This window comes from Myxocyprinus asiaticus, chromosome 24 (assembly GCF_019703515.2).
Source record: "Myxocyprinus asiaticus isolate MX2 ecotype Aquarium Trade chromosome 24, UBuf_Myxa_2, whole genome shotgun sequence".
Lineage (NCBI taxonomy): Eukaryota > Metazoa > Chordata > Actinopteri > Cypriniformes > Catostomidae > Myxocyprinus > Myxocyprinus asiaticus.
Window position 1 is genome coordinate 21,748,457 of NC_059367.1, and position 124,780 is coordinate 21,873,236.

General features: G+C 38.6%; 4 protein-coding genes and 1 long non-coding RNA gene across 7 annotated transcripts; 3 read left to right on the forward strand and 2 right to left on the reverse strand.

The window, feature by feature from the left end:
• Positions 1 to 4,295: 4,295 nt before the first annotated feature.
• On the forward strand, positions 4,296 to 28,060 carry si:ch211-156j16.1 (uncharacterized protein LOC564557 homolog). The gene is made up of 4 exons (XM_051652511.1): positions 4,296 to 4,555; positions 13,195 to 13,590; positions 23,753 to 23,858; positions 25,505 to 28,060. Exons 1-4 carry the CDS (start codon positions 4,489 to 4,491, stop codon positions 25,509 to 25,511), a joined length of 576 nt encoding a protein of 191 aa, XP_051508471.1. The 5' UTR covers positions 4,296 to 4,488; the 3' UTR covers positions 25,512 to 28,060.
• Positions 28,061 to 36,073: 8,013 nt separating this feature from the next.
• On the reverse strand, positions 36,074 to 46,072 carry LOC127414470 (uncharacterized). Its single transcript, XR_007892803.1, has 3 exons — positions 45,917 to 46,072; positions 36,873 to 36,959; positions 36,074 to 36,763 (listed from the first exon to the last, which is right to left on the reverse strand). It is a non-coding gene; the product is annotated as an uncharacterized LOC127414470 (long non-coding RNA).
• Positions 45,673 to 56,024, forward strand: prdm2a (PR domain containing 2, with ZNF domain a). Of its 3 annotated transcripts, none has more exons than XM_051652491.1 (3): positions 45,673 to 45,850; positions 47,184 to 47,310; positions 47,502 to 56,024. In XM_051652491.1, exon 3 carries the CDS (start codon positions 47,525 to 47,527, stop codon positions 51,926 to 51,928), a length of 4,404 nt encoding a protein of 1,467 aa, XP_051508451.1. In that variant the 5' UTR covers positions 45,673 to 45,850; positions 47,184 to 47,310; positions 47,502 to 47,524; the 3' UTR covers positions 51,929 to 56,024. The 3 variants fall into 3 exon arrangements, with proteins under 3 accessions (XP_051508451.1, XP_051508454.1, XP_051508452.1); XM_051652494.1 differs by lacking the exon at positions 45,673 to 45,850 and adding an exon at positions 46,555 to 46,596; XM_051652492.1 differs by lacking the exon at positions 45,673 to 45,850 and adding an exon at positions 46,609 to 46,660.
• A 2,588-nt stretch (positions 56,025 to 58,612) lies between these two features.
• LOC127414466 (beta-citrylglutamate synthase B-like) lies at positions 58,613 to 82,243 on the forward strand. Its single transcript, XM_051652505.1, has 5 exons — positions 58,613 to 59,279; positions 70,672 to 70,902; positions 73,147 to 73,233; positions 77,276 to 77,479; positions 78,696 to 82,243. The coding sequence occupies exons 1-5, from the start codon at positions 59,117 to 59,119 to the stop codon at positions 79,208 to 79,210; spliced, it is 1,200 nt and encodes a 399-aa protein (XP_051508465.1). The 5' UTR covers positions 58,613 to 59,116; the 3' UTR covers positions 79,211 to 82,243.
• Positions 82,075 to 114,700, reverse strand: zmynd12 (zinc finger, MYND-type containing 12). Its single transcript, XM_051652507.1, has 8 exons — positions 114,588 to 114,700; positions 113,636 to 113,777; positions 113,372 to 113,543; positions 111,262 to 111,431; positions 111,019 to 111,141; positions 110,858 to 110,939; positions 84,536 to 84,681; positions 82,075 to 83,498 (listed from the first exon to the last, which is right to left on the reverse strand). Exons 1-8 carry the CDS (start codon positions 114,698 to 114,700, stop codon positions 83,385 to 83,387), a joined length of 1,062 nt encoding a protein of 353 aa, XP_051508467.1. The 3' UTR covers positions 82,075 to 83,384.
• Between the last annotated feature and the right edge of the window lie 10,080 nt (positions 114,701 to 124,780).

The window sequence follows — 124,780 nt, forward strand, 5'->3', positions numbered from 1 at the left end:
CAGTGCAGTGCATAAAATCATGCAGATACGGGTCAGGAGCTTCAGTTAATGTTCACACAAACCATCAGATTGGGGAAAAATGTGATCTCAGTGGTTTGGACCATGGCATGTTTGTTGGTGCCAGATGATGTAACGATGAGTCATTGGAGTTGAGATCCATGTGCAGCTTTATTAACAGTAAATGTAGTAATGTAGGCAGGCAGAGATCAATCACCAGCAATAGTAATATACAAGGCAAACCAGAGAGATAGTTATTAAACAGGCAAGAGGTCAGGGCAGGCAGCAGGCAATCACAGGTAATATCCGGGTAAACAGAGTAGTAACAGTAGGCAGGCAGCAACGAGTCAAAACAGGGTAGTCCAGAATCATACACAGAAAAGGCAGTAAATACAGAGATTGCTCAGAGATGTCAGCCAGGGCAAAACAAGACTTTGCAATGACAGAGAGTGAGAGTTAGTCTTAAATAGCTGAGTAAATGAGGGACAGGTGAGCAGGTAATCAGTGCAAGGTAAAGGGATTATGGGAAATGGAGTTCAGAGAGTAAAAGTCAATATTCAGGTGATGGAGCCCTCTGGTGGTGAGTGGGAGGAACTACAGAGGCTGGATTCATGACATTCGTGGCCCTACGCACCGATATCAGTGGCGGATAATTCAACTTGGAGACAAGGGCCGTGAAGGCCTTCGAGCAATGAGTCATGGAAGGCTGGACTGTAGCATGGCATGGAGTCGACTCAAATTTGACTGTGATAGGGCATGGAACAGACTCAGACGTGGCTGTGACATGACGTGGAGCAGACTCAACGTGGCTGTGACATGGCATGGAGCAGGCTGAGGCGTGGCTGTGACATGGCATGGAGCAGGCTGAGGCGTGGCTGTGACATGGCATGGAGCAGGCTGAGGCGTGGCTGTGACATGGCATGGAGCAGACTCAGACGTGGCTGTGATATGGCATGGAGCAAATGGCATGGGGTCAAAACAGGGTAAACAGTCCAGAATCATACACAGAAAAGGCAGTAAATACAGAGAACGCTCAGAGATGTCAGCCAGGGCAAAACAAGACTTTGCAATGACAGAGAGTGAAAGTTAGTCTTAAATAGCTGAGTGAATAAGTGACAGGTGAGCAGGTAATCAGTGCAAGGTACTGATTTCCAAGGATATTGGGAAATGGAGTTCAGAGAGTAAAAGTCAATATTCAGTTGATGGAGCCCTCTGGTGGTGAGTGGGAGGAACTACAGAGGCTGGATGCATGACAGATGGGCTGGTTTGAGTATTTCTGTAACTGCTGATCTCCTGGGATTTAAGGTTTTTGAGTTCAGTTTTGTTATTTATTTGTTCCTCAGAGCTCTTCTCAGTGGACATCCTATAAAAGTTTGGGAGGCACATTTACATAGTAATCCTACATGGGATAGCATTAGACTCAACTATGAAGCCACTCTGTTGTCTCTCTTCTTTGTTCATTTACATTTTGATGAGCCAAGACAAAAACTCCACATGTGTGAGATCCGGTCTAATCCTGATGAAGCTACTTACTGCAGTTACTGCAGATCTATTAAAGTAAAATTGTCATATCCACCCCCAGTCTTACAGAAATGTTAGTCTATAAATCTTTCTGTGTGGGCTTGTTTATATGAGAGTGGATTTGGCTGCTTTCAGACAGAAGGAACATTGTGCTCCTGTAATTACACTAAGTTGGCACTAGATGTCAGCATAAAATGGTAGCATTCACACCCAATAAAACTCGAACAGGTGAGCTATGTCATCTAACTTCTGACTTGTAATGGTAGAATTCTGTCAAGGATTTTATTGATTCTTTTTAACATGAAGTGCCACACAAGCTCATATAATATTCTGAAAACAATAATTAAAGTGCAATAAATAAGAGAGATTTGAGAATGTTTGCATGAAATATAATAAATTGCACTGATCAATAGTAATAAGATAAAGCTGACAAAAATAGAGAAAAATGAAAACAAAAGGTTATATTCAGTATTTATTGCTGTTTTCAGGTTAATACATATAAAAACAATTATAATAATTATTACAATTAATATTTATAATAATTATCATTATCTTAATAATATTATTTGATAATTAGCTTCATAATGAACAAGTTAGAGCATATGTTTCTTGAAGAAAGAAGGCTAGAGAGAGAGAGAGAGAAATCTAATCAATAGATTTCAAATAACACCGTTTATGGCTAAAAAGATTGACGTAAATTCCGCAGTACAACAAATAAATGATATTTATCAAAGGTGCTCAATCAAAGCAAACCTACTCCGTACAAACAAGAAAACTAAACTAAAAACTGGGGATGAAATTTGCTTTGATAAAGAATGTAAAATTAAAAGAAAACTACTTAGACAGCTCTCCAACCAAAAACACAGAGAGTCACACAAAGCTGAAACCAGACAAAATTATTGTGAAGCACTCAGGGATTATAAAAATACAATACACCACAAAAAGCAACATCTAAACCACAGTCTTAATGAAAGTGAAGACTCAATTAATGATAATCAGTTCTGGGAAAAATGAAACAGTCTAAATAAAAAACACAGCCAGGACATAGCCATACAAAACGGAGAATTATGGAAAGGCTATTTTAAAAACGTATTCAAATAAATTTCTCCAGAAAATCTCACACCTGACCAGAAAAACATGCTAAATAAGATGAGTCAATAGGAATCTACAATAAAAAAGAACAAAAACCCTTTAGACTATCAGATTATCAGAGAAGAATTGACAGATGCACTTAAGAAACTAAAACCCAGAAAGGCATGTGGTTTAGACAACATTAGAACAGAAATGCTGAAGCACAGCCCTGCAGTAATGCAGGAGGCCTTGTTAAAACTGTTCAGTCTGGTTCTGCAAACTGGCTACTTTCCTGATACCTGGAGTATGGGCTTAATACACCTATTATATAAGAGTGAAGACAAATTCTACCCCAATAGCTACCAAGGCATTTGTGTGAACAGTAATCTGGGGAAGACTTTCTGTTGTATCCTGAACGACCAGATACAGGCCTTCCTTACCAAGTACAATGTCTCGAGTAAGAGTCATATTGGATTCCTACCAAACCACCGCACCACCGACCACATTCACACGCTATGCACGACAGTCAACCAGCACGTTCATCAAAAAAGCAAAGGCAAAATTTATGCATGTTTTGTTGATTTAAAAAAAGCATTTGATTCCATTTGGCACAATGGTCTATATTATAAAATTCTACAATCCGGCATTGGGGGTAAAATGTACAACACTATCAAATCTATGTATTCGGACAACAGGTGCAGAGTTAAAATTGGCAATAAAAGAACAGAATTCTTCACTCAAAGGCGTGGAGGCAGGGCTGCAGTTTGGGTCCAACTCTGTTCAACTTTTATATTAATGAGTTAGCAGTGCTACTAGAACAGTCTGCAACACCTGGTCTTACTCTAAATAGGTCTGAAGTTAAATTTCTTCTCTATGCAGATGATCTGGTGCTGCTGTCAGCTACTGCACAACCTGGACCTGCTGGAGAACTACTGTCAGAACTGGTCCCTGACAGTTAATTTGAAAAAAACTAAAATTATGATCTTCCAAAGGAAGAGCGAGTCTGTGCTCACTGTGACACTGGTCTCTGTCGAGACAGAGACACACTTTCTCCTTCATTGTGAGAAATTTAAAGAAGTGAGAGAGAAATACCTTGACAAACTCTCAAACTCATGCAACAGTTTCCAGTTCAGCAGACACAGATCAAATGCAGGTGTTACTGGGGGAGGACAATCATGCATCAGTTGCAGCAAAATTCCTTTTTGAAGTGCACACACTCAGAAACCAATTACTGCCTAAATGTACTTCGTTCACAGTATTTTTTATTTTTATTTTTTATGTTCATAATGTCTTGTTAAATGCTTATTTTATTTTATATTGTATAGTGTATATTATTATAGTTTTTATTTTATTTATTACCTGGCATCTTATTTTAATTCTATTTTTATTGTTATTTGTTACTGTTACTGTTGTTACTGTTTTTTTATTATTATTTGTCTTGTCATTATCTATTTTGTGTATTAATGCTTTGGCAATATTGTATGTAAACACAATCATGCAAAAAAAAGTACTTTAAATTGAAGAGAGAGAGAGAGAGAGAGAGAGAGAGAGAGAGAGAGAGAGAGAGAGAGAGAGAGAGAGAGAGAGAGAGCGAGAGCATAAGACACATAGATAGAGATTTACTTGAAGGCACAAGGGGCAGGACCACCTAAAACCAATGCCCAACCCCCTCACCCTGTAAAGACACATACTCACACACACTACACATTTACACTCTCTCACTCTGGCTCTTGGTGCCTCTGTCAAGACTGCTGCTCCAGACCTCAACAGCCCTTTCCATTCAAACCAACTTTAAGGCACATATCTGATTGTGAACCAGTATTTTATTCAGAGCTTGCTGTGCATTTTTAGGAGCCTCTGAGTTTGTAAAAGTGTCAGTTGGAGGACAGAACAGTTACCATGATGAGAATCATACTGCTGCTGCTGGTCGCCCTGGCAGGGCCTTTCTTTACCTTCACCCGTGCAAGTAAGTAAACACACACACGGACACACAAACATTCAAAGTTGGTGCTGCTGTTACACTCTTCTTTCTTACATACACTGTCCATTTCTCTACTTTCTGAAGTTCTTGTACTTCTCTTAAATTCTGTCTGTGTCTACCTACCTTAGTGACCCTTTTATTCATTCAGAGTAGTCTTGTTTGTTCATATTCTATTTTGATTATACTTACATATCCACTAAATTAAGTTTACATTTTTTTCTGTTTATTATATCTAACATGTACAGCACATAATTGACCATACTCTTCCATCTCTGTGCATAAGGTGACTGGTGGGTTTGTCTGCCTGATTGTGGGTTGTTTTGACTCTAAATTTAAATAAGGGAAAATATTTTTCAATACTTTTTGTATAATTAGATTAAATCAAATCCTATTTGTATGTCCATGATTTTTCTCCTTCCCTTAGACCATTTGTCACTATTGCATCAGCAAGATAATATTTCAAAAGCTTTCAATGTGGTTTGGTCATGATAAAAGTTACCCAGACATCTAAGCATGTGCTGATACAGTGTTTCTCTCATTTGGACAATGCGCTGGGAAAATTATATAATGGTGCAGAGACTCTTGTTTCATTATATACCGTTCTTGAGTTTGCCAGCATTGATCTATCTTTCTTGATCTCTTTGTCTCTGTTTCTCCCTCTTTCTCTCACTCTGGGCTGGGTTACACATGTGTATTAATAGAGCTGACTCTATATTTAAGGGTTGCATTTGAGCACTTAGTATTTAGGCTAGTTATATCTGAGCACAGAGCAGGCACGGGAGAGTGAGCGAGAGAGACAACCCTTGTAACCATCTTTGGCGGGGTATCAAGCTTTCACCCCTTCAGAGGTGGGTTGGAGGGGGCATGGATTTTATTTTTAAACTGCAATGCCTCTGACTCATTGCCCAGTGTCGATTACAGCTCCCTTAACATCACATTAAGATACTCAGCAAGTTTGAAACTTTGGAAAACCTCACTCCCAGTAATCAGAGGAGTGGCATCACTCGCACACTTTTCCTCTCCAGACTTCCTCTCTCTCTCCTTCTGTCTCTCTCATTCTTTCTCCTGTTGTCATTCGTCTCCCTCTCTTCCCGTTCTCCCAGTCTGGTAGTGCCACTCCCTGTTCTAAAAGTGAATCTTCAATGGATGTATGTTTCTTCTCCCTAACCCTGCATATATGTACAGGTGCAGATGTCTTAGGCATATTAGATGTTTCACAAAAACATTGTCTTAAGATGGTTATTTTATATTTTCTGTAGTGTGTCAATTGGAAATATAATTATAGACTCCCAAACATTCCTTTTGCAAATAGATTAGACTAGAAGAACAGGGAGACCTGCAACAGATGGTATGGCCCCCACAGAGCCTGAATCTCAACATCGAGTCTGGGATTACATGAAGAGACAAAAGCAATTCAGACAGCATAAAACATAGAACTGTGGCATTTTTGCCAATATGCTTGGAACAATCTATCTGCCAACAACCTTAAACTCTGTGCAAGTGGACCAAGGAGAATTGCTACTGTTTTAAGGGTATAGGGTGGTGAATAAAATCCATAATCTGAATCCACCCCTCAATCTGAATCAATTTCTCAGAGTGCTGTCTGTCAAAGCTGAATCTGAATTAACTTCATAGTGCTCAGTTTGAATTAACTCCATTATGTGAATCCATTCCACAATCAATTTCTAAGAGATCTGATTGAATTTAATTAATAAAAGTATTGTTTTGCTCATTCTGAATTAACTGCACCCTTCAAAAAATGCCATCCCAAATATGTATGACTTTCTTTCTTCTGCTGAATGCAAGCGAAGATTTTTAGAAGAATATCTCATCTCTTTTAGTCCTTACAATGCAAGTGAATGGTGATCAGGCCTTTGAATCTCCAAAAAGGAGCTAACGTCACCATAAAAGTAATCCATACAACTCCCGTGGTTTAATCAATGTCTTCTGAAGCGATCCAGTTGGTTTTGGGGGAGAACCGACCAAAATATAACTCCTTTTTCACTGGACATCTTGCCATTACAGTCTCTAGGCATGATCATGATTTCTCATGCGCAGAGCGCTAGATGGCGCTATAGGAAGTGTAAACGAGCTTGAAATCATGATCGCCAAGGAGACTGCTGTCAAGATGTACAGTGAAAAAGGAGTTACATTTAGGTCTGTTCTCTCTCAAAACCAACTGGATTGCTTCAGAAGACATTGATTAAACCACTGGAGTCTTATGGATTACTTTTATGATGACTTTATCTCCTTTTTGGAGTTTTGAAGTTCTGGTCACCATTCACTTGCATTGTATGGACCTACAGAGCTGAGATATTCTTCTACAAATCTTCATTTGTGTTCAGCAGAAGAAAGAAAGTCAAATCTGGGATGGCATGAGGGTGAGTAAATGATGAGAGAATTTTCATTTTTGGTTGAACTATCCCTTTAAGATAGATTAAAAGGCTGGTGCAGGCACCAGCGCACCAGCATCTCATGCTGGGGGACCAGCACCCAAAACACAACATAAGCTGGTGACCAGCAATGCTCTTTTCAGCATACTACTTAAATTAACTTATAATCTAAATATAATCATAATCTAAATCCACTCTTCATCTGAATCAACTAATCAGAGCTCTGTCTGTCAGAGCTGATTTGGAATTAACTTCATTGTGCTCAATCTGATTTAACTCCATAGAACTCAATCAAAAATAACAATTGAACCTGAAACCACTGATCAATCTGTATCAACTCCTAAGAGCTCCAACTGAGATGAATCTAAATTAACTTCATAGCACTCAATCTGAATTAACTCCAAAGAACTTAATCTTCTGAATCTGAATCCACTGCTCAAAATGAATTAATGCCTCACTCCTAAATGTGAACTAACTCTTCAGAACTCAGAATCAATTATTTTCTTCACTTTAAGTAAACTCCACATTTCTTCTCAAGCTTGATTGGAAGGAATTTAGATTTGTTAGCAAATGCGGCACTCTGGCAGATATATAGTTTTGACTCCCTTAGGTCTGGAGTATTGTGTGTTGTATTCAGATCAGGCTGTGAATGTTAGTCTGTGATATGTTGTCCCAAGTGTTCTAGTGATAAGAGTGATTTTCCATTTGCCCTGTCCTCTGCTGCCTACTCATGATATGCCATGTAATGTGAATGTGTGTGTTTATTTGTGTCAATAAGAGGGAGTGGATCTGCCTCTTTATTAGATGTTCTTCTCTCTTTCTCCCTAGTACTAAAAACATTCCAGCATCATACTCCCTCACAACACACAGACAAACACATATGCTGAAGAAAAAGATTGTGATGGATTGGGGTAAATGGGAGGGCCTCTGCCTTTCCTGTGTGTAACCCTGGAAAAGGTTTCTCTCCCTGTTTAACAGACTGAGGCCCAATATTGGCCTCATTCTCTCTATTTTCTGTCCTCTCTGCTCTTTCCCTCTATATTGGTCTCTCCCTTTCCTTCTCTTTCCCTTTTATGGTTTCTGTTTTCTCAGGGAAATGTTTCTAGCTTGGTCATAGTTATGAATTGGATCATTAGATTTGAGATTTTTACTGACACACTCACTTACCTGCTCTATTTTAATAGCTTTTGACTCATTGTTGCCTATACTAGCAGAAAGGCAGTTTCTCACACTATTTCCCCCCTCGTTCCTCCATAACGTACAGTTACAGTTGTTGGTCAGGCGAGAAAGAGAGAGAGAGAGAGAACAGCTTGCTCTTTCTCCATACTCTGCTCCTCCCATCACATCATGTGTATCTGAATGTGTGTGTGTGGTTGTGGTTGTGGTTGGAGAAAAATAGAGCCATACTTAGAACTAATTGTTGGGGTCTCAAACATAATGAGCTAATTGTTAGCAGCAGTCAACAAGAACATTAATATAAACAGACACATGTACTCACACATGACATTCTGATCTCTGATCCCACCCATACATTTGTGTGTTTCTTGACAGTCTTTTTGAATGTTTGAATGTGACGGTATGAAAAAGTGTTCTGAGCAACACAATGGATACTCTTTTCCTGCATCCAGCTACATTTAACTAATTTCCTCCTTTCACAAAAGAGGTGAAAATCTATAATTAAATCCTACACTGTCTCAAATTACCTGTATAATAGTCAGTGTAAGATAAAGTCTGCATTATAAACAAGAGAATCCAAACATTAACCCTATACTGCACACATTATTAAATTGTTATAAAAAATTTTAAAAAAGATTCACTTTCTTGCATAAAATCGATCTCATTTCTAATTTCGACAACAAGATGAGAAAAATAATAGCTTAAATATAACTTATAACTTTGTCTTCTAGGTAACTTTTTACCTAAATGCAGCTTAAATGTTAAGTAAATACAAAAAAATGTAGATAGTTTGATAATGGATAATAGAAAAATAGCATAACATGACAACTGAAATATTCTCTATAGTGGCTGCATGTATGTGACATCTATATCCACTCCCCGTCACACAATGTTGCTTCTAGGCAACAAACAAAATGTAAGCAATTCCTCATAACATCCAAATAATAAGTATGACTTTAAATGTTTTTAAAGTTTACTCACTGACAAATTTGAATCTTTGACGTGAAGAAATGAATGTAAATTGCTTTTCTAAGGGCAGTTCTCCAGAGCACAAATGTGCAGCCACCATACAGTGCCCCATGCTAGAAAAATATATTATAATGACCACCAGGATATATTTTTTTAATTTTAATTCAGTCATCCCTTCATTTACCAATATGCATTATGTGCTTGCAAGGTAAAGAAAATTGTTTTTTGTTACCTAGAGGCAAAATGGCGCAATATAGCGCAACAGTGCTCGCCCACTTTTTCAGCCGTCTGGGTTCTGGAAGTATTTTTCCCATTAATTTCTTCTATATACTTTTCATAAAATCCTTCATAAAAGAACTGTAAGCCATGAACAGGGTTGGGAGGGTTACTTTTGAAATGTATTCCACTACAGATTACAGAATACATGCTGTAAAATGTAATTTGTAACGTATTCCGTTAGATTACTCAAGGTCAGTAATGTATTCTAAATACTTTGGATTACTTCTTCAGCGCTGGTAGATTTTTTCACTTGTTTTGACTATAAAAACTCTGCCAGTACAGTAAGACAAAATACACATGTTAAAAATACATTCTCTGAAAAACCTAAATATCTTATGCAGTGTTGTTTCTAAAACAAGATCAATCAAATGTATCTAGTTTTAAGGATTTTCAGATATTTTTACAGGAAACAATACAAAAATTATTATCAAGAATATGATTTTTGCCCTTACTAGAAAAAAAGAAATTATGATGCAATGTGAATTTTCTTGATAAAAAAATAAAATATGATCGTGCCTGATAACATTTGCATGTAAAATGGCTAGAAATAGCATTTTAGTTTAGCGTAACGCTGACAATTTACACAGTTTATTTCTATTTCTTCTGCTCCAAACTTACTTCAAACTTACTTCTCTGTCTGCTCGTATGAATGTAACACATCATAAGAAAGTGTTTCACCGATGGTTAAATGCACTTTGGATCGCATCATTTATATGTATACATTTTTCCATCTGAAAGGACTAAATATTAAATGAAACAAATGACAATAAAATGCAAAGTAATCTCTTCAGTAATCAAAGTACTTTTTGAATGTAACTGTATTCTAATTACCAATGATTTAAATTGTAACTGTAGTGGAATACAGTTACTTATATTTTGTATTTTAAATACGTAATCCCATTACATGTATTTCGTTACTCCCCAACCCTGGCCATGAACCAAACCAACCAGCTCCGAGGTGAATCACAACATTACAGACTTTGTTTTAAGGCAAAAAAGTATTTGAAAATCCAACAAAAAGACAAAGGTAAAGTCTGTGTACTTCCCGTCTTTCATGAGGGCACCGACTACAATCGGCAAAAGCTACAGTATATCCACGATTTGATTATGAATTACAGTGACGTGCTGACCTACACATTTCTTCACAGATCCACCAGGTATGATTGTTTTAGTGTGGATTTGAGTGCAACTGCCATGTTCATATATGCTTAAATGAACCAAACTAAGGGAGAAAATGCACCTTTTTCCGAAACAAATGCTCCAAAACAAGCTAGGTGTGAAAACGCCCAAAGAATATGGTCTGTACTAAGACAAACAGGTTTGGCTCAACTATGCTCAAATTGATCAACTTACTTAAACAGTGCATAAACGTGTGTATGTACAACACATTTGTCTGGAGAGTTAATTCATTTTTCTCATTTTCAGTGTAGTTACTGTGTTTTGTCTTTGAGGGCAGCATAGCATGCAATGTGCTGAGTCTGATCTGTTGTTAAACCTTTGCTGAGTTTGATATTTTAAACTGTGTAGTTCGGTAGCTGAGGTGGTGTTATTGTAAAGGGAGGTTCCTTTCAAATCACCAAAAGTCATATGGAGTCCATCTGGCTTAGACACCAGCACACAGCACAGATCTGAGCTCAGTTTTGCAGTGCCTCTAATGGTTCCTGAGGTCTTTGTGAGTGATGCAGAAAGATCTAACATCATCCACAGAGGAAAAACAGTGAGAATTTAACAGTGAGAATTCTCTCCCATGCTTCATTTCCTTTTGAGCAGTTATTGTTGGCTCCACTCAGGAAGTGAGACACTTAGTCTGATAATAGAGGGCATGACGTAGACAGGAAGTGATCTCATAAGTGATCTCATTAGTGTTGAGTATATAGGGTGGAATTTTTTGGTGGGTGTGGATGGACGTCTTTGGAGGTTACTGTCTGAGTGTATGTGAAAGTGTGCGTTTGCTGGTCAATGGAGAGGCTGGAATGTTCTCACTATTAACGGCAGGTCATGAGAAAATTCTGGCTCAGCCATCTGATACAGTCACCAGTGAACCAAAACATAGAGCAAACAGTGTCAGCTCCTCTGAAATTTTTTCTGCTCTCATCCAAATCTGTACTCAAATGTTGAGCTCCCCTATGTCCAAATGCCTCCTAAAGACATATTGTATAACAGATAAGGGTGGGACTCTAGTGTAACTCTTGTACAAGTTTATTATTATAAAACAGTTCCAGTGTCATGACACATCCCTCCATGAAGTCCTGTCCCCCTTGTAATCCTGTAGTTGTTTGTAATGTCTGATCAGAGGAGTATGATACTAATGCTGCCTTCATGCATAATCGGAAATATCCTACTTCTGAAGTCGTAATTACGAAATACATCACTTTCATGTACTTTGAGACTGAGAGAAATGGAAACATGGACGACGCCAAGTTCATCCTCGCATTTATCTTGGGGAACTCTTATTTTTACACCGTAATACATGTTTGTTAACTTGCTGACAATAATAAAACTTCGGTCAAATACACACAATCGTTGTAAAAAATTTATGAAATGAATAATACCTATATTATTCACTACAGTAACTGTACTCTCCTCTGCCATCTCCTCCCAACTCTTTCCCAGTCATAATAACAACTTGAGGAGGCATTCAGATGCAACTTCCAAGTAGGAAACTCGTCTTTACGATAATTCAGATAGCACGTGAAGGCAGCATACTTTCTGTTGTAGCTGATCATGTAAACATTCAGTTAATAGAGTTTCAGCATATCCATTCACCATATAGCACAAAATTAAATGTTTTGATATAATTATGTAAAGTACTTGCATTGAATATGTTAGATTAGTAAAATAATTCATTAGCTTGCTAACAGTAGGGATTGCATGATGGAATATTAACTATACAGGCTAATCAATAAGCATGAATACACACAGAAACTTTTAATTTTACCAATTGTTGCTTTGGTTCAGGGTTTTAAATTCATGGGTGCTATGAGCAAAAGTTGTATATATGGCCCCCGTATTTAATTTCTCTGTGTTTTGTTTGCAACATCTGAAAAATTAGTTAATATTCTATTCTAGGCCAAGGTATACTGCATATATCTTTGCATTAAATATAAGATTTGATTATTCAGATTGATGTTATGTTAGTTAATTAATTAAATTTAAGTGTTTGACATAAACAAATGACACAGTATTTTTCTAAATATGATTAGAAAACATATGCCCTCATAAAAGTAAAACATTCCCCTGGAATTCAAATCCAGGGTGCAAATAGCATGCATTGCCCTTTAATGAAAAAGTTATTTTCTGACACAGCTTTGGTCATATCATGTGATATGTCATAGATAGCTTACATGACAATAATTTATGTATTTTCATGGTAAGACATTGTAGTATTTCTGGCACTGAACAGAATACCCAAAACAACTTTTCAGCCAAAGAAGTTGCTTTGGGGTCCTAGGAGGACAGGATTTCATTGGGGGACTGAATATTGCATGACACTGGTCTTTGGACAAGAGTGCCGAGATTTAGTGTAACAGCACTGGGATGCTTTGTTTGTACCACTCTGCTTGTTTGTATTTGCGGCATTCCAGACAGGCAGTCTGTGTGTTACACGGCTGCAACACACAACCCTTGATCCTATTTCACTTATTTTAAAACTATTTTAATAGTGATAGTGTGATATTGCCTAAAGAGATAGTTTACGCAAAAAGAAAAATTCACATGAGGGTAAGTAAATAATGAAAGAATCTTTATTTTTGGGTGAAACTTCCCTTTAATTAACCTTTGCTTGTATGTGTTTTGTATATGTGTCAGGTACTCTGGTGGTGACAACAACTTCTGATGTGACTGTAGTTGCATCAGAACAGCCTCCTGCTGTCACAGAGAAAGCAACTGAAGCAGCACCTCAACAAGCAGTTTCAACAGCAGCTTCTAATGTTGAAGAGGCAACGGAGGCAGCTGCCACAACAGCCAATGCTGATGAGCCAGTAGTTTCCACAGAAGCACCAGTAATACAAACAGTAGCATCAACAGAAGCAGAAGCAACAACAGATGCAGCAGCAGCAAGAGAAGCAGCAACAGTAGCAGTAGCCACAGAGGCTGCCAACACTGAAGCCCCTTCACAGGTTGAAACACAGGAAGCAGTTACTGACACAGTAACAGAAAGTCAAGACATACCATTGGATGAGATGGAGGTGGAGGAGCAAGAAGGTTAGATACGCACTCAAAGACATACACAGTGTAAGCAGCTGTTCACACAATGTCCAGCATTCATCTGCACTGTTTTTATTTTCAATGTAAACGTGTTAGACGGACATCTTTGACCATCTTGCTGTTTTTTCAGTGCCTCGCACTATGAACATCACATTTTAAACCCCATAAGTTAAACTTTTAAAAGGAATAGTTTACCCAAAAATGAAAATTCTGTCACCATTTACTTACTCTTATGTTGTTCCAAACCCCTATGACTCTTCCATAGAACACATATATCCATAGAAGATGATAAGCAGAATATAAGCCTCAGTCACCATTGACTTTCATTGCATCTTTTGTCTATACAATGAAAGTGAATGGTCACTGAGGCTTACATTCTTCCTAACATCTTCCACAAAATAAAAAAGTCATACAGGTTTGTAACAACATGAAGGTGAGTAAATGATTTTGAATTTTTATTAACTATTCCAGTAACACTTTATAATAACTTTCATTAATAAATAATTTACAGACATTATATAATGCTTAACAGATCACAAATTAATGTATATTCAAAGAGTTAGAAATATGAGATAATGCACTTATTAATGTTAACTAATTAATTTAACTAGCATTGCATAATGCTTAACAGATCATTAGTTACTGTAAATTCAAATATTTACAGATTTATTAAGCTTTCATTCATATATGACTTTGCACTTTTTAACATCTATAAATGGTTTTAACAAATGTTATATAATGATTAACAGATTATTTGTTAATGTACATTTGAATGCTTAAAAATGTTTTAAACTTTTTCATAAATGATTTATAAATGAGCTCATGCACTTTGTTATACAACCCCTATTCCGAAAAGTCGGGACAGTGTGAAAAATGCTAATAAAAACAAAAAGGAGTGATTTGTAAATTATATTCACCCTTTGCTATATTGAAAGCACTACAACTACACATTATATGATGTTTTTTCTGTGTGAATTGAATTGTTTTTTGAAAATGTACAGTAATTTCAAATCAGATGATTGCAACACGCTCCAAAAAAGTTGAGACAGGGCAAATTAAGACTAATAACAATTTGACAAGTTCAAATAACAAGGTGATGTGAAACAGGAGATGTTAAACAGGTGAGGCAATCGTGTCATAGTATATAGGGAGCCTCCAAAAAACAGCCTAGTCCTTCAAGAGCAAGGATCATTCAAGACTTGTCAGTTTGCCAACAGATGCTTCAGCAAATAATCCAGCACTTTGAGAACAATGTTCCCCAAAGACTAATTGGAAGGATTTTGGGCATTTCACCCTCTACAGTGCACAATATAGTTAAAAGATTCAAGGAATCTGGTCAAATCTCGGTGCGTAAAAGGCTAGATGAAACCACTTCTGAATGCGCGTGATCTCTGATCCCTCAGACGTCATGGTCTTAAAAAACATCATTCATCTGTAATGGATATCATGAACATGGGCTTGGGATAATTTTAGTAAACCTTTGTTAGTCAACACCACTCGTCGCTGCATCCACAGATGCAAGTTAAAACTTACTATGCAAAGCAGAAGCCCTACATCAACACTGTCCAGAGGCACTGCAAACTTCTCTGGACTCTTTCTCATCTTTGATGGACAGTAGAACAGTGGAACTGTGTTTTTTTGGTCTGAAGAGTCCACATTTCAAAAAGTTTCTGAAAAACAAATTTGTCGTGTTATCCAGGCTAAATAGGAAAAGGGCCAAGCTGTTATTAGCATCAGGTCCAAAAGCAAGTGTCTGTATGGGCCAGGGGTATGTCAATACCTATGGTATGGGTAACTTGCACATCTGTGAGAACAGCATGAATGCAGACAGATATGTACACATTTTGGAGCAACATATACTGCCATCCAGCACCGTCTTTTCCAGGGACGTCCCTGCAAAATTCCACTTTCTAAACTTAACAAACTTGTGTCTTCAGTGCCTAAATGCTTAATAAGTGCTATTAGAAGAAATGGTGATGTTTCACAGTGGTAAACACTCGACAGTCCCAACTTTTTTGAAGCATGTTGCAATCATCTGATTTGAAATTACTGTACATAAAAAAAAAAAAAAAAAAATGAAATTCACAAAAACATCATATAATGTGCAGTTGTAGTGCTTTCAATATAGCAAAAGGTGAATATAATCACAACTTTTTGTTTTTATTAGCATTTTTCATACTGTCCCATCTTTTTCAGAATTGGGTTGTATAAAATTATGTATAAAGTAAAAAAAACAAAAAACAAAGGAAATTAAATAAATGTACACAAATAAATTTACACACACATTCCCTTTAAAACATATTTTCAAGCTTATGCACTTTTTTTTCAGAAATTATTAGTATTTTTCACCACTTCACACACTATTCATGTTCACAAATTATTCATTCATGTCCAGCTAATTAGTAACCAATGTCTGTATAAGCCACACATTTACTGTTTGTTTGTTAATGTAAACATGCATTTACTATTTACATATCTTTACAAATCAATCAAATCAATTTATTAATTATTTGTTCATATTTTTTACCCAATCTAAAGTTAAACTATTTATACATTGTAAATGTTTATAAAGGTTTACTAATGATTATTTAGTACATTTATGGGCATTGGATTTTGAGCTACACTAACAAAGTTTGTGTAAGGGATGGTTTGTTTGTTTGTTTGTTTGTTTTCCTCCTTTTGGAATGTCCAATTCCCACTACTTAGTAGGTCCTCGTGGTGGCACAGTTACTCACCTCAATCCGGGTGGCGGAGGACAAGTCTCACTTGCCTCCGCTTCTGAGACCGTCAATCCACACATCTTATCATGTGGCTCATTGTGCATGACACCGCGGAGACTCACATGTGGAGGCTCATACTACTCTCTGCGATCCACGCACAACTTACCGCACACCCCATTGAGAGCGAGAACCACTAATCGTGACCACGAGGAGGTTACTCCATGTGACTCTACCCTCCCTAGCAACCGGGCCAATTTGGTTGCTTAGGAGACCTGGCTGGAGTCACTCAGCACACCCTGGATTCGAACTCACGACTCCAGGGGTGGTTGTCAGGGTCAATTCTCGCTGAGCTACCCAGGCCCCCAAGGGATGGATTGTTAAATTTAGTTGTACTTGTTACCAGAGGTGGGGGCAAGTCACACATGTTGGAGTCACAAGCAAGTCTCAAGTCTTAACCATCAAGTCCGAGTCAAGTCTCAAGTCGCAGTGCAAACAAATCAAGCAAGTCAAGTCAAGTCCTGCTAAGTATCAAGTCAAGTCGAGTCAAGTCACAGTACCAAACAAAAATGTAAAGTTAATATTTGGGCTACATATTTATTTTTACCCCGAAAAGATGAACTTATATACATATCTTTACATACACGTATATGAATTATATACATATCTGTGCTACATTAATATCTGAAAATAAAATAATAATAAAATGAAACAAATAAAATTCAGTTACTTACACAACATGTTCAAAATCGCAACGAAAATCAAATCTACATTATTGTGTCTAAAATTGGTCGCATTTACAGAAAATAAGTTTTGCCAAGACTTTGTCACTAAGTTGTGAAGGATAGAGCTGCATAATAATCCCTCCATGGCTGAACACACACTCAACAAGATCATAAAAACATAATATCATAAAAGCTAAAAAAGTATGAAATATCATCCTTGAGTGAAACGCCGCTAATAAAAAACACAGTGTCATTAAAACTGTTAATATTGTTTTCCATCATTAAAAGAAACAAGTAAAAAGGCATATGTCAGCTAATTTCAAACGTTATTAAATGTGCTAAAAATACAAAACATGACATTAATCATGAATAATCATTTTGATTTACTGACAATCCTTAAAAAAAGAACAGTACTTTTGCACATTAATCTTTCTAGATATTAGTGAAATCTAGTATTAGTGAAATCTATCCATCATGAAATTATTTACTTACCTTTCCTTGTGGTTCTTGAAATGTTGGATGAAATTTGAGGTGGTGGTGGTCGTGTCCGATATCCTTGCGTTGCATATTGTGCATCTGGCAAATCTTTTTTTTATGGACACGGTCCAATTCGAAGTCTTTATAGCCAAAAGAGATTATTTTTGGAGGTCGATCGTCTGTCATGTTTGGCGCGTTTTGAGGTGGTTTCAGTGGTGCGTCGTGGCTAACAGTACATTTTTGCATATGAATTCATTAATGCCACAATAATAATTTTTTAAACAAACATTTCATTACTGTTTATAATAAAATATTGAAAATGAAAAACATTCAAATCATTACGAGACACTACGTTCACAGAAGTGACATGACAGTGCAAATGTACTTTAAACAACTTTTTGCAATCTTAACACACACACACACACACACACACACACACACACAATTATGTTCATACGTTTTAGCTTAGCGTTTATTTCTATTTCTTCTGCTACAAACTTACTTCAAACTTACTTCTCTGTCTGCTCGTATGAACGTAACACATAATCAGAAAGTGTTTCACCGCTGTTCAAATGCACTTTTAATCGCATCATTTATATGTAGAAATGTTTTACCCTTGTAAAATTTACCAAAATATACATTTCAGTTTAACTATTCAACACCCTCCCCGGCTGACGGCTAAACGTTACCTGTCAGACAGCAAGCGGGAACAGCCACGGATTTCCTTCCAATGCTTGTCATTGAGCTAGACCCCTCTGAATGTTTCCTTTTCTCCTGCGCTGTGGCAGTGGATCATTCGCTCCTGTTCAATCCGAGTGAGTGAAATGGCTGCTTTTATCCATAAAGCAATGCTTTCAAAATCTGGGAAATAAACCTATTTGATTAGTACAAGCGACAATTCAGTGCTTGCGAGTGATGAGATTGGTCAACGAGCGCAATGGCTGACTCCCCCGGTGAAGTACTACACTACCCACAATCCACCTGAAGCAAGGTCCTTCATGGATCCACCAATCAGAGATCACAGAATGACCGCCCGCTCCCAGGCGCGAAATTCGACCGCTGTCGATTCATTAAAATATTTGTGTAAAGGCGGTTTAAAGCATGGAGTTATAAAATACCTGGAGAGAGTTACCTGTTAGCATCCCCATTCATCTCTGAAAACATTGTTTAGCCTTGATAGTATAATTTTACATTAATATAAAAATAGCGTATTACAATATTTACAGTTATAAAACATTTTATGAAAAAATAAGTGGCATTTTATTTAAGTTCAATCACTTACATGAAAACTAATACAATATTTACAGTAATCGCCTCATAGACGCAGTATCTGAGCTGAAGCAGCGGGTGGCATTATTGCACTCCTACTGGCGCGTTTCACATGATTCTCGTGTGAATGGAAAACACCTGTACAAACGAAAAGCCACCCACCGCATCCTGTGTAAAAACCGCCTTAATACCGGTTTATTGCAAGACCTGCTGCTGAACCTGCTCGAAAATGCAAGATCCAGAAAACAACATGTTTGTTAGACAGAATCTGTATTGGTAAATATTTTTTTCAGGAAAAAAAAAACATTGATATATATACACCAATCAGCCACAACATTAAAACCACCTGCCAAATATTGTGTAAGTCCCCCTTGTGCTGCCAAAACAGCACCAACCCGCATCTCAGAATAGCATTCTGAGATGCTATTCTTCTCACCACAATTGTACAGAGCGGTTATTTGAGTTACCGTAGACTTTGTCAGTTCGAACCACTCTGGCCATTCTCTGTTCACCTCTTTCATTAACAAGGCGTTTCCGTCTGCAGAACTGCCACTCGCTGGATGTTTTTTGTTTTTGGCACCATTCGGAGTAAATTGTAGATACTGTTGTGTGTGAAAATCCCAGCAGATCAGCAGTTCAAAAATACTCAGACCAGCCCGTCTGGCACCAACAATCATACTACAGTCCAAATCACTGAGATCACATTTTTCCCCATTCAGATGGTTGATGTGAACATTAACTGAAGCTCCTGACCCGTATCTGCATGATTTTATACACACAGAGGTGGGTAGTAACGTGCTACATTTACTCCATTACATTTACTTGAGTAACTTTTTGATTTTTTTTGTTTTTTACTTTTAGAGTAGGTTTAAAAGTGGGTACTTTTTACTTTCACTCAAGTAAATTTCTAATGAATTTTTTTTACTTTTACTTCTTTACAATGGCCGGCATTCCTGTCGTTACATTACTGGGTTTAATTTTAATTAATGTGTAATTTATTGTGAGATTATTGAATGGGACTTTTACGAGAGCGGAAGTTCACACAGCTGAACGCGCTGTCATATACTGTCACTCAAGATCAATGCTGCAGCATCAAACTCTTCAAAGTGAAACACTTTCTTCACTCCGCACAGTGAAAAAAGAATAGTTTCATCATGCAGTGCCTCCATTTAACACCAAGACAAGCGGATATTTCAAGATTAAATCTCAGCTTCAATTTAAGGCAGCACATTGAGGTAAGTTTTGGTTCTAATGATAACACGAGCTTTTCTGTGTAATGTGATGGTCATTTTCAGGGTGATAATGTAACTGGGCTTTTATGACATCAGTTTTTAGGTGTACATTTTAAAATCAGTGCAGCAATATATCAGTGCGCTTTGTCTCACGTCCCACATGTCATGAGCAGTATTTACGCATTTACTGGAAACTATTGCAGGTACTTCGGGTGGATTAACTGTATAAATCCATGTAAACATCCAAGTTAAGTGTAAATGCCTTTTGCTCTGCCGTTCGCGTGATTGACAACTGGAGCACGAACAGACAGCATTTCTGCATGTGCACAGTGAGGGTATGGCGAAGAGAATGGCTGTGTCCGAAATCATTCACTCATTCTCTAATTCCTATATAGTGAATGCAGTTGGTGCACTACATCTCAGCAGTGAGTGAACGAAATGTGTGAGTGTCGGAGCTCTGGGGCTGTCGCAGAAACAACGTCACATATGCACTTTTAAAATACCTGGGCCTAAGTTGTTATTCTTATTAAATAATATATTAATACAATAAATCTTCATTCTGTTTGACATTTTTAATATATACTGTGTGTTAATATAAAGAGTAAACACATTTTATCAAATAAAGAGTACATTTTATAATGTATCTGTATGTTTTGCCTCTCTATATGTTATTATGTTCTTTTAATCAAGTAATGATTTGTCAAAAAGTATTTTAATACATTCAGCATGAAATAAAACACTGCAGTAGTGAATGAAGCAGTAAACTCCCAGCATGTACGTCTTCCCCGTGGTGGATTGTGGGCAATTAACCATTGTTATTTATAAATTAAATAATGTTAGTTGTAAATTAGAGTGCATTGTGTGTAAGAATGAGTGAACAGAAGTAAGGAACGAGTGGCTCACTCAGAATTCAGACACTTCTACAAAATGGCGGACACCCGAAATAGTGCACTATATAGTGTATATGGGCTGTTTCAGACACAGCGAGTGTTTTGTGACTGGGGTTGGTGCCCTACACAGGCTGTGTACTCTGCATTCAGAGAGCGGCGGTACTGCTGTACAGAACTAATGATCTAAATTCTTTCGATACTGAAAACTGTAACTACACTGAAATAAGAATCCACACAAGTCTTTAAAAGCTATGAAACAGTGAAAGTAGACATTAATAAAACATGATCTTGCTTTGGTTTAAATTTCAGCATTATATATAATGTCCCTGTGGGACATTTTCACATTTTCACTGTAATAATTACTAGAAATGTTTCCAAACCTCTCTTCTTATTGACAAATATATCCAAATCTGACAAGAGCCCTTAAAGGGATAATCCACCCAAAAATTTTAATTCTCATTATTTACTCACCCTCATGCCATCCTAGATGTGTATGACTTTCTTTCATCTGCTGAACTCAAATGAAGCTTTTTAGAAGAATTTCTCAGCTCTGTAGGTCTTCACAATGCAAGTGAATGGGTGGCAACATTTTAAAGCTAAACAAAATCACATAAGTCAGCATAAAAGTAATCCATAAGACTCCAGTGGTTCAATCAGTATCTTCAGAAGCAATGTGAATGGTGTGGATGAGAAACAGAGAAACAGATCACTTTCACATTCTTCTACTTGTGTTTTTGGTGTTTCACATGCTTCTCTGCATATCACCCCCTGCTGGGCAGGGAGAAGAATGTCTAGCACAAAATTACAAATATTGATCTGTTTCTCACCCACACCTATCATATCACTTCTGAAGATATGGATTTAACTACTGGAGTATTATGGATTACTTTTATGCTGCCTTTATGTGCTTTTAGGAGCATCAAGATTTTGGCCTACAGAGCTAAAATATTCTTCTAAAAATCTTAATTTGTGTTCTGCAGAAGAAAGGAAGTCATCCATATCTGGGATGGCATGAGCGTGAGTAAATGATGAGAGAATTTTAATTTTTGGGTGAACTATCCCTTTAAAGTGATAGCTCAGCCATAATTTAATATTCTGTCATCATTTCCCTACCCTCATGTTGTTCCAAACCCATGTGACCTTCTATATTCTGTGGAACACAAAAGATGTTAGACAGAATGTTAGGTACTGACAGTCTCAGTCACCATTCACTTTCAAAATATAGAGGGGAAAAAACACATTCACTGAAAGTAAATAGTGACTCAGGCAAACATTCTGTCTAATATCTCCTTATTGTGTTGCATGGAAGAAAGTCATACAGGTTTTGAAAAACATGATTGTGAATGATGACAGAATTTCCATTAATAATAATTCTGTAATACATGTTAAATGTGTATTATGTAATAGAATATAGGGGAGTTAACATCTATTATGTCATTTGTGAAAGTAACGAGTTACAGTACTTGAGTACTCTTTTAATTGGATACTTTCTTACTCTTACTCAAGTAATTATTTATGTTAGTACTTTTACTTCTACTGGAGTAATTCTTTTTTTTTTAAGTAATTGTACTTTTACTTGAGTACAATTTTTGGCTACTCTACACACCTCTGCACACGATTGGCTGATAACCTCAGATAACCGCTCTGTACAACTGTAGCGAGAAGAATAGCATCTCAGAATGCTATTCTGTGATGCGGGTTGGTGCTGATTTGGCAGTACAAGGTGGACCTACACAATATTAGGCAGGTGGTTTTAATGTTGTGGCTGATCGGTGTATCTATCTATCTATCTATCTATCTATCTATATTATATATATATATTCATTTGTGAAATACAGACTTGAGTCATGTTTTTCTCTTCTTCTTTTTTATCACAAATCTGTTATTAAGGCAGTAAACTGTTTTTCTATCAATGTAGGCTGCTCTTATTATGATGTGTTATTAATGTATGTATCAAGCCTACAACTAAATTTAACAAACCATCCCTTACGCAAACTTTGTTACTGTAGCTCAAAGTCCAATGCCCATAAATGTACTAAATAATCATTAGTAAACCTTTATAAACATTTACAATATATAAACAGTTTCATCTTTAGGTTGGGTACTGCAAAAATATGAACAAATAATTAATAAATGATTTGTAAAGATGTGTAAATAGTAAAAGCATGTTTACATACATTAACAAACAAACAGTAAATGTGAAGTTTTTACAGATGTTTGTTACTAGCTGGACATTATTGAACAATTTGTAAACTAGTAATTATACTAGTAATTTCTGAAAACATTTGTAAATATAAAAAAGTGCATGAGCTCATTTATAAATAATTTATGAAAATGTTTAATAACCATTGTAAGCATTCAAATTTACATTAACAAATGATCTGTTAATCATTATGAATCATTTGTTAAAAAACATTTATCGATGTTAGAAAGTGCAAAGCCATATATGAAAGTTTAATAACATTTCTAAACATTTTAATTTGCATTATATAGGCTAATGCTTAACAGATCATTGTTAGTTAATGTTAGTTGAATTCATTAGTAAACAGTAACAAGCACATTATCTCATATTTCTAACTATCTGAATACACATTTACTAATGATCTGTTAAACATTATTTAATGTTTGTAAATGATTTATTAATTAAAGTTATTATAAAGTATTACCACCATTCCTTTAAAAATGTGTATCGAGACCCCTATGTTCTCTTCAATTTCTCTGTGCTGTATCTAGCTGTTTTAGAATACAAGGACTGTGTGAACAGAATGTAATCATTGCAAACGTAAGCGAGCATGTGTGTGAGAATGAGAGTTTACTGACATGATATCTTGTGTTCTTCCTCTCTCCAGTTATGAGCACGGGACAGTTGGTGGGGATTGTAATCGGTGCATTGATTGCAGTGATTTTTGTCATTGCTGTAATCATCTTGGTGGTCAGGAGAATGGGCCAGTACTCGTAAGTATTGTTATTCTCTTTCTCTGCAATTATGAGCAGTCCCAGAACAGTTTCCTTACTGATAATTCTGAGTGTGACACTATGTGCTTGATGGTGCCTGCTTTTGGAATGTGTTTTCTGAATAAATATCTGGGGTGAAATGAGTTTTTGCATGTGAACAGAAACAATGGTTTTCTATGTTTTAGGACTGCAAAGAAACGAAAGCCTCAAAAACAAGAGGGCATCATGATCTCTGTAATCTTCTTATTGTTGCATTGATAATCCCTATTAATCAGTGTAACCCAGTAGCTAATATTTATTATTTAAATGTATTGTAGCTTGACAAAACTATGTTGCTCCTCCATGCTCTGCTAGTAATCGTAATGATTGGAAACAAACCACTGCTCAACTGTATCTAGGATCACAATGTTTAACAGGGAAATTATGTCATAATGGAATCCTGTAACAGCAGAACAGAATGTTTAGCTCTAGAATCAACAAGTGAAGCAGTCACTATGGTTACCACCCAACTCCCATTCAGTGTCTCCCTCCTGACCATCTGAGAAATTGTAACGTTACAGATTGAATTTTTGTACAAATTGTAAAATTTACAGTTTTAAAATGGAGTGGCAACACAGTGCTGTTCATGCTATATTAATTAGTTGTTTCCTTGGTACTAATATGGTGTCGCCCCCCCAAAAAACAAAAAAATAGGGCCAAAATAACCCATGAAAAAAATAAAAAAATAAAAATAATAATAATAATAATATATATATATATATGTTGTTGTTTTTTTAAGAAAACATTTTCCAGGTTTACAATTTTGTAATACACTGCAAAATAAATAAATAAATAATGTCTTACTGTACATTTTTGTCTTGTTTTCCAGTATAAATATCTAAACATTCTTAAACTATACTGAACAAAAATATAAACGCAACATGCAACAATTTCAAAGATTTTACTGAGTTACAGTTCATTTAAGGAAATCAGTCAATTGAAATAAATTCATTACGCCCTAATCTAATCTAATCAATGTGTATGGAAAATGTCTGGGATATTTTATTTCAGCTCATGAAACATGGGTCCAACACTTTACATGTTGCGTTTATATTTTTGTTCAGTGTAGATTAATTTAGCAAGATTTTTGAATTCAAAGGGAAAACAAGTTTATTTTTCTTACCCCATTGGCAACTAGTTTTTTTTTGTATTTATTTTTTTTCTTATAAATCCAACTAAATTTTGTTTGATTTCTCTCAAAACAAGACTTAATGTCTTATGTCATTCTCATTCTCAAGTAATTTTCCCTTAATTTAAGGATGTTTAGATATTAATACTGAAAAAAAAAAAAGAAAAAGACAAAATACAAATACAAATAAGAAAATGATACTATGCAGTGTTGCACCAAATTGTTAACCTGGAACCATTTTTAGAAATTTTGAATGTCATGTTCTACCATTCTAGCATTTAAATTTAAAATTATTTTTTGCAGTGTATTAGTAGCCTAATTTTAATGCATAACTCATAAATGCACATTTTATTTTTGAAAACCTATTAACATTTGTTACTTGTTTCTTGAATTATACAGTTATTCATGCATTTCCCTTCTTGTGTTAGAAACAGTCTTGTGTCTGCTGTTGATTAATTTCTTTCTTTCTTTCAATTAGCCCCTAAGAAGAAAGCCGGCACGACAGGAAGAAAAGAAAAATAAATTCTGGAAGATCTGAACTTTTGTTCTGATGTTAAAAAACAATGATAGCAGCACTCTAACCATCCATGACTATAAGGGGAGTGGGAGAGAGCTCCCATTCACTTTCCAATTGAAAAGGGTGCCCTGCCCAACCCACCCACAGCCTCCCCATTTACCGCCATCTACAGTGCCCACAACTCCCCTTATTTCACTTATTTATTTAGCTTATTTAGCAATGGTGGGAAATTAAATGCATAATAATGAACAGGAGATGGCTCACTAACTCTGAGTTTGAGAAGGTACTAAAAAACAAATACAAACACATAGAGCTGCACATGCTAGCAAAAGCTTGTTTATTTTTTATCTAAATTCCATTGAGTGTAAATATCATACAAAGAAACTGCACAATGTCTTTATCTGTCACAATATTTAAGTATGGATCAGATTTTAGATTTATCTCAATTGTTTTTCCCTACAGAGGTGTCCTATAGAAGTATGATGCGTTATGTACAGTTTATGAACTGTTATAAGCAGATGCTAAAGACACATTCTATTCATGGTCTTGGAATAGACTCCTTTCTCAAATTGTCTAATTTGCTAGTCTAGTAGCAGCCTTAAAGGGGTCATGACATACTATTTTTTTTATAATTTGATTATCTTCCCCAAGGTCCACTTATAATGTAAATAGTCATAATTTAGTCATATATAATAATTTTCCACCCTGTCTCTGGCCCTCTGTCTGAAACGCTCGGTTTTAAGCTGCCTGGTCCTTTAAGACTTCAGTGTAAACACCCACTGTTTTGATTGGCTAAAATCTTGCAGCCCTTCCAATACAGCCCTATTTGAAACTCAATCCGAAGAAAATGAACAAACTCCACACAACATTATAAAAACTAAATTTCAGGGTTAATGTAAAATTTCATCTGAATATATAAAACAGTTCACACAAGCATAAACTATGAAACAGTTGTGAAATCTGAAACATTTGTGAAAGGAATTGGTTACTTACGGTTTTGTGGTCCATTAGTCCTATTTTAACTGTCCCATCTTTCATAGGCCATCTGAATACGCAAACGTAATGCAATCCATGGTGATGTTTGGTGCTTCAACCGGCTTCAACAAGCTAAAGCAGAGACGCTGGTCTTCACCAGAGCGACATTTCTCATTTTCCCGGTTAGTTTGCGCACAGAATGGCATGTGTTTCTCCCAGTCAGTAGCAGCAGAATGAGATGCGTTTTTAAAAGGTGCACTTGTACCACTCTTAAAACGCGGCGCACATAGTCAATGTTGTGTGGAATCACATCAATACGATCAAAGACATACATCTTGTGCATGTTTACAAAAGACCACAAAAACAAAAAGCACAGATGGGAGCAAAAACAGTCCAGGAAGCCTACAAAACAGAACAACAGCAAGACTTGACATTGTGTCTTTTAAAAACGGCACGAGATGCATGATAACGGTTAAAGCATTTCTACATTTTTATGTAGAAAAACATTTAAATCCAGATAGGTGTCCTGTGTAAGTCCACTTTGGTGTAGATGTATCTCGCATGACTGGCCAATCTCTCTCTTCTTCACCTGTGTGACTGACTGAGCACCAGTGGGTGGGGCCAAGGGTGCAATGACGAAAAATAGGTGTTGATGTCTTGATGAAGAGGCAGTCATATGCAGATGTATTTGGTCCTTGTGACGTCACAAGTTCCACAAATTCCAAATGAGTCATTTTTGCAGCTTAGTTTAAATAAACGCTCTTTTTCTATTAAGGAGAACATTTTCAGTTCTAAAACTACACAGAATGTTTTTATAGTAAATTGACCTCTTATATGTCAAAAGATCAAGGAAAATTGTATTCCTCATGTCATGACCCCTTTAACAATGATCCCTAAAACATATTAGTTAGGGTATCAACACAGTAAGGGCACCCATGTAGGTTTTTAATTGACTCTTTTGAAGTGAATTAATACATAACTTGACTGTGTTGTTCCTAACTGTCACCCATTCCAAAAGTGGCATCACTTCCTTAGGAACACATCATTCAGTGTTCCCATCAGCTTAGCTCCAGCACAAAGCTGCTGTTGGCATCTATCACAAAAATCTTGTTGTTTCTCACCCTTAATTACATTATTTTAACAGCATACAGACATTCTGTATCAAAAAGCTTCACACATCTTGCATGGTATAGTTGTTTGTATTTTGTTTGTGTCAGTGAAGGGGATCCAAACGCTTTTCAGGCTGACGTTTATTGTGTTTCTTACTGATGTTTTGCTATAAGAGGTCAGTAATAAGTGCACTGAATGATAAAAAAATAAATGTTTAATATTGAGAAGGGGCTTTGGACACTGCAACTCTTTGCTACGATATTTTTCTTTTTTAATTTCTGTTGTTTTTGCCAGATTTCGCTTTATAATCCATTACTCCATGTTCTCACTTTCCGTTCGATGTCAAAGTCCTCTTAAAACAGAGTGTTTGTCTGTGTTTGTGGGATATTTTTTGTGATTAATGTTCTTTCTGTTTCAATAAAAAAAAAAGAATTATTTTAGAAGTTGTATTGCCATATTGTGTTGTTGTGTTACAGTGGATTCCAGATAACATTGTTTATGTTTATCTGTGTTTAATTTTCAGCCCCTTTCACTCTGCATTCCAGCTCTTCAAACACACACCCACACATTCCTTCTCTCTTTCGTATCCCTGTAGTTATAAAGATGCTAAAAAACAGGTTAGAGACAGAAAGAGATAAACAGAGTAAACTGATAAAGTAATCATATTAATATGTTTTTAAATGGCCTCAAAAACTATTTGGACTCTGAAGTCACACATAAAAATGCATCAGTTTCTTTACATTCGATAATAAATATCAAATCAAGTGGCATTTATTGCGAAAAAATAGCACAGACACACTTTTCAGTGTGTATATGTACAGTATACTAATCCAGTATATCATGGAACAATTTCTGTTTTCATATGTGTTCTGAATTATAAGGCCAGTAGCTAAACTCTAGACCCAAGATACCTATGTACATGAATGCAGAGGGATGTAAACATTTTGAATTAAAAGATATATTCTTCTCTCATCCTCTCCTTCCATATTGTGTGTGTGTGTGTTTATGTTTCTGTGGGTGTGCATATGTCTGTGTGTTTGAATGTGGTTTTAGGCAGTAGCCCAGCCACTCTCTCTCCAGCAATGAACAATGAACTCTTTTAATGGGAGACCCACTCTGACGTCCTGTTCAGCCTGAGCTCTATAACACTAGTGTGTTTGAGTGTATGTGTTTGTGATACAATGAATCCTGTACATTCTTAATGAGAGGGAAACTTCCTGACCAGTTAAGGCCTACATGTACACACACATGCACACTCACATGAATAAAGGTACTTACCAGAAATCATTGCCAGACTCAAATCAATGGATGGGCATGGCACAAACAGAAATATACACAACATTCTGAGAATATACTAAAATGAAAAAATATACACATTCTTATAAATTCTTGCTAACATAGCACACATACATGCACATAAGATGTCACCCCTCCATCTGTACATGCACCACATGAAATATACGTGAACCACAGAGGAATCTGAGTGTTTGAGAGTGTGTGTTATTGGGAGGAGGACTAATATAGTCATACAGCAGCCTCATGTTTAATTCAGAACCAAAAGATGCACACAGTCTCTCAGCGTTTCACTCCCCTGGCCCTGAGAAAAATTTACTCTCAGTGCTGCCCACTCAGTGTGATATATTTCTGGGGGAGGGTACACAGTACCACTGAGAGACTGGACTGATTTGATCCTCTGAGAGTTAAACTCTCTGCCTGCACCTCACATAACACTACAGTCATGTCTTGTATTCATTTATCACGTGTATTTGACTTTTAAATGAAAAAAAAATAACATTTTAGAACAGTGTTGTGAGATTATATTTTTGGTGCAAATATTTTTTGATGGTTATTGTGAGGCTCTCCAAAGTCCTTTTTAGTAAAGATTACAGAAAATGCTAGTGGTAAAGCTGCATATAGACAAAATCTCAGTTACACATATCTTCACCAATGGTCAAGATTTTGTTTAACATTAATTTAACATATCCATTATTCGCACACAAACAATCCACAGCTCAAACTCACACACAAGGGTCAAAATGTAAGAGACTTTCCCCTCTCACATGTACACTCACTGAGCACTTTATTAGGAACACTATGGTCCTAATAAAGTGCCAAATGAGGTCTTCTGCTGTTGTAGTCCATTCGCCTCAGGAATTAACGTGTGAGAGACATTCTGAGATGCTTTTCTGCTCACTACAATTGTACAGAGTGGTTACCTGAGTTACTGTAGCTTTTGTGTCAACTCGAACCAGTCTGGCCATTCTCCATTGACCTCTCTCATCAACAAGGTGTTTTCACCCACAGAACTGTCGCTCACTGGATGTTTTTTGTTTTTGGCACCATTCTGAGTAAACTCTAGAGACTGTTGTGCATGAACATCCCAGCAGATCAGTAGTTGCAGTAATACTCAAACCAGCCCATCTGGCACTAACAATCATGCCACGGTCGAAATCACTGAGATCACATTTTTTCCCCATTCTAATGGTTGATGTGAATATTAACTGAAGCTCCTGACCCGCATCTGAATGATTATTTGCATTGTACTGCTGCCACACGATTGGCTGATTCTATAATCGCATGAATAAGTAGGTGTACAGGTGTTCCTAATAAAGTGCTCAGTGAGTGTATACAACCATGTGCTAATGTATATAAGTGAGTGAATATGGAAACAGTGTAAGCTGTACATTTTTAAGACACCAGGAACAATATCTACATGTGTTGTTTTTCACAGCTTTTCCTTGTTTTATATTCGTGTGTGTTGTAATGTTAACTAAATGTACAGTACATGAGAAGCTGATGTCATATGTCAGGCTGACATTTGGTATGAGCAGATAGCTGAGCCTTGGGGGGGGGGGGGGGGGGTGTAAGAGTTTCTCTTTCTCTCTCTCTTTTGTGTTAAGCAGTCCGTTGTGTCACACGGATGGAACATGCATTGTGTATGTGTGACACTGATTGCATCTCAGAAATGCCTATTGTTCACTATGTATGTGTGTGTGTGTGTGTGTGTGTGTGTGTGTGTGTGTGTGTGTGTGTGTGTTAATGGTCTGTTTTCCTCCATACATCCTTGAGTCGTTGGTTCAAACATACACTACGTCATGTAAATTGAGGTTCTGTGCTGTGTTCTTCTTTCTCAGCACAGAAATAAAATATATTGGTGACTTTGAGGAGGTTAGAAGTAAGGATGGGTGTTTGAGACTGTAAAGATCATCAAAAGATCAAGCTTTTAATTGGTACCCCAAAGGATTGCAGACTGATCACACTGTGAATTTGGCAACAGTAGGTCGAACAATTTTCAGCTGAAATTGGTCTGTGCACCGAAATTAGAATCACTGCCCCCAGTGGCTGAAACGGGAAGTGTTGTTAAATGTATGGGCACATGTGAGCTCCAGATTCCGAGTGAAATGTCCACAGAGTGGCACCAAAAGTGAGTTGTATTTTCAGCTGTAAATGATGTAATACAGTAAACAAGAATGCATATTTTATTAACTCTACTGCTAACCCAAACCTAACCCTAACCATGAGTGGTTGCATTTTTCAAGCAAAAATGCAACCTCCAAATCACACTCACCATTGTTAATGTGAACGCAATTACTTCCTGGTTTCCATGGGTCACCAGAACCGTGTCTCTGAGGTTGCTCGCACAACATGCAATCAGTAGCCCTCAAGAGTAAAATGTTCACACATAAATTAATGCAAAAATGTCTGATGGAGGATGGTGCCTCACAGTAATTCGGCTGAGTAAGGTTGATTTCAGGGTACATGAACTTTCAAAGTAAAATGTCGATTTTGCATGTGATCATGTTGAGGACTGATGGGTAATTATGAGGTTTATCACTTCTTTTGGTTTATCATATTCATTCCTTTCCCTAGTTCCCAACGATGTGGATTAGCATACAGTATTGTGAATGTGAATTTGGACACTCACAAGGGCCTTTATCCTCTAACACTGGCCACTGATGACACAATTACCTGTGACATGATTACAATGTGCACAACGTTGCTGTATAACATGCCAAAAAATATATCCTTCTGGAATCATTTGTTTTGCTTATTGTGCATGTTTACTCTAGCTGCTTGCCCTCCATTCATGACAGCTTGAGAGAGCTGAGACAACTTTAGTTGAGACAACTAAATAAGACATATTTCCGGTAAGCGAATATAGTGAGCAGTCAATACCCGCTGGTTTTTATAATGCATTCTGGGAATTTCTAGGGAGCAAAAGTTTCAGTGCTAAATTAAGGAACTCTTTTATGTCCTTTTTTAAACTCTTTTATGGCCCTTTTATGTGGTCCCAAGGACTTTTGTCTCCTAAGTTTAAAAACCGCATAAACAGCATACAGAGCTTATGGATGATCAGGAGAGCGGGCAGAACTTTCTGTATGTGGCACTCTGAAATAAAGTTAAAGGAATACTTCACTCAAAAATCAAAATTCAGTTATCGTTTACTTACCCTCATGCTGTTTCAAACCTGTACAACTTTCTTGCTTCAGTGGAACACAAAATTAGATGTTAGGCAGAATGCTCAAATTGCTCTTTTCCATACAATGACAGTGAATGGAGACAGACACTAGCCCCTTTCACACATACAGCCTTTTCCAGAAAATGTACTACAAAAGCAGTGCTGGGTAGTAACTGATCAGATAACAAAAACTTATAGTTCTTATAATCAGATTAAATTACATTTTAATTTTACATTACATACTTAAGTAAAAGTACAGATACCACACAAATGTATTACTTAAGTAAAAGTCATCCATTAAAATACTACTTAAGAAAAAGTAAAAAGTACCTGGTTTTAAAAATACTTAAGTATCAAAAAGTAAAAATACTGCTAAATCAAATCATCTATAAAAATGTGACCAGTTCATGTTGTTATTTTTAAAGCCTAATAATTGTGTCTCTTACAGGTAATATTGAATACAATAAGTGATAGTTCAGTGTAAGTAAAGCTTAGTCACTGGTGGATAAGGACAGGGCATTTTATTCCAAAATAAGCTTATAGTCCATGGAAACAAACATGAACAGCATATAATTAATTCAAATAATAATATCAATCATTTTTATAATGAATAAGTTTAAAATATGTACTTAATGTGTCCCTGAGCAATTTCGAGTTGAAGCTATCCTTTTTAAAAAAGATTACTACACTAAAAGCTATTAACAAAAGGGCCTAACTACACTGAAGTATTATCTTTATTCAAATATATATATATATATATATATATATATATATATATATATATATATATATATATATATATAACTATCAGTATTATACAGCATTTTAAGAGATAATGTAAACACACCCATATAAATAAGTGAGTTGAAAACAGCAGCATTTAACTAAATATTCAGCAACTAATAAGTAGTAGGTAGAAGTAAAAACAGGATATTCGGTGTGAAACTCAAATGAGTGAAACTCATCCTTTAATATGGTTCATGTAAATTAATCCTCCGAACAAACTGATTAACTAAAATGAATCAAACTTCCCAATGCTTCATATGAGAGGGAGAGAAGAGAACGGTTTTGGAGAGCTTCATGCACATGAATCGTTCAAACGATTTACCAGAGCTGGTTTGATCAGTCTTCTTGAACAACAAGCAAGGGCGTTGATTTGGCTTGAACATTGGGGGGTCACAGTGTGAAGAATTTTTCCATTGATCATGGTATACATATTGGGGAGTGGGGGGTGGTTTGTACTTGCTTGTTTTTATTATTGGGGGTGTTACCTCCCCCCATCCCCCCTGGAATCTACGCTCCTGACAAAATGTACCAAGTGTTCATATAGGTAAATGCATCAGGAAAATGTTCAAATTCTGGGACATTTGGGGAATGGAATTTTATTTTTCCAGGACAGATGGCCAGGGAAGTCATGATGGATGGGTGCATCTCAACATGAGCACTCTTTACAGCAGACGCAGACATAAGCACACATCATGTGAGAGTTTAAAAGCAGCACCTACTGTCATTATTCCACAGCATCTTATAAGAGTCCTCCATAGTTTCAATATCCCTCATATTCTGTGGCTTATCCACCTATTACATGTCCGACATAATCATACAGGCTCATTGAACCAAGTATAAACTTGTTTTGCCGATATTTTAGAAAAGAACCCACATACTTTCTTCACTGTGAAATATTACTTTATAATAACTTTTAACATTAAACATTAACATTAAAAGACATTATTACATTCTATAAAGCTTAAAAGATTATTAAAACTGCAGCGCTGCCTATTTCCACCATTGAAATCTGCTGCTTGAAAGAACCCCGAAGCACGGTTTCCTGCGGTGTGACGTCAGAGTAATTTCATCTATTCTTTTCTGACCGCAAACAAATAGGATCGCGTTCGACACATGCGCACTTCAACTGCTTTGTGACTCTTTTAGTATGGTTAATGGCCAGCGCATGTGCAGACGACGCGCACAGAGAGGACCGCGTTCACGGGTCAAGAAAATCTAGGCGGCACGCGGCTGTGCTGATGACGCAATTTGCGTCACACATACTGTGCGTGGAGGAATCCGCAATGCGCACACCCGAAGTATACTTTGGCCTTAAGTATATCATTCACTTGTTGCTGTGTGTTGTTTTGAAGAGACACTCTTACAGTAGATCAAGGCCCCTTACATCATTGTGGACATGTCATAAAAGATGCAGTTCTTAGTACAGTGTACTGTTACTCATGAGCTGTCACGAGTGAGTCAGTGTACTGTTGACCTAACAATTGTTGCGACCAGATCATCGGCGATAAAACTATAACAATCAAGAAAAAAACATATTTCCAGCATATCTGATGTATTATACTTACTGCTATTCTGCAGAATACATAAGAAACATTCATTTCACCCACTCACTCAAACCTTCAGCACAGTGACACACATGCTTACATCAGCAGTGCATCAGTTTTCAGCATGTCGGACATGTCCACAAAAAGACTCAGTTCAGTGTACTGTTGACTCGAGAACTGTTGAGACCAACACAGTGTACTGTTGACACGAGAACTGTTGCGATCGGTGTGTTCAGTTCGATCTGCGAGCTCATTTGTCACTCATCCCTGTAACAAACCCCTGGACTGTTGCCATATCGGTGCTCGTTATGGTTGGCAATGCTCGTTAAGTGTGAGTAGTTCAGCGATGTGATCTGAGCCAGTCTTGAGTGGTCACAGTCGCTGCAATATTTTCAAGCATGTTTGATATTATTGGCACATAATCTTGTATGAGCAATGCAGTGATAATGGCGCACTGCTCCACCCAATCACATTTTATTATGCATCTTTGGGCCGGAATGGAAAGCCACAAATTTAAACACCTAATTGTGTTTTATTGTTATAAACTAAGAAGAATGAATTTAACAAATAAATATATGGTCTGAGGGGCCTGGGTAGCTCAGCGAGTATTGACGCTGACTACCACCCCTGGAGTCGCGAGTTCGAATCCAGGGTGTACTGAGTGACTCCAGCCAGGTCTCCTAAGCAACCAAATTGGCCCAGTTGCTAGGGAGGGTAGAGTCACATGGGGTAACCTCCTCGTGGTCGCGATTAGTGGTTCTCGCTCTCAATGGGGTGCGTGGTAAGTTGTGCGTGGATCATGGAGAAAAGCATGAGCCTCCACATGCTGGGAGTCTCCGCAGTGTCAAGCACAACGAGCCACGTGATAAATGCGTGGATTGACATCTCAGAAGCGGAGGTAACTGCCACCTGAATTGAGGAGAGTAACCACGCCACCACGAGGACCTACTAAGTAGTGGGAATTGGGCATTCCAAATTGGGAGAAAAGGGGATAAAAAATAAAAAAATATGGTCTAAACACTACACTTGACATTGTGCTGTGTTTTATTTACCTCCAACATTTTTCCCCAAAACAGACATAGGTAGTCTGCACATGTCTTCCCAATCATTATTTTTTGCCATTTTTTCATCTGTTTTTCAGACAAATTAGTAAACAGACAACTTTTGAGCAGTGAGCGGATCGAGACCCTCTGGAAAAAATCTTCTGATCAGTCTAATTTCCTCGCATGAAATTATGAGAATACGATTTTTTTTGCTGTTGGCTGTGGAAGATCTTGTCATTTGTGCACCTCATCTGGGATCTGTCATGTAGTATGTGCACTGCTATGACAAGATGACACATGACAAGTAACCTTACTGTGTAATGTGGGCAGTACAGTGATTCAGGTAGTCTGACAGTAGTGTAGTGAGAGCGCAGCTTAAGGAGCATTATTAAAGTATACGATACGGGTCCAGTACACAAAACATTGACTTTAGTGTGTTCAAATAGCTTATTAACCTTGTCTGTGTAAAGTTATCCAGTATTAAAACTTTGTTGCCTTGACAAAAGGAGCGCTGTTAAACTTTGTAGGCCTAAATCCTGGTAACTTCCGCACTGTGTAAAGAAAAGTAAAAGAGAGTTGACACGACTGTAACGAACTGGCCATGGAGACGGTGTTAGGATCCATGTGCAGGAAGTTTATTAAAAGAGACAAGCAAACAATCCAAAACAGCAGGCAGAGAAACAGTCGAAAAGCAGGCAGATAAATCCAATAAACCAAATAGACAGTCCAACCAGGCAAACAAAACAAAGTGTTATCCAAAAAGCAGTAAATCCAGAAAAGCAGGCAATGGTCATAACATGAATCAATAAACAGTGGCAAATGGAAAACGCTCGGCAAGGCAGTGTAAACTGGCAATACTTTGCAATGAACAATGGAACTGCATGGCTATATATACATATGGTAAACAGGAAATGAGCAGTGAAGAAATGGGTGATAATCAGTATTCGGGAGAGGGCTCCCTCTGGTGGTTGGTAGGATGGGTAACAACCTCAGATGTTACAGAACCCCCCCTCTACGAACAACTGCTGGTGTTCTTCTGCTGGGATGTCCCCTTGGTCGTGGTGCTGGACGATTAGGATGAGCTTGGTGGAACTCTTGGATCAGGGACGGGTCCAGCATGTCCTTGGCAGCTACCCACGATCTCTCCTCTGGTCCGTAGCCTTCCCAGTCCACCAAGTATTGCATCTGGCTCCCCGTCGCCTTGAGTCCATGATCGCTCTGACCATATACGCAGGTGCTCCATCAACCTCCAATTGAGGCGGAGGCTCGGGATTCATGATTCCAGCGCCAGACACTGGGTGGTCTGGTTTCAGCAAGGACACATGGAAGGAGAGATGCGGTAGTTAGCAGGAAGATCTAATCGGTAAGTAACTGGGTTTATTTGACGGATAATTCTGAATGGACCCACATACCTTGGACTGAGCTTCCTGCAGGGTAGCTGCAGCTTGAGATAGTTTTATTTATATAGTGCCTTTCCACAAGCTCAAGGACACTTCACACTCCATAAACATTTAACAGGATAAAGTACATTAATATACATTTCAACAGAAGTAACAATTTCAATTTCAAAAGGGGAAATAAAACATCAATCAGTAATGGACAGATAATGTGCTGAGAAAAGATTTTAAGCTGAGATTTAAAGATAGAAATAGAGGAGATGTCACGGAGGCTCTGAGGTAGTGAGTTCCACAGTTTAGCTGCAACTACACTGAAGGATCTCCCACCAAAAGTGGATAGACAAAATCTAGGGACAGACAACAATTTGGAATCAGAAAAAGGAAGAGTGCATGCTGGTGTGTATGGATGCAGCAGATCACATATATAATAAGGTGCCAGATCATTGAGAGCTTTGTATGTCAGGAGAAGAATTTTAAACTTAATACGGCATGAGACAGGCAGCCAGTGAAGACTAAACAAGACGGGAGTAATGTGTGCAGAACGCTTGGTGTTAGTGAGAACTCTAGCTGCAGAGTTTTGGATGTATTGTAATCGGGCAATAGTTTTAGCTGGTAGGCCAGTAAAGAGGCAGTTACAGTAGTTGAGATGTGATGATATGAAGGCATGAACTAGTGATTCTGCATCCTTCAAACTGAGAATGGGGTCAAGTCGTGCAATGTGATGTAGATGGAAGAAAGCAGTTTTAGTGATGTTCTAATGTGGGCTTCAAAAAGTAAGAGATGGATCGAAAGTGATTCCCAGATTCTTAATGGTTTTAGAGGGTTTGGTCAGATTTCCATCAATATTGACACAAATGTGTTTGTGGCCCAGAAATCATAATCTCAGTTTTGTCAGCATTGAATTTGAGGAAATTACTGTTTAACCAAATTTTTACATCACTGATACAGGCAGTTAATGAGCTGATGGCATGTGTTTCATCAAAACGTGCAGATGTATAAATCTGGTTGTTTAGAATAGTGTTACTATCAGAAATAATTAATAATTATTTCTTTAGTTATTAATTAATATTTAAATTAATTAATTGAATCTAACTCATTAAAACCTCATATGGGGCTCCAGTAAATGTAGTGTGCTACGTTTAGGAGCAGGTTTGGTTATTAGCAATAAATAATAATTATCAAAGACAATTATTAATTATTAAAATCAATAGAACATTGATGAGGATCAATGTTAGCTTTTTCTAATCCTTTAAATCAACAATTATCAAAGATAATCATTAATTGTTAACACTGATGAAACATTAATTAAAATTAACCCTAGCTTATTGATCATTCAAATGCAACAATCAAAGATAATTATCAATTACCAAAAATCAATAGAATATTAATAAGGATTAACATTGACGGGGCACCACCCTGGAATCAGGGACTAACAACCAGATAGTAAAACAGTCTCAATATTAGATTGTTTTCTTAGGAAAATCGACATCCGAAGAATATCAATTTTCGGAAAAAAAAAAAACAATGAATGAAGGCTTGAATCCGAGCACTGACATCCCGTCAGCATGACACAGGTGTATGCAAAACAAACCAAAACACTTCTCTTTGTAATATAACAAAGTTTATTTATGCAGTAATATAAATTAATAATTAATACAATGCAGTCAATAAACTTCCAACTTCCAACTACAAACCAAACAGTGATATGATTAGATATGGAAACTAAAATAATCCTTTAACACATAAGGTGTGTGTGTGTGTGTGTGTGTGTGTGTGGTTAGTACGAGAGAGAGAGAGAGAAGTGACGGCCCTAAAGCCGATTTCGCAATCGTGGGAGAGAAAGCAGCTGTTAGTTTATCGCTCAGAGACGTGGTGGACGGCTCGTAAAAGTCCCATGTTCTTTGACTCTTTAATGGATTAACTCAGTTTGCCGGTCTCACCCGCGATGGCGAAAATGCACAACAGTCCAATTTGGTTGGATCACAATACAGCAAAACAAATTTGTGATAATTAATACCCTGAGTATTAATAATGAGCGGACATGGCGGTCCGTAAACTGTACAAGCAAAAACCTTGAAACACAAGAATAACACACTATAATATTCTATCTCTGCCCAGACGTAAACCTCTTACTTGAATCGCATGAGGACACAGGTAGAATGTGTGTTCCTCCGTCCTTTATCTCCGACCCGGTTCCTTGAGGCTCGGGTGATGACAGGAGGCTGTTTCCTCGCTCTGTCGGCGGGCGTATGGCTGACTGCTTCTCGGCGGGCTGGCGGAGAAATCAGAAATGTCGACTTGATTGAAGATGGAAGAGAAATCTTTTATCTCTTCACTTCTGCAGGCAAACGGATGAAGATGCGGATTGCATGTTGAACACAGAGTAATCTCAACTCGTCCAGCGAGATGGAGATTGTATGGCCACAGTTTCAAGTCGGACGTTACTTCCTTGTGCCACGAGGTTTCACCTGAGAGTAGCGATGAGCTGCGTCTATACACTGCGAACAAAGTTGCTGGAAGCAAATCCCGGAAGCATTTCAGAGGTATTTCTACTCCTGATGATGTCATGGTTTGAGGGACGTTCTGTTGTGTGCCTCATCCAATAGGAGTTGAGAGTTCGATCCTTTAGTGAGCAAGGCTTCATGGAATTTGTAGTCTGTTTTGGACTCCCTTTGTTTGATTTTGGTGCGATTTTTATCAGTAAGATTTACGACCTGGTATGTGGGGGCTTGAGTTAGGTTTTTACGACTGTGTTAGGCCTGCCTTTGTCTTCTGTCTGAATACATGAGGCCCAACAGTTGGAACAATGGCAGATGCAAGAGATGAGTTTATCATATATGAAATAGGTGCCGAAAAGACTGAATCACAGTGTTTAAGAAGGGAGGTTGGGGCAGGGTCCAACTGACAGGATGATGAGTTAGAATGGAAAATTGAATCACTTACTGATGGGCTAGTGGGAGTGAAGGAGGAGAAAGGATGGACAGGGTGTTCAGACAGACATTCATGCAGAGGATCTTCAGAAATGGTTGACGTGAATGTTTGGTAAATGGAAACAATTTATCTTGAAAGAAGTGTAGAAATGAGACACAAAGTTCATCAGAGCTGTGTGAGTCCTGAGCTGGCGGGTGAATTAGTTTCTTCACCATAGCAAAGAGTTCTCTAGGTCTACAACTTGCTTTTTGGATGATAGAGGAAAAGTACATTGAACGTGCAGTGTTGAGTGCTGCTCTGTACTTCAGCTGATGTTATGTAAGAGATAATGAATGAACAGTGAGGCCTGTTTTTCTACAGTCATTCAAAATGATGACCCTTGTGGATAACCAGACCCTATGTCCAGGCTGATAGTTGGGGTGAGGGCACCTCCGTCAGTCAGCCTAAAAGCGTTGTGCTCGAACCGCTCTCTATAGCCGGACATGTGCGCTGTCCCACACCCTCTCGCTCCGCCTAATCCAATCGTCCACCGCTGGCACTGTAGAAGGTTCTCCTGACCAAGGGAACATCGGGGATTGGTAGCCCAGCACGCATTGGAAGAGGGTTAGTCCCGTAGAGGTTTGAGTGAGGGAATTCTGTGCATATTCGGCCCAGGGCAAGAAGTCACTCCACTTTTCCTGTTCATGGCTACAGTAGCTCCAAAGATATCTGCCAATCTCCTCGTTTAAATGTTCCACCTGTCCGTTGGCTTGGGGGTGATAGCCTGAGGTGAGATTCACATTGATGTCAAGTTGCTTATCGAACACCTGCCAAACTCGGGACGTGAACCTCGATCGGACACTATGTCTTCTGGTAATCCATAGACTCTGAATACTTGGTGAAATAGAGCGTTAGCAGTTTCCATAGCCATGGGTAAACCCTTGAGAGGGACAAGTCCACATGATTTTGAGAATCAGTCGATAACTACCAGTATGGTGGTGTATCCATTGGAGTTTGGCATGTCGGTGACTAAACTGATGGACAGGTGGGACCATGGTATTTGGGGTATTGGCAGTGGTTGGAGTAATGCCATGGGTAGTTCCCTGGGGGTCTTAGATTGTGCACACACTTGACAAGACTTCACATAGTTAGTAACATCACGAATTACAGATGGCCACCAGAAGGATTTACGTACCAGTGTGATAGTTCTTTGGATGCCAGGGTGTCCTGTGCTCAAATAAGTGTGGACCCATTGGCTAGTTCTCAGATGTAGAGCTTGTGGTACAAAGTGCTTTGTTGGGGGGCAGTCAGGTGGTGACGGTTCGTGCTGTTGTGCTCGTATTTATTCCATGATATCCCAACTAATCAGTGCAATGATGACAGATGGTGGTAAGATTGATCCAGGATGAGGTTGGATGTGGGGTGGATCATGCCTGCATGAAAGTGCATCTGTTTTGCTATTCTTGCTGCCAGGGCGGTAACGGTAAAATTGAACCTGGTGAAGAACAAGGATCATCGGGCTTGATGTGGATTCAGTCTCTTGGCTGCCTTGATGTATTCAAGGTTCTTGTGATCAGTGATAACTTGGAACGGGTGGACTGCCCCCTCTAACCAGTGACGCCACTCTTCGAGTGCTGCCTTCATGGAAAGTAATTCCTTGTTCCCCACATCATAGTTTCGTTCAGCAGAATTTAACTTTCTGGAGAAAAAAGCACAAGGGTAAAACTTGCCTGGTGTACCGTGACGTTGTGACAGGACCGCTCCAATCCCACAATCAGAAGCATCTACTTCAACGATGAAAGGAATATTGGGGTCGGGGTGTTTCAGTATAGGAGCGGTCATGAAGCTTGACTTGAGGGAGACGAAGGCTTGGTATGCGACATCGTTTCATGGTAATGTTGAGTTTTCACTTGAGCAATGACGTGAGTGGTGCTGCAATGATACTGTAGTTTCTGATGAAGTGGTGGTAGAAATTGGCAAAGCCCAGAAATCACTGTAGTTCTTTGATTGTGGAAGGTCGAGGCCAACTGCTGTGATTTTAGAGACATCCATTTCTACACCTTGGTGGCTGATATTGTAACCTAGGAAGTGATATGGGAGATATGAAACATTTCTCTGCCTTGACAAGTAACTGGTGTTCCTGGAGATGTGATAGGACTGTTCTGACATGCTGGATATGTTGTTCTTTATTTTGAGAGTAGATGAGGATGTCATCAATATAGGCCACCACACACTGATTCAGTAGGTCTCTGAAAATCTCATTAACAAAAGACTGGAAAACAGAGGGGGTGTTAGCAAGTCCATACGGCATGACCAGATATTCATAGTGCCCCCTGGTGGTGATGAATGCAGTTTTCCACTCATCTCATCTCCTCTGATGCTGATGAGGTTATAAGCACTTCTTAGATCAAGCTTAGTATAAATATTAGCCTCACGGAGTTGTTCCAGGGTTGAGGGGATGAGTGGCAGTGGGTAACGGTATTTCAAGGTGACAAGAGTTCAGGCCTCGATAGTCGATACATGGACGTAGACCTCCATCCTTTTTCTCCACCAAGAAAAAACCTGCAGCTGCTGGAGAGGTGGCTGGATGGATGTAACCAGAGGCAAGGACTTCCTCGATGTATGTTTCCATAGCTAGGGTCTCGGGACGTGACAATGGATAAGCCTTGCTTCTCAGTGGAGCTGTATTAGGTAGAAGTTCAATGGCGCAGTCCCATGGACGGTGAGGAGGAAGTTGAGTAGCTTTGACTTTACTAAACTTGAATTCTGCATCTTACTCGGGAATCATAGTTACTGTTTGGAATTCAGGGCTTTCAATGCTGGTGGTAAGACAAGGCATGGAGACAGCAAAATGGAGACAATGTTCATGACAGAAACTAGACCATTTCGTGAGCTCACCCTGGTTCCAGGAGATAGAAGGATTGTGGATGGCCAGCCAAGGATGACACAGGATAAGAACGTGATTGGGGGAGTTTGACATAGTGAAATGTTCTCCACATGAAGTAGTCCAATCTTGATGGTAATGGGAACAGTTTTTTGGGTTATACCAGTATCAATGGGAGCATTGTCAACTGTGGTGATATTAATCGTTGGAATGCATTGAATGGTGGATATATGGAGTTCTTGGACGATCTCTTGATTTATGAGATTCAAAGCAGCCCCAGAATCCACTAAAGCCATAACATATTTTATATGATCACCAATGGAGATCTCTACAGGTAACAGAAAACTATGAAGGATAGGTGATACAAAAGTTCATGGTACTCACTTTCAGCCTTGATTCAAGGGAACTTGATTTCTTGTGTGGGCATGCAGCATTGAGATGACCTGATTCACCACAGTAATAGCAAAGTTTTCCATTATGCCTACATTGGCGTTCCTCCATAGAAACACGGGCGTAAACAATTTGCATAGGTTCGGGTGATTCAGTGGATGCCTGTTCCTGTACTGAAACTGCAGACTTAGAAGCGGAGTGAAACTGGGGCCATGGAGCATTACGAAGAAGGTTATATATCTTGATAGATACCAGACAGAGTAGAACCCTCACCCTTACATGTCAGTTCCGCCTTGAGTTCTTGGTGAAGCCCCTTGCGGAAAACAGTTTTCAGAGCGACATCGTTCCACCCACTTTGAGCCGCTAGCGTACTGAACAGGATTGCATAGTCTGCGGCAGATCGATGGCCCTGGCGTAAATGAAGCAGCTGAACAGCGATATCTTGACCACCCGCTGGATACTCAGAAGACTTCGTGGATCTGTTGAACTAAATAGTCAAACGAGGTCTGGATTTGAGGATCTTTTTCCCAAACAGAGGTGGCCCAATCGAGTGCTTTACCAGTAAGCAGAGCCATCATAAAGGTACATTTCTTGGCATCATGATTAAATTATTCAGGTTGATAAGAGAAATAAACTTTACACTGTAGTAAAAAACCCTGGCATTTCTCAGCAGAACCATCAAACTTGTCAGGAAGAGCAAGGCTTACCGGTTTAGCTGGCAGTGAGTGAAAGCTCGGTAAGGCAGGGTTAACTAGAAATACTTCGCAATGAACAATGAAACTGCATGGCTATGTATACATATGGTAAACAGGAAATGAGAAGTGAAGAAATGGTTGATGATCAGTATTTGGGAGAGGGTTCCCTCTGGTGGTTGGTAGGATGGGTAACAACCACAGATGTTTCAATGACTTAGAGATTTCGGTTTTCATCATTGTCTTCTGTTTTTAAACAAGCCGTCATATTATCCTGTCCATGATCAGACGTACAAAGAAAGGTTATTTTGGAGCGTGAGCAGCAGATCTCTGGCCTGGTTATTAACTGCTCTCATATCTGGGCCAGCAAGCACTGTCACGTCCGTGTGTGATTTAGAATTCTCCGTTGTAATTCGATCTTACCACGAAGCCCCTCTCAAATCTGTTCCTTGAGTGCTGTTGAACTCAGGAATCAGTGTCATGTCTGCATGTGATTTAGAATTCTCTGCTGTAATGCCAGCTCATACATGAGGCAGTGCAGTGATTGGATGGAAGCGTTCCTTCTCATAAATAATGTGGTGAAATGCTCAGAATCGAATTACGTATTAGTGTACTCTTTTACCAATCACAACTTAGAGTTTACGCATATACTTCATATTTTATGACATTGCTTCAACTTTCGCTTTTAAAACGAAAAAATAACCACTTTACCCTTAACAATAAACATAATGAGTTATGTAAATGTTTTGAATGATGTACATATCTGTTAACATCTCAAAAAATGTGTTTTGGGGTTCCATGACCCTTTAAATTTCAGTCAGCTATCACATGGCTTCAGGAGACTTGGAATATAGTGCATGTGTGTATGGAGTACTTTTATTATATTTATTTAGTTTATTTGTGACATATTTTAGTTTCGATGAGATTAGAAAATAGGTTTATTTAGATAAGAACAGAATTTGGGAGATTAAGTTTGGGATTAAGTTCACACATCAGTAAAAACTAGGCCAAATTAACAAGACTGAAGATTCAAGAGAAGCCATATCTGCTGACCCAGGGCATTGTGGCAACACATGATCTCACTCATTAACGTTCGTGAGGAACATGTTTGGCACATGCTGGTGCCTCACTCTCACACAAGCACTCACATTCTAATCTGAAAGCATGTTCAATGTATGATGGTGAGGGCGGAAGAGCAGATGATTGAATGAGAGTGGGACGACCCGCAAATGAAGGGAAAGTAGGTGAAGATTAATGCAGAGTAATGTGACAGTTCTATAATGGGTTATTGTTGGACAGAACAGAAGCCTGCTGACAACAGAAACCAATGTATACATTCCACAAACAGTCCATATGCTTCCTTCTGACCTTTGATTTCAGAATAAATATTCCACAGCGATGGTTTCCACTCGTCTTTAGACAAAAATGTGACCCATTACATGCATACACAGATGCACAGACTTTCGAGGCCAACATATCAGATGCCAGATCACCGAGTAATCCAGTGGCTTGATAAAAATCAGTCTATTTGAAAATGCACTCTGTTTTGCTTAATGACTGCTTAAACATGTTACACTGAGAGTATTCCTAATTGTGGACACAACTACAACGAGCTCTCTATTACGAGAAGCTTACTTCTTATCCTTACACATTGGACCACAGAGACCTCTAGTGGTCACTTGTAAGAACTACAGCAATGTGTGTTTCATTTATAATTACCATGAAAGTGAAACAATCTATTAAATATATGAGTTGTTAAAATAAGGTTTAAAATACACGTCAATATTTTTTCATTTCTTTATTTATCTGTTATAATAACACTGTACGTTTGAATCTCTTCGAGGAAAATGAACGAGTGTCATTTATACAGGGATGGTGCTGATTAATACATCTGCGCTTCTATGCGCGAGCTCGTTATCTTGTCGCAGGTGACTGGGTCAGAAGTGTCCCAATATTCAGTGGATCAGTACCCTTGCCAGTGCCCGAATTCGTGTTCACGATATTCTGATTCACGCCATAGTGAGTTAGGGAGCTGATTGAGACACAGGGATAGTCTGCGGCGAAAGCTTGTGAAGCACTGAGCCGCGCGCGAGCGACTGCAGCATCAGACAAAGCTGGTAAGCAATACAAAGCTACAGCCAATTTAATACAGCACCAAAGGGCATATAATCAGAATTACTTACCATTTAAAAGCTTTCCGAAACGTTTGTAACCGAAATATTGTTTATTTTATCTTAGAGCTGAGAACGGTTAATGCATAAATCACAGTAATGTATAAATGCACTAACTACCGTTACGCAGCACATGAATGTCGAAGATCTTTAACGTAAAGTGTGACTCTAACCGTGACCTTCTCGCTTTCGCCCAGCGGCAGCGCCAAAATGTGGTTGTCATATTTTAAGGGGCTGTCAGACGTCCGCTCCCTGACCACAAAGTAGGATGATGACATGTGCACTTCGGTTGTATTACGCTTATATTAGTTTTGAGCCATTTTCTAGTACCATATATTTGTGTTGTATTGTTAATTGCTTTGTTGTTTACGCACATATATTTATCTGAATAGGAATGTACACTCTCATTCAATCATGCACGGTAAATCGATTCTCTGCATATTTACAACGAGAATGCGGCATTATGTTATTTCTTCAGTATCGCAGACAATGACTCCTAGCACTGTTTTGTCAGCCTGTCTTGTTTTGGTGCCACTGTGTTGATAATATGCCTGTTTACTCCATTAGGACGCCCTGTGACCCAGTGACGCGTATGTAAAATTAGATTATTTCGTATAAGGTTATCTGACACCACCCACACTTCTTACAGTCTTACAGATATACTACTGCTGTACGAAAATTAACGTCAGGAGGTCAGCCCACATATAGATTTGAACGTGTTTTTTTTGTTGTTTTTTTTTAACACAGCTAGAACGAGTATGTCATTCAATATATAATGGAGTATTTCTCTTTTGCATTAGTTTGTACTGGCCATTTTGTTGGCAGAATTGGGAGAAGAATGTTTAGCTGTTAGCCCTGTCTATACTGTTGAAATGAACATGTCTTTGTTGATCCATCTTGTTTCTTGTTATTTTGATCTATGTACATTCTTCAAATGTCAAACAGATCTGTAAATGCTTTTAAATAACATTTTATAAACTGTTTAAACTGCCTATTTTTGTTTAATTTGTAAAATGATTGTGTGCACAATTATAATAATTTTTATCATACATGACCTTTGTTTTCACATTTTCAGACATTCTGATAAAAATTTTTTAGAGTATATGTGGTTGTCATGGCATAGTTAAGGATGTTTAAAAAGAATGACATTGCATCATGCCATGAATCAGCAGCTGCTATTTGTCACACTGACACACAAACACAAACTCGGATAAATAAATTGTATGTTATTTATGTTATGTTTTAAAGTATTGTCTCTGATTGTTTTCTTCATTCTCAGATTATATCAAAGATATTGTCAAGAGCTATTACTGCATTCATTTTCAGCCAGTAGGCAGCCTCTCCTAAACACACTACATGAAACGTTAGAGAGGATAGTTAAACAGAGATATGGAGATCAAATGACAGTGAGTAAAACTCTTATTTCTTAATTTTTTGCATGTTAGAATATGTAGATGCACAAGATAGCACAGGGGGTATTAAGCAGCCCCTGATCAATGCCATAAAAAGTATGTTAATTTCATACACTTATTTATTACTTTTAAACACTGAATGTTAACATTTTGCATTGTATCACAGGTATGTTTATGTGTTTCAGCTGTGGAAGAGGAGAGACCTAGTATGTCATCAGGAGATTTTCTCCAGCAACCTGCAGTTCAACATAACCACTTCTACGAAGCAGCACTATCAGGCATTGTGAAACTAGTAGAGGAAAATATAGAAGAAGGGATAAAGGGAGGAACAGATGAGAAAATGGATTGCAAAGACAAACAGAACATCCCATTGTTGCCGAACGCCAGCCACCCTGTATCTATGGTAACACAAAATGTAGCTAATCAAAGTCAAGTGTTTGAGATTGAGCATCCTGAAATGATAATACAGGATTATAGGACTGATTTGCCTTTAAATGACACTAATGTTGACCTAGACCCAGACCATGACCCTGATGGTAATCTCCAAAATGTTTGTAAATTACCCTGCCCTCGCTGCGAGAGATCCTTTACAAGTAGACAAGGCCTGGAACAACATATAAAAAGACATGCTTTAGCAACAAGCCACACACAGCAGTTCAAATGCAGTCGCTGCAGAAGGACCTTCAGTACACAATTTAGTCGTCGGAGGCATGAGAGAAGACATGAAAACAGAAACAGAAAGCCAGATAATCGTCCAGGAACCACTTGCACTGCCAATCAAAATGAGCCTGGCACTGGAGAACCTCTGAATGCTGTCAGCCTGTCTAAAGCAGACAAGGCCTCACAAAACCTGGAGCCAATCAAGTACTTTAATGCAGCTGATGGTAAACAGAAAGATTGCTCTGATAGAATCAGTGATGCCAAAGCCTCACTCATCTGCAAGTACTGCAAAAAAGCATTCAGAACTCATACCAGTCTAAGGAGACATCAGCGCAGGATCCATGATCGCCAACTTCTTCCTAGAGGAGTTTGTAAGAAGGCCACAGTCACACAAACATCTGAAGGACAGCAGCTTGTTAAGACTGCACAGGACTTTCAGACTGCTATCCCACAGTGTATGGAGGACATCGATCAGGAAAGGGAGTACATAGTTGACATCTCCAGTAACATTTCAGAGAACCTTAGCTTCTACATAGATGGGAAAATTGTCTCAACAAGTGCTGTAAGCAACTGTGAGGTGATTGAGATGAACTCTGGGGGCTTTGCTATGATTGAGCTGAATGGTGTTATCATCAGTCCAGCTCAAATTACACAAGCTTTTAAATTAAAAACCAATACTTACAATTTGCCCTCTGATCTGCCTGGGCAATCCTCCACCAGACGTAGGACTTCTACCCCACCTTTACTGCCACAAATAAAAACACAATTGGAATCTGAAACCATCTTAACCACCTCTTCATCTTCCCTTTCCTCTTTTTCGCTGTCCCCTACATCAGGAACTTCGCTGGTCACCGCTTATCTGCCCCAGTCTATTGAGACAGTTGCCTTTCACAGGGAAAAAATGGTCTATCTGTCTCCCAAACTCAAGCAGCTACTGCAGAACCAGGATGGTAGTAAATTAGCATTTGCATTGATTGCTGATGACCAGAAACTTGACTCTCCCTTGTCTCTGACCGTATTACCTGCAACAACCCCAAGGCTTAAAAGAAGAACAACATCTCCTCCCAGCTCTCCGCAACAAAGCCCCGATCTGAGTGTTGAAACTGTGCAGGATGATGATTCTGCAACAGCCAAGGTGTCATATTTGGAGAGCCACAGGACATCTCCTGAGTTGAGATTCTCAGGCAATGATGAAATTGAACCTTTGAATCCACCCTCCTCTGATGCAGCTCTGATGAGGCAACAGATTTTGCCATTAGACTGCTCTGTAGTAAGGACTGGTGGAAACTCCTGTAACCAACAGCCATTAGACCTCTCCAACCCTGTGGGTAAACAAGGCAGCAGTGAAGCTTTAGCAGAGTCTGTTCTAGACTTAAGTATAGGTGGAAAGAGCTTGGACTGTGACTCAGCAGGAGGTTACCTCACTCAGCCTGCTGTTAAGAAGAGTAAACCAAACTCCAGTGTGCTTCAGAAGGTTCTTATGAATGAGTATGCTGGAGTAGATATTACCTCTGATGAAGTTCCAGCAGCTGCAGGCATCTTCAGTGCTCCTGACATAACAAACCTTTCAGTTGTGGCACTGTCTGATTCAGGCCCACAAAACCCTGAAAAGCTTTTGTTTGAGTTTTCTGTTCCTCCTGCCTCTATTCATCCAATGACTCCTTTACTCGCTCCTGTCAATATCCATCCTGCTGCCCCTATCCCTCCATCTCAAGGTTTACCTTCTTCAACTCAATCTTTTGTGTCCTATCTATCCACTCCCACAGAGAAGCCCAGTCAAGAAAGTCAAACTCTCCATTCTACTCTCCTGGTATCAGACACTGTGCTAACCCCAAGCACTGTAGAAGACTGCATTGATAGTCATGTACATCCCTCACAGGGTGATTTGAAGCTGACAGTCCCTGACTGGATGACCTCTGCTACTGGAAGTATGGCCCACACCCTTTTACCTGCAGCCCCTTCATTGAGTTTACAAAGCCCTCATTGGGTCGCAGATCCCACTGTATGTGAACTAGCCCAAGAAACATTGGTTGTAGGCTCTGTATTATCATCTGATGCACAGATGTTTTCTACCTCTCTGCCTGTTAACCAGTCAAACATCACATCCTTGACTTTTCTGCCAAACACAGTTGTTATTGAATACACAGTCACTGAAAATATTCTCCCAACTCTCCAACCTAATTCTATTCAGTGTCTCTCTGACAAAGCTTCTGTAGATACAACATTACAAAAACAATATCATGTCCCAGCTCAACTGCAGCCTGTCAGCCCTGAGACCACCCTAATGCCTGAAACCACACAGTCATCAAAGTCGTCAGGCTCTACAGATGATACACAAACCCTCACTGCTTCCACCAATGATGTGAAAGCAGAGAGCAATGAAGAGGGACAGGATAATTTGCTATGCCCTGCCAGTGCTAATGTCCAGATCTCTGATTACTCTAAACATGACAACAAAGTTGAAGATGAATCATCTTCCTTGCATTCCTTTTGCAAGAACTTCATGTGCAATGTTTGTGACGAGCCCTTCCAATCCATGAAAAATCTCAGTCAACATGTAGGTGAACACTCCAAGGAGTGGCCCTATAAATGTGAATTCTGTGTGCAGTTGTTTGAGAGTGACATGGGTTTGCTGGAGCACCGTTCCAGTTATCATGGTATTGGTAAAATCTATGTCTGCAAAACATGTTCTAAAGAATTTGCATTCCTCTGCAACTTAGAACAGCATCAGCGAGATCTCCATCCTGGTCAAGAGTGCTTTCACACAGAAGTGATGCATGGCAAATTAAGACCTGAAAATCATAACAGTCCCAACATTCTGATTCAAAATCTGATCAAACCAGACCTTCCCATCACAGAAAATAAGCAAGAATCTGACAACACAACCTCAAAAGTAGAGGAGGATGACTTGGAAAACACTTCTGAAGAATTGTATACAAAAATAAAAATCATGGCATCTGAAGGGGTCAAACCAAAAGGCCCATATGTACGTCTAGGCATTAACCAACATTACCCAAGTTTTAAACCCCCTCCATTCCCATACCATAATCGGACGACAACTGGGACAACAGCAGCATCAGCCACCAACTTTACCACCCACAATATCCCTCAAACCTTCAGTACAGCTATTCGTTGCACCAAGTGCGGTAAGAGCTTTGACAACATGCCTGAACTGCACAAGCACATCCTAGCCTGTGCTAATGCTAGTGACAAAAAGCGCTACACCCCTAAAAAGAACCCTATACCACTTAAGCAGTTTGCAAAAGTGCAAAATGGGGTGTTATCGCCTGCAAGAATTGTTAATAGTAGGCAGAATCTCTCTCAAAAGCCTGGACATCTGAAAAAATTAAACTTTCCTGAATCACCAGTTAAGATAAAAATGAGTATCATGAATAAGAAGAAAGACCTGGGGGTTTTTGCATGTCCTCACTGTAGCAGGGAGTTCACATACCATGCCAGCTTAAAGAAGCATGTAGCTTTTAGCTGCCCCATGAGGCCTGCCAGTAGAAAATCCAAGAACAGAAAAGTTGACAGCATTTTAGCCCAGGAGAACAACGAGAGCATTCGCAGACAAATAACAAATATTAGTGCAAAATCACAAGGCTCAAACCATGGGCCAAAAACAATAAAAAAGAGTCAGATCAACAAGCCGAACACAGATGCTGCCACTCAGGATATTAGGCTGAAAAGATCTACCATTCTGTCAACATCTGTGGTTCAGTCTAGTAAAAAAGGCAAGCCTATTTTAAAAGGCAGCTTTATGTCACAGCTGCCCTCAAAGCAGATAGTCTTCTCCTCTGTTGCTCAGGCTAACTCTCTGAGGTTGAGAGAAAGAGGAGGAGGGCCTATTACTCGCAGTGTGCAGCAGGCCAGAACGACAACAACACCCCTTGAACAGTCAGACAGTCACAACATAGTCATGCGTCCTGTTATTCTTCTAGTCAAGAAATGAACAAAAAATTAGAACTGATGTCAACTATCTGTTTTTTTAAATGCCACCTTGGTGCATTGTTTATGTGTAAATATGATTCATACATAGTCAAGTAACTGCAGATATTGGATTACTGTGGCCAAAACACACTTGGTGGCATGGTGGCTCAGTGGGTAGCATGTTCTCCCTGTGTATGCATGGGTTTCCTCCGGGTGCTCCGGTTTTCCCACAGTCCAAAACATTCAGGTTTAGTGAATTGGAGACTCTAAATTGTCTTTAGGTGTGAGTGAGAGTGTGAATGTCTGTGTGTGTTAGCCCTCTGATGGACTGGCCACTTGTCCAGGGTGTTTCCCTGCCTTCGGGCCAATACAACTGGGATAGGCACTACCTGCACTACCTGCGACCCTACATATAGGACAAGTGGCTATAGAAGATGGATTTATGGAAAAGTTTTGGGCACAGTACTGTTTAACTGAACTTTTGAAATGCTGAAAAAAGAATGCCCTTAATTTTTCTGATTATTTATTTATTATTTATTTTTTTTTACTGCCAGCTCAAATACAGCAGGCTATTGCAATTCATTTCTAAGCATTATAAAATACCATTATTATTTGCAGAATAATAAAATCATCAATGGACCAACTAGTCATTTGTAAATACTTTTGCTGTATGGAACATTTTATTGTGCTGACACAGGGGGTGTTCCTGAATATCTATCATCCACAGAGTTCCTATCCTGTTTTAACACACCTGGCTGTAGTTTTCAAATAACAAATTACATTGATAAACTGGTTTAGGTGTGTTTGATTAGACGCTGAACTAAACCCTGCAGGAAGATATAGATCTCTAGGAGCATTACTGAGCAACCCAAATGGATTACAAAAAACACAAAAAAATGTTCTGAAATGTCATGTTAAATCAAAAAGTGTTATTTTAATTGCTGGTAGAGTTGGGGTCTCATGCACTTTACGCTGTTGATCATATCCATTTATGAGAAATGCATTGCTGTAAAATGAAAACATTACTGCTAATTATTTACTTGTGTGATTATTCAGTGTTTAAGTGAAGACCAAGATATGTCCTATTCAGTGAGGTTCACTGGAGCACATTTATTATTGTGATGTAGCTGGATTCCATTTTGTAGATTGTGTTAGTTTGTGTATTATTTGTTGTATATGTGCAGTTTGGACTCTTCATGCATGCCCAAGACTTAATGGTTGAGAGGTAGTGTGAGTGTTAATTTATCGACTCAGCACTACAGCAGACATGCAGCAGGAGAAGTAAGAGAGGGATTAAAATATATTATATAATTGAAGTGGTAGAAGACATTTATATTGTAGTCACAAAGAACATTTCTGAATATACAGCATGTTCAGAGTGTCCAAAGTTTCTCTCTATGTCTCTCTTCCTTTTTCTTCCTAAATGTAGAAATATTTGGTTCATGTCCAAATGAGTCATTATATTATTTCATGGGACTGATTTGTTTTCAAAACAAGTTAATGGACATGTTTAGTACTGGGAAGATATTTATTTGTGAAATGAAAAGACTGCAACCACTTGCAACCAGGTCTGGAATTTTAAATGTCATAGTGCTTAAGATGATCGTTTGCACAAATTTGTGTTCTGTTGAACTATGCTGATGGTGAACATGGTATCAGACTAAAGCCTTAAAGACGTGTAATTATGCAGAGATGCTTTGTTTGGGACAAATGTGATTATGGTTATATTTTATTTTGTCACTACAAGACTTCATAATCAGGGTTTAGAACAGGTAATACATTGTATTTTAATGGTTATTAAGGCTTTAGGAATAATATAGACAATGAAATGTTTACAATATTATTGATTGTTATGATCTAAAAGAACATGTAACCAAAGTCTATCTGTCCTGTTTGAAAAACAAACAACAACAAAAAAAACAATGAAACTGCCAAATATCAGAACTTGTATGACTACACTATGTAGTCATTAAACATCCCACTCAAAGAGCTTATATTTAAACACGAGTTCAACATGCTGCTCTAACAGCTCCATTGCAGTTCCAATAGACCTTTATAAATGTGATGTAATACTTGTCACATTCTTTAAACAGATGAAGAATTAATCTTTAAATGATTGTAGGCCTACTCTTAAATCTTTTTTCTTACATTTGAAATAAGCGAAACTGTAACAATGTTCACAATTATTTATTCAGATACTTATCTTCTGTCAAAGAGGTTGCTTTAGGGCATTCATATTCTAGAGCTGCAATCTTGGTTTACAGTTTTGAAAAAGCCTTAAAGGGGCTTCAGAAAGGCCTTCTTTAATGTGAAATATGTATGGCAATGGTACAATACTAAGATGTTCAACGTCTCCAAGGTTATATTCCATCAGTATAATTTGACTTTGCTCATGAATGACTGAATAAATTGCTATGTTTTAAAGTTCACTGCAGCGTTTGCTGTTTTCTGCCTAATTGCATGATGTTGCATGAAGTACAAACGCAAGCCAAAACAGCTAAAATACACACATTTTATCATAAATATTTTAAAAAGAAATTGTATGAAAGTTAAAGATCCAAATTAGTTTTTATTATACCCAAATAATTATGGATTCCAAGAGTCAAGGATGTCAGTGGCACTTCAGATGCATGAAGAGCACCACTCACAAGCCCACAAACTGAAATTTACAAAATGTGCAAACTTAATACTATGAACATTTCACTCATAAAGGGCCAGATGTGGAGACAGGTGTCATGCCAAAATGTGAAATGGAGGCAAGGGTGTAGACATGGCTTGAACCATGCAGAGCACCTTGACTTTTCCCAGTGAGCAGGTTGAAATATAGGGAAGCTATCGAAACTTAAATATTTAAAGGAACAATAAATTCTGACATTGCCAGGCCATTTAGGGCAGCATGAGGTGCTTCCCGGCACACAGCACTTAGATGTACATTCCACTTCTCATTTGTATATTCAAAGAAGTTTTACAGGATTACACCAGCTCAATTCCACCCACCCCTCTCAGAAAAATGTAGTCTCACTTTTTTCAATCAGCTTCCATGCTATACTTCATTACTTCTGGCCACCCCATCCCACGTCTGCTTCTATCTGCCTGCACATGACCTCCTCACCAGCTAGAAGCCAAACATGGTAGGGGATGGATGTTTTGTAAAGTCGCAAAACAAAAGCAATCAAATGCGCACCCATACTTAATTTAATTAAAATGTAAGTTTAATTATGATGGATTTGAAGGCAGGTGTCCATGAGCACAGTGCATTACATTTCTTATTGTTCAGTTTACTTATGCTGCATTTGTATTGAATTAAGCTACTTCAGACATATCAGGATACAATGAAAATCTACATAAATGAATCAGATTACACAGTGGACAGTACTTTGTAACAGGCTGTAAGTCCCAATCCATGGTCATATTCATTGCAATAATTTAAGAATGTATAAGAAAACAGAGATGTGAGAGGACAAGGTTGGAGTAGAGGCTATAAAAATGTATTTAAATCTAAATGATAATGACCCATGGGCCATGTTTATTGTCTTTTTTTAAAAAGAGGACCAAGTATTTAAAGGGATAGTTCACTCAAAAATGGGAAAGTCACATGTGGTGCCTGTTTAGTTTCACTTTCACAACTGAAAGATTGATTTTGAGTAGGCTAACAAATGACTTAAATGTTGTTGTTTCTCACAGACACCTATCATATCACTTCAGAAGATATGGATTTAACAATTAGTGTAGTCTAGGGCATACGCTGTATGCCCACCTATCTTAGGATTTTGCATATACCCACCTGAAATATGTGATGATACGTATGGCCACCGGTACAATGAGGCTTTTCACCTAGAACATTTTCAATCTAATAATGCGATGCCGCAACACCGTTGAGCAAATGTTGTTGTATTTTTAATAAGTGTACAAAGGTTCTCTCTAAATGCGCACGGAGCTGTGGGAAGCGGGAACACAACTGATGGCACAGACAAGACAGACAGTCTGACTAAGCTGATCCAACAATCAGAATGTTCATTTCAGACGCGAATGGATGTTTGCTAACCAATCATATTTTACTTTTCAGTAAGGGGCGGGACATTTCCAGCCTCTAATGCTGATGCACAAGCATCCCTGGAGTAACCATAATTTGCACTGTAAAATGTATTTAATTGCTAAACGTATATATATATATATATATATATATATATATATATATATATATACACACACACACACAGTACTGTGCAAATGTTTTAGGCACTTGTGAAAAATTTTGCATAGTGAGGATGTCTTAAAAAATAATGACATAAATAGTTTTATTTATCACTTAATGTCATACAAAGTCCAGTAAACATAAACAAAGCTAAATCAATATTCGGTGTGACCACCATTGCCTTTAAAACAGCACCAATTCTCCTAGGTACACCTTGACACAGTTTTTCTTGGTTGTTGGCAGATAGGATGTTCCAAGCTTCTTAGAGATTTCGCCACAGTTCTTCTATCTATTTAGGCTTGTCTCAATTGCTTCTGTCTCTTTATGTAATCTCAGACTGACACAATGTTCAGTGGGGGGCTTTGTGGGGTCCATGTTGCAGGGCTCCCTGTTCTTCTATTCTAATCTTTTAATTAAACTTTTAAATTAAACTTATGCAAGTAAACTTTGTGAAAATACTGCATGTCATTGCACCCGTGCCAGATTTTGATGCTCTTCACTGGACAACTGTCTCCTGTAATTATATCAAATGTATTTTTCTTGTCCATTTTTCTTTTCTTCTTTCTTTCTTTTTCTTTTTTTTTAACCTTTTACTGCTGTCGGTGGTGCCTTTTTCTCGTGATATTGGAGTTGGGCTTCATAAATTTACAGTATGCCCACCTCTTCAGACACTACTATACCACTGGATTTAACTACTGGAGTAATATGGATTACTTTGTGTTTCCTTTATGTGCTTTTTAGACCTTCAGTGTTCAAAATCCACTTGCATTGTATAGGCCTACAGAACTGAGATATTCTTTTAATAATCTTCATTTGTGTTCAGCAGAAGAAAGAAAGTCAAATCTGGGATGGCATGAGGGTAAATGAGAGAATTTTCCTTTTTGGGTGAACTATCCCTTAATTACAGAATTGGTTACTTTGGAAGAATGACAATGAAAACATTATTTTTCATTCTTGACAATTAATTGTATTTTATGTATATGAATGTATATTGTTACTTATACTTTGGTAATGTAAAGATTGCCAATAAAGTTTATTTGATCCTAATCTAGGATGCTTTTAGCACCGCAGTGGTATGCTGCTGTAAAGCGTGTGTTGTTTTACTTATAACATCCACTGAGTGGCAGCATTGACTAACCGCATGATCGCACACAAAGAAATTCACATCAAATCAACGTCGCCCACGGCATCAGTTGAGTCTATTAGTTTTCATTGTTTAAAATTAATGGTATTGTATTTATAGAAACTTTCATTTGACCATAACATTAAAATTATTTAGTTAAAGAAGGAACTCACAAGTTTAACCGCATTAATTAGGCAGTGTAATGTGTATTGTATTGGCATACACAAGCAATAACGACGATCACGCCATGGAGGCACCGCCCCGTAAACATTTTATGAAAGCTGATTGGCAGAGAATTTTGGCGCTGGGTGTTGATGGACGTGGTGAGTCGAAATTGGCGCGGGGCCAATCAGTCCTTTAGGTTAAAATTATAATTTATTGCGTCGTCTTTATGTCCAGCGTCTTGTTATCTCTGTGAACTTCACAGATCAAAATACAAGACGAATTCTATAGAATTAATCTGAAGCTACGCATGGTTTGCTTTTACTTAAAGGCATCCTCCATTTACTAGCCAGTTTAATCGTGCCTATCCATATAACCGTATAATAATTTTATAAGAGAGAAGTGAACCACAATCCGCCTGTTAGATGCTCGAAAATCACATCTATTGCCTCTAACTTTTCATCCGCTCCCTCTCTCTGGGTGTAAGCAAAGCCAAAGTGGGTCATTTGCCGCATCCCTGACGCATCGTGTGAATGCACCGATGCAATTTATTTCTCTCGTTAGAAGAACAAAAGAATTAAACAAATACATCATAAACACTGCATTCGTGCATGGTGCTTCACTGATTCTAATTTCTAGACTGACCAGATATCCATAAGGGGCATCTGCCTTTCCAAGAACACAATATTCAGCGATTTGTTGTTATGAGGTTGCCACGATACTAAGAAAAGAGGCCGTTGAGTTACACAAAAGGATGCGCATGCAGACGCACTCATTCCCCCCGCCTTCCCAGTGCGCATATACTTATTCTGTCTCATCTCAGGATGTGGGGGGAGATTCTTCACTGAATCATTTTTTCTACCGTTTCAACACGTAGCATGAGCGAGACAGAGGCGTTGGTATCCAAACCAAACCTCCCTAAGCCCGGTCTGAACCGGTTCGGAGGCAGCGCGCGCTCTAGGAGACTCCCTCCCTTCTGCCTTGCAGCAATTCCTGCCACGCGCTAACACAAAAAAATCCTGGCAGAGCGCGAGAACGCGCGTATACGTCATCCCTTCACCCTCTGCCTTGTTCTCCTGCGTCTTCCATTGGCTAACGCAGACCTCTCGAGCCTCCTCTTGTTCTCTCCTCCGATTGGTTCTAAGAGCTGCCGCGGTGAGAGCCATGGACTACGATTGGTCGGTGTGAGAGCGAGCCCTTCTCTCTCATTGGCTCGTGCGGGCCGTGCATGAGCGCGAGGGAAAGAGTTGTAAACGCGAAGCGCGTGCTGGAAAAGCCGAGGCGTAGGGCTGAGAGCGGCGCGAGCATCGGAGATCAGCAGAGGCATCACTCGTCACAACATTCAGCCTCTCATCCGCCCTCTCTCCATTTTGTCTCGATTTTCCGTTTTTATCGTTGAAGTCTGAATTGTGGTGAGCGATAGGAGTCGGGCTCACTAGCGAGGCTTTTGTTAGCCCGTGTTGGGGGCAGTTACTGTTGCCAGTCGGTGGGGGGCCGCATTATCATCTTTCGGTCATTTGGGAGGCAAAACAGCAGCCTCTCACCGCGTGTTAGTTAAAAATCGATTTGAGGTGTCTTTAGTCGTATTCTAGCGGGATACTTGATCTGATTTGGCTGGAATAACGGCGTTTTTTTAAATAACGGTGTAAAATTGCTGCAGCTCTTTGTGTGGCTTCAGCTTCGTGTCCCCGTTGCAGTTACCCGAAGTTCCGCACTCCGACCTCCAAAACATGTGCTCCCGGGTGTGGTTTATCACAGACCGGCGGATCAGCCAGGAGTACCCGCAGGTCCAGATCCTGCGAGCGCTGAAGGAGCGCTGCGTCGAGGATGATGTTGAATTCCGCTATCTGCTAATGGATGAGATCGTCCTGACCATAACGGATGGGCAGCTCGGTAAATACCATACACACATGAACGCACTCCATTCGTTTCCTCAAACACTGAAAATGATTATTTAATGTTGTTTAAACTGTTGACTTGGCTAAATAACTGGCCAGAGTGGTTGGTAAGCGAGCTTGCTTTGAGCGGGTGTGTGTGTATGTGAGAACGTTTTGTGTAGATGGACGTGTGGGTGACCGCCTAACCCACTTTCAGCCTGTCAACCATCACAGCAAAGCCAATGGATGGGAGAGGGAGGCCGTTTTTAAATCTGTTATCATCATAAAACCGGCTTTACTGACGATAGTGTACGGATAGCGCTGTTTATTGTTGCAACATGTGCGCGCGAATGAGTGAACAATCGCTGCGCCGAGTGAAAACAGTCACGAGTGTGCGGCGCGTTCATTATCAACATAAAGCCTCGACTTTCACAAAGAGCGGTTATTCATGTGTTTATCATTACACACGTGGACATTTGGGACATTTCACCATTATGGGGGTTCATCTTTACCCTGCAAAAATCAATTAAATTCATTATATTACCATGTCGCATTCGCGCGAAACTTCACAGAGGGCTTTAATAAAAAATAATCGATTGGTCACGTGCAAACCTCGTCATTTCAAATCAGGCGGAAGAGGTTTATTTAACCATGTCTTAGACACTTACAGATGTGATGGTATCATGGTCTAATCATACTAGAGACATAATGGAAGTCTTTAGATATGTAATGGATAATGTATCGTCGGTTGTAATCGCAAAATAAACAGGGGTACTGTCGGGGTTTATTTTGCGATAACAACCGGCTGACTGTACATTATCCTGCTTATTACACGGCTACTAATCAAATAAATAAATGGATATGAAATATTGATTTGCGTTGAAATTATTTTTTATTATGTGAGAAGACCGAAATCACTGAACAGCTGATTTCCACCTTCGGTATGTGTTGGAGATCTGTTGGTGTTTATCTGACTCATTATCTCCGAGATGTCTGTTTTTAGATATTTTCATCTGGAAAGCATCATAATCTAATTAACACCTGCTAAACATCTTAAAATATATGATTTACAAACATTCTAAACCATAAATGATGTTTCAAAGACATCTGCTGAATATCTTATTGATATCCAAGACACACTTATTGACATAGGTCTTATAGACATTTTGCAGATGAGCAAACAACATAAAAAATATGTCTTCCAGATGTAAACACACATCAAATAGACACATTGGTGATGTATGTGTGCTATGCAGGGTATCCAGCTTATTACAAGACTTTTTGCCAAAAAACCAAGAGAATTCGCCATGGGTTCCCTCAGGATTTTCCTTTGAGGTTTTTCTTTGATAATGGGATTTTTCAACTTTACGAGTAAAATAAGGACTGTGGTAAACGTAACTTTATAATACGTGGACTTTTTGTTTTACAACATAAATTACACGGTCATACCATTTTAAAACCGTATTGAATTCTAAATTCACGTTTGAGGTGTGAAAGTGTGTAATTTATGTTGTAGAACAAAACGTCCACGTATCGTCAAGTAATGTTTACCACAGACCTTATTTTACTCAATAGTTGAAAAAAACCACCATAGGAAAATCCAGGGGTAACCCATGGTGAATTTACTTTTCTGGGTTTGCCAACAAATTGATGTTGCTGAACAGCTCAGTTATAACATTCTCTGTAATTCTTGATTCTGAGTGGCCAATGGCCCTATCTGATACGTCTGAGTAACAACTACACATCAGGGGATTAAGTCATATCAGACTGATTATCCTGGTTTTGAGAGTCATCTTTCCTACTTCTCGTATCACTCTATTATCTACTAATAAAATAATTTCAACACAGCAGTGCAGTGCATAAAATCATGCAGATATGGGTCAGGAGCTTCAGTTAAAAGTGTGATCTCATTGATTTCAACCGTGGCATGATTGTTGGTGCCAGACGGGCTGGTTTGAGTATTTCTGTAACTGCTGATCTCCAGGGATTTTCATGCACAATAGTCTCACATATCAGTGTTTCATGTCCATTCATTTATTTGGTAAGAAGTATTGTAATAAGCTAGATAATGAGCAGTCATTTTCACAATATAAACACCACAACTCCGCTAGACGCTGCCATTGACCAATCATAATCGAGTATTCCAGAGAGCCATGTAATAATGTCAATAAACTTGTGCTGTACATTCTGATCTGCTTTTACTCATTTGAATACAGAATCCTCTTAGTCATGCTTACTGCACCTTCTTTTACCAGTGTAGTTTTCACAGCCACGTATTACATGTGCTTCACATTTTGAAACTGACAACTGAAACATTGTTGACATTGACATTGTAACACAGACATTTACTAAAGTTATTGTTTCTTTCAGATTTAAAGTAGTATGCCACACCTTAAAGCATATGTGGTAATTACTAAGCAGGTAATTTGACAGCAGTTTGAGGGTTTGAAAGTGTTACATAAGAAAATGATCAGCCATATGATGACACTATGCCATCTTGTGTGTTGGGGTGGGTGGAGCTGTTTTGGATGTTGCCTTAAGGTGATTTCGCATAGACTTGAGGTAAAGGGAGTGTCTATGCACCAATGCAGCTCTGCTTTGAATCGGCTGGTATGGGTCTGTAACCTAACGGACAGTCAGTCTAAAAGGTAGACTCAAACAGACAAGATATGCAAACTGAAAGCACGTTGACCTACTTTAATAAAAAGGTAGACGTCTGTCTGCAGAGCAACAACTGGAGGTTGTTGGCTTGGTGTGTTTTTGTGTGTAATCTGCTGGCCTGCATACTGTCTTGGTCAGATTAAGTGTTGTTGAACAGTTGGTCAGCTCTAGGATTTAAACCCCACGAGATTGCTACATTCTGCTGAGTTACATCATCAGTGAGAGACATACGGAGCAGAGTGGGTCAGCACATATTCATGACACACAAGGAGGGAAGTTATCTCTCTCCCACACAAATTTAGACAGAAAATCAAGCACTTCACTTGCTTACACTGTGATTTTACAGATAGACAGTTGTGTCAGTAAAACGCACTGCAGTTTAAAAGACAATATCTGTAGAGTCTTTCATGATTTAAAATTCTTGAACGTCATTTTAAAATTATTTAATTTATTATTTGTAAATCTGTTAACAGGCACTGCAGTGGTGTGTGTATGGTTATCGTATTGCTAACCAAATATAATGATCAATAAGCAATCAGTGGTCAGGACTTGTGATGCTGTGATTTTCACATCTTGTGATGCAGCAAGTGGGGTGTGTGTGTGTGTCACTTTTTGATGTCTAGTGTCCATTCCTCTAAGAGATGAGAAATGTAACACCAATTTACTGTATCACACATATAGAAACTGCCAGCATGCTCAAATATACAAATACATGCAGGTATTGCACGTGACTTCATTTTTAGTTCAAGGTGTAGCGGGTTTGGCTGGAGGTAAGTGAAACTGCAGATCGATTGTTAAATGGTCTATTTAATCAACCACTTCCCAGGACATTCTTTTTATCTTATGAAATTCTATTACATGTGTGAGTGTGCTATCACAATAAGAGAAGGCTTGAAAGGTGTTGTGTTAAAATAGCTGTGTGTGGAGAATTCGATCTGTTGTTTCACTTCTAGATTGAAGAAGTTCCCTTTGATTACCTCAAAGACAGGCAGAATGTAAATATATAAACATGCAGAAAATAGCGCTGGCCAATATATATTGATAGAAATGTATCAAGTAATTTTGCAAAATGCTGTATGGTACAAAAAGCACATTGTAATGTGGAAGGTCTGCCGTTACTTTGGAGATTATTTTAAATCAAAATGGAATGTCTTCAGATGTTTTTTGAATCACTGTTCATTTAACCTTTTCATGAGTATGGTCTAAATTCCCCTGCAGTGCCCCCCAGAGTGAGTTATTTCTGCATGCAACACCGCACAGCCGCTAGAGGGGGGTGGAGTGTAGACAAATTGTTTGTTGAATTCTTAATTTCTTGTCATAAAAAAAAGAAATACTGTATATACCATGGTAAACATATGAAAAAACTGGTTATGTCTACTGTACTGTATTTGTTTTATTTCTTTCATATATATATATATATATATAATATGGCATAGCTATAAAAATAGACAAATGCCTGTGCACTCTTTGAAATTTCAGACTGTGTGTGTGTCAAACGCATCGTCACCTAATGTAAACGGACGGCCGCACGCATCGGATGATTGCGTTTTATGTGTTGACTGTGCGTATATGACCTGTGTTAAGGGGCAGTGGTGGCTTGGCGGTTAAGGCTCTGGGTAAATATTTAGATGGTCAGGGGTTCAAGCCCCAACACCGCCACCGTTGGGCCCTTGGGCAAGGCCCTTGACCCCATCTGCTCCAGGGGCACCGTATCATGGCTGACCCTGCGCTCTGACCCCAGCTTGGCTGGGATATGCGAAAACTTATAGGGGCAGTGGTAGCTCAGCGGTTAAGGCTCTGGGTTACTGATCAGAAGGTTGGGGGTTCAGGCCCCAGCACTGCCAAGATGCCACTGTTGGGCCCTTGAGCAAGGCCCTTGACCCTATCTGCTCCAGGGGTGCTGTATCATGGCTGACCCTGCACTCTGACCCCAGCCTAGCTGGGATATGTGAAAAAGAAGAATTTCACTGTATATGTGCAAATGTATAATGTGTGATAAATAAAGATAATTATAATTATAAATTATAATTATGTACAGTTTTTATCGTGGTACTTTGGTGGAAATTTGGATGTATGAGTATAAAATAAACTTATGTGCTTGAAAAGACTGTATGATTCAGTATTTGTGCGAATACGGGGCTCGACATTAACGCTTGTCTGGGACAAGTGGATTTTTAAAGAGCACCTATTATGGTTTTTCAAATATTACCTTTCATGTAGTGTGTTATATAGCTGTTTGTGAATGTAAAAAAAGTCTGCAAAGTTTCAAAAATCAAAGTGCACAACAAATGGAGTTATTGACTCCCAAAAGAAAGAACCAATTCTGAACACCTGAAACGAGTCATTAGTAATTCCAGATTTACTTCCTGTACTAACCTACATAATTTGGTAACAAAAAACCCACCTCTGGTCTTCATTGGCTGCTCGCAAACAGCTTTGAACCGCCCTCAAACGCTACACTAAGCAGTAGACCAATCACAACACACTGGGACATCTGACCAATCAGAGCAGAGTAGGCTCTCTGAAAGGAGGAGTTTAGAATGAATCCTTTAGAACGGATCATTGAACGAGTTGTTTTTGACACTGGGGAAAAAAAAAGGTAATGCTGCAATTTAAATTATGAGCAAATTAAAGTGTTTTTTGACCTTGGATGCATGTAAATCTATTGTATGAGACCTTTAAAACAAAATTAGTCACGTTTAAAAAAAATAATATGTGCGCTTTAAAGGGGCAAGTGAAAGAGAATTTGACTTGCCCGACCGGACAAGTAGCCTGATTTTAAAGCACGTACTTTTATCATTTCCTAGCGATCTAGTAACTGCGTGCTGTTTGACTGACAGGCGGCTTGAGTGTGTGGTGTGCTTTACATCCACGTGTGCTACGAGAATGCTCACGCTAACGCACCCACCACACGCCTAAAAGGTCAAATACATTTCAAAATTCCGGCAAAATGCTTGTCTTGGTGAGGTGTTCATGGAAACACAGAGTTATATCTGAAGTGAACGGAAACATTGCGGGAAAAGCTGATGTGTATCAAAAATGTAGGACTTGTAAGTTTAAATGTAACCTAATAGACCTGCCGCTGTCTAGTGTCCTTAATATTAATCAAACAACAATAATGAGAAAACCACTAACTGCTCTTAGCTGGATAACTTTAGTAGTATAACTCTAGTACAAAAGTATTAATGTATTATTCATACAGGGAAGACCAGTAGTAGTTTTGTGTAAAATTCATTCTGAATGTTTAATTGAGTATTTGATACTGTAATCTTTTTTTAAAGCTGTTAAAAAGCACTGTTTTCTAATACTTTTTTTTCTATAGCTTTTCTATTGTTATTTTATTACTGACTGTTAACTACTCTTGAATAATTACTTGAGAACCTAATTCTTATATAATTAACAAATTAGTGTTAGGCTATTGTTGTGGTATTGAAGCTGGTATCAAAAATAATGAAATTTCAGTACAGACTAGTGAAAATTTGGTATTGTGACTAAGTATATATTGTGTATGGTAGATCTTGCTGAAATAACATGATGGAAAAAGTAGCTCTAATTCCATAGAAGTGTGAGCACCCCTGCTGTAAATGATGGCGATGGATGCTTTCCTTTATTTGACTACTATGCATACATGTAACATAAAATAACTACCATGTGACAATAGCCTCCTCCCCTACCCAGCACAGTTTACATTTCTGTCATGGAGTTGATTGTATAGGTATAAAACTATTAGGTTGGGCACCTGTCAAAATTTTAGAAAACATACAGCAGAAACTTTTGAAATGTAACTACTTGACCATGTAACCAGTTCATGTCCTTTTTCTCTCTGTACAAGTAACTTTTTTACTCGGACAAGTGAATGACCAATTTACTTGTCCAAAGTACAAGCACATCACAATGCTTAATGTCGAGCCTTGGAATATGAATGACAGGAGCTTGTTCAGCACTGCTGTGTGTTAGTGCTAAAGCTGATTTGAATCTGGCAGCTTGTAACGTAACTGGCTGTTGCAGAAACACGTGTGATGCTACTCTGTGGGGGCCAGTTACGTATGAATGTTTATTCCTATATATATAAAAAATTGTTATATTGCCCACCCGTAGCAGAAAGTGTTTTATTTGGTTTAGGATGCAGACATGCATTGGTTGTCTTGTGTGTCTTTTTCAGTGTTTGATTACACCGCTGTGAATTTGGGTAACAACATGGGAAATAATTTCAGCTCCAGCTTCACAGTATTGGTGAGAATCCTCTACCAGCCCGCAGATGTAAGTTATTGTAGAATATGAGCCAAAATGATGTGGGATCGGTGGCAGATGAGTGGGCAGTTTCAGTTTGTTGGGTTAAGGACTGAGTTTAGGGTTTCTGCTGTGGTGTGTGTCTGTCTGTGTATGTTCACATGCACACACTAAAGAATGCAACAAAGCTTAAGAGTGGATTACAAAGGAATAGAGACCAAATTCTAACCCTTACACATACAAATTTGGGTATATACACTCACTAAACATTTTATTAGGAACACCTGTACACCTACTTATTCATGTGATTATTTAATCAGCCAATCGTGTGGCAGCAGTATAATGCATAAAATCAGGTAAATACAGTTCAGGAGCTTCATTTAAAAATGTGATCTCAGTGATTTCGACCGTGGCATGATTGTTGGTGCCAGACGGGCTGGTTTGAGTATTTATGTAACTGCTGATCTTCTGGGATTTTCACGCACAACAGTCTCTAGTGTTTACTCAGAATGGTGCCAAAAACAAAAAAACATCCAGTGAGCGGTAGTTCTGCTGATGGAAACGCCTTGTTGATGAGAGAAGTCAATGGAGAATGACCAGACTGGTTCGAGCTAACAGAAAGGCTACTAATTCAGATAACCACTCTGTACAATTGTAGTGAGTAGAATAGCATATCAGAATGCACAACATGTTGAATCTTGAGGTGGATGGTCTAAAACAGAAGACGACCACGTCGGGCACTTTATTAGGACCGTAGTGTTCCTAATAAAGTGCTCATTGAGTGTATGCTAGTGTTTTTTGTTTTTGACTGCAATCCAGGCCAGTGTGGAATAGAGGTGGGAATCACAAGGTAACTGGCGATTCAATAAAATATCGATATTTAGGTCATAATATGATATTATTGCGATTCAAAACTATATAAAAGCAATATTTCACTCAATGTTTCTAATTCATTTTCATTGGACTTAAGGTTGAATTAATTTCCCTAAAATGTTAGCCTATTATATATGATACTAAAATACCTCAGTTAATGTTACTAATGTAAAATCTTGATAAATTTTAGTAAGGAAGGGTGATTGTGTAAAGCATGATAACTGCACCTTCCAAGGGACTGTTGTTGAATTCCTTGGTCAATTTGGCAAAGACATTTTTTTTCCCCATCACCACAATGTTAATGAGAAAAAATGTAAATAATAATATTGATATTTGGCGTGCAAATGTCGATACAATATCATGAAGAAAAATATCACAATACTTTAACATTTAGCACTTTTTCTGATTTTCTGTACTGATTGTGGGTGGAAAAGTGTATTTACCAAATATGGTAATGGAGCTTGGGTAATACAGTCTTGTTGGTAGCTGAAAGATATGGAAACTCTTTCAAAATCAGGGTTCAACAATATGGATTTTTTTTTTTTTTTTTTGTCGACTGCCAGTGTAGATTTTACTTGCCCTGCCAATGTTTTCACAAAAAATGATCAATGTTATTTTTAGCAAAAATATTTATGCATCAATTTTGTTTTTATATGTTTTTAATATTTTATCAAATTAATTACATGTCGATCAAGTAATCTCAATCGTATATCAATATTTACAGGGATAGGCCCTCAAATAAAGGTAATTTAGGATATAATTAAAATATTTATATATCATATATATATATTAAAGGGTAAGTTCACCCAAAAATGAAAATTCTCTTATCATTTATTCACCCTCATGCCATCTGAGATGTGTATGACTTTTTTCTTCAGCAGAACACAAAGAAAGATTTTTAGAAGAATATCTCAGCTCTGTAGGTCCTTAAAATGCAAGTGGATGGTGATCAACACTTTAAAGGTCCAAAAAGCACAGACAATCATAATAACATAATCCATATGGCTTTTTTATTTCCATATCATTGCACACAACCCTATCATTGGCCTACATCCCTCTGCTCTATTTTTAATTGTGTTCTCATGTCAGACGGATGCTTTTGGAGTTTCAATTTGGCTGTGTCTCCCTAATTTAAATTGTTAAAGAGTTGTGAACATTTATGAGACAAAAGGGGAATCCAAACTTATCTTCTGAACTACACATACTGTATATTAGACCTCAGATTAATGGGTTATTATCAACAGTTTTCCTTTTCTTCGGCTTTCTATCTTGTTTCTGAACGGCAATCTAAATCGAGCAATTCTGTGATTTGGTGACTAAAAACAGCCATTTGACTCCTTAATGTTTCTGCTTAGGAACCAGTGGCCCCCCAATTCATTTGTTTTAGTCTGGAGCCTTGTACCTGTAAGATGGGACTTCCTTTCTAAATCCATTGACCGTTTCAATTTCTCCCATTCATTTTAATAAAAGTGACCAGACTCTGCTAAATAGCCTCTGGTCCAGCTGCCTGCTCATTGTTTTGACGAGGCGTGTTGCCTGAACAGCTAGAGCTTACTGCACCAAGGAGGTACATCAAGTTTGAATTGCTTTGATGGCAGGAGCATTCCTTATTACGGAATTTATGTATAGGTCAGGAGTATAATTAGTTAATTCAGTGTTTTTTATGTAATCAATTCGACAGCCCTAATTTTTACATTTAACAGTAAGTTTTCTTAAAAAACTATTTGCAACAGAAATTATGTTAGGTTTTAAATGTACAATTATTGTAAGTGTATGAAAACTATGAAATGCCTGCATGACAAATGAAAGGCATAAATCAACAGTCACTTGACATTGTGAAAACACAATACTGGCCTGATTGGGCAAGTGACCATTTCGTCAACTGTTCCAAAACCTTTTCTAACTGGCCCTGGGCCATCCTTTTTGTTGAGCTGTGGTATCCCTTGATGAGTGTAACTTTTGCATCTATTTGACCACCTGTATATAATACCAGTTCACCCCATTCTCAGAATTACCTCTGAAGTATGTTAAACCCATGTGTATACACTGCTTTACTGCAAGGTATTGTTCCAGTGAAAAACTTGGTCAGTCTGGATTTGATGCTGGTGTAATTAGTGTGTATGAGACAATATTTCTTAACCCACAGTAAGACAGCTCCAGCAGAGGAAGTAAGGGAGATAGACAGCAAGTGAAGTATTTGTTTTGAGGTCACAGATACATTTATGAACTAAACCTCAAGCTGAATAACCTGACCGACATATTTGAAGTTATCTTTTGCTTTTTTCATTACAGACACACATATTAAAACAAGAAAACACATCTTATTGAAGGCTGATTTTCTGTGCTGCAGTGACTGTATGAATGTCATTTCCTCCGGAAATCAGTGAGACTGGTTTGAACATCTGATTCTTCAGTTGGCCTTTCAGTTACAGCCTATACAAAACAATGTACTATCTTAAAATGTTAATTCAATTCCAGATTAATTCCTTTTCCCAGTACACTGTGCTGCTGAAGTCAGTGAAATAGCTTACAAAAGTGCCATATTTGTCAGTCTTGTGAAATATTGAGGGTGAATTATCACGCTTGGTTTTTAAACTAGAATAAGAGAATTGGGCTGTTTTTCTGCTCAGACAGTACACACTAAAAATGTGTTAATATTTTTATTTTTTTTCCTTTTAGATCAATAAAAGTCTGTCTTTTATCTCACATTTTATATATGCACGTTTTCATGTCCTGCTCTTTTAACTGCATGCATTGAAGTCTCATCTGCCTTGATCCATGAGGAGAAGAGGGAGTGCTGAGGTAGCAGTTGCTAGTGAAGATGCCAAGTCGTTCGTTTGTGTTGCTCCATCCTGAGATGGCGGAGAAGCAGAGAGAGAGAGAGAGAGCTTAAAAATGCATTCATGTTTTGTCTCTTTTGCTTTCATTGCTCCTTTTCCGTGCACTTTATTACACTTCCTGTTATTTTTTTTCTGTCGCTTAAAATGCTCAAACACGTGCTTGGTTTTTATGCAGTCTTCTCTGAAATCCTTTCTCAATTAATTCTGCTGTTACTTGTGTTTTGTTTCATCTAAACCTCAAAATGATGTGTTCATTTAAGTAATGTTTCATAATCTGAGTCAAAATGCGATATTTAAAGTCTAATCCCATGAGTGTCTATTTTAAAAACTGATTTTAGATTTTACTAAGTGATTTTAAGGTTAGTGTTAAGTGAGCATTCAACGAAACTGCCACCTTAATTAAAAACAGAGCAGTGAAACTGGGTTAGTGGGTCAGTTTAAATGCCGCAATAGAGAAGCAAAGAAAGCAGGCAAACGTCCTTCTGTGTTGTGTAACGGCTCTCAGGAGGAGATTGATCTCAGCTACTTTGTATTACAGAGTTAGTGTCGAGTGTGTGTGGTGTTTTGCGAACCAAGGCCAGCTCATCTGTCATATGTCGAATGTGTGTTTGTGTGTTAGTGCGAGAGAGAGACAGAAGGGGTGACGCATCCGAATGAAAGACTGGTTCTCATTGGTTACCTAGTTACATGAATGTAATCCCTCCACATAGTACTGCTGTGGCTGAAATACAGATTGCTGTTCAAAGTCCCAGAACTGAAAAAACACTGCAGCACGTTATAAATGTTTCTCTTTCCCCCACTTAGGTCTACGGGTCGGGCAAGAGACTGTGACCTCATACCCGCAGGTTGCCGTGGTGCGCGTTCCGACCCCGTGGGTCCAATCGGACAGTGACATCACTGTCCTGCGTCACCTGGAGAAGTTGGGCTGCCGTCTGATCAACCGTCCACAGGCCATCCTTAACTGTGTCAATAAGTTCTGGACCTTCCAGGAGCTTGCCGGGCATGGTGTCCCTCTGCCTGACACGTACTCCTACGGTAAGAAGAACTAATTGTTGCATCTGAAACACTTTAATCCCCAATCTTTAAAAAAAAAAAAAAAACATTTATACTTCAGTAGTTATAAAGAAATTCAACTTTCTCTAGAGGTGCACAGGTATAGAAATTCTGGCTGATGCTGATTACAAGATTTTCATAAGAATTTTCATGTTCTGACTGAAACAATATGATTTACATTTCTGAATATAAAAAACCGTAATATTGGCTTCCAATACTGACCGATGATGATTTATTTAAAAAAACACCAATATTGATCATTACACACATGACCACCGTTATAAACTCATTAGGTATGAACAATATATATTTTTATTCCAAATGGAGGCAAACTACTCACCTTTCAGCTGAGTCTGCTTTTCTGAAGCTAATCTGCCCAAATTGTTTGGTAAAAATGTCTAAATATTTCTTATTAAAATCACTTAGTTTAAGCTTAAACACTTAAAGGTTTAAATACAACAAAAAGCTTTAAATACAACTAACAAATCAACTGAAAATACATATCTCGAACAACTGCTATGATTTTCTCAACTTTTTCACCTCTCTTTCCAAATATAACACTATTTTAATAAATGTTTTTAAAAAAAAATTATAAAAAAGAAATATCACCATTATTGAGCTTTACACATATGGCCACCATTATAAAAACAATTAGGTGGAACTTGTTTATATCTTATCGACAATGCTGATTAATCACGTATATAAATATTTGCTGAAAAAGCCCCTCAGATAACATTAATTCAGTATATAATGATTAAATAATTATATTTATAAAGTATAGACTGAAAATAATTCAGATAATTAAAATGCATTTGAGGCAGACGATACAAGACAATAAAAAAAGTGGCTTTAGAAGGCAATATATTGTTTATTTCCATATTATTAAACATAAGCCTATCATTGGCCTATAGTCCACAGCAATCCATTTTGTAATTATTTTCGTCAATCTGTCCGAGATATCTAAGGGCTTGTCCAAGGATGCACCAATATACACCTGTGTCAGATGGACACTTCAAGCATCTCACTTTGGTTGAGTCACGTCATAAACACAGCATTTTAGGTCGCTGTGGTGAGTAAAATGTATTTTGAAACTTTTGAAAAACGCGTCTCGAGATCCCTGCATTCGGAATTGTGCTCCATCCAGCTGTGTTTGTATGCAAGAATGCATTCTCATCTTGTGCTGTCGCTAGTGTCAAGCAAGACTGAGTTTGGTTTGTTGCCTAAATGCCTATACAACTGGATTTTCACTTACTGCCCTCTGATAAAAACAAGTGGTACTTCAAGGTTGAATTTCTCAGATGGTAGGGATATTCCATATTACGGTCCGAGGACATTATTAATTGCATTAATTTTTTAAATATATATTATATGTATGTGTTGTTTTTTCTCAAAATAATTACTTTTTGGTTTTTGGTTTGTTATAATTCCAATGTGTGTGTGCATGTCTGTATTTATAATTTATTCAGACACACACAGGCTGTTTATGCAACAGTCTCCTGTTTAGAGAACAAAAGGGAAAGCCCTCCTGACTAGCTAAAGAAAACCAAAATGAAAAAAAAAAAAAAACAGAGAAAAAGGAAGAGATGGGGAGGGGGCTGTATAACGGCAGTTACATCTGCTGTTGTGACGTTCTCCTGGCAGAGCCTGTCTGACATACCCTGCATTCTCTCTCTCTCTCTGCCCCCTCCCATTTATAGCTACTAGAATTCATCTGCTCAGCTCAACAAATGCTTCATCCATAGAGCCATTTTCTCTTCAAAAGCATAGAGTATTTGTGTAAGGGTGCAAGGGGTACAGAAAAACCCAGCACTAACTGTGGTTTGCATTTGAGCTTAAATGATATTTCTACCCATTCCTTTCTTTTCTGCTTTGTTTCTTTTGCTTTTTCCACCAGTATCTGTTCTCTTTTTCATCCCAGACACATGTTTGGTCAGACATGTGGCTATCATGTTTCATCTGTAGTGCATATTTTCCTAATAAATCTTAGAGCCATTAACCTTCAAAAAACTGGCCACGTAGTTGGACAAAGTGCTGACCAGGAAATCGGAAAAGCTGTGCGTGGCAAAAAATAAAAAATATGTCAGTCCTTCTCATGTGGACATTAAATGTCTGTGTTGATTGTTTCATTAGAGCTGTTTGCATCTCGCTTCGGAATCTCACATTGAAATCTCACTTAAAATGACATTCACTACATATTCACTAACCAACGTGTGTGTGCTTCTCTAGGGGGACATGACAACTTCCGCAAGATGATCGATGAAGCGGAGCCTCTAGGTTACCCTGTGGTGGTGAAGAATGCTCGTGGACACAGAGGTAAAGCACTGATCCCAGAACAGCTGGTGCTCATAATGATTCCTATTGGGACTGAAGGAACTCAAAGCAGTGCTGTTACACAATTTTAGACCAGATCTGGTTGCTGACAAACCTCCAACAGCCCTGAGAACACATAAAGAAGTTATACAGCAAACTGAATCTCTAAGTCTCAGAATAAAGAAATTGAGTAGCTCCCGTTAACCATAAAAAACAAAGGCTGTCTGTCTTCCTCTCTCTTATTGCATAGAGAGTGCCTTTGTCCAGCACAGTTATCTCAAGCTTTGTGCGGTGTGTGTGCTGATATGTATCAGTTTTTTGCGACTGCTGTTGTTTTAACGGTAGTTGCTGATCTTCAATCTCAAAATTACACTAAAGCAACATTAAATTAAATTAAATCTCACTTGATCAACACAGAGCAGTGGCCACATCTGGACAAAATTTATACCATTAATTAATTAAAAACCCTATCAATAATTGGTTATTAGGGTTCAGCATCACGCACTTGATGTGACAAAATACAAGCTCCAGAACTGCTCCAGTGACTTATCATTAGTTTAATTTTCAAATAACTTCACCGTCTATGATTAGAGTGAATTACCAAAATTACTGTTGTAAATGGACACCTTACAGGTTGTTAATTTAAAATGGTATATTTTCAGAGGAATCTGTTGATATGAGATGAACTGTAGAACATGCATACCAAACCATGGGTGGCTTTTTTTTCCTTTTTTGTTTTCTTTGAAGAGAGAGGGAACCATTTCACCTTGTTGGTTATTTTGCAGGAACATTTTACCACACCAGCCTAAACAAATTGTAGCCAGTCTCTGCATGTTTCAGAATGATGTAGTTCACAGGTTTATGCTTGCATTCAGACCTGGCATGGAATTGTTGTGAACTGGTTTCTTACGTTATATGAGGATTCTGTATGTTAGGGTTCTCACGGTCACAGAAAAACAGGTGGCTTAAATATCAGGAATTTCAAAATTGTGATTTACAGGCTTAAGTAAGTACTGGAAATTAATATTAAAGAAGTAATGGAAATGTCTTTAGTGAAATACAGGGCTCCAGACTAAAAAAAATGACTTGGGAGCCATTGGCTCCTAAACTGAAACATTAAGGATCCAAATGGCTGTTTTTAGTTGTCAAATCACAGAATTGCTCGATTTAGATAGAAAGCCGAAGAAAAGACAGCTGACAGCCCATAAATCGGATGTTTAATAAACAGTATATATAGTTGAGAAGATAAGCTTGCATTCCCTTTTGTCTCATAAATGTTTACACCCCTTTCATAATTTATATAAATATAAGAGATAAAATAATTTATTTAGTACTGTTCTTTTGAATCTACATTACAGATATTTACATAAAGGTATAGTATGCATATAGTAGTGTGTTGTCTTCTTGTGCATCAATGAATGTTTACACCTTGTGTAATAGTTGTGTACAAGTCAAAAGCTTGATATATATATATATATATATATATATATATATATATATATATATATATATATATATATCTTTAAATTGTTTTAAAATATTGTCTTAGTCTTTCTTTACTGTTACCGGTAGGTCCAGACACAGAGACTACAAGAGTGCAAATTGAACGAAATCCCAGATGCAGTTTATTGTGCTACTCCAATCCCAATCATTAATTACCAGAAGAAAAAAAAGTGGTACAAAATATGGGACTTTTAATTATAAAGAAGCCCGAAATACACATGAGACTCTTATTTTTAAATGTCTGCGCTCCCAGTTGTGAGCTCACTGATGACTGATTCACTGAGAAAATGAATCTGATTCAAACTGCTAACCTGAGCTCCTGAGTTCAAACCCTCAGTTCTTTTCAGGTGAAAAAGACCCGGTTCAAAAGAGTCATTTGTTCACGACACTCTCGCGCTGGGTTTGTTGTTGCGTGTGGTGCAGTGAGCTCGTCATCACAACAGAACGGGTGAATAGTGGCGTGAGACACACTGGTGCGTGATCTAAAGATTAATTCAATAACTCACAATATGATATCTGACGAAACGGCATATGAACGCACACAACTCGACTGTCGCAATCAATTATTTTTGGTTGCATTTGTGGCCATTTTAGTCGCAGTCTGGAGCCCTGGAGAAATAAGAAATAAAAATAAATATTATATACAGTACTGTGCAAAAGTTTTAGGCAAAATGTTGCATAGTGAGGATGTCTTCAAAAATAATGACATAAATAGTTTTCATTTATCACTTAATGTCATACAAACTCCAGTAAACATAAAAAAAGCTAAATCAATATTCGGTGTGGCCAACTTTGCCTTTAAAACAGCACCAATTCTCCTAGGTACACCTGGACACAGTTTTTCTTGGTTGTTGGCAGATAGGATGTTCCAAGCATCTTAGAGAATTCACCACAGTTCTTCTGTCTATTTCAGCTGTCTCAATTGCTTCTGTCTCTTTATGTAATCTCAGACTGACACGATGTTCAGTGGGGGGTTTTGTGGGAGCCAAGACATTTGTTGCAGGGCTCCCTGTTCTTCTATTCTAATCTTTTCTATTTGCAAAGTAATGTGTGGGAGTCTAACATTTATATTTCCTATTGACACACTAAAGCTGAAGATATAAATAACCATCTTAAGACAAATGCTTTTGTGAAACATCTTATGTGCCTAAAACTTTTGCATAGTACTGTGTGTGTGTATATATATACATTTCTTGATGGCTTAAAAATATTTCATTGACTAGAAATTTATTTTTGCAAGGACAATCATTTAAAAAATATTTTTAAAGCTCCTTATCCAATAATCACAAACGACTGGATAATTTATGGAAAAATCATGGAAATCCTTTGGTCCAAAGTAGTGGGAAACATGGTTATGTAAAGCAAGACTTGTGCACACACATTTCAGTCGAACTTAAGTTGATCAATTGAACAGTACTAAATGGATTATAACTATATTTATAATCAAAATTTCTCTGCTTTATCTGCCATCTTGGATTGATTTTTTTTCAACTGAGCCCATGACAATGCAGTCTCTGGTTGCCTTTCTGGAGAAGAATATATACAATTCTACCTTAGAATTTGGCCAAAACAAGATAACTTGGGAGGCAGCATAATTAAGATATGTACCTTCTGGAACAGCCTTTATGTTGGGAGTGTGCCTATGATGCCAAAAAATGCTGCCTCTGGAGGCAGCTCAATAGGTTTTGAAACAGCAGTTCAGGTAGTCCACTAAAATAATGGAGAATTCTGCTCGAAATACTGCGTTTGTGCTTAGATAAAATTTGAGCAGCATCTGAGAGAAACAGTGCGCTTTTTTCCTCCTGCGCTCTTTGTCTTTAATGGCTTTTTGCAGTTTATTATCATGCACTTACACATTGACATTGTGATTGATGTATGTCAACATGTAATCAGAGACCCTCCCCTCAAATTCTAAACACAAGTGGTCACATGGGAAGCTTTTGAGACATGTGGTAATATCAGGTGGTAACAGGGCCTGTGTGTTAAGGAGATATGTTTGACACTATTTCATGTACAGCACATGGCTATCTTTAAATGAAGGTTCAGGCACTTTAAGGATAGTTTACTCAAAAATGAAAATTATTTTATTTACCCTCATTTACTCACAAGTTTCTTACGTAGAACACAAAAGGAGATGTTAGATGCATTTTTTTTTTTCATATAATGAATTTTAACTAGAGCCACCATTCACTTTATGCCTGACATCTCCTTTTTGATGTTTCATGGAAGAAAGTCATATAGGTTTGGAAAAACAACATCCAAATTTTATTTTTGGATGAGCAATCCCTACAAGTCAGGAATGTTACAATTTGCTCCTTTTCTATTTGGTGCAGAGAAAAGTCATCTTGCTTTCGAATAGTAGAGATTACAGCCTAGATTTTCGAAATATCTTGGATACTTAAAATATATGGTTTCTTCTGAGAATTGTAGAGCAAGTCTGTGTACATTTCCCCACCCTAAGTTTTGCAGTTTAATTTGACATGGGTTTATAGGTGATCATATTAGTTTTTTGATTGTGTGGTGTTTGTTTTGATCTGTACAGGTAAAGCTGTGTTCTTGGCCCGGGATAAGCACCACCTCTCAGACCTGTGTCACCTGATTCGCCATGACGCCCCATACCTGTTTCAGGAGTATGTGAAGGAGAGTCATGGGCGGGACGTGCGAGTGGTTCTGGTTGGCGGTAGATTGATTGGATCCATGCTGCGCTGCTCCACTGATGGACGCATGCAGAGCAACTGCTCACTGGGTAGGCAATCACACATGCTCACCTTTCCTGCTCATGATATTTTATGTCAAATAAGTCATGTCCAGTTTGAATACAGTGTCCACAGTATGTAGTATTTTGGTCCAGTAATGCAGTTGGTTTCAACTGTTGAGTCCCAGTTTTTATAAATGTATCGCAGGTCTGATCTGATAGGGTCACAGAGAGCAGGGGAAAAACAATGATAAATGCAGTTATATAATAATGCATAGATAGGGTGACAAAATAAACAGCTTGGCCTTTTTTTAAAGGAAGAAGAAAACGGTTCACAAATCTTGTTATTGTCAAAGGCTATGTGTCCAATCAAACTCTGTGCTATTTTTGTGCAAAATCATCTGTCACTTGGTTGAAGCCAGCCAAATAAGACCGATGCCAGCATGGACCGGTTTTGTGACATGCCCTCATCCTATTGTTTGTCCTATGCAGTTAATAAAATGGACATTTACTTTTGAAAAATAAACTAGTTTGGGTCACAAATGTATGTAAAATCTGGGTTCTGAAGCAAAACCAGTTGAGAACCACAAGTGTTGGGAATGAGAAACGGTTATTTTTCAGAGCACATTCCATTTTTATAATTAAAAAGTTTGGAACCAAATAATTCTCATGACTTGCGGTTCTGTTAATGGCTGACGGAATGTGCAATGTTCCACCAATGTGGATGGAATGGAACAGAATTTACACTGCACAACATACAACATGCTCTACCGAACAAATGACTTATCACCATTTATTTTTATTTTTGGTGAATCAAAAACTTTCTGAACCGCAAGTCAATAATTTTGTCATGTCCGACTTTGAACAATTACTGGATGGTTGTTGATATGACACTGTAGGTAAAGATGCACATTTAGTTTTGTTTTAATTGCCGACATTTTAGAAAATTTAATGAATGTATAAAATATCTTAAAAGATCTGTGTAAACACCATTTGCAAGAATCTGTTCTGTTAAAAATATTAAATCATCTGATTATTCGGTAACAGACTGCTGATGAAAATAGCCTTGGAAGCTGGCATGGCGTAAAATCACTAACTAAATTAACTGGCTGCTGAGGGCAGTATATCCAATACAAATTGTGTTCATTTCCGAATATTTCTTCCTAAAAAGTTCTAAAAGAATCACTATGCAGTGACATTTTATGAAACCCTACAAGGGTGTTTCCAGTAGTCTCTCTGCTCATATTTACACACTCTCTCTTTCTAGGTGGGGTGGGAATGATGTGCCCTCTTAGTGAGCAGGGCAAGCAGCTGGCTGTGCAGGTGTGCAACATTTTGGGAATGGACGTGTGTGGGATCGACCTGCTGCAGCTGAATGACGGCTCCTTCGTGGTGTGCGAGGCTAACGCCAACGTGGGCTTCATTGCTTTTGACCAGGCATGTGGCATGGATGTGGCGGGCATCGTGGCCGACTACGCCCTCTCCCTGCTGCCAAGCCGCCTTAGCAGGAAGATGTCGCTGCTTTCTGTGGTTTCCAGCACCAGTGAAACAAGCAGTGAGACCGAGGTGATCATCCCCACAGAGGTGTGTATCCCCAATGAGATCTGCCCACCTGGTGCTACCTGTGCCATGCCCGACGGCGTCTCCAACATGAGCACAAGCTCCACCTCCAGCGAGAGTGAGGTGGATCTAAACGAAACGGGCCCTGCCCCTGTTGCCGAGGATCCCGCCTACAATATCAACTCCCTACTCGCGAGTGAGATCAAACTGTTGACTGAGTGAGCTGGAATCACAGCCACAAATACACATACACACACACACATGCATACACATACATTGAAGAGCGATACACATACTGAAGTGGACATGATATATACAGATGCACACATGTAATCATACTAACCCTCCCTGTAAACCCCTGTCTGAGGCTGCTCCCCTGATGTTTCTTCTCCATTGACAGACTATAGAATTATTCAAATGTACAGTGGAGTTTGGAAGTGCACTAGATCGTGTACGCTCCAGCCAGGCTGTAGTGCACCAGCTCAATATGCGTTTGCCACTGTAATTTGAGGGTGCATGCACTGTAGAGTGGTTTTATCTGGACTAGATTCCCAAATGTAATCTTTCAGCTACCATCAAACTGGATTCTGATGTACATACACAAACTCAAGGTCAAAGACATATTACAATCTGTATTATAAAGAGAGCATGAATGAATTTCGTCTGTTACAAACCCTTTGGTAGTAAAGGGTGGCTAAAGGTAGAATGCATTGTGTGCATGGGGGAGACGGATAGAGCAACAGAGTGGACCTAAATTCAGCTGCCATCGGAGAACACACAAACACCTAAAGGGACAGCAAAATTAAAAACTGGAAAGTTTAGTTAGATGCCCCTTCAATCTCTTTAAAGCATGAGTGAGTATGACTTATCTTAGGCTGTTGCAATGACTACCTGTAGTTAATTTACTGCTGTTTAGACAAGCATAGAAATTGTATTTGCTCTGCCAGTGTCAATTAGAATTGAGTGACTCAAACATTTACATTCCTAAATGTGTAAGGGAGGATTTGGCACACATGAACTGGCCCTTAATCAATTCTCATGGGCATCTTCTACCTGGTAATTCTGTAAATTAGGTGACCATATTAGGAATCCTTGTTGTCCACCATTTTGAACTAGTTGAAACATGTTCACAGATTGATGCTACGGAAGACAATGTGTGCTATCCTGAATAGGAAAAATATTCTTTAAAACGAGTGTCATTTTCCAAAGTCAAGCATTCAAATCTGCAATTGACCACACGCCAATCTGCATATGTCTGCCGCCCCAAAGGCAAATCATTATCTCCCACATAAAAGAGTCCTAGCAGTGAGTTGCATAGAGCTAGAGAAAGTTGAATTTTAAATGCTAATATTTTTACCACGAGGGCTGAACATTTTGCCAACACTAAACGCTGATGATGAATAAGCTATTTGTCTTCAACGATTGTTTGTATAAAAATCTTGCAACAATAAAACTGAAGTGTCAATTCAAAAGGGTGCTAGAACTTCTCTTAATGCAGCCCAGTGGTTTAAAGAAGTATAGGTCTCTGCGAAACAACAAAGGGTGTTTCCCAATCTGTGGGTGTTTTTAAACTGGGATGGGAATTTCTCAATTATCCAGTGAAAGTAGGGAATTGCAAGTAGGCAAATTGAGTAATGTGGTTGAAAAATGCCCATCCCGTTTTGAAAACGCCCACTGATTGGGAAACACCCATTTGTGTTCAGCAGAGACCCATGTCTTTGTTTAAAAGCCAATGATAACCAGAAAGGAAAACAGGAGTTGTATTGATTGAAGTGAATCTCCATTTATTTGTTGTAGTCAAAGATACATTAGTACACACAACATTTCTCAAGTCTAATTCTTCTCTTTAACTTTAAGCAAATCTGGAAGTTTTTACTGAAATCTAAGAATCCAGATCAAATTTGAACCAAACTCCATTCACATTGAGTCTTAAGGTTTAAGACAGACTGCACATAACAATAAATGTCAAATTCACCATGGACCAAACTCACTATCCAAACCAACTCAGAATGGTTTTCAATGTTAGAAGTCACACAGTTTAAATAAATTTAAATGCGGTTTACACTTGATTCAGAATTTGAGTGAATTTAAGAGTAGTTAAAATTGAGATGATCTACTTTTTACAGTAAGACTAGGTTTTAAATTGGTGTTAACTCAGGGAAGCAGCCTTGATCAAATTCCTCTCCTTTGGAACATGTTACATATTTATGCTAGACAGTCCTGCCTATGTGTATCAATAAACAAAAGGACAAAGAATTATAAAATATTAAGAAATAGTTGCTGTGAGGCCAGATGGTTACAGACACACTTTTCTTGTTTGTTTTATAATATTTAGTGTTCTGTTGTCTTTCATTTTCCTAATTTATAATTTTTATTTTTTTGAAAAAAGGAAAAAACTGGTTTGTATGCGATGATCTTGCTTGGGAAAGACAAGAGTGATGAAGGGTTTTAGTGCTAGTTTATCAGAAAGACATTTACCACCTGAAACACGCACACTCTTCTCACCGCCCCCTCTCAAGCGTTGTGATTTGCTGTCTTGTGTGTAGTGTGTTCCATCATTTCATGCATCCAGAGACATGCTCCCTCCACCTGATCCCACACAAGAACAAGAGTCCCTGTAAATTCCGACACTTTTCAGTGTTTGATATAACACGCCGTATGGTTGTCGAACCCTTACACACTCTGCCTCCACTTCCAGTACAACACAACAGGAAGTTTCTTCTCCCCTGTTTTCACTTTCAAACCGGTGTCACGCCGAATCAAAATACTTTGTTCAAAATGAATTCAGAATGGAGAGAGAAATCTTATGACAACAGATGTCCAGGCTGCCTGTGTGAAACACCCACAGCGGCTTTTAGAACTGCCACAGTGGAAAACAAAGCCCTCATCTAAATGAAGTACTGATCATTCTGATTGATAAGGTACCAATATACTCCATGATTTGTGTGAATTAGGAGTTTTATTCATCAGCGATTAACAGTGTCTAAAAAGGAAAAACAAAAACAACCATTGCTGCTAATTAACACATAGCTCTCTGGTATGGAAAAGGGAAATGTTTTGAGACTCCATGTGTTCATTTCATTGCCTCTTTTTTTTTTTTTTTTTTTTAGTGGGAACCTAAATGCCAAAAAACAAGCAATGTTGTATAATTTAAAACAAGAAATTACTAGTGATAGAACGCTAACATTGATGTTATGACGTAATAACAGTAACAATAAAGACATTTAAAAAATTTCCAGAACCTGAAAATGTGTCAGATGCTTGTCTATTTATCTTTCACCACAGCTCAACTGACCTTTTGCAAACAGATAGTCTTCCTCACTCCTAATATCCATTAAAGGAATATTCCGGGTTTAATACACGCTGAGCTCAATCGACAGCATTTGTGGCAAAATATTGATTACCACAAAAATTTCAACCTCGTTCCTCCTCATCTTTTAAAAAAAAAAGCAAACATCTGGGTTCCAGGGAGACAATTACAAATGGAAGTGAACGGGGCCAATCTGTAAACATTAAAATACTCACTATTACGAAAGTATAGCCACAAACATCATAAACAATGTGTGTTAACATAATTTTAGTGTGATAAAATCACTAACCTTTTATAGTTGTTATATCAAATTTTACAGCTTAATTGCCATGATGACGTAAACACTAAAAAAAATGCTGATTTAATGGCTTTACAGCTAAAAAAAAATACTCGTTTTAACAGAAGAATTAATGTAAATGCTTTTATAAAATTAATAGCTTCACATTTCTTACATTGTAAGTGCCTCACTGTAATCTTGATTTTTGCTTCTTTTTTTTTTTTAAAGAAAAGGGGGGAGGAGTTTAAAATGTTTTGTGGTAATCAATATTATGCCACAAATGCTGTTAATTGAGCTTAACTTGTATTGAACACAGAATATTTCCCTTAAAGTAGATTCACAAATGAATATGAAATGATGCAGTATGGCCCCCTTTACACCTGATATTAACATGTGTTTTTATTGATTCGATCACAAACGGATAGCCCTTGACCACATTAAAAGCCAGCTGTAAATCCAAAAACGCATTGTCATTGGATCACTGAAACATTTAGAGGTGGTGAGGGATGGATTCCTAACACATTCAATGGTGTAAATGCAAATACATTTTTTCCCCACATAAAACTTCATAATACATCACTGGTATCTTCCATTATCTGTTAAGTGCGATATCTGATCATTCTGGAGACTCCTTGGAATGCAAGGTGTAAATACAATCAAGCTAAAAAAATATCCAGATACTGTCCGTGTACGAATCACATGTTAATGTCAGGTGTAAAGCATATAGTCGGTGTGGTAAAAATGTAGGTAATATCTCAATTATTTATTGTGTCATAGGAGGTCTGGAGTGTGTATTTTAATGGGTAGTCTTATTGCAAGTGTTTTTCAGCATGTTGTAGGAGATTCTGGATGGACTCTTTCAGACTATTCTGCTCACTCAACCCCTGGATCAATACCTGAGCCTTCTTTCCATACTCCAGAGCCTATATACACACAAACACATTCAAAGACTCATTAAATCAATTAACATGTCTTATATTTCAAAATGTATCAATAAGTGTATTAAAACTTTACACTGTATAGCAAGTCAATTATCTGGAGCTGAACCAGAATAACTTTGATATGAGACTTTGATGCTGAGTTTAAGAGATAGTTCACCCAAAAATTAAAATTCTGTCCTGTATGACTTTCTCCATGAAATACAAAAGTTGATATAAGGCAGAATGTTAGCCTACAGTAATTAGCCACTTGAATGGTAGTCAACATTCAGTTTTTAGTGAATGGTGACTGACTAACATTCTGCCTAACATCTTTTGCATTCCATGGATGAATGAAAGACATACAGGCTTGAAACAACATGAGGGTGAGGTTAATGACAGAATTTCCATTTATGGGTGAGCTATCCCTTTAGCTGTTGTTTGAAATGAGAACTGAAAAGTTTAGTAGTAATGTGATATGAAATGGGGGTTATTTGTTGTAGTCTGATATTAGATCTGGGGGAGTTTAGGTGTATTCTATCTCAGAGGCAGAAGGAATCCTAAAGGAGTATCCCGTTATGACCAGAATAGCACTGGAACAGTCTGACTCTTAATTTCCTTCATGGCTTTAGTCATTTGTGTTAATCCACACCGAAGTCAAATAACCTAAACATTCTCAACACTAAATGTACATCCAAATCTAGATTCAACCCTTCCACCTCAGAACCTTCAATATACTAAGAAGTGATGCACTGAGGAATAAGAAAAATAGCTCCATGGATAAGCCCTAGACAACTTTTAGGGTGTTAATGAAAGACATAAAACAACATCTTTGTATCTGTAGCTCTTTCTGAACTTTGGTAAGCAGTAGTGGTTAAGGTTTGGTTATTTCCAATTGTTATTTGGTTATGTAAGGCTGTGGTGAGGAGGTGTGCATTGAATTAAGGAGTGTATTGTAAATTTGTAATATGATGGTAATGAATGGGATATTTCAATAGCATCTTAAACTGGTATAAAATGATATGTTGTTGTTTTTTGTTTACCTTGGTGTAGTTGTTGCTCAGCAACCACAGCATAGCCAGAGAATGAGCCAACATGGCTGACTGGGAAGGGCGAGGTTTCACACATTGTTCCTCAAACTCTAAAATACATCTCAATATCTGATCAGCCTCCACACACTGGGACTCATCTACAAAAACACACCCATACACACACACAAGAGTAATCTTAATTTCAAATATAGCTACAAGCAGCGATGACAGGCCCAAGCACCATGGGTCCATTTCCACCCAGTGGCTTTTGGAAAACAATGCAAGGTGGACACATGCATTTGACATTATTCTAAACAATTTTGAAGCAATTTGGTTAAATATAAAAGTACTATATTAAAGTCTGTAGTAAGAGCCACACTTCCTGCTGCCAAGTGGTGGTGCTATGACTGTGACCCAAAATAGTCACATCCATGTTTTTAGCCACCAAGATTAAACATACAGTTGAAGTCAGAAGTTTACATACACTTATGTTGAAGTCATTAAAACTCATTTTTTAACCACTCCACAGATTTCATTTTAGCAAACTATAGTTTTGGCAAGTCATTTAGGACATCAACTTTGTGCAATGATACAAGTAATTTTTTCAACAATTGTTTAAACACAGGTTGTTTCACTTTTAATTGACTATATTACAATTCCAGTGGGTCAGAAGTTTACATACACTAAGTTAACTGTGCCTTTAAGCAGCTTTAAAAATTCCAGACAAATTAGCTTCTGATAGGCTAATTGGAGTCAGTTGGAGGTGTACCTGTGGATGTATTTTAAGGCCTACCTTCAAACTCGGTGCCTCTTTGCTTGACATCATGGGAAAATCAAAATAAATCAGCCAAGACCTCAGAAAAAAAATTGTGGACATCCACAAGTCTGGTTAATCCTTGGGAGCAATTTCCAAATGTCTTAAGGTACCATGTTCATCTGTACAAACAATAGTACTCAAGTATAAACACCATGGGACCACGCAGCCATCATACCGCACAGGGAGACTCATTCTGTCTCCAAGAGATGAACGTAGTTTGGTGCAAATCAATCCCAGAACAACAGCAAAGGACCTTGTGTAGATGCTGGAGGAAACAGGTAGGCAAGTATCTATATCCACAAATAAAACGAGTCCTATATCGACATAACCTGAAAGGCTGCTCAGCAAGGAAGAAGCCACTGCTCCAAAACCACCATAAAAAAGCCAGACTACAGTTTGCAAGTGCACATGGGGACAAAGATCGTACTTTTTGGAGAAATGTCCTCTGGTCTGATGAAACAAAAATGGAACTGTTTGGCCATAATTACCATCGTTATGTTTGGAGGAAAAAGGGTGAGGCTTGCAAGCCGAAGAACACCATCCCAACCGTGAAGCATGGGGGTGCTTTGCTGCAGAAGGGACTGGTGCACTTCACAAAATAGATGGCATCATGAGGAATGAAAACTATGTGGATATATTGAAGCAACATCTCAAAACATCAGCCAGGAAGTTAAAGCTCGGTCACAAATGGGTCTTCCAAATGGACAATGACCCCAAGCATACCTCCAAAGTTGTGGCAAAATGGCTTAAGGACAACCAAGTCAAGGTATTGGAGTAGCCATCACAAAGCCCTGACCTCAATCAGATAGAAAATTTGTGGGCAGAACTGAAAAAGTGTGTGTGAGCAAGGAGGCCTACAAACCTGACTCAGTTACACCAGTTCTGTCTGGAGGAATGGGCCAAAATTCCAGCACCTTATAGTGAGAAGCTTGTGAAAGGCTACCCAAAATGTTTGACCAAAGTTAAACAATTTAAAGGCAATGCTACCAAATACTAACAAAGTGTATGTAAACTTCTGGCCCACTGGGAATGTGAGGAAAGAAATAAAAGCTGAAATAAATAATTCTCTCTACTATTATTCTGACATTTCACATTCTTTAAATAAAGTAGTGATCCTAACTGACCTAAGACAGGTAATGTTTTCTGCAATTAAATGTCAGAAATTGTGAAAAACTGAGTTTAAATGTATTTGGCTAAGGTGTATGTAAACTTCTGACTTCAACTGTACATCTCAATTTTAATCTAAATCATACAGATATGACACACTTCCTGTTTCCCAATTTTCACCATTAATTTAATGCCTCGCCATGGCAACATCATGTGATATATAAAAAACGTGTTCATAATTTAGCATCTTCAATGTCTTAGCATAATGTTGTCTAAATGTGGTGACAGTCTCATGAATCCCCTAGGAGGAGTATTTAAAAGTTCAGAGACTGCAATATTCAAAAAATCCAAAATGGCAGATTTCCTGTTGGGCGGAGCTAATAACTATAATTATGAAAGTTGTCTGGCTTAATGAGAACTATACAGTGGGGGAAATAAGTATTGAACGCATCAATATTTTTTTCAGTAAATATATTTTTAATGAGGCTATTCACATGAAAATTTTCATCAGACATCAGTATTAACTCAAGAAATACGCAAATGTAAAGATTCACAACATTAAAGTCCATAAATAAAGTTGTGTAATAAAGTGGAATGACACAGGAAAAAAGTATTGAAGACGCTAAGAAAAAGCAGTTCTCCAAGGCAAGGTAAGGCAAGGAATCAGCTGAAATCCGTAAGCAGTTAGAAAGTAATTATACCTCCTATCTGTGCAAATTAATATCAGCTGGGTTAGTAAACTGATGGTCTATAAAAAGGCTTTTCATTACCAAGGTGTCACACAGAAACATCTCATGATGGGTAAAAGCAAAGAGCTCTCCCAAGACCTTCGCAACCTTATTGTTGCAAAACATATTGCTGGAATTGGATACAGACGTATTTCAAAACTTCTGAATCTTCCAGTAAGCACCATTGGGGCCATTATCTGCAAGTGGAAGCAACATCACTCCCTCATCAACCGGCCACGCACAGGAGCTCCTCGCAAGATTTCTGACCAGGGAGTCAGAAGAATAGTCAGAAGGGTAGCCCAAGAGCCAAGGACCACTCGGAAAGAGCTCCAGAAACACTTGGAGGCAGCAGGTACCATCGTCACAGAGAAAACAATAGGCAATGCACTCCACCACAATGGCCTCTATGCACGCTCACCCCGCAAGACTCCATTACTAAAGAAAAGGCATGTTGAACCTCGTGTAGTCTGTGTAGTCTGGTCGGACGAGAGCTAAATTTAACTTTTTGGCTGTCATACTTCACACCATGTTTGGAGAAGAAATGGCACTGCACATCACCCTGAAAACACTATACCAACAGTGAAGTTTGGAGGTGGAAGCATCATGGTGTGGGGGTTTTCATCGCATGGTACTGGCAGACTTCATATAATTGAAGGAACGATGAATGGAGCCCTTTACCGGGAGATTCTTGAGAAGAATCTGCTGCCATCCACCAGGACGATGAAGATGAGATGTGGGTGGACCTTCCAGCAGGACAACAATCCAAAGAATACAGCAAAGGAAACTCTCAATTGGTTTCAGAGAAAAAAAATCAAGGTGTTAGAATGGCCCAGTCAATCAACTGATTTGAATCCAATTGAACATTTGTGGAAAGAGCTAAAGATCAAGGTTCACAAGAGGGCCCCCCGGAATCTTCAAGATTTAAAGACAATATGTTTAGAAGAATGGGCCAAAATCACACCTGAATACTGCGGCCGATTAATTTCTTCATACAGGAAGCATCTTGAAGCTGTCATTACAAACAAGGGCTTCTCCACTAAGTATTAAATAAATTTCAGTTAGCGTGTTCAATACTTTTTTCCTGTGTCATTCCACTTTATTGCACATAACTTTATTTATGGACTTTAATGTTGTGAATTCTTGACATTTGTGGATTTCTTGAGTTAATACTGATGTCTGGTGAAAATTTCATGTGAATAGCCTCATTAAAAATATATTTACTGAAAAATTTTTTAAAGCGTTCAATACTTATTTCCCCTGCTGTATATGTACCAATTTTGGTGACTGTAGGTGAAAATGGGGGTGCTACAGAGGCCTTCTTACAAGCCCATTTTAAGGGGCCCTCCCTACATGCCCATGCATGAACTTTTGCCCAGCCCTAATGGCCAACGACTCTGATGTGTGTGCAAAATTTCATAAAATTTTAAGCATGCCAGGTGCCAGGGGCCTGGGTAGCTCTGTGGTAAAAGACACTGGCTACCACCCCTGGAGTTCACTAGTTCGAATCCCAGGGCATGCTGAGTGACTCCAGCCAGGTCTCCTAAGCAACCAAATTGGCCCGGTTGCTAGGGAGGGTAGAGTCACATGGGGTAACCTCCTCGTGCTCGCTATAATGTGGTTCGTTCTTGGTGGGGCGCATGGTGAGTTGAGCGCAGATGCTGCAGTGGGTGGCGTGAAACCTCCACACGCGCTATGCCTCCGTGGCAACGCGCTCAACAAGCCACGTGATAAGATGCGCGGGTTGATGGTCTCAGACGCGGAGGCAACTGGGATTCATTCTCAGCCACCCGGTCTGAGGCGAATCACTACGCAACCACAAGGACTTAAAAGCGCACTGGGAATTGGGCATTCCAAATTGCGTGAAAAAAGGGAAAAATCCCCCCCCCCCCAAAAAAAATAAATAAAAAAAATAAAAATAAAAGTATGCCAAGTGCCTCAAAAACACCCAAATATAGGAAAAAAGGAGTAATAACAATTAATGTGTTGCCATGGCAACACTATTTAAGATATCAATATCCCTTGACAATTTTACATCAGTAGTGTCTTGACATTATTCTAAAGAATTTTGTAGCAATTCATGTATTTCAAAATATGCGAAAATTGCCATATTTCCTGCTGCCAGTTGGTGGCACTATGACCGTAACCCATAATATCCACATCCATGTGATCAGCCCTCATTACTAAACATACAGCTGAATTTTCATCAAAATCACACAATGCACACAGAAGATATAAGGCACTTCCTGTTTCCCAATTTTCGGCATAAATGTATTGCTTTGCCATCACGGCACTGTTCAAAATATAAAAAATCTGTTCGCAATTTCACATCTACAATGTCTTGGCATGATGTTGCACAAATTTGGTGGCAGTCACATGAATCCCCTAGGAGGAGTATTTAACAGTTCAGAGCCTGCGATTTTCAGAAAATCCAAAATGGCCGACTTCCTGTTGGGTGAGCTAATGACTGAAAGTATGAAAGTTGTTTGGCTTGATGAGAAAAATATATGTACCAAGTTTGGTGACATTAGTTAATAATGGGGGTTCTACAAAGACCCCGTTACTTGCCCATTTTAAAGGGGGTGCTACAGAGCCACCCCTACATGCCCATGTGTGAACTTTTGCCCAGTCCTAATGGCTGACGACTTTGATGTGTGTGCAGAATGTCATGAAATTTTAAGCATGCCAAGTGCATCAAAATCACCCAAATATAGGAAGAAAGGAATAATAACAATGTGTTGCCATGGCAACACTATTTAAGATTTCAAATATTCTTTAACAACTTAATATCAGCAGTGTCTTGACATTATTCTAAAGAATTTTGAAGCAATTCATGTAAACACAAGAGGACTATTTCAAAGTATGTGAAAAATGCCATAGCCACATCAATGTGATCATCCCCCATTACCAAACATACAGCTGAATTTTCATCAAAATCACACAATGCACACAGAAGATATAAGGCACTTCCTGTTTCTCATTTTTTGCCATAAATGTATTGCTTCACCATGGTGACACCTTTCACAATATCAAAAATCTGTTTGCAATTTAGCATCTAGAATGTCTTGGCATGATGTTGCACAAATTTGGTGCCAGTCACATGAATCCCCTAGGAGGAGTATTTAAAAGTTAAGAGACTGTGATTTTCAGAAAATCCAAATTGGCTGATTTCCTGTTGGGCAGAGCTAATGACTGTGAGTATGAAAGTTGTTCGGCTTGATAAGATGTACCAATTTTGGTGACTGTAGGTGAAAATGGGGGTGGTACAGAGCCCCCCTTACATGTCAGTTTTCAAGGGGGAGCTATAGAGTCCCCCTGCATGCCCATCAGTCAATGTTTAATTGTTAATTGTAATTTATTTTTACTAACTGATTAATTTAAAATTTTTGCTATAATTTAATACAATTATTTACTGAAAAAATATGTAGATCTAAAGATTATATTGTAATGAAGCCATTTATTTTTATTTATCCTTAAAATGGCTTTAAATTAAATGAACAAATGTAATTCAAGGCATTCAGTGTTAAGATGGTCTAAGTAGATTTTAACATGAGCACAGAAGTCATTTAGGCTTGTAATTTCATTGCAATTCTGTGACAATAGGTTTCAATTTCTTTTATTGTTGCATTTTTTCTCTGTTCACTGTCAAAATAAATGAAGTACATTAACTTTGAGTCTGCATTCGTTATTCATACACACAACTGTTTAAATAGCCTCTAAATTAATGTTGGGCAAATGAGGACATAAATTAGGTTAGAATACTGCATGTCTGCCCATAGAATAATTATTAAAAGCAAAAATTAACAACTGGTTACCAACAAAAAACTATTGATCCACAACGTTGCCACAACATCATCATGACAGACTGGCACCGTTCCAAAGTTACATTGTGTCTTTTCCGGTTGTCACAACGTAATCAGTTTCATTGCCACAACAAAAGTTTGGCCATCAAATTACAGTGTAGTTAGGAAATGGCCATGTAATTTGGCTAGCTGGGATTACAAAATGACTGATTTTGCTGCGGCTTTTCTCAAATTTTGCGAAGCAATTTGCTGCATTTTTTTGTGGTTGTTTTGCAGTGAAAACTCACAAATCATCATTATATACCTCTGTAATATCTGCCTTTGATCTCATAGTGGCTGATCCACTACGAGAAGTGAGAATTGCATACCCGTAATGGTCGGGACAATTACAATCTTCTGAAAGTAGGTAAGGACATGTTGTATCCATGGTAACAGTAGAATTTTATTACGGTAAAATCTGTCTCACTGTGGAAAATCCCTTAACAGTTTCCCTTAGCTAAGAGAACTGTCTAAGGGATTATATGCAACACCCTCATTAAGGGAAAATCACACTTTACAGTAAGTGTTATACTTAAGGGAAAAACTTAAGGTGTTTTATGCAACCAGGCATTGGGACTTACTTGTTATTCTTATTAAATAATATATTAATACAATAAATCTTAATTCTGTTTAGGCAATAGTGTGAGGTATCCATGGTTACATGGGCTGGCCTTTCTCAGTTTATAAAGCAGCATCAACCATGTGATCAATTCGAGCGATCCAGAGGAATTATCTTGTATAATTAATGGCAGAAAAAAATATAATATGTTTGTTGAAAATGAAAATAGTTGCTGGCTCAAAATTGCAAACAGCACTTGTATTGTAACCAGCTATTTTAGAAGTTATTCTAATATTTCTAATCTTGTACACATTTTATATAATGTTGTGCAATAAAATTTTGTCACTTCACATGTGATTTGAGAGGTGTTTCTAACATTAGTTTTATTTAGATCCCAAACTTTATATCTTACTCTCCCACATTTTATGAAAATTACAAAAATTATAAAAGACATGTCCTGTCCTTAGAAAATGCTTTCATATAAATTATCTTTTTGTATTATTGTTCTCAAATTCATATTGTTTTTATGCCAATTCCTGCCTAGTTTACTCAGATAATTGTGCAGATGTGATCTTTTGGGAATCATTGAACAATGGAGCTTGGCTGTCCTCTATTGGACATTTCTAGTACTGCGTCTCAATACACTGCCACTCGACCTAAAATTTAGAACAGAAAGGGCTTTGAATTTCTAGTATTTTTACATTTTATATATATATATATATATATATATATATATATATGAAAAAGTTTGTGCAGTACATTTTCATTTCAATAAGCTTTTTTTATTTCACTTTAAAAACGTCACGGTTACTTGTGTAACCTCCGTTCCCTGATGGAGGGAACGAGATGTTGTGTCGATGTAGTGACACTAGGGGTCACTCTTGGGAGCCCAAGTCACCTCTGGTCTTTGATAAAAGGCCAATGAAAATTGGCGAGTGGTATTTGCATGCCACTCCCCCAGACATACGGGTATAAAAGGAGCTGGTATGCAACCACTCACTCAGGTTTTATGCTGAGGAACCGATATAAAGTCCGGCCATTTCAGCGGGTAGTTCAGCGTTGTGGCAGGAGGGAGACAACGTCTCATTCCCTCCATCAGGGAATGGAGGTTACACAAGTAACCATGACGTTCCCTATCTGTCACTCACTCGACGTTGTGTCGATGTAGTGACACTAGGGGTCCCTATACGAAATGCCACAATTGGCTGAACTGTGTTACGTGAACTGGCGGTGTGTGGTGAGCAGACTACTGTGTGCACACCAGGTGGACATGTAACCTCCCCCAACATAGTTATGAGTGTCGAATGGCCCTTTCTGGGGACAAGTCGACTACCCAAAAGATAGAGACAGGCTTAACCCAGTCGTGGCCTCTTTTCCCCTTCTTTTTTTCCACTCCCTAAAAAAGAAGGGGGATTATCCGACTGGGCCACCAGGTCTAGTCGGGGGGTGTCCCTCCCAAGGGGAAGACAAAGCGGAGACCACACCTCGCCCAAAGAGAGGGGGGGATATTTAAGTGGAAAAATACGTCACATGGTCTTTCCAACCATGTGGAGAGTCTTCAAGGTAGATCCTGCCCAATGGGGGAGGAGTTACTACAAACATGGAGACCGGGGCAGAGGGGCTCTGCCCAAGGAAGACGCGGTTTGCCAACAGGGAAATGAATTAGTGGAAGATATATATCGCATGGGGTTAGCCTTACAGGGAACTGCCACATGCGGAGCACCTACCCCAGAATAGGGCTCTTAGTTAGCGTGTGCAGGATATGCTGGCTAGCATCTGTCTACTGCTCCACCGTCAAGAACTGCTGGGCAAAGTCCTTGATGGTGTCACTGAATAGACCAGCCTGGGAGATGGGGGCAGCAAGGAATCGTGTCCTGTCGGCCTCACCCATCTCAACCAGGTTGAGCCAAAGGTGGCGCTCCTGGACCAATAATGTGGACATCATCCACCCGAGAGACCGCGCCGTGACCTCCGTTGCTCGGAGAGCGAGGTCGGTCACTGAGCGCTGTTCCTGCATCAATCCCGGGGTGGAACTACCCGGGGCAGTTCCTTTAGCACCTTGGCGGACTTGCAGGAGAGCCATGGCATGCAGGGCGGAGGCGGCTTGTCCAGCGGCACCGTAGGCCTTGGCCGTCAGAGACAACGTAAACCTACAGGCCTTGGACGGGGGCTTTGGGCACCCGCGCCAGGTGGCAGCGGTCTGTGGGCATAGGTGCACCACGCGTGCCTTTATCCACTGGGGGATTGCCGAATAGCACTTGGCCGCCCCACCATCGAGGGTAGTGAGGGCGGGGAAGCTGAAAAGATCGGGACCGGGCAGTAAAAAGTGCCTCCCACGACCTTGTCAGCTCTTCATGCACTTCCGGGAAGAAAGGAACGGGAGCTCATCACTTTCACTGGCTCCGAATAAGAGGTTGAACTCGCCGTGAGACGAGCCGGTGGACTCATCCGGAAGCCCGATCGGGGCAGATGAGCATGCTGGGGAATGGGAGGTCCGCGGGGGGATACCCGGCAGAGGCGGTCCCATTGGGGTCCCCAAATCGCCCCCAGTGCTAGCCGCGCTGGCCTCATACCCGTGGGTAAAAGGACCGAGGCGGGGAGCCTCTGGGGTGGCTTGCTTTCTTACGAAGGCGAGCCATGACCACATCGTTGCCATGGACATGTCCTCACAATGAGAACATGACCATCCACGAACGCTGTCTCCGCGTGATCAGTGCCCAGACATGAAAGACAGTTATCGTGACCGTCAGAAGGCGAGAGATAACAAGCGCAACCAGGAATAACACACAATCGGAAAAGCATCTTTAGAAAGACGCATCTTTAAAAAGACGTTCTGTGTGTGCCGCTCTTTTAGAGAAATATACTCTTTTAGAGAAATATACTCTTTTATTTCTGCCAACGCACCCAGGGGCATTCTCTGCATTGCACCAGTGCAGGGGGGAGAAGCCGCTGAAATGCGCCGTCAGATCCAGCAGAGGTGAATGAACAGTTGTGGGAATTCAGCTCAGTGAGCATGACCGTTCAGCTCCGAAGAGAAAATCTGAATGAGTGGTTGCATACCAGCTCCTTTTATACCCGTATGTCTGGGGGAGTGGCATGCAAATACCACTCGCCAATTTTCATTGGCCTTTTATCAAAGACCAGAGGTGTCTCGGGCTCCCAAGAGTGACCCCTAGTGTCACTACATCAACACAACGTCGAGTGAGTGACAGATAGGGAACTGCTTTCCCTTACACCAGGGGTGTCAAACTCATTTTAGGTCGAGGGCCAGATTGGACTAAGCATCACTGTATGAAGGCCGAACTGTTAATATGTGTGTGTGTGTAAATATATATATATATATATATATATATACAGTACTGTGCAAAAGTCTTAGGCACATAAGATGAAAAAGGCACATTCTTAGGCACATTCAGAAAAGCCTTTGTCTTAAGATGGTTATTTATATCTTCAGCTTTAGTGTGTCAACAGGAAATATAAATGTAATTTCCTTGACATGACAGGAACAAAATTGAAGGACAGTTTAACACCACCAACTCTAGGGTAGAGTCACGTTGGATTAACCTCCTCGTGGTAGCTATAATGAGGTTCTCGCTCTCGATGGGATGCGTGGTGTGTTGTGTGTGGATGCCGCGGAGAATAGCATGAAGCCTCCACACGTGCTAGGTCTCCACTGTAATGCGCTCAACAAGCCAAGTGATAAGATGCACGGATTGACTGTCTCAGACGCAGAGGCAACTGAGATTCGTCCTCCGCCACCCAGATTGAGGCAAGTGACTAAGCCACCACAAGGACCTAGAGCGCATTGGGAATTGGGCATGCCAAATTGGGGAGGAAAAAAAAAGAAAAAAGAAAGAAAGAAGAATTTGAATTCGGTAACAGTGACATCACTCTCCACCCCGTCATCCAAATCGCACCAAAACCGGTATCGTTCATTTGTGCTCGATTTGTGCTGATTTGTGCCGTTAAAATTAATCTTGTATCTATTTCCCTTCCTTAGAAATAACATTCGAGAGTGGTGATGTCACTCTCCACCCCATGTGGTCCAAATCGCTCCAAACCGGTGTCGTTCCTCATCCTCATCTCCTCATCACTAACTCATCTCCTCATCACTAACTCATCTCCTCATCACTAACCCTCAACACTGGAGCCCCGCAGGGCTGTGTTCTCAGCCCACTACTGTATTCCTTGTACACACATGACTGTGTGGCAACATATAGCTCCAATGCCATCATTAAGTTTGCTGATGACACGACGGTTGTAGGTCTGATCACTGACAATGATGAAACAGCCTACAGAGAGGAGGTGCACACTCTGACACACTGGTGTCAGGAGCACAACCTCTCCCTCAACGTCAGTAAGACAAAGGAGCTTGTGGTGGACTTCAGAAGAAAAGACAGAGAACACAGTCCCATCACCATCAATGGAGCACCAGTGGAGAGAGTCAGCAGCTTCAAGTTCCTGGGTGTCCACATCACTGAGGAACTCACATGGTCCGTCCACACTGAAGTCGTTGTGAAGAAGGCTTATCAGCACCTCTTCTTCCTGAGACGGCTGAGGAAGTTTGGAATGAACCGCCACATCCTCACACGGTTCTACACCTGCACTGTGGAGAGCATCCTGACTGGCTGTATCTCCGCCTGCTACGGCAATAGCACTGCCCACAACCGCAAAGCACTGCAAAGGGTGGTGCGAACTGCCAGACACATCATCGGAGGTGAGCTTCCCTCCCTCCAGGAAATATATATAAGGCGGTGTGTGAAAAAAGCTCGGAGGATCATCAGAGACTCCAGCCACCCGAGCCATGGGCTGTTCTCACTGCTACCATCAGGTAGGCGGTATCGCAGCATCAGGACCCGCACCAGCCGACTCCATGATAGCTTCTTCCCCCAAGCAATCAGACTTCTGAACTCTTGATCTCCCACGATCAAAATACATCAGCACTGCACTTTATTACCCTTACTCTTATATCTCACACCGGACTATTATAAATTATATTATTATTATTATATTATGTTCTCTCTTAACAACTGACTATCAACCGACAGCCTGAATGTCAATACAGTACAATACTGTACATTCTATATATATATATTTATACTTTTTATATATATATATATATATATATATATATATATATATATTTATTTTTCATTTTATTGAATAATGTGTATCTATATAGTAAAAAACAAAAAAAACAAAAAACAAAACAAAAAACAGCATATTGTATACTATACAGTGTATGTTATTATTTGTATATTGTTGAGTGTAATTATGTGTATAACAGATGTTTAAATTGTGTTGTGTTAATTTGATGTTAGTGTAAATTGGTATATGTCTCATCACTGTCACGACTGCTATGTTGATCGGAACTGCACCCAAGAATTTCACACACCATTGCACTTGTGTATATGGCTGTGTGACAATAAAGTGATTTGATTTTTTTGATTTGATTCGTTTGTGCCGGTTTGTGCTGTTAAAAGAAACATCATAACATATTCCTTTTTTGTTTTTTATTTTATTTAACAAGATAGCTTTTGGTAGCCGTGAAATCGTGCAGGCTAAACCCCATGTCAATCACTCTCACCTGTCTTCATTGTTTGTGCTCGCTTCTAAGTTTGTGCCATGTTTGGTATCATTGAAGCATTCATTTTTGGGCAAAGATTTAATCTTTCACCACATCAAACTCAAACACATCTCTCTGTCAGGAAATATCAGATTTGGTCTGATATTTAAACCAGGGATGCAAACTACTCACCTTTCAGCTAAAGTCACTTTTTCTGAAGATAATTTGACCAAATTGTTAGGTAAAATTTCGAAATTGTCCTTATTAAAATCAATTTAAATGGTTACTTTAAGCTTAAAAATGTAAACTAAAAACTTGAAACTCAGTTATCCTTGATTTATCTATAGCAATAGCAAAACATAGCAAGATATAATGCAAATCAAATAAAAAATAGTAAAAGTTAGTAAATAAAATTTATATCAAGAACTTATAAATATAAAATAAATATAGCCTAAATAACCAGTCCAAAGGACACTGACTAATTCTGTTTCTCATAATCTCAAAACCTTTTGATCTAAAGGCTTATTGTTAAACACTGGGGATTATTTCTGTACTAAAAATAAATTGTGCCTAATTATAGATGTCTAAACAAACCTTTTATTTATTTGTTTATTTAAAAAAATGTTTTTAAAGAAAACTAGCCAACAAGTGTCCAGCAAATGAAATCATTCAATACTGTTTAAAAAGCATCCCAGGATGCACATGAAGTTGACTGAGAAAATGAACTCTGTGCAGAGCTGGAACAGACAAAAGGCTACACTGAAGAAGTTCAAATATAAGATGTATCTGATTTTTAAAAAAATTGTCACTGCATTGTTTCCATACTTTTGTTACTTCTTAATTTTGCTGATGTTATACACCAAAATCTAAAATGTGCAGTAACAAATAATAAAGAATAGGCAAGTGTGACCAAACTTTTCTACAGAGTTTCAGTCTAACACTGAGGGGCTGTTCACACTGAGTGCGTTTTTGTGTCCATCTGCACCATTTTATAATTGATTTCAATGTAAACGTGCGATAGATAGACATCTTTGACGGCATGTTCGTGTTTTTAAATGCTATGTCAAGTTAAAAAGAACCTAAAGTGTTAAACGTCTAGAGTTGAGACACCTACGTTTTGCTCTTTTGTAGCTCTGTGTGTAATTTTATTGCAACAATGCATTCCAGCATGTGAACGGTACCTAAAACGTTTTCAAACATTGCGCTGAAATTTCAAACAAATATTTTGAATATTTCTAAGGAAGATAAATAGTTTCAGTTTCTTTTAATGGCACAAATCAACACAAACAAATGACACCGGTTCTGAGCAATTTGGACCACATGGGGTGGAGAGTGACTGTGTAACGTTTGGTTACTGGAGTGGAAGAGAGGAGATGCAGGAGTAACTTTTCAGTCCTTTAATGGTTGACGCTGGAGTGGAACTAATGGCATACAAGGAAAACACGCTGGAGTGGGACAAACATCATATGTGGAATTAGTCAAGGAAACTCGCTGGAGTAGAACAAACGCTGGAGTGGAGCAAAATATCATGCTAAACATCACAACATAACAATAAGAGAACTGACAAGGAATTAACAAAACAGAAGGGAATTTAAACAAGCAGGTGCAGATGAGGGAATGGAGAACAGGTGAGGGGGATTGGGAACAGATGGCAGAGATGAGGGCAGTGCATTATGGGAAGTGCAGTCCGGGGGAAACTAAGGAAGGATGACACAAAACCAATTCAAAATAAGAGTCCAGAGAACAGAACGGAGAATAACTGTGACACACTGCTCCCAATACGAGCTGTTATTTTTAAGCAAGGGAAATAGATACAAGATTAATTTTAACGGCACAAATCGAGCACAAATGAACGATACCGGTTTGGTGCAATTTGGATGACATGGGGTGGAAAGTGACGTCACTGCTACCGAATTCAAATTCCTATTTCTAAGGAATTCAGGGAAATAGGTACAGTGTTTCTTTTAATGACACAAACCGAGCACAAATGAACGGCACCGGTTCGGAGCGATTTAGACCACATGGGTTGGAGATTGACGTCACTGCTCCCGAAAAGTTTCTTGCTATAGGCCTATCTAAGGAAGGGAAATAGTTACAGTGTTTCTTTTAACTGCACAAATCGAGCACAAATGAACGGCACCGGTTTGGAGCGATTTGGACCACATCGGCTGGAAAGTGACATCACACAATTATGTCTAATATCTCAAACACTGAACCAGCACAAACATTAATTTTTGCGGCACAAATCAGCACAAACACAGCACAAATGAACGGTATTGATTTGGTAATGATTTAATTATATGGTGTGCCAACTTCACGGAGGTGGCTTGTTTCATATTTATACACCAAGCACGTTAAAAATGGCAAAGTATTTTACACACATTAAATCTACTAATAACTTATGAATTTACACTAATCACAAAATACATTTAGCTTTTAAACCTAAGATCATGTGATAAAAAAATTATTGAAGCTCTGCAACAAACACAAACATGAAGCATGCATATATCATGAAATATTAATGATCTATTCAGCACGTGGGTATTCTAACATCCATAACAAATATATATATATATATATATATATATATATATATATATATATTTCATTAATCCAGACATAAACAATGACAATGTTACCAAACGAAGACAACATGAGTGCTAAAAACACATACAATAACAGTTCATCAGTGTCACTGAGTTAATGCATGCGTGTTCAAACAATCATGACATCGCCAAAATCCAATACGGCACATGCGTTACAACATCCAGTACATATTGGATCTAATCCAGAACATCATCATGCTACAGGCTGAAGTGAGGACCTCTTGGACCTTGGCTGTCCTCTGACCAATGGAGCTTGTCTGTCCTCTTTTGGACATTTCTGGTACTGCATCTGAGCACTTTGCCACTCTATCTAAAATTTGGAACAGAACTGACTTCGATTTTCTAGTATTTTTACATTTCAGTTGATATATTTATTATATTTTATTTATATAAAAAATTAAAAGTTTGTGCAGTACATTTTCATTACAATAAACTTAGACTTCTATAGCTTTTTATTTCACTTTAAAAACTGCTTTCAATTGCACAATAAATTGTAATGGCAACAGTATTTAAGATATCAAATATCCCTTTACAATTTTACATCAGCAGTGTCTTGAAATTATTCTAAATAATTTTGAAGCAATTCATGTAAACACAAGAGGGTTATTTCAAAGTTTGATAAAATTGCCTTACTTCCTGGTGCCAGTTGGTGGTGCTATGACTGTGACCCATAAAAGCCACATAAATGTGATCAGCCCCCATTACAAAACATACAGCTGAATTTTCATCAAAATCATACAATGCACACAGGAGTTATAAGGAACTTCCTGTTTCACATTTTTGTCCTTAATGTATTGCCTCGCCATGGCAACACCGTTCAAAACATCAAAAATCTGTTCACAATTTAGCATCTTCAATGTCTTGGCATAATATTGCCTAAGTTTAGTGCCAGTCACATGAATCCCCTAGAAGGAGTATTCAAAAGTTCAGGGCCTGCAATTTTCAAAAAAATGCATATTCAATCCAAAATAGCCAACTTCCTGTAGGGTGGAGCTAATGACTGTAATTTTGAAATTTGTCCAGCTTGATGAAAACAATATATGTAGCAAGTTTGGTGGCCATAGAAGAAACTGACTCCACCACTTTTGTCAAAAGGTGGCGCAACAGAGCTCTCCAGTCACGCCCATGTGTTAACTTTTTCCCAGGCCTAATGGCTGACAACTCTGATGTGTGTGCAAAATATCATGAAAATTCATGCATGCCAAGTACCTCAAAAACATGTGAATATCCATAAAAAGGAATAATGACATTTAATGCATTGCCATGGCAACACTATTTAAGATATCACGAATCCCTTCAGAATTTTAAATCTGCACTGTCTTGACATTATTCTTAAAAAAATTTAAGCAATTCAGGTAAATAAAAGGGGTATTTCAAGGCCAAACATACGGCTAAATTTTGATGGAAATCACACGATGCACGCAGAAGATATGAGACACTTCCTGTGTCCCATTTTTTTACATTAATTTATCGCATCGCTATGGCAACACCATTCGATATATCAAAAATCCATTCGCAATTTAGCATCATCAAAGTCTTGCATTATGTTGCCCACATTTGTTACCTGTAACATGAATACCCTAGAAGGAGTATTTCAAATTCCAGAGAATGCATTTTTCAAACAAACAATAAAAAATGGCCAACATCCTGTTGGGCGGAGCTTATGACTGTCAGCACGAAAGTTGTACTTTCAGTGCTTGGGCCCTAATAATTCTTAGAAGAACAATAGGGCCTCCGCACTTTCAGTTCTTGGGCCCTAATAATAATAATCCTTAGAAGAACAATAGGGCCTCCGCACTTTCAGTGCTTGGGCCCTTATTATAATGGTATGCAAAAGTGTCAGAGAGATATGATAGAGTTTGTGGAAACCAGATCTCTATTATCTACCAAATATGCCCCTCCAGTGTTCGATCTTCTGAGGTAAATAAACCAGGTATAATTCCTGTGAAAGAAGTTTTATTTTAAAGCAGTTCCACTGAATCTCTATTAGATATTCAGAAACATGATCTATCATTTAGTGTTTGAAACATTAATTTACAGAGCGTTTGTCCCATTTGAAGATGTTTTGAGTTGCTTGACTAAACTGTGACCATAGTCTGACATTAAAGCTTAAGTACAGTATGTAATTATTAGTGCCACTGAATGGAATTGCAAAAAACAATGTTTTCAAAACAGCTTTCCGAATACGCCCCTCATCTGCTGTTCAAACTGTCAGATAGTTCCACCCCCAACTCACACCATTGGTTGAGTAATGTTGTTGGGGAGGGTCTAGGCGGGTCATTCAAAACAAACACATGAATTTTTATAGTCCCACAGAGACAGAGTTAACAGTTTTCGAGAAAATTAACCTATGCATGGCTTACTTATAGTTGTCTCTGCATATTAAGCTGGGATAGAAGAAATAATTTTAACACTGAAAAAGTTACATACTTCAGCTTTAAGCTCCATACTGCCATGCAAATTCAAAACTATTCACTTTGTCAAAATTGAGTCAAATTGGGTCTTTTAGACTATAATCTGTCCAGTGACCGAAGGGTTCAACTTTCAGAGAAAACACTATGAGATTTTATAATCAACATTTGGCTGGACAATCAAAAAGTTTGAAGCCATTTTTTGCATTTTCTTTGGCGTAGTTACTGTATGTTTGCTTTGTAGTGCTCTATTCCCTTCGGACATTATCTGTATGACTGTCTAGTACCCTACATAGAGAATAAGAATAAACCTGTGGCGAGTCTGTGTCCCTGAATAATATTGGGTCATGCTTGTTGATGTTGCTCTGTGAAATCACACACACACACAAGGACATGCAGGCTGAGCTGTTTCCTGCTGTACAGGTCAGGAGTTATAATATTATGTGGCTGGCCGCAGGGTGGTACCAGTGTCAGCCTACTGACTTTGGGTCAGTAGTTAAAGAGGGCAGTGAACAGGAAGGATCAGTGCACACTGACCACTGAACAGACAGTATGGACACTGAGCTAATCCAGCCACGTCACAGGAAGACTAAGCCAAAACACAGCTGAGGTTAATAGGCTTAGAGAGAGAACTAGGGCAGGAGCATGCAAACACACTTGCAGCCATGTCATGCTTGATCTTAGTTATCAGTGGAGTAAAACAGGTTTTGCCATGGAACACAAGTTCATGACATGATTCTAAATATAAAGCAAAAATAAACACACAAGCTGCATACAGTACGCAGACACACACACACACACACAAACAAACTTGTTTTCATATCATTGTGGGGACTCTCCATTGACTTCCATGCATTTTATGGATTTTATACAGATCTAACGATAATTTCTATCCCCTAACCCTTCCCCTAAACTTAACCCTCACAGAAACCTTTTTGCATTTTTACACTTGAGGTGTCCTCATAAACCACGTTTATAGCATAATTACATGTGTATAATCTAGAATAGTGCTAGTGAATAGTCCTCGTAAACCATATATACCTGAACACACACAGTCCCGGTACAGGCTGTTATGAATGCTTATACAGAATTAAATCTGCATTGCACAGATGTGACATTTTACATCTGAAGTATACATGAAGTAAGTGATCATAACAACAATAAACATGAATTAAATATACAGTATCTGCCAGGATTTTAATCCCATGTTTTCACTCCAAAAATATATATTTTTTACTTAGTATTTTTGTCTTGTTTTTTTCAGCAAAAATATCTGGGAACACTTTACTGGTAATACTTTAACATAAGTTAATTACATTAGTTACCATAAAGTAAAAATTAACAATACTTTTACAGCACAGATTATTTTTGGTTACTGTTAAAGATGCTGTAGACAATTTCTTTTATGTCATATTATGCAGAAAATGTTCCTTCTACCTAAAAAAATATAACTGAAATAAGTGCCCTGCAATATTTCACCAGTCTCTGTGACAGCAGTTTACTGTGTAAACGGCAAATAAAAATGTAATTGCAGGCCGTGGACACTTTGGCAGGGCTACTTTTAAAATTTATTCCACTACAGATTACATGCTGTAAAATGTCATTTGTAACATATGATGTTAGATTACTCAATGTCAGTAACGTTGGGTTCATGGAGTGGAAGAGGAAGAGGGGAGACGCAGGTGTAAATACTTTAAATCCTTTAATAACAAATGCTTGAGTGGAAACAAACAATAAAGCTCAACATGCAAACTTAACACAATGTAACACTTCAAGGACTGACAAAGGAATGAACAAAACAGGAGGGTATATATACAAACAATGACTGATGATGGAATGGAGGACAGGTGAGGAGGATTGGAAACAGATGGAAGTGATGAGGGCAGTGGATTCTGGGATATGTAGTCCGGAGGAAAACTTCAAAATAAGAGTCCATGAAGAACATGAGGGAGACAGACTGTGACATTACCCCACCCCCCCTTTAAAGGGCAACTCCTGGCACCCAAAGATGGATGAGGATAGGGTGACGCAGAAGGTGAAGGATTCAAGGAGGATGATCAGGAGGCCTGGGGGGTGGCTTCGGGGCTGGGAATGGATCCGGGGGCCTGGGGGGTAGCCACAGGGCAGGGACTGGGTCAGGAGGCCTGGGAGGCAGCCACAGGGCAGGGACTGGGTTAGGAGGCCTGGGAGGCAGCCATAGGGCAGGGACTGGGTTAGGAGGCAGAACCGCTGGAGGAGGAGACTCTGGGGAAGTGGGCGGAGCCGGGGAAGGTGGAGCCGGGGAAGGCGGAGCCGGGGATCTTGGTGCCCGGAGAGTAGCCGATAGCTCGAAGGGCCAGGGTGGAGCCGAAGGTTCAGAGGACCAAAGTAGCACCGAAGGCTCAGAGGACCGAGGCAGAGCTGGGGGATCTGAGGACAGAGGCATGCTGGTGGGACTGAGGACTGAGGTGGAGCCGTAGGGAAGGTCCCCGGTGAAGCTGGAGGCTCAGAGTGACGAAGCGTAGCTGGAGGATCGGAGAGCCGAGGCGGAGCCAGGTGACCGACTGACCAAGGCGGAGCTGGAGGGACAAGGGACCCCGGTGAAGCCGATTGGCTGAAGGACCACGGTGGAGCCAAAGGGACATAGAACTGAGGTGGGACAGAGGGAACTAAGAGCCAAGGCGGAGTCCAGGGCTCGGAGGGTTTAGGCGGAGTCGGAGGGTTTGAGGTTCCCCTTGACCATGGTTTCGCAGGGACTGAAGGTCGATCCAGTGATGTGGGAGGAGCCAGCTGACCAGGAGGAGGAGGAGGAGGAAGTGTCCTGAGTGAAGCCAGTGGAGGAGGAAGGACCAGGGTACTGGACGGAACTAATGTGTCCATGATGTTGGGTCGAGCCAGCGGAGGAAGAGTACACTGGGTGGGCATACGGTTTGGAATGGAATAAGCTCCGTGAAAGCAGGCTCTGGGACAGATGGGGCTACAGGTACTGGCTCTGGGATGGTCGAAGCTTCTGGCTCTGGGATGGTTGAGGCTACAGGCTCTGGCACGGTCGAGGCTACAGGCGCTGGCTCATTGACCTTGGCAGGCGCGGGCGCTGGTTGTGGCCCGGGGTTCCCGCTATACTTCACAGTGTATGGGGGATCTACCACCGGGACTTGGTGAGGGTCTTCCTTGTGGGGAGGTAGAGGTGAGAGGAGATGTAGGGACAGCGTGGCTCGGACATATTCTAAAAAGGGAAGATTCTCCACATGCGGAAGGGCTGTGGGATGATGGAAGTTTAAGCCCATTCCATAAATGGCACAGAGGTAGGGGTCCGAGACAGTGGTGGAAGAGATGAGTTGGCAGAACTTGATGGTCTAATCCAGGAAAGGATGGTCTTGTTGAAATAAATCCATAAGTGAACCAGTCAGCTCCATGACTCTTGTCAGTCTGGACGTGTATGAGAGGAGGATTAGAGGGATCGCTGGAGTAGAAGGTGGAGAGGAATTGTGAAGAGTCTGTATTCTTTTGTAGGTCAGTCCTTCTGTAACGTTGGGTACATGGAGTGGAAGAGGAAGAGAGGATACGCAGGAGTAAATACTTTAAATCCTTTAATAACAATTGCTGGAGTTGAACAAACGCTGGAGTGGAACAAATAATAATGCTCAACATGAAAACTTAACACAACATAACACTTCAAGGACTGACAAAGGAATGAACAAAACAGGAGGGTATATATACAAACAATGACTGATGAAGGAATGGAGGACAGGTGAGGAGAATTGGAAACAGATGGAAGTGACGAGTGCAGTGGATTCTGGGAGATGTAGTCCGGAGGAAAACTTCAAAATAAGAGTCCTTGAAGAACATGAGGGAGACAGACTGTGACAAACGTATTCTAAATACTTTGGATTACTTCTTCAGCACTGGCAGTTTTGTTTTTACTTGTTTTGACTATAAAAAAAGTTATTAAGAAGTGAAAAAAATCATCTGCCAGTACAGTAAGACAAAATACACTTATATTAAAAATAAATTTTCTGAAAAAATCCTAAATATCTAATGCAAAGTAAATTTACCTTGTTTAAAAAAAAAAAAAAAAAAAAAAAAAAAAAAAAGGTGTAGCGTCCCAGACAGTTTTAGTGTTGAGCCTATTTTTGCCGTGCAGCTCACTCTGAGCTCAGTGGTTCTGGGTTCAGTAGAAAACGTATTTATTAGATATGTAGGATATTATAGAAAAGACACAAACACAAGTGAAAAAACTTTAAACCAAACCTACAATACACTACAATTTATAGGTCTGCATCCAAACAAACACAAAATAACTAAATAAAGGATTGAATAAATAAATAAACTGTAGGACTTTTGTTATGTACAGTATATATAGGTGTATAGTGTACGCTTTACAACATTAACCAATCACGACCAAATATGCTGATAAACAAGTGCACATGACTGCCTGCCTTTGCCGTAGGAACCTAGAGATAAATTTTTTTCTGCACATAGCCACAGCTCTGTCTTGCAGAAGAGTCGGGGCCACTGTGAAAGCCCAAAGCGACCGCGTTGCTAACACCCCGCTCATACTCCGCTGACGCCTCCCTCACAAGTATGTGTAAATGAGGCATCAGTCTCGTGGAAGTTCAGAACGGCTAAAATCACTTACAGCGCTTTTCATATCAACATATACTAATATTTTTTTTTAAATGAAAATGATGCATACTTTAGGTAATGTTGTATGAACTAACAGTAACAATAAAAAAAAAAAATAATTAAAACATTAACCAAGATTCATGATACCTACAGTGCATTCAGAATGTATTCAGACCCCTTCATTTTTTCACATTTTGTTATGTTGCAGCCTTATTCTAAAATGCTTTAAATAATTTTTTTTTTCACATCAATCTACACTCCATACCCCATAATGACAAAGCAAAACACAGATTTTTGATAACTACAAATGTATTAAGAAATAAAAACTGAAATATCACATTGGCAATTTCAATTGATTAGACATGATTTGGAAAGGCACACACCTGTCTATATAAGGTCTCAAAGCTGAAAATGCATATCAGAGCAAAAACCAAGCCATGAGGTCAAAGGAACTGCCTGTAGAGTTCAGAGACAGGATTGTGTTGAGGCACAGATCTGGGGAAGGCTACAAACTATTTTAGCTGCATTGAAGGTTCCCAATGCTCCGTGGCCTCCATAATTCTTAAATGGAAGAAGTTTGGAACAACCAGGACTCTTCCTAGAGCTGGCTGCCTGGCCAAACTGAGCAATTGGGGGAGAAGGGCCTTGGTAAGAGAGGTGACCAAGAACCCAGTGGTCACTCTGGTTGAGCTCCAGAGATCATGTGTGGAGATGGGAGAAACTTGCAGAAGGACAACCATCATTGCAACACTCCACCGATCTGGCTTTATGGCAGAGTGGCCAGATGGAAGCCTTTCCTCAGTGCAAGACACATAAAAAAGCACCTAAAGCACTCTCAGACGGAGAGAAACAAGATTCTCTGGTCTGATGAAATGAAGATTGAACTGTTTGGCCTCAATTCCAAGTGTCATGTCTTGAGGAAACCAGGCACCACTCATCACCTGTGCAATACTATCCCAGCGGTGAAGCATGGTTGTGGGGGTGCTTTTCAGCAGCAGGGACTGGGGGACTGGTCAGAGTTGAAGGAAAGCTGAACACAGCAAAATACAGCAATATCCTTAATGAAAACATGGTCCAGAGCACTCAGGACCTCAGACTGGGCCAAATGTTCACCTTACAACAGGACAATGACCCTAAGCACACAGCCAAGACAATGCAAGAGTGGCTTAGGGACAAATCTGTGACTGTTCTTGAGTGGCCCAGCCAGAGCCCGGACTTGAACCCAATCAAACATCTGTGGAGAGAACTGAAAATGACTGTCCACCGACAGTCCCCATCCAACCTGACAGAGCTTGAGAGGATCTGCAGAGAAGAATGGCAGAAAATCCCCAAATCCAGGTGTGCAAAGCTTGTCGCATCATACCCAAAAAAAACTTGAGGCTGTAATCGCTGCCGAAGGTGCTTCAACTAAGTACTGAGATAAGGATTGAATACTTATGTCAATGTGATATAAGTTTTTTCTTTTAAATAAATTTGCAAATGTATCAGAAATCTGCTTTTTGCTTTGTCATTATGGGGTATGGAGTGTAGACTGATATTACTTTTTTTTTTTTCAAGTATTTTAGCATAAGGCTGCAACATAACAAAATGTGAAAGAAATGAAGGGGTCTGAATACTTTCTGAATGAAATGTAAAGCTTTAACTAATGTTAATGAATAGAACCTTACTGTAAATGTTACCAAATATCTAAACATCCTTAAAACAAGACACTTACTCGTTAAGCAAAATTGCATATTAAAATGTAATTATTTAGAAAATATATCTTAAAATAAGTTTATTTTTTTGTACCCCATAGGCAATTTTTTGTTTTCATGCTTTAAGAATAAGCCTCACAAAATTTTAATTCAGAGTTCCCATTAAAAAGTTATGGAAAAGTAGTTATGGAAATTCATCGGTCAAGAACAGGGAAACCTGTTGTTAGATTTTTGCCAGAAAAAAGAAAGAAAAGAAAAAAAAAACATAATTCAGTCCACACACACACACACACACACACACACACACACACACACATACATATATATATATATATATATATATATATATATATATATATATATATATAATGTTTGTATACAGTTGAAGTCAGAAGTTTACATACACCTTAGCCAAATACTTTTAAACTCAGTTTTTCACAATTCCTGACATTTAATCGTAGAAAACATTCCCTGTCTTAGGTCAGTTAGGATAACTACTTTATTTTAAGAATGTGAAATGTCGGGGGCCTGGGTAGCTCAGTGGTAAAGATGGTAAAAATGTGAAATGTCAGAATAATAGTAGAGATTTATTTCAGTTTTATTTCTTTCATCACATTCCCAGAGGGTCAGAAGTTTACATGCACTTTGTTAGTATTAGGTAGCATTGCCTTTAAATTGTGTCAAACTTAACTTGGGTCAAACATTTTGGGTAGCCTTCCACAAGCTTCTTACAATAAGTTGCTGGAATTTTGGCCCATTCCTCCAGACAAAACTGGTATAACTGAGTCAGGTTTGTAGGCCTGCTTGCTCACACATACTTTTTCAGTTCTGCCCACAAATTTTCTATCGGATTGAGGACAGGACTTTATGATGGCCACACCTTGACTTGGTTGTCATTAAGCCATTTTGCCACAACTCTGGAGGTATGCGTGGGGTCATTGTCCATTTGGAAGACCCATTTGCGACCAAAATGTAACTTTCTGGCTGGTGTCTTGAGATTTTGCTTCAATATATCCACATAATTTTCCTTCATCATGATGCCATCTATTTTGTGAAGTGCACCAGTCCCTCCTGCAGCAAAGCACCCCCACAACATGATACTGCCACCCCCATGCTTCACGGTTGGGATGGTGTTCTTCGGCTTGCAAGCCTTACCCTTTTTCCTCCAAACATAACAATGGTCATTATGGCCAAACAGTTCCATTTTTGTTTTATCAGACCAGAGGACATTTCTCCAAAAAGTACGATCTTTGTCCCCATGTGCACTTGCAAACTATAGTCTGGCTTTTTTATGGTGGTTTTAGAGCAGTGGCTTCTTCCTTGCTGAGCAGCCTTTCAGGTTATGTCGATATAGGACTCATTTTACTATGGATATAGATACTTGTCTACCTGTTTCCTCCAGCATCTTCACAGGGTCCTTTGCTGTTGTTCTGGGATTGATTTGCACTTTTCGCACCAAACTACATTAATCTCTAGGAGACAGAATATGTGTCCTTCCTGAGGCTGCGTGGTCCCATGGTATTTATACTTGTGTACTATTGTTTGTACAGATGAACCTGGTATATTCAGGTGTTTGGAAATTGCTCCCAAGGATGAACCAGATTGTGGAGGTCCACAGTTTTTTTTTTTCTGAGGTCTTGGCTGATTTATATTGATTTTACCATGATGTCAATCAAAGAGGTACTGGGTTTGAAGGTAGGCCTTAAAATACATCCACAGGTACACCACCAATTCAGTACACCTCATATAAGAAGCTAATTGGCTTATTGCCTAAAGGCTTGACATCATTTTCTGGAATTTTCCAAGCTGCTTAAAGGCACAGTTAACTTAGTGTATGCAAACTTCTGACCCACTGGAATTGTGATATAGTCAATTAAAAGTGAAACAATCTATCTGTAAACAATTGGTGGAAAAATTACTTGTGTCCTGCACAAAGCAGATGTCCTAAACTACTTACCAAAACTATAGTTTGCCAATATGAAATCTGTAGAGCGGTTAAAAAATTAGTTTCAATGACTTCAACCTAAGTGTATGTAAACTTCTGACTTCAACTGTATATATATATATATATAACAATGATTTGCTTCTCAAGTAAATGTATCCTTGTTTAAGTATGTTTGGATATTGTTACTGGAAAACAAGCTAAAATACATAAGTTAATTAAGTTTATTATTTGCATCTTAAAAAAATTTTTTTTATGTAAACATAGGCCTATATCTATCACAGTTTGGATTTACAAATAGGAAAGAAGAGTAATGTGTGTGGTGGTAATAGGGGCAGAATTACAAAGCTGGTTGGATAATTAATGGAACCTTTTTTTGCAGTCAACAGAGACGAGGCTGTGTTTGTGAATGTGCCTTTTTGTGTCAGACAGGATGGTTAACTGTCTCTGTGCCACTTACCAAAGCACTCCTCTGCTTGAGTGCCACTCTGACTGATACCTTCCATCAGCATACACAGGTGAGTGTGCCAGGAACTGGCCACCTGTACACATAGACAAAGCGATGAGAGGCATTTCATAGGGACAGATGGCATAGTGTGCACTGATGGTAGGTGTGTCTACCTCTGTAAAGAGTGAGCAGGCAATATCAGGCTTGTTTTGCTTCAAAAACACATCGGCCATCAGAAAATATCCTCCACATGTCACAGTACTGACTAAACCAAACATCTCACTGGCATAGTACACCTATACATGGAAAAAATTATTCCTATCTAATCATAATGACAGTACATATTACCACACATAAACACATCAGCGATAATAATACATACCATCGCAAAGCGTTTCACAAACGTTAGGACTTACGTCATTGGCAAAGTGAGAGAGAGCAGATGTGTATTCTCCTGTAGCAGTGTGCAGACGGCCCAGGGTTCTGTGTAGCTGATGAAGGACAATGTGACTGCATCCTGGTGTTTTCATAACTGTCCATTCAGCCTTAGACAGATACTCATGTGCCTGAGAGAGAGAACCTAAACCTAAATGTGAACAAACATAGACTGAGTGAAGAGAGGGTCCTTGAGTGAGGTATGATCACTCAATAAACAATCATCTTTTATAGTTTCTGTTGGAATAGATCTCTTAATAATGCTCCTCTGCTTTAAAGATACATATCGTGTGTTCATTTGTCTAAGGCAGAGGTTTAAAGCTGCCACTCTCCCATCATGTACGGCTTACAGTTTTCAAATTTTATTTGTGCATGCGTCATGCAAAGTTTGACATTACTGAAACCAAACGCAATTAGTTCTCGAGTGTCTTGCAGGGTTGAGGAGTAATGGAATACATGTAACAGTGTTACATATTTGAAATACAAAATATTAGTAACTGTATTCCATTACAGTTACAATTTAACTTGTGTTGGTAATCAGAATACAGTTACATTCAAAAAAGTATTTTGATTACTGAAAAGATTACTTTGCATTTTATTGTCATTTGTTTTATTTAATATTTAGTCAAATCAGTTGGAAAACATTTATTCATATTGTAACTGAAGCACGTGTGTTCATGTGAGAACTTTGTTTAGCGCTTAAAACTAAAGTCCTGCATAACACCGTGAATGAGCTTCTCTCATACAGCTCATGAAAGATTCCTTAAATTTTGGGTTGTTCCTCACCAACCATTACCACCACTTGCCTTCAGATTACTTTTGGGTCATATTTAACACTTTAAAGTAAGGGACTATTTACTTCCATTGTATCAAAAAGACGGAGGGGGATCTTCTTTAAAACATCTCCTTTTGTGTTCTACATAAAATAGAAAGTAATAGTGAGTATGACACTTTTAATTTTTGGGTGAAATATTCCTTTAAGAGCTTTCAGTGCAGACATTTTTGCTCAGGCTGTATACATCTGCACTACCAGTCTGTCACATCATGAATTACATAACAAAAGTGTCTCCCCCCACTCCGTTCATGTCCAAGCGCCGCCCTTGAGCCCACCAGTGGATCATCCCACAGGAAGTAAACAGGGCTTCATGCCAGCCTCGGTTTTAGCAAACATTTGTTTCCATTCTGTCCTGAAGTGGAAGTTATTGCATGTCAGCCTCCGGAGAGGTTCAGAAAGTGAAGCGAACTGTGGAGTGTACTTTTGTATCAAATGGATTATGGAGAGCTTTAAAATTTGTACGGCCTCCTCCATTTTTCTTTTAGAGTGATGGGACATTTCACAGACCCTTAAAGGGATAGTTCACCCCAAATTAAAATTCTCCTATCATTTACTCACCTTCATGTCATCCCAGATGTGTATGACTTTCTTTCTTCTACTGAACACAAACTAAGATTTTAGAAGAATATTTTAGCTCTGTAGGTCTTTTCAATGCAAATGAATGGTGGCCAGACCTTTAAAGGTCCAAAAAGCACATAAAGGCAGCATGAAAGTAATCCATATGACTCCAGTGGTTAAATCCATGCCTTTAGAAGCGATATGATAGGTTTGGATGAGAACAATATTTAAGTCCTTTTTTACAATAAATATCCACTTGGAGTGGAGATTTATAGTAAAAAAGTATTTCATTATTGATCTGTTTCTCACCCAAAGTGACTGCATTGCTTCAGAAGACATACTGTATATTAAACCACCGGAGTCATATAGATTACTTTCATGCTGCCTTTATGTGCATTTTGGACTTTCAAAGGTCTGGCCTCCATTCATTTGCATTGAAAAGACCTAAAGAGCTAAAATATTCTTCTAAAAATCTTAATTTGTGTTTAGTAGAAAAAAGAAAGTCATACACACCTGGGATGACATGAGGGTGAGTAAAATGATGAGAAAATGTTGGGGTAAACTATCCCTTTATATATTTGCTTGTCTGTGTTTCCCCAGTTCAAAGCCAACAAATAACTCCCAATCATTTCTTAAAATGTGTAAGTCTCCCTGGGTGAGCTCTTTCAGATGCAAATGTGTGTTTGTGTATCTCTTACCTATGTTCGCTTGAGCAAGCTGTAGATAAGCTGGTACTAGTTGAACAGCACAAGATCCATAAAGCCGCATGGCCCAGCGAAGGTGGAGGAGAGCGGCCGGTAAGACATTTTGAAACCTCCTTTTGGACACCCACCTCTGTGCCTCTAAATGAGCAATCTCTATTAGTTGTTCCTAGTGTTGTCAAAACACACAATAATCAGACATCTGACCTTTTGTCATTCACATGCATCCCATTTTATGTGCTGGAGTTAGTGTATGCAAACCTTTTTCTTCAGTGTCTCTGTGTGGTGGTGGTCTCGGTCGGCCTGCAGAGTGTGAAGCGGTGCAGGTATGTGAATAGACACCAGTAGTAGACACACTTTTTCATGTATACTGGTCCAGTCAGCGTGCTGGTGGTCAGGGTCACTATAATTGAATTGTAATTCAGTAAAAACCCTTTTTTTGCTAATAAAATTTAGCATTTTATGATATTAATGATTTTTTTTTTTAAATGAATTTTAGATTACACACATTGCTTTAAAATACTATTGATTGACTGATTGATTGTGCTTGTGAGGCCAGAGAAAATGTTGGCAGAGCAAGTAAAAATCTGAAAGAAAATCTTTATTTGTGCGGTTGATTGCAGTACTGCACTAAAGGTTTGGTTTTGGGAATTGGAATGAGTGCAGCTTGTCCTTTAAGAGCTGCCTGTCAGAGAACTGTTTGTTTCTCTAAAGAGAAAAAAACGGGCCGATCGACTATATATATATATATATATATATATATATATATATATATATATATATATATATATATATATGTTTACATTGAGAGCGTGAATATACGTTGTGAGGATTGTGTCGTCTTTAAAATAGCAAGTGAAACCTCGGCGAATGGACACAAAACGCATAATTTTTTCCAGTCATATTTCTTTTTTCCTGGTTGGTTTTAAGCACGCACGGCTGGTTATTCTCTTCCCTCTCCACATAATTTCTCCTCCAGCTGTTTGAACTCGTTCAACCTTTCCATCTCCGCAGCAACACGGCCAAGAATGTGTCTTTGGAAATGTGAGCTTATAGTGCCACTTGGTGTCTGTACGCGCAATTACACAATGATTTTCTCATTCTTATCAAGATGCAGTTTTATCCATATTTTCCCGGTACTTATTTAAAGTGCTCTCTGGTTAGTACAAAGACAAAAACATATCGCTGAATAAACCGAAAGCTCCAGACTCACCAGTAAAATGTGACGCGGCATTTTGTGCATCGAAGTGTTGCAGGTTTCTGGCAAAGTTCGCAAAGCTTCTTCACTCCTTTAGGATTTGCGAGCGGGTTGATGGTCGCCGACATCACAAATAAAGTTACGATTTTAAGTAACCAATTCTATTTTTCAGTATCAGTTTAAGCCACCAGAATACGTTTAAACCGGATACAAAGACTGTAATTTTAATGATTAATTTAACGATTAACTGTTTCCACTGTTGTTCATTAAAAACAACTCACATAGTTAACGTAAATATTTAAGAGAAAACTAGTAGTATTTTGTTTGTGTCCGAGTACTATTGTGTTCTTCCTTTGTTTCCGATTTGGTCACCATGGAGATGAACTCGCGCCGGCCGGTAAAGACCACCCCTGTGATTTATATTTTTGTATTTTTCATAATTTTACTTATATATGTATGTTTTCCAATTTAGTTTACCTTTATATTTTAATAGCTATTATATCGACTTTCTCAAACTTCGTTCACAATCTGTCTTAAAATAAGACGTAAACTACAGGTTTGTCGCCACCTGCTGTCGAAACAATTTCGCTTCCCTAGGGTCCTTACGCAGTGTTCACTGCTCCCTACTCATTGAGCACGGGATATCTGCTGAAGTCCACTTCACTTGACAAAAGGTTCGTTCGAGAAGAGCAAAATCTGTACAGCACCGATCACCGGTGATCACCGCGATGTGCACTCCGGTTAGAAATGTGTCCGAGTGAGCACACTCTTCTAGGTAAAGAATTTACGGATTCAGCTGATTGTAGACCTAAATGTAAAATTAGAATGGGTAGAAAGAGTTGTTCTTAATAAATATAAATATATACTTTATATATATATACAGTGGTGTGAAAAAGTGTTTGCCCCCTTCCTGATTTCTTATTTTTTTGCATGTTTGTCACACTTAAATGTTTCAGATCATCAAACAAGTTTAAATATTAGTCAAAGATAACACAAGTAAAAACACAAAATGCAGTTTTTAAATGAAGGTTGTTATTAAGGGAAAACAAAATCCAAACCTACATGGCCCTGTGTGAAAAAGTGATTGCCCCCTAAACCTAATAACTGGTTGGGCCACCCTTAGCAGCAACAACTGCAATCAGCGTTTGCGATAACTTGCAATGAGTCTTTTACAGCGCTGTGGAGGAATTTTGGCCCACTCATCTTTGCAGAATTGTTGTAATTCAGCCACATTGGAGGGTTTTCGAGCATGAACTGCCTTTTTAAGGTCATGCCACAGCATCTCAATAGGATTCAGGTCAGGACTTTGACTAGGCCACTCCAAAGTCTTCATTTTGTTTTTCTTCAGCCATTCAGAGGTGGACTTGCTGGTGTGTTTTGGATCATTGTCCTGCTGCAGAACCCAAGTTCGCTTCAGCTTGAGGTCACGAACAGATGGCCGGACATTCTCCTTCAGGATTTTTTTGGTAGACAGCAGAATTCATGGTTCCATTTATCATAGCAAGTCTTCCAGGTCCTGAAGCAGCAAAACAGCCCCAGACCATCACACTACCACCACCATATTTTACTGTTGGTATGATGTTCTTTTTCTGAAATGCAGTGTTACTTTTACGCCAGATGTAATGGGACACACACCTTCCAAAAAGTTCAACTCTTGTCTCGTCAGTCCACAGAGTATTTTCCCAAAAGTCTTGGGGATCATCAAGATGTTTTCTGGCAAAAATGAGACGAGCCTTAATGTTCTTTTTGCTCAGCAGTGGTTTTCGTCTTGGAACTCTGCCATGCAGGCCATTTTTGCCCAGTCTCTTTCTTATGGTGGAGTCATGAACACTGACCTTAACTGAGGCAAGTGAGGCCTGCAGTTCTTTGGATGTTGTTGTGGGGTCTTTTGTGACCTCTTGGATGAGTCGTTGCTGCGCTCTTGGGGTAATTTTGGTCAGCCGGCCACTCCTGGGAAGGTTCACCACTGTTCCATGTTTTCGCCATTTGTGGATAATGGCTCTCACTGTGGTTCTCTGGAGTCCCAAAGCTTTAGAAATGGCTTTATAACCTTTTCCAGACTGATAGATCTCAATTACTTTCTTTCTCATTTGTTCCTGAATTTCTTTGGATCTCGGCATGATGTCTAGCTTTTGAAGATCTTTTGGTCTACTTCACTTTGTCAGGCAGGTCCTATTTAAGTGATTTCTTGATTAAGAACAGGTGTGGCAGTAATCAGGCCTGGGTGTGGCTACAGAAATTGAACTCAGGTGTGATAAACCACAGTTAAGTTATGTTTTAACAGGTGGGGCAAACACCTTTTCTACACAGGGCCATGTAGGTTTGGATTTTGTTTTCCCTTAATAATAACAACCTTCATTTAAAAACTGCATTTTGTGTTTACTTGTGTTGTCTTTGACTAATATTTAAACTTGTTTGATGATCTGAAACATTTAAGTGTGACAAACATGCAAAAAAATAAGAAATCAGGAAGGGGGCAAACACTTTTTCACACCACTGTGTATATATATATATATATATATATTAGTACTGTGCTGAAGTTTTAGGCACATACGATGTTTCACAAAACATTTGTCTTAATATGGTTATTTATATCTTCAGCTTTAGTGTGTCAATAGGAAATATAAATGTTAGACTCCCAAACATTACTTTTGCAAATAGAAAAGATTAGAATAGAAGAACAGGGAGCCCTGCAACAGATAGCATGCCCATGCTGGTCTTTTATTACTTTGCTTAAACAACATGGGCATTTTATTTTGAAAATGGTCACTGTGCAGTGACAGCTTAACTATTTAAACTGATCAGTTTATGGATCCATACAGTATGAAAGTTTTATTAGTACTTATTTAAAGCTCAACTAGTGACTAGTCGAGAGAGTTTACTGTAACTAGATTTTGGTCAATGCAGCATTCTTTGCAGGCATTTATGTTTTGTCTGGTTAAAATAAATTAAACCTTACTATGCTAAAGCCCATTGGAACTTTGGCAGGAAAGTGGCAGATTTTAAGATTTCTGAGCTAGACCATGATCTAAACCCATGCTGTACCATTAACCTTACCCATCAGCATTGTAGGGTTGCATCTTACTCACAGTAACTCCAGCAGAATCAGAGTGCAGCCAACTTAAACATGCATCACACTACATCCTTGCAACACTTGGATACAATAACCTGTTAAAAGTGAATTACCTTAAAATCCCAGAGTGATTTAAAAATGAAGGTCTGCTCTTGGCCCATTTTCTAGAAACAGCATGCATGCCAGTCACCTGTGATGCACTTTTTAATAACTTTTTCCAGTTTCTTCATGTCTTAGGTAAATTGTTAAAAGTTAATGAACTTACAGATACTATTACAAATGATGCACATTAGATAATTAGTTAAAGTTAATTCAAATGTACCTGCTTTTAAATGAACATGCAATATAATGTGCAATAGACATGCAATAAGAGCCAGACTAAACGTTACAGCATACATTTCAAACCCTTTTGTAGCACCTCATTATTTTACACTTACCACAAAATGAAGTGGTCACCAGCCAGGCTCAGGGCTCTCACGCTGACTGAAATGTCAAGCTTCCAGTGGCACTTGCCACTCACAACTGGATATGCCACCGGATGTGCCACAACTTCCAAAGGCATGTGCCAGATGCATCAAAACGTAAGATGCCATACCACAAAATGTTAATACCGCGACTGGGCTATAGACATGAGGCAACGCATAAAGCCTGATTTACAGTAGGCCTACGTACAAGTTGCAGGTGTGGTTATTTTCACAGCAGAAGCGGAGACACTGCTACAGATAGGCCTACTGGCATCTTTCGCTTAAACACACTGCAGAAAACAAAAATAAAGCAAAAAGAAACTATCTTCATCTATCTGATATGTGATTCATACAGTTCAGCTAAGCCAAGTTTGTGTCCGGACAAGTTAACATGGCGCCTTTAGACTATAATGGGTTTTTTCCCCGTCTAAATTTAGCTTTATTAATCAGCATGTTACCAGCCTCTCATTATAAACATAATACATTTGTGAAAATTAATCAAGAGATGTGGCATGGCATGGATGGCAAGAAAAGCCTATATTTATACTTAAATTAAGCAAGCAGTATTTTATGTATATTGTTATGTAAATTGTTTGTTTGTTGTTAGTAAATTCTCACTTTAAGCAAAATATAAAAATGGTCCATTCAGACTTTTACATTTTTATAAATGTTCTCTCAAGGGACACCCCACCCCCATACAGTTTTTTTTTTTTTATCCGTCAAAAGGCCTCCTATGTCCCGTATATATTATGAATGTAAAAATATTTAAACATATTTTTAATATGTGCTGTCATTCAGCTTCAAAATGAACTGTTGAGCTTATCTTTTAATATTCAAATCCAAGTGCCCTCGACTGATGAAGTCTTCATGAAATATTTTAATCTTTTGGTAGGAGATCCCTCAGACCCCACTACTTTGGCTGTTTCTGGGCCCCTAATGTCCTCATCCCTGCCCAGTTTTGAAGAGACTATTTTAAACGTTTAGGATTGTATTTTTTTTTTTTTTTTTTAACAAAGTACTGTTGCTGCCAACGTGGCAAGTTATAAAAACTGGACCTCTTGGAACTTTCATTGAAAACCCCGCTGGCGGTATTGCATTACTTTCTATTCAAGGAACAGTGAAATTATACAGTACAGTGACATTGAAAAACGTCTTTTCTTAAAATAAATAAATAAATACATAAAAAGATAGAACATTCACTAATCCCACTAATGCATTTCTCTGTCTTTTGTTTATCGTTTTAATAATAAATTAACGACCTCAATTTATTGTATAATTTCCCTTTATTTGGATATTAAGTTGTAACTGTAATATGATTGACTTATTGATCAGGCTGACATAGAGCTACCTCTGGTCAACGCCCATAAAGAAACACGAAAGCGAATCCTGTTCAATATTATGATAAATGATTTTTTTTTCTCTCTCTCTCTCCAAGTTTGGATAAGGGATAGGGAAATCTTTATATGCAGACTATGGTGCCTGAGAAGCATGCAGATTGCAGTTAAAGTAGTGTACAAGTGGGCAAATGATTGGGGTTTCTGACATTTTGTTAAAACAACACAAGTGATATGTTTCTCAAAGAAGAAGAAAAGTCCCACAATTACATTACAACTTTATGATCAAGCATTAGAACAAGTTTAAGCAACCCGTTCTCATTCCATAAGCGTCCAATTTTGACGCTTGTGCAGAAGCCGTCCGCGTCTGCATGATGACGCCAAAAGTGCCCCTGGCGTCCTCTTATTGACGCGGTGAGAAACCTCGTTTTTTTCAGCGAGGGAACTTTGTCGTCAGTTATCAATCTTTGAATATTATTTTGTGTGCTTTACCTCAATGTTTTATAATACTTATAAATATATTAGTGTGATATTACTTTATACAATCATATATAATATTTTAGATCCCCTAACCCAACAGCATTTCTAAACCTAACCGATAATCAGCAATATAAAACATGAAAGAGACACCTAGATATTCATAATTTGATATACATTACAGTATTTATAGATATTTTTAAGCACCCAACCATCATTTATGCCTAAACCTAACCAGTTCTCAACAATATGAAAAGACGTAACACGCAGATAATGTACAGTCACGATCATTTATTTATAAAAATGCACTATAATAATATTCCAGACCATACGATGGAAATGTGTGAGTTGCAGAATGAAACTGAAGGTTTGAATCGGTAAAAATATTCCTCCTCCGTGAAGTCATCCTTATTCTAACGGGCACATCTCATGCAAAAAATACATGTACAGCCGAACATGACACGCGAGAGCCAATGGCATAGAGTCTCTGACGTCAAACTCGGGTCATTACGCTTGACGCAGCAAATTATGAATGTGTTTTAACGAAACTTGTGCAGGATGTGTTATGGTGGATGTCGGGTGACCGTGATCGGTGACTTAAAACATACATTTAGGTTTGTTCTTCACATAAATGATTGTAAGACTCGGAATACACCCAGAATGAAATGGGTCACTTCAGCAGGTGCAGGATGAGTACAGACAGATTAAATAGACAGATAAACAACAGATTCAGTATTAACCACTGTGAATAAATGTTTCTGATTTCAAATTAAATGAAAATCATACTCCCAACATATGTCACAATGACAAAATTGTTTTTGGAGATTGAATTCAGAGACTTATACAGGGCCGGCCTGTGGCATAGGCGACATAGGCGGTTGCCTAGGGCGCAAAATGACAGAGGCGCTGCATGAGAGGTTTTTTTTTTTTTACGGAAGTGTGTCCTCTCGTGACCACTCTACCCATATATTGAGCACTAGCGCTACGTGATTATATTAAAATCAGATCCTTATCATATGTGGACAAAATGAGTGAAAAAAGAACCAAATTATCAGGTGCATAAGGCAGGAAGCGGCACAAAGAAGAGGAGCAGAAACAAAAAGAGCAATATAAAGGTAAGCATCACAAGTTAATGACTGTTCATGTCAGCCATTGATATTTATTTACTATGAAATAGCTTATTTAGAACCTCTCAACTGGCATGGATTCTGTGGGCCGTTTTTCTTGTTTTATTTAAGTTTAGTGCAAGTTAAGTGCAGTGTATTTTCTTTAAAATAAACTTAAACATCTATAATGTTGTTTTAATTTCAGTTATATTGCTGCTTGCTTTCACTTCACCAAAAAACTCCTAAGTGTCTTCTTTTAAAAGAGACCATGATTAGGACTGTATTCTAAAGCATTCATGCTAAGCACCCTCAAATGAACCTTCGAGCAGCCTTAATTGCAGACCAGGGCAAACTACTGCCCGCAGGTCTATTTATCATGAATGTTTTTAATTAGATTATCTATTAGATTATTTTATTATATTATCTGCTTTGGGACCTATCGCGCATCCACAAGCTTTTAATATGCTCAGGGTTGCCAGATAATAGATGCAACACCCCAATCAGAGATTTATACTTGCACAAATTGGAAATATTTCACCTTATGTCATACTTAATATATGCAATCTGGCAACCATGTAAGCGAGTGTGCGCTTTCTCTCCTCTTCAATAAATTAATTAATTAATTAATTAATGAAATAAAATACTTAGCGCTCAATAGTGCAATATTATGCAAAAAAAAAAAAAAAAAAAAAAATTGTGATGTAGCCACTCCGTGTCCATTCATGAGGCTGTGTGTGCTGTTTAGTGCCATGTCTGCGAGCAAACCTTTTCAGTGATGAACTTTAGTAAAATCCCAATAGATCTTCACATCATTCGCACATGGAGGGGACACGTGAGCAAAACCAAGTAAGAGAGGAACATGTTTGTTCTTTGTGTTATTTGTGAAATGCTTAAGTCCCTCACACCTGTATGCGAATGTTACTCTGGCAGTAATCATTTATCAGTGTCATGCAGGCGGCAATCTAAAATCTCGCCTAGGGTGCCAACAGAGCCTGAGCCGGCCCTGGGCTTATGTATAAATCTCTTATGTTTAATTTTTTTTTTTTTTTTTTTCATTAGAATGAACTGTTTGAAAGGATTAATCAAGATTTACACAAACGAAAATGTTAACATAATGAACACATAGGCTATAACTGTGTGATAAACAGTTTAAGGTAGCTACAAGTATTATGCTGTTAAATTTCAATATAACTCTAATAAACTGCTTAATTGACCTAACTTCACCTCCATCTTACATTAGTAAGTTGTGTGGAGGTGGGGCTGATGAAGCGCAATATGCGGTTACGTCACACTCGTGTTGCAGTTTGGGATATCTGCCTTAAGTATACATCAGAGTAGTTAAAATCAAGGGGTTGAGGGTCTGTCAACAGAAACTTCCCTCGCTCACTTAACGAAGTGGAACGGACTTCCAAAATGGTGGCGGGGATTCTTCGGAGTGGAAGTGCTTAGGGAAGTTAGCCAGTGGATGTTAAAAGTGAAGTAGCACGCAGCCTTACGGATGACACAGCTTTATGCTCATTGACTTAAACAACCATGATGTTTTGTTCGCTTTAAAAAAAAAAAAAAAAAAAAAAAACTTGTGAAAAAATTATATGTGAATATTCCCAACACTCTGACAGTGCGATCTCTGAAAGGGATGTGATTATCATATTTCTGAAATATCTAAAATAGTCTTTATTAAACTAAAAATGGATGAAAGACACGTCGTATGGGGAAATTAAATTGCATGTACACTGAGTGTCTTTCAACATATTTTCATTTTAAAGAAACATTATCAGCAACAGCGTGTAACAGCAGGTGGCGGTAATCAATGTTATGTTGAGATCCTTCAATAAAACAGAAGAAGAAGCAACAGTGTATGAACGTTAATCCCGTGATATCTTTTTTATATGTCGAAGGTATCTGATTATGATGGTAAAATACTGCCTAAATGATTTGCATTCGCAGAGTAAGATTTGTAAAAGCGTAAATGAAGTCATAAGCATGATAGAAAAATGTGCATGCACAGAGAAAGATTTGTGAAAGCGTAAATCAAATTGCAAGCGTAAAAATAAATTGCATGCGCACAGAACGTTTTGTAAAGGTGTAAATCAAGTTGCAAGCATAAGAAAAAAAAATTAGGAATACTTTAATGCTTTGCATAAGTGTAATTCATGTATTGTGAATCAGTAATTGCGTATTAACACAAAGTAAATTTGGTGTGTATTCTTCTGACTTCCTTTTTTCACGCTAACAATTTGGCACTGTTTTTTGTGCCTAAACATGGCCAAAAACATCAGAGATATGCAAGCAAAGCAAGGGTGTCATGAACAGCTAAACGGATTGACCGTGTAGAATCAGTCTGTATGTCTAAAATAAACTACTGCAAACGTGTAAATGGCTTGTGTTTGTGGCATAAATATTTTCCAGAAATAATCCGATATACACTGTTCCGTCTTCCCTTTGTTGCGATCACACTTTTGGCACTAATTTCTTGCTGAAAAGAGTTTTGCAAGCGCAAGGGGGAATGCGGGTCTACCTGCTTCTAGGAACCAATCAAATTAGGTGTCTTTACGATATCTCATTTATAGGCTATGCAACTGTTAATGCCATTTATATAATTTTCACTCAATAAGGAGTAAAAACGGATTTATAATTTTAAAAATTGTTTATTAATTTGCTCATCTAGGCACACAAAAAAATTATTCACACATATTAAAATACAATTAATATTACAGTCTACTAGTTTACCATTGTTTTAACCTCATAAGGGCAGACCAGAGTCTACCCATGTCCTAAATTAATAATGAAATTAGTGACGTTTGCATGGAATCTCTGTGCACAAACATGCATACAAATACACAATCTCAAACACTCCCTGTGGTTAGCACTGCATTGAATCTCATTCTGCTCTCACAGCTACTCTTATACCGCCATGCACAGAGATTTCATTACCAACTCTGCCACAACAGAGTAAAACAGTATGCAAGCACTTATCCCTCAGCACTGATTCAATTCTATGAAGAAAATGAAAATTTGCCTTACACGGTCAATGCTGCTTGTAAAATGTACCTTTACCTAATTAAAGTGCATTATACAATTACTGTAGTTAAAAACTGATACTAGAACAGAACTAATTACCTTTACACAATACACACTGAACTTTCCCAATAATACTATAAAATTTGATAATGGATTGCAGTGGTGCAATGTATGTACCGTGGCCATCAAGGGGTGATGTTTCCTCACTTTTCAATGTGAAGTCAATCTATCGAACACCATTTTAAGTGGCCTAAGAGCACTCTAGAGAAGCATTGTGGTCACTGAACTGTTCACATCCACTAATGTCAATAATCTTTCATTTTATAGCTTGTCATGTATATTGGTTTCCGGAAGCTCTTCAAATGTGATCTGAAATAAGGAATAAAATAGGCTTGAAAAGCAGAGAATTCTTGCCGTTTCAGTGCTTTTTCCCGTTTACATACAAGAAATGCACATTTATTATGCAACTGAACAAATATGTTCAGATCTGGAGCTTTAAAACAATATCAGAACTTTAAATGAAGCCTTTCAAGGCTGGAATTTGTCTGCAACACATGGTAATGCAGTACCCCATATAGCACATGTACGAGATGTCTTTTTTAGAACTTTTCATCTGGAAAGCATCACAATCTTGAGCAGATTTTAATATCTTAAAAAGATAAGATTTACAAACATTCTAAATCATAAACGTCTCAAAAACATATGTTGAATGTCTTATTGACATCCAAGACAT

Excerpts from the sequence above, each read along its gene's own strand:
- si:ch211-156j16.1 (XM_051652511.1), top strand. The coding sequence starts at position 4,489 with ATGATGAGAATCATACTGCTGCTGCTGGTCGCCCTGGCAGGGCCTTTC. Across the intron at positions 4,556-13,194 it reads CTTTACCTTCACCCGTGCAA|GTACTCTGGTGGTGACAACA; the intron begins GTAAGTAAACAC and ends TATATGTGTCAG. Across the intron at positions 13,591-23,752 it reads GGAGGTGGAGGAGCAAGAAG|TTATGAGCACGGGACAGTTG; the intron begins GTTAGATACGCA and ends TCCTCTCTCCAG.
- prdm2a (XM_051652491.1), top strand. The coding sequence starts at position 47,525 with ATGTCATCAGGAGATTTTCTCCAGCAACCTGCAGTTCAACATAACCAC.
- LOC127414466 (XM_051652505.1), top strand. The coding sequence starts at position 59,117 with ATGTGCTCCCGGGTGTGGTTTATCACAGACCGGCGGATCAGCCAGGAG. Across the intron at positions 70,903-73,146 it reads GCCTGACACGTACTCCTACG|GGGGACATGACAACTTCCGC; the intron begins GTAAGAAGAACT and ends GTGCTTCTCTAG. Across the intron at positions 77,480-78,695 it reads GCAGAGCAACTGCTCACTGG|GTGGGGTGGGAATGATGTGC; the intron begins GTAGGCAATCAC and ends CTCTCTTTCTAG.
- zmynd12 (XM_051652507.1), bottom strand. The coding sequence starts at position 114,700 with ATGTCGGCGACCATCAACCCGCTCGCAAATCCTAAAGGAGTGAAGAAG. Across the intron at positions 113,544-113,635 it reads CAGAGACACTGAAGAAAAAG|GAACAACTAATAGAGATTGC; the intron begins GTTTGCATACAC and ends TGACAACACTAG. Across the intron at positions 111,432-113,371 it reads GCTTGCTCAAGCGAACATAG|GTTTAGGTTCTCTCTCTCAG; the intron begins GTAAGAGATACA and ends GTTCACATTTAG.